The sequence below is a fragment of the Stigmatopora nigra genome, chromosome 10 (genome assembly GCF_051989575.1).
Source record: "Stigmatopora nigra isolate UIUO_SnigA chromosome 10, RoL_Snig_1.1, whole genome shotgun sequence".
NCBI classification, from domain to species: Eukaryota; Metazoa; Chordata; class Actinopteri; order Syngnathiformes; family Syngnathidae; genus Stigmatopora; species Stigmatopora nigra.
The window spans coordinates 14,225,794-14,357,716 of NC_135517.1; the positions used below are offsets into that span (position 1 = coordinate 14,225,794).

Below are 131,923 nucleotides of genomic sequence, written 5' to 3' on the forward strand. Positions count from 1 at the left end.
CGCATGTGCAGTACGAGTACCATTACCAACAAATTCACCAGTGTCCTCAAGATTTTTTGTTTGTACGAAACATGTAGTGTGATATGGGTCACGATTCGTGTAGTGTGAAGCGTGGACGGTGGAATCCAAATGCAGGGAAGCAGACTATGGACAAGTGCATGCAGTGCTGTAATAAAACTACCATGAGTGGTGACTGTGCATCATCAAAATGTTCTAATATGTATGATGATGTCATTGGATTTAGAGACCCCACTGCATTTTTCTGCACACTGGCTGAGCAAGCCCGGTAACAGAGTCAATTTTATTTCGTTTTCACTGTCAATGAGAAGCCATTCTACATTACAATCGTTGCAGTGTGTTGCTCAAGTTAATCTGGTGTTGAATGAATACATATTGTTAGGCTTATTAGACTTACATTATTATATATTTCCTCGCAATAAAGAACACTTTGCTTTACTTAGCTTATTAACATTAGAAGAGTCATTTTAGTACATCTGCTTGCAACGGAGTAAATGCTTTGCTTCTTAGTTAGACCAAACAACAGGAAGGTTGAATCCTCTTGGACCGCTGAACTTTCGGCTCTACATGACCTTCATTTGTTTTGAGAGCTAAAACTTCTATTGTAACTAGGGTCCTTGACTATTGACTTGTCACTCCTATTTTCCCACCCCTACCTTGAGAGCTGAGACTTCCATTGTAACTAGGGTCCTTGAAGCTAATAAACAGGCAAAAGACCACCTCATTTGTCTGCTCCTTTCTGCCCACCAATTCCTTTGCTGTTTGTAATGTTCCTACACATCTGTTCCGTCTTGGGGTGTACTGGAGCCTATCTCAGCTAATTGCAGGCAAGAGGTGTGGTTTACCCCGAACCGGCTAACAGCCAGGGATATTGTCTTCTTTGCCTCCTTTGTAATATGTTGACAGCATCAAACGATAATATGCGCATACTATGTATGTGTACACATACATGGTTTTCTCATCATTGTGTTTAAGACCTGCATTTTCTTCAGTAAAAACAAATGAGTGCGGTGAATCATATCAAGGTGTGACAATAAAGTTTTTTAATACATTGTGCAACATGGTTTGTCAAACTACGGCAGCCCCTAAATGACCGGTGTCAGAGTCTGGTTTGTGTAGCCGACAGTCAGTCGGATCCGTTTCCAGTGGAGGTTGGATTCTGACCGGGCTGCCCTATGTCACTGATTCTGTTCATAACTTTTATGGACAGAATACCTAGGTGTAGCCGTGGCATTGAGTGGGTCCGGTTTGGTGGCATCAGTATTGCATCCCTGATTTTTCGCAGTTGATGTAGTTCTGTTGGCTTCATCAGACTGTGATCCCCAACTCTCTCTGGGACGATTTGAAGCGGTCAGTATGGGAATCAGCACCTCCAAATCTGAGGACATTGTCCTCAGTCCGAAAAAAGGTAGCATGCCCTCTCCGGGTCAGTGATCAGGTCCTTCCCCAGGTGGTATAATTTAAGCGTCTTGGAGTCTTGTTCACAAGGGAAGGAAAAATGGAGCGGAAGATCGACAGGCGGATCGGTCCGCTATCATGGACTCTACACCCTTGCAAATTTTCTAGTGAAATCTCTGTAGTTTGTGTAGCAGTATCAGGGCTTTGGAGGTCATCTGTCCAGTTTGAACAGATGGGACCTCTGTCCATGGTGCTGACTGACCAGTAAAACAATTATTTAGGGAAGCAATAATTCGGTCTATTTCTTATGTAATGCTGATTAATGAATGTTGTTTAATGTCGACTGTTCTCCAATGAACGTAGTTTCCTATTCAAACAACAATAAATGAACAAACCAATGGTGATAAACACAAGGCCTACATGTTGTAGTAGCACCTCTGGTCAGTTTGTTGTGAAAATTAATCAACATATACATGTAAATATGTAAGATTATAGCAACAGGTTAATTCCCTTTGTGAAATTAATTGTCCACCCCTGCTTTAATATTATACCTCTTTCTAAAGTACATTCTCAGACCACAAAATTTTGAGAGCGAGCAAATGCGGCGACAAATTGTCTGTTCGACGAAATGACCTGGGACGAAGTGTTGAACAAACGTCCATTCGGCAAAACGTCCGGGGACAAAGTGTCCGTCGACCAACTATCCATCTACAAAACGTCCGGTTGCGCATGTCCTACAGCTTGCTGGCGACCAGTCTAAGGTGTAGTCCACCTTTCACCTGAAGACAGTTGAGTTAGGCTCCCAGACCCATTTCAAGGATGGGCGGAATAGAAGATGAATGAATGGATGAATCCTTTATCCGCACGTGGAGGAGTTTTGTGCAGCCCTTAATACATGGAAAATTCTGGAAAATGGGATGGTGCTGGTGGTGGCAGCCTGCCATTTAATTGTCAAATTAGCACCAGCGGAGACACAAGAAAGAGGGTGACATGAAGGGACTGCAGAGCAGATTACATAAATCCTTCATTCACCTCACATGCCTGACTGTGTGACTGAAACATGCGGTTGTGGAGGGGGACGGCGAGGAGAGGAAAGCAGAGCAAATTGGAGAAAATTAAATGGAAGAAGGATGAGAGAGGGGTGGATGACGTTGGGATTGGGAAGATGAAGAAGAGAAGGAGGTTGGGGAGGGGGGCGAGTTGCTCATGAAAAGCAAAGTCAAGATGATGTAAAGGGCATATGAAGTGTCATTCTAATAAAAGCGGTTGCCTTGGCACACACAAATAAAAAGTCATCACATGAAAACTGCTGACAGAAAATGTAGAAATCAAGACAGCTCCACACTGATTAGGCTATTCCCAGAGTGGTTATGCAATCCAGCAATTAACTCAGGCATTTTGTAAAATTTTGCCTATTTTTAATTTTGGAAAATGTACTTCAATTATGACATTTTATTGCTTTATAATGATGCTTCTTTTGTGGTTATTGAAAGCATGTCCTTTAAAAAAAGGATGCTTGCTCTTTTTGTTAGTGTGTGTGTGAGTGTGTGTGTGTGTGTGTGATTTTGTGTGTGTTTGTGTGTGTTTCATGTGTGTGTGTGTGTTTGTGTGTGTTTCATGTGTGTGTGTTTGTTTCATGCTCCTCCAAATCCAAATGTGTGGAAATGGCAAGGATAAAGCTTCCTGCTCAAGGACATAATAAAAATGGCCCAGGATTTATTTCAGGGCCCAAAACCTTGTTGACTAGCGTTCTCTGGTGGTGATAAATGTTATATCATGAAACTGAAAATCAAAGAAGTGATATGAAATTGCGGTCACTGGATAAAATTAAATGACTGGCATCCTGGAATGACATTCAAATACAATTTTCAAAACGTGTAAATAGGTTGTTTTTTTAATCATGTAAAACTTAGGGTTAGGGTTAACATTATCCAGGAGATGTCAATCATAACTTACAGGATACATTTTGTTTACCTATTTTCCATATAATATGCCATAACACTGCCATAATATATATATATATATATATATATATATATATATATATATATATATATATATATATATATATATATATATATATATATATATATATATATATATATATATATATATATATATATATATATATATATATATATATATATATATATATATATATATATATATATATATATATATATATATATATATATATATATATATATATATATATATATATATATATATATATATATATATATATATATATATATATATATATATATATATATATATATATATATATATCAATGAGTAATGTTCTCTGACTTTTATTTCAGTCTTAGCACTGTAAAATTTTATCCGTTCACTTTGATACTTGCACTAAAACACCCTACGTTCTGCTCAAAACTTTAGCCGCTTTTTTTAACTAATTTGAATTGTATTGTAATTATTTTTAGGACTACTTATACCTGTTTTCACTTCATAGTGAAGCTTTAAATCTTAATGTACTTGTATAATGAAAAATAGAGTCATTCAATTAAATTTTTAGTGTCAGTTTTCTAAAAATAGCAGTTCATAAAGTATCCATTCGTTCATTCATTTTCTTTACTGCTTATCCTCTCAACTAGAGCAGGGGGTAGCCTATCCAAGTTGACTTCAGGCACCAGCCAACATGAATTGGTGACCATCTTATCAATCACAGTGCACCAGGAGACGGACAACCATTCAAATGCATACCGAAGGGCAATTTTGGGGTATATATGGTGCTAGTTATTGGGATGTGGGGGAGAAACTGGAGAACCCAGAACCAGTAAAACTAGCAAGGGGAGTACATGTAAACTTATATTAAACATACATTAAAGTCACATTTACCAAATACCTAGACCATTGTTAAAATAGTCTTATCTCATTTTCTGAACCGCTTCATCCTCATTAGGGTCGCGAGGGATGCTGGAACCTATACCAGCTGACTGCGGGCCAGAGGCGGGAGATACCCTGAATCGGTGGCCATCCGATCGCAAGGCAAAAGAAGACGGACAACCATGCCCACTCAGCCCATACCTAGGGTCAATTTAGAGTGTCCAATAAGTCTACAATGCATGTTTTTGGAATGTGAGGGAAACCAGAGTACCGGAGGTCACCCACCCAGGCCTGGGCAGAACATGCAAACTCTATACAGGTGGGCGTGACCTAGATTTGAATCCAAGACACTAGAGCTGTGAGGCCGACGCGCTAACTATTCGCACCACCGAGCCGCCAATTAAAAAAAATAGTATTAAATAAATAAAATAATTATAAACCAGTAAAGCTGTAAATGCATCGGTATTTGAATATAGGGGCAACCGCATAACTTTATGAAACAAGTTTATGTATGGGCGGCTCGGTGGAGCGAGTGGTTAGCATAAATGAATTTGTTCCCACACTCTATAAAAACACCGAAAATCAGGATATTCCAATAGAAAAGCATCTTTTTATTTGTTCTAATTCAGTACCTACTCACAAAGTAACAAATACCTATCTAGTGGTTCTGATCTTCAATACTAAAACGGGACATTACTCAGTACAGACAGACAGCATGGACGAGAGAGGGAGAGAAATGACTGGACAAAGTTTGCTGAACGACATAAACTTTCAATTTAATATAAATGAACTTAGATTACTATACAGTATACACATACACACACACACACACACACACACACACACACACACACACACACACACACTTAAAAATAAGTTTTAATCTTACGTTACACTAAATTTAAACCTTCCTGTGCGATAACTGAGGCAAAGATGTGGTTTTTGAGGCGGAAATTCTTGATTCTCAATGCCTCAGAACCGAGTGTTCGTTTCGTCCATTTTAATTTATTTTTTTAATCATTGAACCAGCGTCATCTTGCTCTAAAGGGTTTCGGTGGTGTCTTTTTCAGATGCTTGTTTTGCTTTGCAGTCCATGTAGATTCCGTTGTCTTTTTTGCAGATTATCCACTAGGTCACGCGATCTCCTGCTGACTGTTTATCTTTTAACCATATGAAACCACTCCACTCCATGTCGTTATGTTGGTAAGCCCTTTGTTGCACTGGCCTGCTTTGGAACCATTGTTTTTCCCTTAATTTTGCACTGATTAATCATTAATGGAAGCAAATGCAACGTGTACGGCCGGTGCTTGTAGAACATGAAAGACAGAGAGATGCTGTTCTCAAAAGCAGATTCTCACATACTCGACAACTTGGCGGCCCCATCGGGAACCGTCTTGTATGCTCGTATCTCAAGGCAAATATGTACCGGGAAATTTCCACGTATGGCAGTGAGTAATAATAATAACAACAACAAATAATAATAGTTCCTTTTCACCACTAACCAATATAAGCAAGTACACAAAACATAGATATATTATGGATGTGTAGACAAAATACAAATAACTGGCCACGAGCGGAAAGGGAACCCAGGCGTGACAGAAAAAAACACACAATCACCCAACCAAGGAAAACACGCACACAAATTCACAGACATACCTCCACCAAAGCCTCATCAAAACGTGACAAGCAGTTTAAATCCTTGTCTTGCATTGGATTTAAATGAATTAATCATAATAACATTGGAAGGCAGCAATGGGCTCACAGCTCTGGGGTCCTGGGTTCAAATCCAGGTCATGTCCATCTGTGTGGAGTTTGCATTTGCTCCCACATTCCAAAGACATGCATGGTAGGCTGATTGGACACTCTATATTGCTCCTAGGTATGGGTGTGAATGTGCATTGTTGTCAATCTCCTTGTGCCCTGCAATCGGCTGGCCACTGATTCAGGTTGTCCCCCGCCTCTGGCCTAGAGTCAGCTGGGATAGGCTCCAGCACCCCCGGCAACCCTAATGTGGATAGAGCAGTGAGATGAGAGATGAGATGAGAGGCAGCAATGGGACAGCGTTATCTTGAGTATGCAGCAATTAGATTATTACTAATGGCGTCCAATCAGTGAAAAGACCCCCAAACCTCCACCCACCCCCAAGCTAATAGAAGACACTCGTTACATACTATTTGCCAAGCTTCACAGGCTTCTTCCTTCCATTTTAGTTCGTCGTCTACAGACAAGTTTTTCACTTGAGGAGGGGGCGGTGACATCGGTGAATCAGAGCCCTCCAGACTCTGTCAGGTGTCACAGAGACAGGGAAACGCATATAAATGCCAACATTCGCGACTGAAATGCACAGTGGAATATTTACACGTCGTCTGGTAAGAGCCAAACCTTCTATTTTGCTGAATTACCCTAAACGTCCTTCTGTAGTGTCTAAATGACAATTCCGTGTTCTAATTGAGATGTGTGCGCGTTTTTTTTAACCTGCTTAAAAGTTGAGGCGTGCCATTTAACAGGCTTGCGCGCTCCAGAAACCTCAAGGTTGTAAATAAATTGTTTTTTTGTTTTGTGTTTTTGTTTTTTAATGATGATGACTCTGCGAACAGGACACGGAATGTGCACTTCCGCTGATAACCAGAGGCAACAGCTGTCATTACGCACAATTCAATTGTGAGGAAAGGGCGCAGACAAATAGTGCGTTACTAACTAGAAAATGATTAAATTTAATCCATTTCCTATTCAGTAGGACTGGTTTACATTTTGGTGGTGGAAGAAAGTCAAATTGGAATATGATTCGATTTTAACAAGCAACAGACACGATGATACATTCATTAAATAGTTTCATTTTTCAATCAAGTAGTCTACATTTTTAGTCAAATGGTATCTTTGGAGCAAATTATTTATTTGAAATTAAAAGAATCCTTGCATTTCATTCACGGCTCAGCGTTACACAAAATACTGCGTCTCTACACGTTCTCATTTCTGTCTCTCTTTTTCTGAACCGCTTTATCCTCATTAGGGTTGGAGGGTGTGCTGGAGCCTATTCCAGCTGTTACAATGTAGGACTTTGTGTTGTCTGAATATTGTTACCACAATTTATATATTTATTCATGTATTTATTTATTAATCTATTTATGTCTAAAATGTCTTTCCTATTTCTTTATCCTCACCCTCTTGCTACTGCGACAACGGAATCTCCCAAATACGGGATGAATAAAGTTATCCAATCCAATCCAATAACTAATGCTTTTGCCAGATAGGATATGTTACAGACATACAGATAGGTTGTTCTCTGGGTTGTGGATATTAGCAACCATAAAACATGTACATAGCCCAGGGGTGGGCAAACTTTTCGGTCCAGGGGCCACATTGACTTTAAAAATTTGACGGATGGGCCGTTCAGCACAAGATACGATACATATAAAAAACTGCATCCGTTAACAGTACATACTAAACATAAACAGAAAAAAGGACTAAAGTACCAACATACTCATCACTCATCATTAAAGTAAAAAGTATAAAGTAAAAAGTAAAGTAAAAAGGAATGTATTTACGAAATAATAAATTGTAATTTTAAAAAAGATCGCGGGGCTGTAAAACACAAAATAACAAATAAGAATGGACAGAGCTACTGCCAATGGCTTCCGTGTGACGGCGCCATCTTGGAAAAAAAACATTATTTGGACAACGTCGGCGGGCCGGATTAAAAGGTCTAGCGGGCCGGATTTAGCCCGCTGACCATAGTTTGCCCATGTCTGACATAGCCTCATGTGAACCCAAACCATCCAAATGGAAAATTACTTTATCTTTACCCAGCAACATTCTGCTTCATCATGTGTCAAAGGCACTACAAAAATGTCAGTAATATTTCAATTGTGTAACACAAATTCTTTGAATATTCATTCATTTTCTGGACCGCTTTATCCTCATTAGGGCCATGGGGGTGCTGGAGCGTATCCTAGCTGACTCTGGGCCATAGGCGGGGAAGGTAAATTCTGTAGGTAGATTCAGTGATGAGATTGTACAGGCTCTAGTGTTTTTTTTACTGATGGAAAAATAGAACACACCTGTTAGGGAGAAGAAAAATGTACCTGGTCAGTCATTGTCATTTTTCTGAAAATTCCAAATGACAAACTCCATCCTAGAGAGTGAAGACCACAAATAGAAGCAATGCACGCAACACACACATGATTCCATGGCAACAGATATAAGCCCATTAAAACAATTCCCCTTTAGAATCAACATCAGAAATTAAAACCAGAGCATGTTCACATGTTTTAAATATGATTTTTCTCACTGTTCTTGATAATATGACAGATTAAGCATGACATTTGTGTTTCAGTTTCTCTGATAACTGTTTGTGTCCCGAATTTGTGGCCAGCCAATCACATTTATGCTCACACTCACACCTCGGAGCAATTTTATAGTGTTTAACCGATACCTGTACGTTTCGTCGACGGACGTTTCGTTGACGGACGTTTCGTTGACGGACGTTTCGTTGACGGACGTTTCGTTGACGGACGTTTCGTTGACGGACGTTTCGTTGACGGACGTTTCGTCGACGGACGTTTCGTCGACGGACATTTCATTGATGGACATTTCGTCGACGTACAGTTCTCTCTCTCTCTCATAATTATAATTTTGAGAGCGAGAGATTACCTGGTTGACCGCTTTCAACAGTAAACTCTCTCTCATGATTATAATTTTGAGAGCGAGCGAATCCCGCGACCAAACGTCCGTTCGACGAAACATCCAGGGACCAAGTGTCTGTCGACCAAACGTCCGGTCACGGTTAAACCATCCTTCAATGCATGTTTTTGGGATTTGGGAGTACCTGGAGAAAACCCATGCAAGCCTGGGCTGAACATTCAAATCCCACACATTGAGGACTTTTTGTGTGCTGAGTTAGAATAGAAAATTATAAGTCAGACTGTAAGTTGACACAGACTAGACAATTTTAGATAGTGTCATGATCGCAATTTGGTTCATCTAACAGCCATGCTTTAAGATGATTGGCGAAGAGGTTCAGAGACAGGAGTTCACATGTTAATTGGTATTGAGTTCCAGGCATTTGCCTTTTTCTAATATCTGACAGTGGTGATGCGTTTTTGGCTTTCTGTCCAATACTTTCAAAGCTTACTCATAAATGGTTTCAATTGGCTTTAGTGTTGTTTTGCAGGTCAATGACCAACTTGTTAGGCAATAAGTCATGTGTGATATGATGATCATTGTGTCAAAATATAATTTTGCTCACTCAGGTGTTGAATTGTTTCGAATGAACCTATAATTGGACAAATTGAATTAAATTTTCTTTAGCGCGTTCTTTTTAATCTGTCGTTCAAGGGCTATTTGAGAGTTAAGAGTGATTCATATCTATTTAAATTCTTGGACTACATTGATTATTTCTCACTGAACAAAAACGTTGGGGTTGCTGTTATTAGCCGCTCTTTTTGAGAAGTACATACAGACGGTCTTAGACATTTTTAAGTGTAGTTGAGATTATTCAAGCCAGTTATTGACGCTCGCCATTGGATCTGTGAGATCCTGTGCAGCATATTTTTATCTTTCGCGTGGACAAATAGCACGGCATCATCGGCATACATTTGGCAGGTGACAGTTGAAGGACAATAGCAGATCAATAGCAGATGTGTTTTGTATTCTGATGCACAGTGATCCATTTTAGCGTGCTTGGTGTGAAATAAAAATCAGTCAGCAGTATCTGGTGGTTGAGGCGGCCCCATGGTGCGAGTTGTTAGCGCGTTGGACTCGCACTCTTGGATCCTGGGTTCATATCCGGGTCGGTCCACCTGTGTGGAGTTTGCATGTTCTCTCTGAGCCTGCGTGGGTCTCCTCCGGGTACTCTGGTTTCCTCCCACAGTCCAAAATCATGCATGAGAGGCTGATTGGACACTCTAAATTGCCCCCAGGTATGTGTGCATGGTTGTATGTCTCTTGTGCCTGCGATCGGCTGGTCATCGATTAAGGGAGGCCTCCGCCTTTGGCCCGAAGTCATCTGGGATAGGCTCCAGCACCCCTCCGTGACCCTAATGAGAATAAAATGGTTCAGTAAATGAGATGAGAAATGAAATGAGAGGCAGCAATGGGACAGCGTCATCTTTAGTATGCAGCAATTAGATTATTACCAATGCCATCCAATCAGTGAAAAGATCCCCAACGGTGTCAAATATCTTTTTGAGATCAATGGAGACTGCACCAATGACCCTGCCTTTATCTCGTTTTGTTTCTTGAAAGAAACAAGCTGTCGTTTCGGTAGAATTATGTTTTCTAAAGCCAAATAGCAGCTTGTTAACGGTGTATGAACTGCTGTTAATGAGATCCACAATTTTCTCCGCGACTATCTCTTCCAAGACTTTTGAGATGGCTAGAAGGATGCTTGTTGGTTAATATGGAGTTCCCTGATTTGAGGACCGATGTGATAACTGAGCAGGGTTCAAGCAAGAGACTGTCGTTCAGGGATTTGTTTACAATCATGTTTAATGGAGCTATGAGATATTATTTGTGTTATTTTAGAAATGTTACATCCATGTTAAACGCATCTTTTGCTTTGGAGCTTTTGAGGCCACTAGATACAGCTTTCTTTACTTGTGACTGCGAAACTACGTTAAGATTAATAATGGATTAATTGGTGTTTAGTGGTTGTGGTGGGTGATATTCTATTTGAGGGATGCTAGGTGTCAGTTCTTTAACGGAGTCTATAAAGTAATGATTTTGGGTCATGGATTTTTTTCTCCATAAATTGTAGTTCCTTTATTTGTTTGTGCTTTAAAGTATTCCCTGCCAGTTTTTTTTTTATATTTTCCCAATCTCTTTTGTGTTCCCTTTCTCAGTGTTAATTACGTTTATAAAGAAATTTGATTTTGCAGTTCGAATATCTTTTATTACTTTGTTTCTTAGAGAAGTAAATGTCTGCCTGTCATTGCGGCGTGATCGTAACGGAACAATCTGACCATCATAAACCCAGCGGGACGCCACCCACGCTCGCGCCGACGCACTTGTCGACGCCAGCCATCCTTCTCGAAGCCCCCCATTGGATTCAACGAGAAACCCCTCAAAACGTTTAGGGAGTTTATAATGGACACGCCGTGGTGTGGGCACCTCAGAGACGTTCTTGCAGCATAGGAATCCCGACTAAGAGGTAATTCTGAGCCTCCATCCACCTTTTAACCCACTCTTCGCTCAGCCCGTCGCACTGGGCTGCCAGCACAGTTAAGTCATGACACGCAGCTTCCGAAACCCAGAGTTCATCGCCCAAGTTATTAGGTTTCAAGCTACTGCGGGTCTTTTTCTCAATGGAGGGAGAATCCCCAGCCTCCATCGGCCCCGTTGGAACGCCAAACCTTTGTCGGTTGGGACTCTGATTTTTCTGATGGTGAGGACGATCGGGAGTTAATTGATTTGTATGCCGGAGTTTCGGACTCGGACTGTGATTTTCTAAGCCAATTCGGACGCCGATATGCTCCACCGGAGGACGATGACCCCTACATTTTCTCCGATTACTCCGACCTGGATTACCCCGACCAGCATTTGCATGGTCGGCGGGCTATCTATACTGCGTGGCGGACGGCGGAGAGGCTCAGGGAGGAGTTTCGAACGCCGCCCGACTTGTCTTTGTGGGGAGGTGCAGCAGCGGTTCCTGTCCATCCGATTCCTTTCCGCCTGGTTCCTATCCGCCCGGTTCCTATCCGCCCGGTTCCTATCCGCCCGGTTCCTATCCGCCCGGTTCCTATCCGCCCGGTTCCTATCCGCCCGGTTCCTATCCGCCCGGTTCCTATCCGCCCGGTTCCTATCCGCCCGGTTCCTATCCGCCCGGTTCCTATCCGCCCGGTTCCTATCCGCCCGGTTCCTATCCGCCCGGTTCCTGTCTGCCCGGCTCTTGCCCGCCCGACTCCTGTCTGCCCGGCCCGGCTCCTGCCCGCCCGGCTCCTTTGGGATATTCAAGCCTTTGTTGTTTTGTAAACCTTGTGTGAGTCATTAAAAGCTACCGTCATGAGAAAAGCCCTTCTCGTTCTATCCTGCGTCCCCGCGAAGGGGGCTAACTTCCCCTGATCGCGCCACGACGATGCGGCGCGATCGTAACTTAACCCGGGACTGAATCCTTAATCTCTGAACTGTGAGGATGTCACGCTACACTCATACACCGGACCACCCTGCTCAGATTCAATTGAAAAGCATTTTCTGAGGTCTGTCCATTAAAAAGTATGTCATCACTAAAGCCAAAGAATCTGAGTTTTGCTCAGCAAAAGCATAAAATGGATCCTAAATGTAATGGTAGAAAAATGTTCATTAAAAAAAAATGACTCGCGTCCAACATGACAAAAAACAAAACACTGACCAGGTGACCAACCTCAGAAGAAATCTAAAACAAACATCACTAATGCTAAAAGAAAATACATTGACTTTTAAGATGTGCCCTACTATTATGTTACCACCTACCATGAGGTTAAGATGAATGCAAATTGATGAAATGAAATTCACGTCAATGGCAGTCTTAACATTTATTCTCATTTATGTCTTTCAGATGTAAACAAAGGACTATTCATTGAGACACCTGGGCTATTCACCTTTTTCTAGACATCAATATTTTTGCTGCACCCTCAGAACATGTTTGTCCATGCATTTGGGCAACCACTATCTGTTCTATGATGGGATTTGACCAACAGGCATTCACCTTGTAGGATGGAATCTGCTCTGTCTCTTTCCGCGGTCCATCTGCACCTAAACATAAACAGCTATGATGACGCCAGTGGCTTCAACAGCTGGAGCGGCACCCCAATTGATCCTGACACCTGGCCAGTCAACCAGACTTTCCAAATCCATGGTCAAATGTACAACATCCTGCTTGGCGTCTCTCTGGGCTCCCTTTCCCTAATTACTATGGTGATGAACGTCCTCGTTCTTTATGCTGTAAAAAGAGAAAAGAGCTTGCACACTGTGGGTAATCTTTACGTTGTTAGCCTAGCAGTAGCTGATTTGATAGTTGGAACCACTGTGATGCCACTTAATCTGGTGTATCTGTTGAAGGATGAATGGAAGTTGGGCAGGGCTATATGCCAGTTTTGGCTGATTATGGATTATGTAGCTAGCACAGCTTCAATATTTAGTTTGTTCATCCTCTGTTTGGATCGTTATCGTTCCGTCAAACAGCCGCTGAAGTACCTAAAGTATAGAACGAGAGGAAAAGCCGGAGCAATGATATCCGGAGCCTGGTTGCTTTCTATGTTGTGGATTTTTCCCATTTTAGGGTGGAGGTCTTTTACCCATGTAGAACTTAAGCCCGAAGAGGAAAACAAGTGTGACACAGATTTCCGCTTTGTCACTTGGTTCAAAGTAATCACCGCTGTCTTCAATTTTTATGTACCCTCAGTTTTAATGCTTTGGTTTTACACACACATCTACTTGGCTGTAAGGCAACATCTGCGAGATAGAGAGAGGATCATTCATTCAACAGATTCATTTGGAGAAAAAGACATAGAGCAAAATGGTGCATCGTCAAATGACTGCAAGCCCCCCGAGAAAGGACGTGAAGATCCAAAGAAACTTTTAAGAAGGCAGCTTGATCTTAAACTTCTCGAGCAGTCCTACTCTCTTGAGGAAATGGAAAAAAACAAAAAGGCCCTTTGTAGATCACACCGAAAAATTGGTGCACAGTATTCAGAGCCAGGTTTGCCCGCCATGACAGCAAAGGAACACAAAATGTCTATAAAACCAGCAAGGGAAACCTTATCCACTATGGAAAAAAGAAAGGATGTTCCCGTTCTACTCAGTTCACAATGCTTAGAACCAGAAAATGTTGGTGCATGTGAGAACCAGGAAACCTCTACTAATGAATGTTGTGAAAGAGGTGTTCATGAGATCGGGCAGGTGCAGAGGTACACGTCCGTACTCTACAACAAACACAGCCGGTCTCTGCCCTGGTCTAATGAGACAGATGGCCCAGATATGGACCCAGCAAAAGAGGTGACACTGAGACAGACATGGCAAAGGTTTATCGTAATATCTGGTGAGAGACTACACAGTTTGAGGATCCACAAGGAGCACAAGGCGGCCAGACAATTGGGCTTCATCATTGCAGCTTTCCTGCTGTGTTGGATACCATACTTCATGGCCTTTATGGTCATGGCATTCTGTAGAGAGTGTGTCCACCATGACCTTCACATGTTTACGATTTGGCTAGGTTACATCAACTCCACTCTCAATCCTTTCATTTACCCACTGTGCAATAGGAATTTTAAACGAGTCTTCAAAAATATTCTGCATATACATTTTTGAATGTGTGAATTGTATCTGCCAAAGTTTTGTTTTCATTCTTTATGTTTAGTTCATGAGGAATTCAAATGTTTGGAGCCAGAATATGATCATTTGGTTCAAACAAATGTGTGAATTACTTTGAAAATGCTACAACCAACATTCCTGTTTACTGTGTTTATGGTGCAGAATTCCTAGTTATTTATTCTATCATTGAGCACTAACACAAAAATATTAAATGTGCTTCATGCTACCAAAGCTCATGGACACGACATGACTCTTTAACAGTAAACTCTTTTACTCCTTTTCTTAAACCATAATTACCACACATGTTCCAGATCTACCAAGGTTAACTAGAAGTCTAAATTTTGTGAGAAAGGACAGTGATCTGTAGAATATAATCATTGCAAACAGCAAATCAACATACTTTCCAACTAGTGCAAGGTGACCCAAAACAGGCTCTGAATGTTCTCTTTTTTTCCAGAAAAAAAGTGCATGTGGCCAGAACTACATGTTATCCCTGGGCCTGTTGGGTTTCCTCTGGGCACTCCTGTTTCTTCCCACATTCCAAAAACATGCGTGGCTGATCAAACACGCTAAATTGTGCCTAGGTATGGGTGTGAGTGTGCATAGTTGTCCGTCTCCTTGTTTCCTGCGACCGGTTGGCCACCAAGGTGTCCCCCGCTTTTGGCCCAGAGTCAGCTGGGATAGGCTCCAGCACCCCCTGCGACCCTAATGAGGATTGAATGAATCAACAAAGTACAATAGTATTGGTCTTGGTGCACCACTAATAATGAGTGTTAATGATATCACAACAAGCAATTTGAGAGTTACACTCATTTACAATGATCATTTCCTGAAAATACAGGGTTTTATTTCATTTTTGTTTTTTCTCCATTGTTTCACATTAAAATTGGATATTTTGTTGATTTTCCTTTGAAATGTAATTCTTTTTAGATTTTTATTATTTCCCATTTAGTTTGCCATAATTATCAAGTATAATCTACCAATTTCTCTGGATTCTACTATAACGTGCTTTCCAGAAGATAGTAAATGCAGTTCAAAGTTTCAGAACTATGGCACAGGGGTTGTCTCCTTGTGCACTGTGATTGGGCCGGCCAGTGACCAATTCTGGGTGTACCCATCTTACTGGGTACCCGAACGTTTGGTCGACGGACATCTGGTCCCCGAACGTTTGGTCGAATGGACGTTTGGTCGCCGGGTTCGCTCGCTGTCAAATTATAATTATGAGAGAGACAATGTTTACTGTTGAAAGCGATCAACCAGGTAATATCTCTATTTCCACACCTTGCTGCATTGCAAGTTATAGAGAGAATGAAGGTTCATCGGACGTCTACCGCCGTCAATGGCAGCTGATGTGTTAAATGAGTGCTCTTATTGATAATTTTGATATGAGATATTTAGATATTAATGCTCTTACATTGTCAAACTAAATACAAACTCACTCTCTCATGATTATAATTTTGAGAGCGAGAGATAACCTGGTTGATCACTTTCAACAGTAAACTCTGTCTCTCTCATTATTATAATTGGACAGCGAGCGAACCTGGGGACCAAACTTCTGTTCAACCAAATGTCCGGCGGCAAACCCGTCGACCAAATGTCTGTTCGACGGAACGTCCGTTCGACGGAACGTCTGTTCGACGGAACGTCTGTTCGACGGAACGTCTGTTCGACGGAACGTCCGTTCGACGCAACTTTCGTTCGATGAACTGCCCGTCGACCAAGCGTCCGGGGACTAAACGTCCGTCGACCAAACGTCCGTTAACCAAACATCCGTCGACCAAACGTCCATTGGCCAAACGTCCGGTCACGATCTTACTGCATATAATTAACTTATATAGGTTCCAGCATCCCACAACCCTCGTGAAATAAGCAGCCCGGAAGATGAAGGAAGTTTCAGAGGCTAAATGACAGATCTCTGATTTTATGTATTTTTGTCATTCAAAGTTTTCAACACTAGTTTGAAAAGAGATGAAAGATTAATGAAAATTAGAACTTAATGTGTCTTTATATCCCTTTGATGAATCTTTATTGCTGCTGCTATGCATTTTTCATCTGCAGGCATACTTTTCAGTTGCCAAATTGATGTTTTTCTCAACTCATTTGCAAGACCACCTCTTGTTACCCACCTGCCTTTGGGATTTCATTGCTGGTGCAATGTTGGTCAGTGTATTCAATTGAATATATTTGTTGGTATTTTTTTCTTTTGTTGTTGTTGGTGGAGTTGCCTCAAATTTACAAATTTGTATTGTGATTATAATAAAGTGCAGAAACTTGAAAATCTTGGCTATTACTTGTGTATGTGTTTGTGTGTTGGGTGGATATCTATTTATTGATTTTACAATTAACATTAAATATTGTTCAAATATATTGCTGTTTAAAAATAGACAGAACTTGAATGATTCAAATTTGGTTCCTCATAATAAACAGCTCTTAAAAACAAGAAACAATTCAAACAGAAACAGCATTTATTTGGCTTCTGCATGTAAGAGGTTATTTCCCACCAAAGTGAAGTCTAAAATTTGAGGACAAACATACTTTTCGGCTGTTAAGCATTTACTAAATGAATGTTTTAATTGAATTTTTGTACCAATGCAGACCAAGCCACATGTGTTGCAATTTTAAACTAGACTGTGCGAATAAATGAGAAATGACGGGGTGATGGTGTGTCTTTCTGGTCACGCCCAGAGCAAGTACCATTTTGTCTTTTAGACAAAATGCCCATTTACTGTCACTGAAAAGTTTTGGCAAGAGGTAGCCCACTAGATTTGTACACACCACACGGGCCCTGAGATGGATGTCAGTGTCGATAACTAAAAAGCCTTTCTGTGCAGAGCCTATAAAACACCTGGGATCAAAGTGGATTATTTCAATGAATGAAAACGTCTCGCCCAACTTCCTGATTGACATTAATGAGTGCAAATTTGCAGTGTCTTATCATGTACCGTAATTGATCTCACGTAGATTTTGGTTTTGACACCTTGATGTAATTTTGCTGAAACAAAAATTATATCAAAAGCTAAGGCTACTGTCAGGTTCACTATTAGATATTCCCAAATTCACGCACAAAGAGGAAACGACAGTCTAGACATGTTGACTGTATGGGTACATTGCTTGCTGACACGCTATGTTTATCGAGTGAAAAGGTAATGCGCGTGCGCATATCACGCTTAAAGCATGACAATATTAGCAGTCGGCGATGACGTTTTCGTCTGCTACCAGTGACCAAGACAATCCGGATTGGAGCCGAAATGGGTAAAACGACATCGGTTTTACAAAAAACATAAAAAGTTGTTATATGGCGTACACAATTTTCAATGATCAAAAACATAAAATACGTGAAAAACTTGTATGTTGACAGGTAGGTAATGTCAGTGCATCAAGATCACTGAAGTCATTGTGTAGCTGTCTTTTTCAGGGACTGAAAATTGCTCCTCTAAAGACTGATTGCTTCCATCTGCAATTGTACTATAAAGAATGACACTTTCAGTATCTTTCCGGGATTATCCAGTACAGGGGTCTCCAAAATGATGCTTAAAGGCCACTCTGGGTCCTAATTTTTGTTCCAACCAACCCAGCATCGACAGTTTAGCAAATCGGGTTTCTGCTAAAACAAGCAGTACTTGAATTCAATCAATTGATTACAGTTGTAAAACACCAGATTGGTAATAAGGTGTTGTCTTGGTTGATTGGAATCAAATACAATTTTGGAATAGTTCGAAGACCAGTCAGGGTGCCTTTTTGTGGATTATTTTCTGCTTCTCCAGCAGTGGCCCATTATTCATTGGTGCACACATTTTTTTGCAGAAATGTGTATCAAGTCGAGTCACATTTATTTCAATAGTAATGTTTGTTAGCCTCATTGGCCCACAGTTAACAATTACAACATCCAATGATCTGAAACCCCAGAAGAGTAATGAAAAATCCCAGCAAGGGAAAATAAGACATTTTAGGAAGTAGGGAAGGGCCTAAGTTTTAGTAAAGGTTGAAACCACACTTAAATACATATTTAGCAATTGAACACAGTTGTGCTTTTATGGCTCTTGGTACAATTAAAGCTACCTTCTCATAACAGCATTACTAATCAATCAAGATATTTTGTTATAGAGCAATGGTTTCACCATATAGTATAAAATCAATGTTTCTATCAGGCTTAGGGTGAACTTTCTTTTCCTTTACCAGGAATGCAGAACCTGGACCTGGAATTCTTCACAAATCTTAATACATGATCTATAATCCTTATAAAGAGATGTGATTAATGGATGGATGGTTGGATGGATATGTTAAGATTCTCATGCTACTTTGTCCAAACCATGCATCGTACAGAGTTGAATTTTTCTAACAGACAAGTGATTGAATTTCTTCACCTTCTCTAACTGTGAAAACTCTAGCTTTGTATTTGTTCAAGCTGAAAGCAGAGTTGCTGTATGGATCGTTGCGTGGCTGATTGGTCGGCAAATTTCTAGGTCCATGTTGACTATGCCTTACGGTGGATATGTTCGTGCTCTCACGTAGGCTTTATGTATTGCCTTGATTGGCCCTAATTTGTTTGCATTTCGAGGTATAACTGTCTTTGTGCCTCCTGTGCGTTGTAAAACGGGCATGGATGCGGAGTTTTGGGTGCGAGTTGATGGTTGTCATTAACTCAATCAAATGATTGTAAACGTGCATGTAAAGTGGATTGGATTGGATTGGATAACTTTATTCATCCCGTAGTCGGGAAATTTCTTTGTTGCAATAGGAAGAGGGTGAGGATGCAGGAATAGGAAAGGCATTATACACAAATGGGTACTTAATAGTAAGTTAATAAATAAATACATGAATAAATATATAAATAGGTAACTGTGTTGGTGAGATATATATATATATACATACACATACATATATATACAAGCACATCTACACTGTATCCGAATTCAGGAGGTCCTAGCCCACAGCCTTTTTTGAGTGTTGATGCTTGGTTGATTTGGGTAATTCGTGTTGGTGGTTATTGTTTCCAATAGGGTTGGGCTGACTGTGTGGGCGTGACCGGACGTTTGGTCGGCGGTCTTTTGGTCGGCGGTCTTTTGGTCGGCGGTCTTTTGGTCGGCGGTCTTTTGGTCGCCGGTCTTTTGGTCGCCGGTCTTTTGGTCGCCAGTCTTTTGGTCGCCGGTCTTTTGGTCACCGGTCTTTGGGTCGCCGGTCTTTGGGTCGCCGGTCTTTTATCGCCAGTATTTTGGTCGCCGGTCTTTTGGTTGCCGGTCTTTTGGTCGCCGGTCTGTTGGTCGCCGGTCTTTTGGTCACCGGTCTTTGGGTCGCCGGTCTTTGGGTCGCCGGTCTTTTATCGCCAGTATTTTGGTCGCCGGTCTTTTGGTGACTGAGAGTTTACTGTTGAAACCAGCTCTCAAAATTATATTCATGGGAGAGAGTTTAATATCTAAGAGAAAGAGAGAGATAGAGAGAGAGAGAGAGTGTGTTATATGAGTGTAATATGTAAGTACTGTTTAATATCTAAGTACTGTTGAAACCAGCTCTCAAAATTATATTCATAGGAGAGTTTAATATCTAAATATCTACTGTTTTCAACAGTACTTAGATATTAAACAGTATTATATTCATAGGAGAGTTTAATATCTAAATATCTACTGTTTTCAACAGTACTTAGATATTAAACAGTACTTAGATATTAAACAGTACTTAGATATTAAACAATACTTAGATATTAAACATTACTTAGATATTAAACAGTACTTAAATATTAAACACTACTTAGATATTAAACACTACTTAGATCTCCATCTGTTTCCTCATCAGTCTGAATTCAACCTCAAAAGAAAAATCTCAGACAGAGCCTTTCGTTCATTGTAATTGAGTTAAGAACAAGAGTTTAATCATGCAGTAGTAATATCAAAATGAAACAGCTACAGTAAAATGAATGAGTAAAATATGTGATATTCCTCAATGGCAATAGTTTTAAATTGAGAATAAACCAATAATCTTTGTTTTACAATTCACAACAATACATTCTCTCTACGCTTTTTTTCAGTTGTGTAGTATTGGGACTGTCCCTAAATGAGTCCTGCCGAGGTGTGCGGTAATTTCTCAACTTCCTGGATCGTTTTCATGCCAAACCGCTTTCACTCGGAACGAATAGCAAAGCGTTTCTTCTCTGGATGTTTTTTTGCCATTCGAGGATTTACGGTATTAGGTTTGAGGTGCCTCCAAACTCTCCAAAGGTTTCTTTGAGTTAATACTACACAGACAGAGAAACATCACTTTCACAATGAAAAGGACGAGGACCGGAACGTACAGCTTTTTATCAGTATTCTCGTTCTTTGTCGTCTGTGCGTTTGTTTTAATGTTTTTGTTTTTTGTGTTTTACTCAATGATGCATGTTCCATAAAGCTTGGAACATTTTCTTTTTAAATTATTTTTTTCTTTACTCGGCTGCTCTTTTAAGAAAGCCCATAGTGCACCGTATCGTGACGTCACGCTCAATCACATGACCAAAAGAACACGGAAGTAAGGATCCGGGTAAGTGAATCAAGCCTGACTGGAATTTTTACAACAAAGGTGTGAATGTCTTTAACACACGAGCATGTGGAGAATGTAATTCCGTTGTACTTTCTCATTCTTGCTGAACCTGCAGACAAAAGTGTCGCGGGACTTTTATTTAGGGCACGTCAATTCATAATGTGTGTGGGGCCATAAGCATCTTTCATAAAGTTTTATGCATTAAGCAGGAATGTGCTTATCTTTAAAACGTCAAAAAGATGGTGGTACGCTGCAATCTCATCAAATCTCATTTTCTGAACCGCTTTATCCTCACTAGGGTCGCGGGCGGGGTGCTGGCAGCCTCTGACTTCAGGCCAGAGATGGGTGGCCAGCCAATTGCAGGGCACAAGGCGACAAACAACCATTGACGCTCACACTCATACTTAGGGGCAATTTAGAGTGTCCAATCAGCCTAGCATGCATGTTTTTCGAATGTGGGAGGAAACCGGAGTACCCAGGGAAAACCCATGCAGCAGGAGAACCTGCAAATTCCACACAGTTGGACCGACCTGAATTTGAACCCAGGACCCCATAGTTTTGAGGCCCCCGGGCTGCCCTCCACTTTAACTTGAATGCATCATTAAAAAAAAACAACAACAACACAGTTTTCTTCCCTACATGTTTGTAAACAACTGTGGGTTAGTAACATTGGCTATACACTAGTTCGAGTGTGTGGAAATGTACATCCATCCTAATATTTTTTATTAATGACATTTGTTTTAAAACACCATTGTTACCGTATTTACTCGCATATAAGCCACTTGTCGGACAACAAAAGGGACTATTTGCGCATAAAAACACAACTTCAAAAACTTCAATTTGATGGCGTCGTTACACGATGACGTGACAGGATGTCGGCCTGAAAAACATGGCGCCCAAGCGTGCACCGTGACTTCATGACGCAAGCGAATGCTGATACGGTCATTTATTTCAGAATAGAGAAAAGAAAAACAGCTAAAAAGCTATGAAGGAAATCATAGAATACGGCCCGCTAGGCTTTTTAATTTGGCCCGCCGACGTTGTCCTATTGTTCTCCCCCCCTCTTATGTATGGAAAATAATGAAATATATCATTCATTGTGGTGCGCCTTTTAATGTAGTGCGCCTTATAGTGCGGAAAATCAGGTTTATGCTTACTTGAGGTGTCCCCCACCTCAAAGTCAGCAGAGATGAGCCTCCTACTTATCCACAAAACTAATGATAGCAAGGGCAATGAAAAATGGAACTATGGACAGCCAATTATTGTCATTATTTCATCCGCATTTCTTGCTTACCTTCGCTTGTTTTCATTTGAAAAATTGATGACTACATTCCAAAGCTTATCAGAGTAATCAAAGAAAAATTGTACTAATGGAAAGTTTTTATGAATTCAAACTACAATCAGCAAAATTGAATAAAACAACCTTGCATTCTGTCATTTATCAAATATTTTTTTATGTCAATATCAAGATATGCTAACGTTATAACTGTTTTTGCATAGCCGTCTAGTGTCTTAATGGCGGCCACCAGTTCTGCAGACCACAAGCTGCAATTTGCGCCTTTCAGCAGTGCGCTCGAGGCAGGCTTCTGGCATCAACTCACGCAGAAAAAACTCGATGACTACAGACTGGATGAAAGCCCCAAATGTATCAAAGGGTACTACTACAACGGTGAGATGCAAGCTATCAGAGGGCTTTTACCTATGTGAGAATTAAAATGTGCAGTTACACAACTGTCAACTTATGTTCCCCGTACAGTAATACCTTGACATAAGAGTGGCCGACATTCGCGGAATTTGAGATACGACTAAAATTCCGAACAATTATTTGCCTTTAAATACGAGACAATTTTTGAGATACGAGCACACAAAACAGCCAGGTGGCCGTGACGCGAGAGGCTGCTTATGGGATGTAAAGATCTCGTGTAATGCTACCTTCAAACAATGGGGGGATTGGTGCGGGAGCTTAATAACGAGGAGGTGGAAGAGGGGACCGGCCCGCTAGGAAATCAAAGACTTGAGCAAAGTGTCAAGGGTTTTTCTGATTTTGTGGAATAGAAGCACCCGGACAAGTTGGCAAGCGGTCATGCGTTATCCTATTGTGAGGACATTTGTTTGCGTCATTTTCGGAATATTTTGAAGAGAAGGAAAAAGCAAACAACCCTTGATAGGTTCCTTTTAAAAACCGAAAGGCAAAGAGGTGAGGGCAAATTAGCCAGAGCAGATAAGTAAAAATATTTTTTTAAACAAAATAATAATTGAGTTTAGTGTAAGGTTAGATTGAACCTATTTTTTAGTGTGTCTGTATCTTAATCAAAGTTTGTTTAAATTAGTTTGTTATGTTACGAGGGCGTTGCTGTACAAAAAGACCCACCCTCTCTCTCTTCCCTCTCGCATTCCGCATTGTACCGAATGTCTCTTTTTAGTATTCAACATCATAACCACTAGATATTTATTAGTTGCTCTGTTAGTAGATGGCGAATAACAACAAATTAAAAAAAATCTATTCCAATATCCTCAGATATTCCTGTAATTGTTCTCTACATCAAGTGTGATAGATTAGTTGCAAAAATGCACTAGCTTTAGCGTTAAGATTCAATGCGCGGCAAGTATCGAAGACCCAAAAAAGGTTTACTCTTTGCTCCTGCAGTTGTGGTCAAAAGTTTCCATTCACCTTCGAAGAACATTGTCGTGGCTCTCTTGAGTTTCCAGTTATTTCTACAACTCAGATTTTTCTCTGATAGAGTAATTGGAACAGACACTTTGTCACAAAAAAACATTCATGAAGTTTGGTTCTTTTATGACTTTATTATGGGTGATCAGAAAAAGTGATCAAGTCTGCTGGGTCAAAAATATACATACAGCGAATGTTCCCTCAAATTTTTTGTTTGTCTGGGCAGAAAGACAACCTCCCTGAGCACACAGAGTACCAGTGTGAGCAACAACATCATTGCTCACTATGGGCACACACCAGTATCACACCTGCCCTAAGCAAGTGCATGTCTACAATACATAAAAGATTTAGTAATAATAAAATGTAATGATTAATATCTATGATTGGGCGGCCCAACGAATGAGCGGTTCGCACGTCGGCCTCACAGCTCTGGGGTCCTGGGTTCAAATCCAGGTCGGTCCGCATGTGTTGAATCTGCATATTCTCCCTGGGCCTGCGTGGGTTTTCTGTGAGTACTCTCCCACATCCCAAAAAGATGCATTGTCGGCTGATTGGACACTCTAAAATTGCCCCTAGGTATGGGTCCGAGTGTGCATGGCTGTCCATCTCCTTTTGCCCTACGATCAGCTGGCCACTGATACCCCTGGCCCAAAGTCAGCAGGGATAGGCTCCTGGCCCAAAGTCAGCAGGGATAGGCTTCGTTCTTCCACGGCAGTCTCTCAGTCCATGGAGATGCAAAATACGATTGACTGTGAACACTGGCACCTGCGTTCCTGCCGCTTCTAATTCTTGGCAGATCTACTTTTTGGTGATTGTCGGTTGAAACTTCACCCGCCTTACCAATTTTCTCTCAGCAGCAGGTGATAACTTGTGTTTTCTAACTAATCCTGGCAGTGACATAACAGTGCCATGCACTTTACACTTACAAACAATTGTTTGCACTGCTGCTCTTGGGACTGCAGCTGCTTTGAAATGGCTCCAAGTGACTTTCCGGACTTGTTCAATTCAAGGATTCGCTTTTTCAAATCCATGCGGAGATCCTTTGACTTTCCCATTGTAGAGTTTGTGGGCGTTTCCTTCCAATGAGCCCTATTTAAATGGCCTCAGAGAAGTCACCAGCTGTAGTCACTCATCACTCACAAGAAGTTAAGAGGCCATGCTATGAAGCTCATTTCACTGACACAACTTTCTTAGTCACCAAAATTGCTAATTCGTGTTGCTGTATGTATGTTTTTGACTCAGCAGATTAGATCACCTTTTTCTGTTCACCCATAATAAAGTCATAAAAGAACCAAACTTCATGAATGTTTTTTATGACAAAAAAAATATCTGTTCCAATCACTATCGGAGAAAAATCAGAGTTGTAGAAATAACTGGAAACTCAAGAGAGCCATGACATTTTGTTCTTTACAAATGTTTGTCAACTTTTGACCACAACTCTACCTCTTTTTATGAATCAGGCTGACACCAATTAATATTTGGCCTGAATGATTGAAAATAATTGCAGAATCAGAAATGTACTGGTTGAATTTGTATCCCACAAATAATGCAAATACATGCCAACAAAATATATTTATACACAAACGACCAATGCTTACATGGCAGTGAAAACCTCAAATCAAATGGAAATGAATTGCTAATAAATTAAATGTCACTTACAGGTGATTACCTCCTTGCACGCAAGCGTCACTTATGCACTTGTGGCTTGGATAAAGCATAACTTTGAATGACACTGTATAGTGTCCTGAAAACAGACTGTGCTCATTTAGGCCATATACATTAAAATAGGGTAATTAATTAGTATTTGGCTGTTTGTATGATTTTTCACAACGTGACCCGAGAATGTCTAGAAATTCCAACCTGTCATTTATATTTCTTACAGGTGATCCAGTTGGTTTGCCTACCCGTCTGACTTTGGAGTTCAGTGCTTTTGATGTGTAAGTAGAAATATTCGTCTTTGTTGCCAAGCCAGCCAGATGGCAAGATTTGAACTGAAGAACAGGGGCCCATATTTAAAAAGATAGATCATGCAATTCTGAAACTTGCCTGCCATACTCAATTTTGCAATGAAGTTATTATCTTTGAACGACTCAATTTAAATCCATCCTCCATGTCATCCATTTTATCCTTCTTAAGCGTGGTAGGCTCAGGCCCATCAGCTTCAGTAGGAAAGCCCAGGTTTCCCTCTTTACTTTGCCATCCCATTTTATTCCACTTTGTTGAGTTATTCAGGGACTATCCCTTTACATCGTTCCTTTGTATCGTTTTCCCGATATAGCCAGGTGACATAGTTTATTCCAAGGCTCCGTCCCAGTGACCATGCCCAGGAAACTAAACCGGGATCCCTCTAGGAGGCATCATAATTAGTTGTCCAAGTCACTTAATCTGTAACCTCTCAATGTGTAGGAACAGTGGGTTTTACACCGAGGCCATCCTTGGTGACCGAGCATCTCAGCCTATCTTCAAAAACTCGTGTATTAACATCGACCGATTAGTAACTAGAGAGCTTCACCTTTCAACTACTTTACTTTAACAGACTGATTTAGAATCCACATTACTGTAGACCTGAATTGAATTTAATTCTTTTTATTGTCATTATACAAGTACAAATACAACAAACAGACAAATAGATAATAATAATAATAATCATAAATCTGAATAAATTATCAATAAATAACTATATTCACTCACATATAAGCCGCCAGTGCGTATAGGCCACACCCAGAAAGTTGCTTTGAAATTTCAGAATTTTACAATTTCTCGCGCATAAGCCGCCTCCTGATTCCCAAGTTTCACCTATATTCATGGTTTTAATAGGAGTACAAATGTGTTACTTTAAAGGGAAAATCATCACAAGTGGTATTTCTGAGATACTGTATGAATCAAAAGCACATTATTAGTAAAAGTATAAAAGTATACAAATTCTAAAATATTGCACAGATTTCTAAGATATTGCTAAGAGTCATCGCACACCCTGAAGCTATTGCACAGTAGGGATTGTGTGTCATGCTAACTCATCTTCAGAGTCCTGATGGCTTTTGGGAAAAAACTGTCCTTAAGTCTATTCTTCCGTGCTTTGTGAGACCTGTAGCGTCTGCCAGAGGGCAGCAGCTGGAACAGGGTGGTATTGGTCCCTGACAATGTTCCTGGACCCTGTCTACGGATAGAGTGGTACCTCGACAGACGATCGTAATCCGTTCCGAGACTGAGATTGTATCAAGAGTTGTTTGTTTTTGCCTCCCCTTCAAAATGTTTCGAAAATGACGCGCACAAATGTCATCACAATACGATGACGCGTGACCACTTGCCAGCTTGTCAAGGTGCCTCTTTTCAAGAAAATCCGAAAACCCTTGCCACTTTGCGAGCATGTCTTTGATATCTTTTGTAGCCAGGGCCCCCCTGCCTCTTCCATCGCCTCAGCGCTACTGAGTTCTAGCAACAAATGTTCACTCTTCTGTAGGTCGATTACATCCTGTGTCATGAGTTCTTCGTGGTGCTCGGCGATTAGGTCATTCACATCTGCCTCGTCAACCTCCAGCCCCAAGGAATTTCCAAGCGGCATATCACCCACGCACGATTCATCATGTGCAGCAGGAGCTGCTGTTTCAAAGTCTCTTTCAGCAGAAGCTGGGCACAACTTTTTTCCCTGCTGAATTATGAGTTCGTTGGCATCTGTCACATTGAAGCATTTCTTGAATAAATACATGGTGTACAATTTTTTAAAATTTGGAATCACCTGTTGGTCCATGGGTTGGAGGAGTGATGTGGTATGGGCGGTAGATAGAGCACCTTGATGAATTTATATTTGTTGGGGCTACTGGCCAACACTTCAATAAACTCGAACACAGGAACACACACTGAGGCAGCTGGAATGAAGTATAAAGGCCGCGTCTGCGTAGGCGGGGGGATGCAACAATTCAGAGGCCGGAGAGTGTGACTACTCTCCAAGCTCATCAAAGCTATTTCCCGCCGAAAAGCTTCTTCAACGGTGTTTTAATAAAGATAAGACAAGTCATAAAAATGGGAGGCGTTAATACAAATGAAGTAGGTGGAGTACAAAAGGTGTAGTGCACATTTTAACCAATAGGTGTAAATTAAATTCTATTCTAGTAACTTTTAATACACCATAGTCCAAAAGGGTGCAAGATTAAATAAGAATATAATTCATATTTGCAGCATATATTCATAAAGGAAGAAAAGGCGTAGTTATAAGTTAGACAGTACAGTCGCAAGACCGCAGAACAACAAAGCAAAAGCACCAAGTACAAAGCAAATCAAAGTCAATGGGATCATTAAGAATCACCAGAGCAAAACACAAAACGAGCAAGAGTGGGTGGAACTACCAACATCGGCTGCCACTTGAACGGCGGCATTTTGGTTTCGGTAGCAAAAGCGGATAGACTCAAATAGGCGAACCACGGAGATGGGGAACCTCTACAGACTGCGACAGAGGCAGAGAACATACAGAGTCACTCCTCCAAGCCAATCCGCACATTTCCTCAGTAGTCTGGAGCCGAAGACAGCAGTAGCAGAGTAGGGGAGCTCGACTCCGTTCCTGGTAAGCGCCGATAGCTCTTCCATCTTATCCCACGATGGAATGGTGTGACAGCTCCGAATCTCCGGCGACACCGAGGTGTTGCTCCTTCTGCTGCGTATTGTAACAGCTAGTCCCATGTGTGTGACAGCGTAGGCATGGCTGAATGGTTCCAAAAAAGAAGTATCCGAAAGAAGCCAGGCTAACAGAACAAGGAAAGTTGTAAAAACATTAAAGTAGAAAGAACTCAAAATGGACTCAACAACAAACAAACAAACAGGATAATAATGTATAGTAATGATAAATAAGTAATAGTCGGACGGCGGACGTTGTGGTCCAAAACCAAAAATAGAGCTTGCTCAGCGGACTCTGGCAACTTCATGGTCCTGGAGCTGATGGTGGAATTTCCATGAAATGTTTCAAAGTACAAGCTTCGGTGACACTACAGCAGACACCGTGGTTCTAAACCGAGGGTGCTTGGACATAATTCCAGCCAATCACTGACTGCAGACAGGGGACACCGAGAATGGGTTGCCACCCAATGAAATGGAAACACCCTAGGCTCCCAATGACAGCAGCACCGAATAGGAACTGAATTCATACTTCCTGCAACCAAGTCAGGCAGAAGAACCACTAGACCAGTGGTTTTCAAAGTGGGCGGTACCGCCCCCCGGGGGGCGGTGTGAACTTTCAGGGGGGCGCTGACGAATAAACAGGCGAATGGGGGGCGTTGAAATAGTGAAGGGGGCGATGGAGCAATTACAGTAAAATGTGACGTTGGTGTTTGTAGAAAGACCGGAAAAATTGATTGTCTGTAATAAAAAGTCGACAAAAAACAAGCTTTATTGAAACAAGAAACGTTGTCTGCTCGAGCGCTCACGAGCAGCGCGCATATGCCGTATATCACTAATTGTCGCGAGTTTATCGTCGATGCAGGCGACTGGGGAAACCACCACCATCCAGTCAGCCGCAGAGGAGCACACAATAGCGCGCCGGCAACGCTTAACCACAGACGTATGCGCACAGCGACCGGCTTAATGCATCAGCTATCAATTTTTATGATTCGAGGTGAACTGCGCATTGGTCTATTAAAAGAAACGAAATTAGCGAATAATATCTGAGGCGCCTGTCTTCTATTTATTTAAGCTTCGTTCGTTGGAAAGGGGTAAAGAGGGGGGCGTTGGCATTTTGGCCCGGCGGTGAAGGGGGCGGTGGCCAAAAAAGTTTGAAAATCACTGCACTAGACTAATTGTTTGCTTTTTTCCTCTAATGTATTATATTTTGACTCCAGGAATGGGTCCACTCCGGCTCATTGCTGTGAGGCTGTTGGGAAACTATACAACACTAACACACTGGATACCTTTAAGAGCACAGACAAGAAAGGTTTGCTGGAGAAAGAGTCTAAGGAGGTGAAATGCTATAAATCAAATGTCCGGCATGTAGTTGCTTTTGTGAAAAACCTAAATGGCTGTTGTCTTGTAGCTTTGGGATGCCATACGGTCCGGAGATGCACTAACAGACCCAAGCATCCTTTGCAGATTTATTCTGCTAACCTTTGCGGTATGTGTATTACTTTGCTGCATTGTGTAACATTGCATATGCAAATTTTATTTAGCGGTCCAATTTCTTCCCAAATTCCTCCAGGATTTGAAGAAGTACCATTTCTACTACTGGTTCTGCTTCCCTGCACTTTGCTTACCAAATGGAATAGAAATTGTAAAGAAACCTTCTCTCCTAGAAACAGTTTTCACAAGAAAACAAGTGAGTAAAATTCATATTATTTCTCTCTCTTGCTCTCTCTCTCAACCGCAACCTATATGACATAATTAGTGCGCATATATATACACTGCCGTGAAAAAAGTATCTATAATATAAAAAAAAAAAAAACACTGGCCAAAGCTGGCATCCGTGGCAGAGTTCCAAGGCAAAAACCATTGTTGTTCAAAAAGAATATTAAGGCTCATCTTATTTTTGCCAAAAAAACAGCTTGACGATCCTCCACACTCTTGGAAGAACATTCTGTAGACTGAAGAGTCAAAAGTTGAAAGTTTTGGAAGATGTGCTGCCCATTGCATTTGGCAAAAAAATGGCACAGCATTCCTTTAACAGATCACAATACCAAGTGTGTTGGTGTTGGCAGTGTGATGGTCTGGGGCTGTTTTGCATCCTCAGGACCAGGTCGACTTGCTCTAATTGATGGAAGAAGGAAATCTGCTGTGTTCGGCCCTCAGTTCGTGTGCTAAAACTTCAGCGCTCTTGGAGCATGCAGCTTGGCAACAATCCATAGCACACCAGGTCTACCTCTGAATTGCTCAAAACAAACAAAGAGCAGGTTTTGAAGTGGCTAAGTCAAAGTCTGGATTTAAATCCTATTGAAATGATGTGTGATCTGAAATGGGTTGTTCATGCTAGAAAACCCGCTAATATTGTAGAATTGAAACAATTCTGCACAGAAGAGTGGGCCAAAATTCCTCCAAAGCATTGTGAAGGACTTGTCACAAATTATTTTAAACGCTTGATTTCAGTTACACACAGACACACACAGACACACACAGACACACACAGACGCACACAGACGCACACAGACGCACACAGACGCACACAGACGCACACAGACGCACACAGACGCACACAGACGCACACAGACGCACACAGACGCACACAGACGCACACAGACGCACACAGACGCACACAGACGCACACAGACGCACACAGACGCACACAGACGCACACAGACGCACACAGACGCACACAGACGCACACAGACGCACACAGACGCACACAGACGCACACAGACGCACACAGACGCACACAGACGCACACAGACGCACACAGACGCACACAGACGCACACAGACGCACACAGACGCACACAGACGCACACAGACGCACACAGACGCACACAGACGCACACCGACGCACACCGACGCACACCGACGCACACCGACGCACACCGACGCACACCGACGCACACCGACGCACACCGACGCACACCGACGCACACCGACGCACACCGACGCACACCGACGCACACCGACGCACACCGACGCACACAGACGCACACAGACGCACACAGACGCACACAGACGCACACAGACGCACACAGACGCACACAGACGCACACAGACGCACACAGACGCACACAGACGCACACAGACGCACACAGACACACACAGACACACACACACACACACAGACACACACCGACACACACCGACACACACCGACACACACCGACACACACCGACACACACAGACACACACAGACACACACAGACACACACAGACACACAGACACACACAGACACACACAGACACACACAGATACAGAAACACAAACGCACTCACAGACACGCAGACAGACACGCGCAGAAGACACGCGCAGACAGACACGCGCAGACGACACGCGCAGACGACACGCGCAGACGACACGCGCAGACAGACACGCGCAGACAGACACGCGCAGACAGACACGCGCAGACAGACACGCGCAGACAGACACGCGCAGACAGACACGCGCAGACAGACACGCGCAGACAGACACGCGCAGACAGACACGCGCAGACAGACACGCGCAGACAGACACGCGCAGACAGACACGCGCAGACAGACACGCGCAGACAGACACGCGCAGACAGACACGCGCAGACAGACACGCGCAGACAGACACGCGCAGACAGACACGCGCAGACAGACACGCGCAGACAGACACGCGCAGACAGACACGCGCAGACAGACACGCGCAGACAGACACGCGCAGACAGACACGCGCAGACAGACACGCGCAGACAGACACGCGCAGACAGACACGCGCAGACAGACACGCGCAGACAGACACGCGCAGACAGACACGCGCAGACAGACACGCGCAGACAGACGCAGATGCACACGGACACTTCCTTGGCATACATTACAATCAGTTTTGTTCTTAACCGCCCAATGCAGATCGAAAAGTGTTCCGTGGTTCTGCGTTAAGATGAAGAAGGCTGCATGTGGAAGCGTTTTCTGGTATTCCCGAAACTTCTGCGGGTCGAGGAGGGAGAGAAACATCAGTCTTTCGTGTTTTTGAAATTTGATCTACCGATTCAGGGTGTCGTCCCCCTCTGACCTGCAATCAGATGGGAAAGGCTCCAGCACTCTCCCGCAGCCCTAGTGAGGATAAATTGGTTCAGTAAATGAGATGAGATTCTGACATTTTAGGAGTTTACAATTTCTTAAAGTGATATTTGTTGATAAATTACCATATTTCTGGCGTTAAATTCTGCTTTATGTGTTCTTAAGAATGTATTACAAGCCTTGAATTTCACTTGTTGAAACTTGAAATACCCTGGATTGATGTCTATTTTTTATGAATTGCGCTAACAAATCATACCGCAAGTTCCATCAATGATGGATAAAAAATTTCATCCAGGTGTCTGGCCCTACATTAAAAACTCATTGGTTTAATGCCTACAATAGAATATCAACATTCCCTTGGTAGCTCTGATGGATGGACTAATACTTAACATTTAATTATACTTTGATTAACGATGTATATGAAAGTATCATTAGCTATTTATGATCAGCCCTTTCAAGTTGGATATCACTGTAGTTTTAAAAGGTGTCCATTAGCACTTGCCACCATGAATTGAAATATATTTCATTTATTTATGTCCTCTAATTGTGTCCGCCTCAGATTGCATCCTTGCAGGAGGCCTATGATGGCTTGTGTATCAAAGGCAGAACCACTGCACTTCCTTATTTCCTCATGAAGTACTCAGATGACACCGTTCAGTTGGCACCATTAGCAGAGTGGGGGACGTTCTTTTCTGATGTGCAAAAGGTTTGTTTCACATTTTGTTTTCAGTATAAGCAGCAATATATAGAAATTTGCTTTCAAGAACTGCCCTGAATTAACATGTTTCAGTGGTATGAAAAAGTTTGGGCATTCCTCCTAATGTTCTTTTATAAATCATGGAGTGTTTAATTCACCAATGTTACTGTCTTGTATATATATTTTAAAAACAAGAATACATTAATACTTCTTAAAATGAGTTTTGTCTATGGTCGTCCATTCCTTTTCTCATTATGTTCCTCACAGTGGAAACTGAAATTTCAGAGATAGCTTTTTGTACCCTAGAACTACACTAAAGAGAATCTTTTTATATTGTAATAGCCCCTTTCAGATAAGTCCTAAAGTCCAGTAATGTTCTGGTATACAACCAGTAAAGTAAACGCAATGTGGTCTCTTCTTGGTCACATTTGAGGTGCAGTGGTTAATGACTTTCTAGCTATCACTTTTATTTATAAATGCCACTTACTCCTTTTTTTACTGTAACAACATTTTGACAAGCAGCAAATGAAGAATTTAAGTCTTGTCCACACATTGCAGGGATTCATAAAAATGAGTATTTTGCCCCATTCTATGTCTAAACCACCTCAATTGTGGGGGAAAATATAATCTGCGTAAATGTGGTTTATGCATATTTCACAAGCTTGCCAGGCCCTTAATACCGGGGTTTCTGAACCTATGACTCTCTGCCAAACCAACAAAAAGTGAAATTCGTTGGTTAGAGCATTTGTGTCTGTGTTCCACCCTTCCCTAATTCTCTGCCGAGAAATCTCGAAAATATTGATCCATGTGCTGAATTAGATTTAACTTTACTAGAGTAAAAATTCATGGTTTCTTTAAGATACTTTGAATTAGTCACTCAGGTTAAGATAACATCATGCACTCCAAATGATGAACAGAAATGTTAATTATTATTTAGTTATGCTTATTATTTATCATACAGTTAAGATATCTAAGTTTAAAATGTAAAAACATAGAAAAGACAAACAATAAACGCTCAAAATACTCCTTTAATGACTGACGTGTAATGGTGAATCTCTGCGAAAGTATTAGGACAAACTGGAGTTTAACTTTAACCCCTTCACTTCAAGTCACCTGTTGATGTTGGTCCTTTCTGACGAATGAGTGATGTAGTTCATATAACATTTGAAGAGCCAGAAAATCATTTATGTTTATCCCTAGGTCACCGTGGGTGTATATGACCCGTGTACTCTCTCCCAGCATCCAGGATGGCCTTTGAGGAATCTACTGGCCCTCATAGCTTGCCATCGGTAAACAGTTATCTGTCTCTATCTGTTTGTCCGTCTGAGTGAGTCATCTCGTGTATTGGCACAGAAATCCCATCCCTCAATTGCATTTACCAGCCACAGTGGTACCTCGACATACGAGCAATTCGAGATATGAGTAAAATTTCGAGCAAATAATTATTTCTAGATACGAGACAAATTTTGAGAAAAATGAGAAAGCCAGGTGGCTACGACATTAGAGGCTCTGTATGATTTTACCGTACTGTCTTTTTTGCCCCATCTCTTTCGTGTATAATATGCATATTTTTCAGTGTTTTTTTTCCCCTGTCACAGGAGTATATATTACTTCTCACTGGCAAGTGGTCGTACGTTATTCTATTTTGAGGACATTTGTGTGCATCTTTTTCGGAATATTTTGAATAAAATACAAAAGCAAACAGCCCATCGATAGTGTAAGTCAGGGTGGAGGCGGGGCAAATAGAGCCAATCTGGGAGAAGAAAGGTATCAAACTTTAATACAAAATTAGAATTAAGTTTAGTCTAAGGTTAGATTAAACGTGTTTTGTAGTGTGTCTGTATTGTAACCAAGTTCATTTAAATTTGTTTGTTATGAAACAAGCGTGTTGCCGTGCAAAATGCGTGCCCCCTTTCTCTGTCCGCCTTTCTCTCTCCCACCTTCGAAATCTGTATAATTTTAGTTTGGAACGAATTAAGCTCGCATCTCGAGGTACCACTGTACTGCTGCAATTAATACATTTTTGTAGTGTTCAGTACTTTTACACTAAAATTTCAACACTTTCTTTTTCCTGTCATAGTTAGTTAACTTTAGTTTAGATGAGCTGTCACCGATTATCCTTTAAATCAGATGGTTTCAGGTAGATCTCAGATCACATGGCTATATTTTTGAAGAAATTGCTATTTCCTAGTAACATAATGGAAGTGATCTTCAAACCATGTTTCATAAAGTTACGTATTGCTTTTTCCTACCCAGTAATATCCATGTTATGGCAAGAAATTGTTTGTTTTCACTCAGATACTGTTTATTATTAGATTGAAAAGGAATACCATATTTAGTAATTTACCTTAAAATAGGTTATTGAACCTTTTATGCTGAACAAATACCCAACAAGGTATTCTGTTGTCACCTGTGCAGATGGTTCAAAACCTGTTGTTTTTTGTTGTTTTTTAGACTTTTTCTTTCTTAGTTAACTCCAAAAAAATAATCTTTTTTTGTGCTGTCCCTCCAACTAAATAGTCATTTCAATGTTACCATATGAATGCTACTATGCACCTCACACTGTATCTTATAAGGAGTAATGTGTGCTTCTATCATATCTTGGTGAGAATTTATTTACAGTTTGCTACTATGCACCTCACACTGTATCTTATAAGGAGTAATGTGTGCTTCTATCATATCTTGGTGAGAATTTATTTACAGTTAAATTTCAAATATGCATATTTTCCAGTCTTGATATTGTATAGACATTAATTTGACAACCATTCTCTCTGTTAGGGGCGCAAAGTTGGACACGGTGGAGGTGCTCTGTTTTAGGGATCGAACACAACAGGGAATCCGCACAATTCAACACTGTGTCATTTTTCAGGTCAAATGGCCTGAACTACTGCTCGACTCTGGTAATATTTTCTTTCATTTCTTTGCATTTCCGTTCTCCTTAAATGATATGAATCATCATTCCTGTTTGCCTTTGGGGGTGGACTGCATCTTTTTTGTCTTTAAGCATAACATGATGTCTGTCCAGTTTAAGTTCGACCTTTTAAGGTCTGGCCCTATTTTGTCTGATTTTAGATGTATTTGTTGTTTCTGTTCCTAACTTTTATGGACAGAATATCTTGGCGCACCTTTCGCATAGAGGGGGTCCATTTCGGTGGCCTCGGGGATTGCATCCCTGCTTTTTGTAGATGATGTGGTTCTGTTGGCTTCATCTGGCCGTGATCTACAACTCGTGATCAACAAGTGTGAAGTGGTCGGGATGACAATCGGCACCTCCAAATCTGAGACCATGGTCCTCAATCGGAAACAAGTGCCATTCCTTCTCCGGGTCAGGGATCAGGTCCTTCCCCAGGTGGAGTAGTTTAAGTATCTTGGGGTCTTGTTCACAAGTGAGGGAAGAATGGAGTGGAAGGTTGACAGATCGATCCGTGCAGCGTCTGCAACAATGCGGTCTCTGCATCGGTCCATCGTGGTGAAGAAGGAGCTGAACCAAAAGGCAAAGCTCTCCATCTACACTCTCAACTATGGTTTCGAGCTGAGGGCCATGACCGAAAGAACGAGATCCAGGATCCAAGCGGCTGAAATGAGATTCGTCCACAGGAGGTCCGGACTCTCCTTTAGCAATTAGGTGAGAAGCTTGGTCAACTGGTAGGGGCTAGGAATAGAGCCCCTGCTCCTCCGGATCGTGCCAGATGAGTTGGCTTAGGCATCTGATCAGGATGCCCCCTGGACGACTCCCTTTTGAGGTGTTCCAGGTACGTTTCACTGAGAGGAGGCCAACTGGTAGGGGCTAGGAGTAGAGCCGCTGCTCCTCCGGATCGTGCCAGATGAGTTGGCTTAGGCATCTGATCAGGATTCCCCCTGGACGACTCCCTTTTGAGGTGTTCCGGGTACGTTTCGCTGAGAGGAAGCCACGGGGCTGACCTCGGACACGCTGGGGAGACTATGCCTGCCTGGCCCGGGATGGCATTGCAGTCCCCCTGGAAGAGCTGGTTGAAGTGGCTGGGGAGAGAGAAGTCTGAGATTCACTGCTGATGCTGCCCCTCTTAGTATGCATGGAGAATGAGTTCCAGAGTCAATGGGAGAGCAACACTTTTCCGACATTTTCTACATCAAATTCACAATACTACAACATGATTATTGGATTTTTGAGATTTGCATAACTTGAATATTTCGTATGTAAAGATGTTTTTACGTAGAGGTACCAGTGTATTTGGGTTTGTTAAAAAAAACACAACCCTCACCCATCACAGAGGGACTCCATGAAAAGTGTCATCAGCTTTTACCTTCCTACATTTTTGTTTGTCATGTAGAAGTAAATCTTGTTTCATTCATCTTTGTCTGTCTCCATAGTGTGTCCAAAGAGTGTTGGTTGGGAAAAGAATGCCAAGGGGGTGATGGGACCCCGAATGGTCAATCTCAGTGAATGTATGGACCCAAAAAGGTAGTGCAATTAAACAAAGCAAAAAACAAAACACTCGATCACTTAGTGTAATACAGAACACTACCAATGAGGAGTAGTTGTAACAGTCGCATAATCTGGTCTCTGCATGATGGCCCACTTACTAGTGGACTACAAAAATGAAAAGATGACTTGCTTTAATCCAGAAGAGCAGTGAACCAGGGCCAACAATTGTGCCAAGGCCTTCTGTTTTACAGTAATCCCTTGATTATCCCGGTTAATGTAGACCAGACATGTCCGCGATAAACGAAATTCTGTGAAGTATGGTCACCCCTATTATAAAAAAATAAAAAATAACTTCAGTGCTGAGTCCTAGTAGCAAGCGGAGGACACGGCGTGCTCCCAGAAAAATGTTGAAGCCGCGATATTTGAGGGATTACTCTAGTATACTTGTTACACTCTATTATCTCACTTAATTTGACAAAGATTATTCATTTATAACAAAATATTTTCATCTCTATACAAATTACAAATTCCATTAGTATTGAGCAGAACATAGTATTAAACAAGGTTCCACTAGATGTTTGAAGGTTCATTTACCCTGGGTATATAAGTTTTGTGTCAGTTACCCTAAATGGCATGCTAACAATATTTTGTGAAAATGATGGCCAGTCAAAAGTGTACCCGTTTTATCTAAAACTCGCATCATGACAAACATGGTGGAATTTTTTTTCTCTACTTTCCAGAAACTGGTTGTCTAAAATAGTTTTTACTCGTATTTGTTGAACTTTAAAGCTTCAAGGTAAATAATATTTTGTTTTGTAATGCCCATGCAAATAGTTTAAACTAATCCATGTAAACTCAATAACTATGCTTAGCTTATGTCTTTAACACCACAATGGTTCCATATAGTCTTATAAAAAGTTCTAGAAACAAATTTATCTTTGCCAATTTTGCTGGCTATTGTCAACTTCTATATATTTTTTAGGCTTGCTGAGTCATCGGTTGATCTTAATTTGAAATTGATGCGATGGAGACTGGTCCCTTCACTGGACCTGGACAAGGTGGTCAGCACGAAGTGTCTTTTACTAGGGGCTGGAACTCTGGGCTGCAACGTGGCCAGGACCTTAATGGTGATTTGCAAATAGATAGGAGCAAATTTTAAAGAAAGAAACAAAATAACTAAAAGACCAATTTTATTTAACTTTTCCTTGTGTAGGGATGGGGAGTGAGACACATAACCTTTGTGGACAATGCAAAGATCTCTTATTCCAATCCTGTGCGGCAGCCTCTCTATGAATTTAAAGATTGTCTTGGAGGAGGAAAGACCAAAGCTGTTGCCGCTGTGGACAGGCTCACCAAAATATTCCCTGGTGTGGTGAGTGCAGTAAATATACATTGGTATGAAAGGGTTTAGAAAGCCCTGACAATTTCTATCATTTTAATAATTACATTTTTGGTTTGGATCGGGAACTTCATTTTGATATTAAAAAAATACTCGACAGAGTAATATTTTAGACATTACAGTTATGTTTAATCGAAGTTCAAAATTTGTCCAATGGAAGATGTGCAATTTGAATCAAAGCAAATTCATACTAGTGGAAACATTTGGATGCCTTGACACAAAACAACGAATCAATATTCTGTAAATCTTTTGTGAAAATAACGGGAGATTGGTTCTGGATAGAGATATGGTGCCAGCATACTTCGATACAAAATTTCTCGAATTCAGTTTAATGGTTGATCATCCCACATATTTTCAACAATATTGTGTGCTCAGTACTGGGGCGGCCCTCATATAACATTGTGCCTGTTTTTTGTCTGAATAACAGTAAAATTTAAGCCACATTGTTGATTGCTATTTTGGTTATAGCAGGGTTTGGAAATGCAAAATGTTGAAAGAGGCATATTAGAAAACACACAAAAAAAAGAATCTGGATCTGCAAAAAATTAAAAGCCTTACATAAGTAAGCCTCATAATTAAATCAGCATATGCTGTATCTATATTAGCCTGTGTCAAACTCCGTTAACCTCAGCGAAGATACATAGCAGAATTAATGCAATCCCACTTTTTCACTCTTTCCCAAATGGGTACTGAAGCATGCCTTACCTGGAAATGACTTTCCTCAAACCTCTTTTTGTCTTCTCGCCACAAAGCGAACACTTACTGTGCCGTGAAAAAGTATTTGCCCCTTTCATTATTCCTGTTTATTTTTCATTTTTTGCATATTTATCACACACACACACATACACAGGTTTCGGACAATCAAATCAATTTAAAGTCAACAAAATTTGTGACTGAATCGAGGATACACACAACATGCAAAAAAACTGCCAGTTGACGGCGCGATGACGTCATGACAAAATGGCGCTGTTCCGTCATGACGCAAGCAAATATGGCCAATACGGTCATTTATTTCAAAAGAGAGGAAGGATAAACAGATAAAACGCGTACAAAATGTATTTTGACATCTATGAATGAAATTCATGAAAAAACGCACAAAGTATGCAGAAAAGGGGAAAAATACTCGCGTTCCGGTCACTGCTTACTTTTCAGGATGTGGCCTAGACGCGCAGGCGGCTTATATGCGAGTACATTCTGTAATACTTGAAGTAAATTAATGTGAAATATATGTTCAAGTAATTAAATAATTGAAATAAGTACAGTATATTCCAAACTACAAAGCACACCATAAAGACATACATTTTCTCTAAAGACGACAGTGCACCTTCGTTATGATTCAATATTGGTTAAAATGGTATGACATCGCATCATCTCGTGGATTCATAATGTAATAAATAGGGTGTGTCCTGTACTCCGGCACCTTTAATAGTGCAAAAAAAAAATTAAAAATAAAAAATCAATTCTGAAATTAAACTTATTTTTATGTACCTATATGTAACATGTTATTGTAACATTTCTACCCTCCATACCTCACTACATACTGTCATAAATGTGACCGGACGTTTGGTCGCTGGTCTTTTGGTCGCCGGTCTTTTGGTCACTGGTCTTTTGGTCACCGGTCAAATGTACTTAGATATTACACAGTACTTAGATATTAAACACTCTCATGAATATGATTTTGAGAGCTGGCTTCAACAGTAAGCTTTCTGTCACCATTTGACCGGCAACCAAAAGACCAGCGACCAAACGTCCGAGCACGGTCATAAATGGCTAAAATGTAGAATTACAAATGCATCAGATGGACAAAATCAGATGAATCTGTCTCTCTCTCACATTTCCATCTTTTACCCTGTCAGAAAGCAGAGGGCTTCAACATGAGTATTCCCATGCCAGGCCACCCGGTGAGTTTCTCCGAAGCCACTTTGGCCCAGACCCAGAAAGACGTGGAACAGCTGGAGAAGCTTATCTCGGAACATGATGTGGTTTTCTTATTAATGGACACAAGGGAGAGCCGCTGGCTTCCTACAGTTATTGCGGGTTCTAAGCGGAAGGTAAGGTTCGAGCATTGTTTGTAATGTCTTAAGTCGGGGTGGGAAAACTATTCCACAAAGAGCTGTAGTGGGCGCAGGTTTTCATTCCAAGCCATAAAGAGGAGACCTTTTAACCAATCTGGTGTCCTACCAGTGGAATCAGTGGATTGCAGTCAGGTGCTTCGTGTTTTCTGCAGAAATCTCATTGGTTAAAGTGTCGGTTATGGTTCGGTTGGAACAAAAACCTGCACCCACAGCGGCCCTCGAGGACTGGTTTGCCCACCCTTGTCTTAATTGATGTACCACATGCCTTGGTTTTATTTTGTTTACATACCCTATGCTATTTCTGATAATAGCTTCCTTCAACAACTTATATTAGCAGAATTATTTTGTCCCGAGGGATTCTCTGCTTGTCACCACTAATTCTGTTCAGGGTTCTGGGGTGCTGAAGCATATCCCAGCTGACTTTGGGCGAAAGGCGGGCAACACCCTAAACTGGTTCCCATTCAGTCATAGGGCAAAGAGGTAGACAACCATTCGCGCATACAGTCACAACGCCACTGAGTGAGTGTTGACCTCACACAGCCTGCACTGAAGTCGTCTGGATCAAACCTAAAAAGTCCATACTGTGCACCTTTTTGTGCTGGCGTGAATACAAACCAGCAAATACACTTTCGAGAACACTTTAACTTGGAAATGCGATTGAATCAAATTAAATCCCTATACACATACGACACTTCAACTAGGGCACTTTTCCATTTTTACCCATCTCACGCATGATACACTTGAGAACAATACGGTTACTTTAGTGCAGGGGTGGCCAACCAGTCAGAGACCAAGAGCCACATTTTTTACTGTGTTACCGCAAAGAGCCACATTTTTTACTGTGTTACCGCAAAGAGCCACATTTTTTACTGTGTTACCGCAAAGAGCCACATCACACACATACCTTTGCTCAGCCAGATTTTTTGTAAATGTCACACACCAGCATAGTAATGACATAAATTGACTCCTACAGTACTAACAGCACAGGCCAGTCATTATCAACAATGAACATTGGATGCACTGTCTCACACAGACAAACTCTCAGTTCAACCAAGTCCACAAACAAAAATATAATAATTTACAATAGCGTTTTTCTTTTACAACGCATGTTACTTAGTGGGACTTCTGGCATAAAATCATTCGCTCCTTGTGAGCTGTCATTTATTATGAATGGCTTTTAACTAGCGCGCCCACCACGTGGGTGTACACCTCGCTCTCCTATTGGCTGCTCCCGGCTGAGCACTCTCGCCATTGGTCTGCCTCGCAGGGGGTGTGGCTTTTTCAGCCGACGCTCGATCTTTGGGATACTTTTTGTGTGCGCGACGCCGTTCATTGTCGCTTCTGGTTCACGGGAGCTCTCCCACTCTGTTAAAAACGTTTACTCAAATGAACTTGCTCCTACTGGGAAACTTTGAGGTATTTTCATCCCAAGCACATGCGCATTGGACGAAAATACTGTATTGAACTCAAGCGAAGCGCACACGCAAATAAAAATAAAACACAAATACAAACTTTGATATGGACGTAAGAGCCGCATGAAACCGGGCAAAGAGCCGCATGCGGCTCGGAGCCGCGGGTTGGCCACCCCTGCTTTAGTGCCTATGAAAGAAATTGATGATGACTGCTAATTAAGGTAACATCTAAAGTTGCCTTGGACTTGCTGGAATGTTTTAAAAATGAAAGTAAAATGAATCTGTTATTAATCTGCAAAATTTGATGAATTATACATGGGGAGGACATATATTGGACTGTGGTCTATCCTTTTTTCATGCCCAGTGTCCTTTACAAATCACATCACCCACATGTTTATACATGAGTTGGCGTTACCGCTGCCATGCCAGAGTATCTATGTCTCAATGTCCTTTTTCACTACTTGTACTACTTCACAGCAAGCCCAAGTTAGAGAAGTGCAGAAATCTATTAAAAAAAAAACTTTAGTTTGGTGCTGTTAATTGACACAACCATTTGGATACAATAGGAATTTCCTGTAAATTTTAGACTCTGAGGGCACCAAGTGAAACTAAAAAAGCGTATGTACAAATGCAGGGCGCACATGCATATAATGGCTTATGAAGGCTTGACTTAATGATGTCATTAAAAGGTCCAGTTCATGTTTTCATCCATGTTGAATGCATGCTAAACTCTAAAAACAACTTTCTATTAAGTCTATTTCACACATTCTTGGTTTTCTCTTTTTGTAGCTTGTGATCAATGCCGCTCTTGGCTTCGACACATTTGTAGTGATGCGCCACGGCCTGAAGAAACCTAGGCAAAATGCTTCTGGTGATGTCCAATCGTCTACCTCCTGTTTATCCACATCATCTTCCCCTTCGACACCAGTCTGCTCGTCATCCTCCCTGTTCTCCAACATTCCCGGACACAAGCTGGGCTGCTACTTTTGCAATGACGTGGTGGCACCAGGAGATGTAAGAACTCTCCACACATTTTGTATATGTACCTTTTTGAAACTAAAGATATATATTTGTTTAAATACAGTGGTACCTCTACTTACATATTGTTCTATATATAATATATTAAGATTTCGAAAAGCTTGGATGGGAAACCTTCAAGATAGGAAAAACAATCCAGGTTACAACAAAAAAAAGCTTGTTTCCGGTATTTTTTTAAACTGTCATGCTAGAGTTGCTTTCCCATTGGCTAGCAGGGAGCTCTCCATGTTATCGTAAGTTGAACATTTCGTAAGTAGAGCAGTACTTCATATGTAAATTCTCTAATGTCCACGGTCCTCAAACAACTAAACCCTGATGACGATAGGAAAATTATTTATGTCTTAAAATGAATAACAAGCATGCAAAATCTGTGTTAAAAGAAGAAGCTAATGGTCGGCAACAGAGAGAGAGAGAGCAGATGAGCACACATCTAATAAACACAAAATTAAGAATTCAATCAACACCATTTGCACCAAGCAACAACAGACATTAACATTTTATGATTTCTTTGGAGTTTAATTTTTCACTTTTATTTCTCTTTACTGGTTCTTTTCTGTTTGGATTTAAGTTGCCCTTCTGCAGTGCAGGTTGCTGAACATTTTGGGGGGAAAAAGACCTATCCAAAGACAATTGCCTTTCTAAATAATGTTTCTATAAAGCAACAGACAAACGTCATCAAAGTGGAGGATCGCACGACTCATGAACACTTTATCTGGGTGTTTTTTTATTCTACTAAGACAAAGTTTGTGAAATTTTTCTGGCATTTATTTGATTTTGCGGTTGGTTGCTCAGACTTCCTCCTCGTCCGCCTTCTCTTTATATTCCTCCTATATTGCCGAGTGTTCCATAAATTCTATTTTTTTCAGCTCCCCCATTGAGACTTTTCTTTCGTGCTACTTAACCAACTCGTGAACTTCCTCGTCACTGACGATTTCTTTTAATTCGCACTGGTAATTTTCTTGGGAGGCATGAGGATAAAAAACAGAAGCTGCTTTATCCTCACTTGTAGAAACTCTATAAAACAACACCCTCAGAACTCTGTGACGACGAACAGCAGTCAAAAGTAAATAAGAGAGAATCTTGAAACATGGATAGTGGTTGTTGTGAGACCGCCAGTGAGAGTCCAGTAGAGATTGTAAAGTAAGAATCAATGCATCCGTGACCATTTCAAAATAAAATAAAGGATATAGGAATTGTATTGAGGTTTGGAGGGGATTTCGTTACTTGAATCTTGTTTCCGTATTATGAAGCACTCATGAGCAAAAAAAATAAAAAGCTTTCGTAACCTGAAAATGTTGTACCTAGAGACATTCGTAAGTAAATGTATGTGTATGTATACCTATGCATAGCTATATGCATGTGTATTTATACATAAATATGCATATGTAATGTCTAGTACAGTGGTTCTTAACCTTGTTGGAGCTACTGGACCCCACCAGTTTCATATGTGCATTCATCGGACCCCACCAGTTTCATATGTGCCGACACCGAACCCCACCAGTTTCATATGTGCATTCACCGAACCCTACCTTAGTGTAAAATAAAATATGATTTATTTATTTATTTATTTAATTAATCTTTTGAAAATCAAGATATATAAATTCCTCGCAGAACTGATTGGCCAAGCAATGTTACGTGATCATCTGGAGCCAGTGATGGTCAAGCGGGGCTTGTTATTGTGAATACGACTCACCGGACCTCTAGGGTTCGATTGAACCCAGGTTAAGAACCACTGGTATAGTATGTGCATATGGCGGTACGGTGTACGAGTGATTAGTGCGTTGGCCTCACATTTCTTCGGTCGAGGGGTTGATCCCAGGTGTGTCTTCACCTTGTGGAGTTTTCATGTTCTCCCCGGACTTGTGTGGGTTTTCTCTAAGTACTCTGCTTATTTTGTTTCCCTCAGAGGCTAGCTTTTTGTATTTTACTCCCACGCTTTCAATATGAGTCATTATTAAAATCGTTTGAGTCATCTCGTATAGACTCAGTGGGAGTAGGCATTCAACAGCTCTGCTGCAAACATTCAAATATCCCTTTCCTAAATGTTGGACACTTTTTCAAATTCTGTATTCTAAAATAATCTATTTTATGGTGTATCACAGCGTTGGAGCTACACTTCCACATCCATGTGCTGTCAATTGTTTTTTTTTTTTTTTAATGGATTATTTTTTTTCCAGTTCGGTGAATACATTTTGGTTATTCAAGGGGGCAGTTGTTATGAATAACTGGACAGAGTATTTGGATTCTTTCTAGAAAGCAAACAATGAGAAAATGCATGAGACCTTAAATGGAATGCAATTCTGTTTCTTGTTTTGCCTCATTTGAATTGGAAAAAGGGACATTTAATATAATGAATTATCAAGAAGAACAAATTGCATTGATTGGTACAAGGTTGTATCCACAGATGTTCAAGTCTGTCAAGATCATTAATACATTCACTTTTCACCCTGATATACTGTATGATGGCCAACTTTATTTTTGATTTCTGATTACATATGGACATTGTTTATGTTCCCTGCCTTACCCTCTCTGCCTGTAGAGTCAACAAGGCCTCTATGAAAAATGGGGTTTACCCTCAGATGTGTTGAAAAATGAAAAATGAAAATCAGACATAGGCATTGTCGTCATCATTGACTTGACAAAAAGCCTAGTAGTCATCATACCCTCAGCAGCGTATGACGCAATTGTATAGTGCTTCTCCACAAGTTCGTCTTCCCAGGCCAGACACGTTTATGACATTTATTTATGACATATTCATACTTGTTAAATAAAATTAAATTCAATTGAATTCAATTCAATAAATTCAATCAAATTCAAATAAATTAAATTCAACTTGTTGAATAATTCTGTGCAGTAACTCTGTATTTTGGGATTGATCTAGTGAATGTGACTACAGGACTCGTTTTGCTGATGGAGTTAAAACCTAATTAAGGAAAATAGCACATCTATCTAAATCTCCTTTACCTGATGTTTAGGTTTTTGTGATGATGAATTTATATACTTTATTTTGTACACACGGAATTCCTAAAGGCGGCTGTGTGGTTAGCGCGTCAACCTCACATTTCTGGGGTTTTGGTTTTGAATCCAGGTTGGCTCTCCTGTCTGGTGTTTGTTCTCTCTGGGCGTGCGTGGGTTTACTCTGGTTTCCTTCCACATTCCAAAATCATGCTTGATAGGCTGGTTAGAAAAAAATCCACCCCCACCGAGGCTCCTGGCCGTCCAGTCCGCTCAGAAAGCTTGATTTCCAGAAAAAAATGAGATTGCCCGCAGCCTGCCATTTTTCTTCTTCCAAGCTGAATTGAGAAACAGTCCCCTGTCTTCTGCCTTTTTTTCTAAGTGGCAAGCGGAAGACAGGGACGTGTCCACTGTTTGCAAGTTTCAGGGTGAAATTAATTATTATTTTTTTTAAACATTTTTTATTTGGATACTTAACATAAAATTTACTGAAGTCACAAAATGGTGAAGGATGTCAGTACTGTTATGTCAAACATCATGGAAACAAGCTGTATGGTTAACCAGTATTATTGTTTTTGTAAACAGTCAACCAGGGATCGAACTCTAGACCAGCAATGTACTGTAAGCCGACCGGGCCTGGCCATGATTGCTGGTGCACTTGCTGTGGAGATGATGGTGTCCATACTGCAGCACAGTGAAGGGTGAGTAGAGTTACCATAGCAACACTATCCTGAGTTGAAAATGATGACAGTGATGCATTTGGGTCCATAATTATTTGGACACAGACACAAGTTTTGTTTTTGTGTTTGATAGTCTTTACAGGGTAAATTCATGATTAATGAGGAATCAATGATTAATTTAGGCTTAAAGTAAAGTGATTGGAGTGGCAAAACTAAGGTTGACCCAAGATAATGCTTTTGTGAGACAAATTTGGCACATTGATGCAAACATTCTTTTTACCCTCGATTAAGCTAGCCTTTTCTCACACGATGCCACACACATCTTGGATAAAAAGCTTTGAAGTCCTTCGCTCAACCACTAAGGTTTATTTTTGCCTTGTCGCCATGGTTATTCATTATAAATCCAAACTTTGTCACCTCTCTGGGTTTTACCTGTTGAAGACTTTGTTAATTACAGCTTTTCTCAGTCAAAGCACTTTTATTTGATACAGATTTTATTCTTATTTTAACTATATCGTCTAAATGTGGCATTTGTATGAGATTGATGGATGTCACCTATTTTCAACCTATTCATTTATTATTATTATTATTATTTTGCAGCGGCTATGCAGTGGCTAGCAGCAGCGATGACCGAATGAATGAACCTCCCACCTCACTCGGCCTTGTTCCTCATCAGGTACTAAGGACTTGTTGTTCCAACATCTTCCCAAATCAACACTAAATGCATCCATCTTTTCAATGATGATTCAATGCAACTTCAAATTGAAAACTCGGACAACATTGACACAGACTGAGAAAATACCTAAACTTAAAACACAGAAGCCTACAATTCACTTCACCGGTAGTGTCAGGTCCCAAGATGATTTCTAAGTTATTTCTCAATTGAGACAGTACAACAAGATACAGATTTTTTTTAAAATTATTACATTGTAAGAATTAAAAAAAACATTTCCTTTATAATAAAAAATAAAACCATTTCTAGTGACATTATTAAATCTAAAACTGTAGAAACAAAAGTGTAAAGATTAGCACTTTAACATGACATAATATATAATTATAGTTGATAATAATATTACAATTGTGTAAGAGGCACGTTTCATGGCACTCATACTTGCCTAACAGTCAAAAAAGGAATATAGTAGAATAAAAAGACCTTAGTGTCACAATTCTGAGTCGGATGTCTTTTTATTCAGTGGCCCTAATCCTCATCCATAGACATAATAGAAAACAAAGAAACGTCCCAACAGTGCATACTGTATTTTACACCTATAGGGCGCACCGACTGAAAACGCGCTGTCTCAGTTGCCGTGGCCGGTCGAGTTGCCCAAAAGATGTTTAGCCGACTGACGTCTGGGCGAGGGCCAACTCGCCGAGGAGGCATCTGGCCGAACGTAGAGTTAGCCGAACGACTAGTTAAGTGACCGGATATCCAGCCAAAGGACGTTGCCCCGACGCGTTGCCCCACCCCCGGTCGTGTGTGTACATGTTTTTCAATCTCGGTCCGCGGGCCATATATGCTCCGTTACAGATAACAAAACACATTTAGAATAACAAGGGCATTTATTCACAGCCAAACACACAGAACAGTACGTGACAGAAGAAAAAAGGTATTTATAACAGTAAGTACTATAATGACAAGAAAAAAGTAGTTATAACAGGAAAATGTAATCTACTCCAGAAAATTTACACCAGCAAAGAAAACATTGAGATTAATCTTTTAATTAAGGTTCTTAGCAAATCATTTTGAATATATATTTCCTAAAATAATGGGAAATTATTTAAGATTAAAATATATTTAACAGATATATATTTTTGCGTATCTTGAACTCCAAAGAGTTATCAATTAAACAACTACTATTTTTGTCTTAATTTGTTCTCACGGCTGCAAGAATTATTTAATATTTAATTAATTTAATATGATTAAATACAGATACTGGAGCTCTCTGGAACCTTAAACCGAGCCCAGGGTGGTGATTTCCCCGGTAAAAGACAGCCATGGACGTCAATGACGAAAAAACCCCAAATTTCCTAAAATGTGCTAAAATCACATGCTCTTGCTACGTGAGAAAAAAACACTGGAAAACTTACTAAAAGACAGACTATGGGGCTTAGAGAACAATACCTGAAAATGCCATGGAACACACAAGTGATTTGTATAATATTTTAATTTTAAATATTTGCCATTATTTTAGGCAATATATATTCAAAATGATTTCAATGATTCAAAGATTAAGCTCAATGTTTTCTGTACTGGTGTAAATTACAGTATCTACTGTTATAACTACTTTTTTCTTCTGTCATTATAGTACTTAACGTTATGACTACTTTGTTTGGCCGTAATAAATGTCCTTGTTATCTAAATGAATGTTGTTATCAGTAATGGGCCGTATATGGCCCGCGGACTGAGGTTGAAAAACTTGTACACACACGACCAGGGGCGGGGCAAGCGCATCGGCGCAACATCCTTCGGCTAACTCTACGTTCGGCCATATGCCCCCTCGACGAGTTGGCCCTCACCCAGACATCAGTCGGCTAAACGTCTTTAGGCAAGTAGACCATGCTCCCTCAGTTGCGGGTGCAATTTCTGAATTTTGCCCATACACAAGGCACTTCATCTCAACAGTCGCAACATATAGTAGTGTTAGCATGACACATGCTAGAATGCATGCTACCACAAAGCAACAGGAGCAGGCAACAGGAGCAAAATTGAGTTTGGTTATGTTTTATTGGCGTAATGTGTATTCGCAGTTCTATAAGTCAAAGCATTCAAACATCTACAAATCTGTTAAAGTCCTCATCGTTGGTATCCGACATAAAGAGTTCGGCCAAGTGGGCGAGTTCGCCGTCCAGCATCCTGGGTTCCATCTCACTGTCAGGGTCAAAGTTGTTGCTGTGGGGTTCCGTTATAGTGATTCCGGCTTTGGTGAGAGCTCAAACTACATTGCTTCCCTACACTTTAGTCATGGCATCGTCAATTCATTGCAGATCGTCATGTAACCCGTGTGACGCTGCCTGCCCGTCTTTGTTTAACAATGTTTCCTATCCAATATCTGTCACTCCCAAATCGTCCGCAACTTTGCTTCTCCCTGTTCGGTCCATGGCTTGAGTCCATCTTCCAAGTTTTCACACCCTCACCCTGTCGTCATTCACATCAGCCTTTCCCTCAGTATAGCTATATTGTGTTGTTTCTTTGACTATAGAGAGAACTTTTTAGGGTTAAAAGCTTGGAGTACACGGGCAGGCTATATTTTAGCGCCTGCTTAACGTCTACCGGGTGTACCGCAGTAAGTCGCGTGTTGGCAAGAATGGAAACCAGTATGTCTATTTAAAATCACAACAGGAAAAAAAATAGTACTCTGATTAAAAATAGTAATGACTGCAGGCCTTGTGACATGTAAGAATAATACCACACCAAACCAGAGAATGTTCCCTCTGAAAATGAGCTTCTGGTAGGGAAACAGACATATTTTTCTTAGGTTAGTAAGCTGAGCAGTTTCTCATGTTTTTTCCACCGTGCGAATGGATTTGCTTCACTGTTACATTCTATTCCATGGAAGTAGCCTGACAGTTCTTTGCTATTCAGTTCTCTGTCTTCTAGAGAGCACGTCTATGGTATATCACTTTTTCAGCGCTGAGTGCCAAATAAGGAGTGGTGCCCTGACATCTGCCATTTTTCGTCTGTGACGCTTGCGAGTTTCACCTTGGATTTGGACATTTTTATGAACTTTTGTTTATACTTCAGAAAAAAATCCACGAAGTAGTGAAGCCGTAAAGTGGCGAAGGTTCACAGTAACCTCAGGTTCTCTTCCTATATCAATTTAGAGAAATCACTGGTCTCACTGTGTTGAATATATTGCCCGGAATTTACAATGGTGAACTAAGCAATTAACTAGACCATTATTAAAATATTAATATTATTTGGCTTTCCTCTCAAAACGAGACACTTGAGAAAGGAGAATTACGTGTTATGTAGATTTCCAAGCTGTGCTGATTTGCAACAACTTGGAAGTGTTAACTCTCTCACATGACATTTTGCATCTTCATCTTTATCACTTTGTATTTGTCACACTGACAAATATTCCCATTTGCCTGACACCTCAGTTCCTTGTAAGTTTTCAATGTGACGTCAAAGGAATGCTTCACTCAATAAAGGGTGCTGTTTTGTGTTTATTGGGTAGGTGATAATGAAGATGGTGATGCATGGTGCTGAATCTTTGTACCTCTTGTACCGCCCTAAAAAGTGATATGCTGCTAAAATGCTAATAGGAAAGCTTTTTTAAAGCTGCAGTGACCACTTGTGGAGAAAGGAAGAAAGAAACACATTTCAGATTACAGATATCTATTTCCAAATTGATTAACATTGGGAGTCTACTTTTCCTTTGATACTGTCACTTTATATAATATGTATGTGTATACTGTGCCCATTCTTCCTTGCAAAACAGCTCAAGCTCAGTGAGGTTGGATGGAGAGTGGACATTGATTTGGCCATTCTATCACCTGAATACATTTATTTGTGAACCATTCCATTTTAGATTTGTCTTTATATCTTTAAGAAATGGCTTTCTTCTTGCCACTCTTTATTTCATAAAGGCCAGATTTTGCAGTGTTCGACAGATTTTTGCTATGGACATACTCTCTCACCTCAGCTGTAGATCTATGCAGTTCATCCAGAGTGATCATCGCCCTCTTGCCACTCTTCCATAAAGGCCAAACTTGAGCAGTTTACGACTAATTTCCGTACTATGTACAGACTCTCCCACCTCAGCTCTAGATCCCAGCAGTTCAACCAGAATGATCATAGGCCTCGTGGCTGCATCTCTCATCAGTCTTTTAAATAGAATCCGCCTGTGTATTCATGTCTCTATATAAATGCACCTACTCTGTGATAGTCTGAGGGTTCTGTTTAAAATGCAGAGTGCATCATGAAGAACAAGGGACAGACACACCAGGCAGTTCCGAGATACGGTTGTAGAGAGGTTAAATGTCAGATTTGAAACAGAAAGATTTCATAGGCTTTAAACATCTCAAGGAGCATTGTACAAGCAATCATATTGAATTGGAAGGAATATCAGACAACTGCAAATCTACCTAGACCCGGCCGTCGCTCTCAACATTCACCTCGACCAAGGAGAGGACTGATCAACCAAGAGGCCTATGATCACTCTGGATGAACTACAGTGATCAACAGCTGAGATGGGAGAGTCTGTCTATAGGACAACATTTAGTCGTACACTGCACAAATCTGGCATTTATGAAAGAGTGGCAATAATAATAATAATAATAATAATAATAATAATAATAATAATAATAATAATAATGATAATCAGACATAGATCCTGTCGTCGTCATCAACAACAAAAGCCTGCTTGTCATCACACCCAGAAACTGCCCGTGACAAAATTGGTAGTGCTTCTCCATAAGGTGCATTACTCGGCAAAAGACCTAAATAACTGATCGTCACCGACTCGTAATTTGGCATTCTGTGTTTTGAGTGTGTACATATGTAAGGTTTTACTCAGGAAAATTATTAATAATGTGTACTATGTAAATACATTTGTTGCAAAATGTTGACTACCTCAAATGTTTTCCTTTTATAAAATCAGATTACTCCCAAAATGTTTATCAATGCATGGTATGTTAATCAAAGTAGAAATGTGGCTATCGGTATTTAATATATTTAGAGTTAATAACCAATCAACATTGAAGGTGTAGCAACGCATTTGTCTAACTTTATTTCAGCTGGTATGTAATCAATTCTCACTTGGTGCTATTGTGCTGGTGAGTGCCAATGGGGTGCGTGTGCCTGACAAATAACTGGCAACCAGTTTTGGTTGCAGTGCTCAAAATGGTGTGTTATACGTATATTGTATCAGATTCTTATTATAATACTCCACAGCAAATGCTATTCCTTAGAATGCCACAACATGGCGCCATGATCATATATTTCAATCTTATCGATGCTTCCAAGGCCTCTAAGTGTTGTATTTATTGTTCGGCTAAAGACATCAGTGACATTTTAACAATAACGTAATGTTTTGTGACTCATTTTTTATGCCTCTCTTCTCAGATACGTGGCTTCCTTTCCAGGTTTGACAATGTACTGCCTGCGAGCCTAGCTTTCGACAAGTGCACCGCCTGCTCACCCGTTGTAAGTAACGACACACAATTAATCCACCTGAAACAGAATATTGAGAAATATATTAACAGGGGGGCTATGTTGTTTCTTATGATGTCATGTGACTCAATGGAGAAATGAGTCGGACGTTGGTTTGCGTTTTATGTGTGAATAGGGTCTGAAAGGGGTTCCCATAATTCCTTTCTCATTATAAAGTCAGAAGAGCGGGTGTTAAAATATACCCCCTGCAGGAATATGGAATGCTAAGAAAAGCTGTAAAATCAATCAGGGAGCTGTTGCTTACTGATGTCCATCACTGTTGTATGAGCTTGCGCATGTGTTGTCTTTGAGAGATGTTTGTCAGCCAGTTGGCCTCTGACAAAGAAGTATTGTGATGAATTGCAAAAGACACTGAAGAATACATGAATATGAAGGACCATAGAAGTAGAGGATTGATTAGTAGTTGCTCTTTTTGAAGTTCTGGAGATACAAATCTGATTTAAGAGCTGTTCATGCCTTAAGACTGATTTATTTATTTTCTTTACTTTGATTTACAAGAAATACATCTACAGTTTGGAGCACTATATTGTAGGACCCCCCGTGATCCTCGAGGTAATAAGTGGTTCAGACAATGAGTGAATGCTGTATTCGTTTTTTATTTTTTTATTATCAAGTAATCAGCAGCTAAAGACGGCTAAATTCTATTAATTGTGGTGGTTTCTACCAAAAACTGGAGAGAATGAGATTCTTCACAACTTAAAACAGCTTCGGACGAAAACTGTTCCTAACCGTAATGTGGCGCACTGAGCTGTACTTCTTTGGGAAAATGTGGCTGTGGTGTTAAAAGAGACAGCAAGGGGAAGAGAAGGGCTCACCAATGTCTCCCTTTAATGCCCTTGTCAATACAGCCTTTGTGTCTATAAAAAAAGCTATAAAGCCACATATCATTTTTATGTGAAGACCGACTAACAAAGAGGGTCTCCATCTTCATTGCTAATTGGCTTGTTTGTGTGGCTGCTGCGATTTTTGCTATACTATGAGACAGCAGAGTAAAAAACAAAAAAAAATGTTGAGAGCATGACAGAAAGCTAAGTGGTTTAATTTGATCTACTTTAATCCCATACACAGATTTCTTTTTCCTTCTTTTCTTGTGAGGGGAATTTTTGTCTTCTGTCTAGTCAATAATACATCTCAATGTTTAGTTTTACATTTTTGACTCCTCCACTCACCTCCTACTTCCCCCTTCCATTTGTATAACCCAATATTCCGGCCGTTCCTTTAGTGTGTGTGTCTCTTTGTAGTCTGGGTGTGCTTGTCTGTGTGCGGCAGTCAGCTGTGTGCTGCCGGGTCACTATGGAAACAAAACAATTCAGCCCCTGTTTGGGCTGGAGCAGTTCCTGTAGAGTTGGGGCTTTTTCAGTTTGTGTGGGGGTCTGTGTTTGCCTGGGTACATGTGCTCTTATACTTTTGTGTTTCTGTGTGTGCTTATGCTCTCTGGGACCGTGTGCCATCTATATTTATGCCAAAACCTTCTAACAACAATATACTTACACCACCAAATGTGATAATGTTATTAATAAAAATGGTCTTGTTTTTCCATGGTTACGTTTATTTTTCCTCCCTTTTCTACAACACAACATGGCCTTACTCTTCTCACATATGACTGCTCTGTCTTACCCATGATATACTATTTTAGCAGCACCACCTAGTAAGATATTGTTATCAACTGTCACTTTCATTTTTTTTCATTTTCTGAGCTGCTTTATCCTCATTAGGGACACGGGGGTGCTGGAGCCCATCCCAGCTGACTTCGGGCCAAAGGCGGGGACACCGTGTATCCCTGGCCAGCCAACCGCAGGGCACAAGCAGATGAACAACCATGCACACTCACACCCATACCTAGGGGCAATTTAGAGTGTTCAATCAGCCTACCAGGAATGTTTTTGGATTGTCGGAGGAAACCGGAGTACCCGGAGGAAATCCACGCAAGCCCGAGGATATTCAACATAAAATTAACATTAACATAAAATGCTCATATTTCACTTTATTTACAGATGATGTCTTTGTATCGGCTAAATCAACTACTATTTCACGTACTTATTCAAGCACAGAATCTGGGTTGATTTCGTAAAGATTTGTCAATTCGATTGTAACGTTTGTGGGCATATTGTATCAAGAATGGAAAACGTACTGTGGTCACCTGAGATGCAGGTCACCAGAGCATTCGGAGCTAGAGAAGCCATCGTTTAGCATTTTGCTTGCTGCAACATTGGGGGGAAAAAAGGAAAATTGGTTGTTGGGAATTTAAACATCAGTTAAAGCAACAGATAGTAGAACAACATATGCAGACAGATAATATAACAAAGATTGACTAATAATAATCGAGCGCAGAGACATGCTCCCTGTGCAGTACACAATTTCTCTGTATTACCGTATTTAAAATCCCACCTGAGTATAAATTGTACGAGCCAAAGAATACAAAATAAAGAGTTGGGCAAAAATAAATAAATGAGTCACACCGGAGTATACTGTGATCCTCTGGTACATCGCAGATTTTATTACATAGTTACATAGTTTGACAAATAATGAATAAATCTCCTTAATTGTGGTACTACAGAATTTAAAAAATATTTTTTTTTCTAGGTCCTGGAACACTATGAGCAACAAGGCTTCAACTTCCTGTCCAAGGTGTTTAACTCGTCGCACTCTTTCCTGGAGGATCTTACCGGTTTGACATTGTTACACCAAGAGACCCAGGCAGCAGAGGTAAAACAGTCTCTTATCATAAATTACTTAAAGTTCTCTGCATCATTATTAACAATAGTTTGCCATATGATTTAATGGAAAAAAATAAATCAAGCTGTTCAATACTACCTCCAGTTGAAGTGACATTTAACTTAAACGTAAAACAAAGAATTAAACCTGGCACTGTATATTCAAAACAACAAAACCATTTTCCTTTGAAGGTACCTGCTACCTTAATGCTAACATTAAATATGAAGTTCTGTTGACATGCTAACTGTTATCATAAATAGTTGAACCCCCTAGAGTATCCCATATTGAGCAGTAAGGGTAGAAGAAACATATGCACATATAGATTAACAAACCTCACAGGAATGCAGTGCTGTGAAAATGTATTTGCCCCCTTCCTCCTTTGTGTTTCTTGAATATTTATCACAAACAAAGGTTTCAGACAGTACAAATCAATTTTCTTATGACACAGAGACAACCCAGGGAAAAATGTTAAAAAACTATTGCAAACTAACCTGCCAGCCCCACCCACTCATCCTCCTGGGACCATGTGTTATATACGTCCCTGTGCAGATATAGCTGTGCAGCGTCACCCTGTTCTCATGTAAACAACACGTTATACGTGTATGTGATACCGGAAATGAGTGCTGTAATGTTCCAAGAAACATCCCAGAATACTTAGTGGAATATGAGTGTTTCTCCTCAAGATTCACCCCTGACATGAGACTGAGGGAAAGACAAAAATAGGGTTGTTGGTATCAAGTCCTGCAAAGCGCTGGGAAATTCCCACGTACTTCCTTGTTGACTACTACTCATCTGACAGGGTGGAGAACAAGGTTGAGTGAAAGATAAGAGTGGAAGAGGGGAAAAAGTGGTCTAGAAAACATGAAATATTATGGTAGTCATTTCAAGTAGATGAAGAACTCCTGTCTATGGAAATATACCATACTGCTACCTGGTGATCAATTTACACCCCAGAATGAGTCACAATAAATGAATCAAAAAAAAAATTACACTTTGTGTTAGAATACACATTTTGGAAAATATAGTTCTGTGACAAGCATTTCCAGATGAAATCCTCAAAAAATCTCTTAACCTAAATTTGAAAGTTTTTTTATATTGTGATGAAATATTTCAGTATCTAAATCCATGGTTCTTAACCCTGTTTGAGCTATTGAACCCCTCCAGTTTAGTATGCGCATTCACCGAACCCTACTTTAATGTACAATATAATTATTTACTTTTTCGTCATACGCAGCTGAGGGTATGATGACTACTAGGCTTTTTGTCAAGTCAATGATGACGACAATGCCTATGTCTGATATTTTTTTTTTTTTTTTTTTTCAAATTCAAGCTATATAAATTCCTCGCAACACTGGTTGGCCAGGCAATGTCACACAACCATCTGCAGCCAATGATGGTCAAGCGGGGCATGTTATCGTGTATAGATATTATTAGTTGATGTGTCTTGACCTTCGCAGCAGAGGCCCCACCAAACTGCTAGTGTTCGATCAAACCCTGGTTAAGAACCGGTTACTGATCTAAATGTATTGAGTAGAGTATAATACAGGCATCAGTTGTATTGTAAAACAATTATTAATGTGCTCCTATGGTCTATAAAGGAGGTAAATTGGAATGCACATCACCAAAGGCTGTGGTATGCATTTAAGGCCTATTTTGGGCGAATCAAAACCTAAGAAGTACTTTTCATGTGGTTGCTGCAGGGTTTTGGGGGGAGTTAATGTTTAGTTAAAATTAACTCTGAGCGCTTGAGTTTGTGAGTATGAGTTGTTTGAATAGCTTTTTTATGAAAATGTTCCTGTTAAGATAAAGTAAGGAAGGAACTCTCACTTAGATAGGAATGGCTTTAAATCTATATATTTGTGTCTGGGTTAGGGCGAGGGTGTATGAAGACTGTTTCGATTCACCAAACTAATTTCTTCAAGGAGTTGACGATTCATAACTTTGACTTTTGACCTATTTTCACATTAAATTAACGTAATTTGTTCCATGAGTTTTATAATGATCCCTAAACTCTTGATAAATTATAAACATATACTAGCTTTGTATGAAACACATGCATAAGTAAGCAAAAACAGGAGAAAGAAAATCATTTATTAACCCATTAAAAGGAATAAGAAATTTATAGACATTTTCCACTGGGGTGACATTGCGAGGGGCAGATCAGTAAACATGCGTGCGCATGTAAACAAAGGCACAGGATTCAGGAACCGGACGGAGTTGCTCAGCCATGGTCCCGGTAAAAATGCCTGGAAAGGGCCTTTTGTTCGAGTGGTTGTGCTCAAACTCTGCCAGTAGATGCTATGCCATTTTGGGCCGCCTCTGGCGTACACCTGGAGCCAGCCTTTTTCGGATCGGACTAGCACTGCTCCCCCATCGGACCCAGTGGCCCATTCACGGGCTTGCTTTTGTGTCCCCCTACCGCGCACTAATCTTGGTTCCAGCATTATGAGGCCAGTGTGAGGTCACTGAGGTGTTGGAAAAGCTAGTTTAGCACAAGATTTACAAAGAAAAATAAAGTATATTTACGTCTCAGGGGTGTTTTCGTTTTTTTTTTTTTGTATCATGGGACAAATCGGTTTCCATTGAGGCTTTTCGTAACATGAATATTATAGTATATGTACATGTATATAAAATGCCACCTGGTCAGTGGTACGTGTATTTTCAAAACCTATTTTCTTTAATTGGTGTTGAAAATTAATTTTGGCCTTTCATTTCATATTTTGTTATCGTCGTAACAATTCTATAAATGGACAGCAGTGTTTAACAGAATCGAACATACACACAACAAAATCTAAATATCATATCTAAAATGGTCCGGCTCACATGAAATCATGTTAATGTTATTGCGGCCCGCGAACCAACCCGAGTTTGACACCCTTTGTGTAGAGGTTCACTCGTCTGACTTTGGTATGGCCAAGCACTGGCTCGAGTCCCGCTGGTGGTGGTATGATTAGGCCTGTGGACGGTCTTTTGGACATTTTTCCCCATACAAAAGTTGTCATACGGCGTACACAATTTGAAATGATCAAAAAACATGAAATACGGGAAAAACGTATGAGTGTGTCCCTCTTAATGCTCTGTAATATTCCTTTGGCCATTTCCAGTAAACTGCTGATTTTCTTGTCATAAATCATTTTCCCACACAAGAGGATGTGTGACTGACACACAAAGACCATTTTTGTGCACCCACCTTCCGCATGTGGGCCGGCCTGAATGTAACAAGGGTGGCCACATTGACCTCCATGGAGGCTGTCTTATTTGGCACTCTACTTTGTCTTCTGAAATGAACCAATATTTGCTCCTTTTAGAAAGTGACCATTTCAACTTCTCAATCAATCAGTTGCAATGCTCACATGATAAATGAACAGCAATTTCCACTGTACACCCAAAGTAATCACGCAGCACATTACAATTAAAAAATAATCTATACATTAACGTTGCCCAAGAATATTCACATAATTAGAAATAGTTAAGCGGCCCGGTGGAGCGAGTGGTGAGCATGTCGGCCTCAGTTCTGGGGACCTGAGTTCGAATCCAGGTCACGTCCACCTGTTTGGAGTTTGCATGTTATCCCCGGGCCTGCGTGGGTTTCCTCCAAGTACTCCTACTTCCTCCCACATTCCTGAAACATGCATGGTAGGCTGATTAGACACCGTGAATTGCCCATAGGTATGGGTGTGAGTGTGCATGGTTGTCCGTCTCCTTATGCCCTGCGATCGGCTAGCCACCGATTAAGGGTGTCCCCCGCCTCTGGCCCGGAGACAGTTGGGATTGGCTCCAGAGAAATTGTAAAATTAATGAATGAAAGAAATACTACATTGCATTTTTTCAGTGCTGGTCCTTTTGAAGAACGTAGTCTTGTCTTGACTGATAAAACCCTTGTTAATGTCTTGGTGTCAGACTGGCCGGCGGGGTGGACTTTTTTGTTGTTGTTGTCAGATATTCAAAGATATTAATGTATTGTGTAGATAGTCTCACACTTTCTTTAGTATATTTATAGTCTCACCTGTATTGCAACAATTGGTGCTAATGTTAATTATGCAATCTCTTTTTTCTTTTAAATCAGTAATTTAAGTAGATTTTTGAATTTGGTATCCTTCAATGCATGTTGTACATCACATGCTGCTTTGAGACATATCGTAGAGTCCAGTAATGTGGCAGAATTTACCTGGCACACGATATCTGTGAACGTAGTTAGTTTGGCTGTCCAGGTGACACATATCTTGACTGGAATTTTCACGAGCCCACAACCAAGTCATATGTATTGAAACATCAGCGGCTTGTGTTATTTGTGAATGCCCCTGGTAATGTATCGCTTCAAAGCTTAACATGGGGTGGCAATACATTACCACACTGTTTTTACCGCAGTCATCTCTTACCAAACAAGAAGTCTCCTCCATGTAAAAATTTGAATCAGAAGATAAATATTCTCTTCAATTACGTGAGGAAACTCTTTGACGAACCGTTTTTCTGCCTCTTGGTCGGCCAAGGAGACTTCCCTGTACAGTGAAACACTTTGTAGAGCATGCCTCTTCTTGAACTTTTCAAACAAGCCCTTCCTTGCAATAAAACCACTAGGCTCAATCGCGGCACTGGTACGAGGCTAATGTTCATCATCGTCTTTGTCAGGAGATATCGTAAAAGGTCTAGGCTTTGCTTCTTATCAAATCCACACTGCCAATGTAGGCTTGGCGTAGTCTTTCTGTGCGCAATGCAAAATGATATACGAAAAAAATAGGAAAAGGCAAGATGCCGTCCTTCTCGTCTGTTTGTAATATTCATTGTGCCATTCTTCTGTGGTGAAATTTCACTTTTTCTGAGTGCCACCCATTTCAGTGCGAAGAAGAAGCTGTGGCCTGACCTGCGCCATTTTTAATCTCCTGTCTTTCCCTTGCGAGTTTCAGCGTGAACCTTTTTTTCATACATGATATAAAAAACATGGTGTACTGAAGCCACAAAGTATCACAGTATTATTATTTTGGGAGGGGAAGTAATTTATTTTTCTAACTAATGTATTACTTAGTGTCAAAGTTCCCAAGTACAATTGTATGACAAGACATTTTGATTCTCATTTAAATTCATTTAAATAAAAGTTGAATCACCTTTGTAACAGTATCTCATAAGATATCAAAGTTCATCTTTGGTTGTGTGTTAATGTGTGGTTTTTGGATAATTGAGTGCCACTGCTAGTTCTGAGGTACTTTCAAACGCACCCAAAGAGGACATGGAGCAACAGGACTCCCCAACCACCTACACTAATTCCAGTTGTGGCTCCCCAACGTAAAAACATGAACGCTAATGATAAAGTTGTTTTAGTTTTGTGGGCCCTAGCTGCTCTCACGCTCTTTTCTTCCTGTCTCTCTTGCAACCCTCCCACTTGACCACATAAACACATTGATGCAAACACACTCTGAGACACACACACAGTGGCGTCAGAGGCCCCCATGTATGTCAGAGCTTTATCCAAACAGGGCTATGGTTGCTACATACAGCAATTATTACCAGATGGACTCAGAGAAAACACATTAGCAGTGCCTTTTCATTAGCGTCCGACACACACACACACACACACACACACACGTATACAACCTTGTACACTTATTAGTTTTGGATTTTAAATTTTGATTTGGATGGTCCTGATTACATGGCAACCTCAATATTTGAAATAGCTCTCAGCATGATGCATTACAATTTTGTTGCTATTGCAAACATTCTGTGTCAATCAAAACTGAACATTAACATAATCCCCAGCCACTGAGTCTTAGTATTTGGCAGAAAATATCTATATACATTTGGGTACTGTATTTTCTGGACTATAAATCGCTTTAGAGTTACAAGATTAATCCTAAGTAGATGGTGGTATGGTATTTTCGCCGAAGAACCCTTTGTTATTAAAAATGTTCGCACTAACCCTCCACTCCTGCAAAGACATGAACTTTGGCCACAGTCACTTTCTTATATGTATTATATTTACCCTTAATAGTAGACGATATTTTTGTTGAAGGGAAAGCCTTCAGTGTTTTTCTTCATTCTCTGTTAACTTTCTTTGTTAAAAATATGGTTTTAGTGGGTGATACATTGCTATCGCAATGCCATGTGCTTACATGATTGGTTAAACTGGCATCCCAATCTTTCGCTTTGGAAATTGAGCCACCCGTATTGCAATCATTCTCATAGGAAGTAGCTTTGGAAAAAAGATTTGTTTTACAAAAAGCACTTTCCACACAGTGTGGAAAGTGCATTTATTTTTAATACTTGAGGTTCTGGGAATTAAATTGTCGATGACGACCTTACTTAATTAAACCTAATTTTAACCTGTAAGACCAAGTAAGACCAATTACTCATATTACTTCAGCAAATAACCAGTTCAACAGAATAGAATAGTTGCAAAACGTGGCATTGAAACCACTTTCACAGCTTATTACCATTGCAACATTGTTTCAGCCGTGTTACTTTGGTAAACGATGTCTTAGACAAAAGACATTTTCAGTTCTGGTTTAAAAAAAAAAAAGAACATTTCGTACTTTCACTGGGGGGGCGATTGTAATTACGGGAAATTACCTCTGTGTATAAAGTAGGCAAAGCTGCGAGAGCTTAAATGTTTGTAGCCCTTTTATATATAGGTCCCTTATACCTTGGTAGCTCTGATTTTAATAACCTATTGAAACCACTAAATAATTGGTGAATTCGTTCATTTACCTGATCTGAATCTGAATGTTCTCTTCTCTTTTTGTGGACTCCTTTCGATTTTCTGTATGTACGTCATCCATACGGTATCACTGCACTAAGCATCCGTGTATTTTGGTGTCATGAAAGTATGCAAACAATGCTATGCCAGCCATGTTAATAAATACTCACAGGGAATGCATGTCTGTTATGTGCCCACATATTTCACCTCTCATCCTTCCTTTCTTTACATAGATTCTGCATTCAGTACTATATTTAGTCAGTCTTCATTCCCTCCGTCATGCACACACTAAATTCAACAGCATTATGTCAGTGGTTGACTTATAACCTCCTTCACTAACCTTTTCCAATTTTGACCTGCTTAAAGGGTACTGTCCTTGCGACATTGTATTTTTATCTACAGCTAGATTTTCCACACATTCTTCGTCTGTCAACTCCTGGGCATTACTAGCCTACAATGGGTTCAATAATTTTCTTTGCCTTGATAGGTGAGTGTACTGAAGTAGTACAAGTTTCCCATAAATTTCACCCACCCCCACACACAACCCTTTTGAAGATTGATTCACTTTAATGTTTGTTACAATTTTGTCATCTTTACAGCAACATAATAGATATAAGCTTGCAAGTATTACCATTATGGTCTTGCTGAGTTTGTATATTTTAGAGTAATTGGATAACTGTATGCCCTACTTTATCAACTCATTCCCTGACAATCCAAATGTATACTTGTCAATTATTTTTTAAACATTGAATGGTTAACTGTGAATTTCAACGTTAAAGCAATTTACGTGCCACACATGCGCTACTTTGTGTCATTCTTTTGCTGAGCTGAGCCGAGTTTGTGCAAGGAGTCTGTGGGAGGTCAACAATTTATTATTGACAACCCAAGTTTTACTTTCGATAATTCAAAATTGGAAAGTTGTCTAATGTGTGTCATTGTTTATCTCGTACCTATACGAGGGATAAAAGATGGAAATTAGCCCACAGCTACAATCTTACACATTTACATATACATGTTCATTAATATGTGCCTTGGCTTTATCATATACATCAAACTCAAAAAGGTAGCATAACCCTGGCACATACTGCACAATTTCCCTCTGTCAAACACGTCATGAAGAATCGTTAAGTAGTGGCTGGCATTTTGAAGGGATGGTGGTGGTCACGATGACCTTTACAGTATGACATTTCCATGGACTGCCGAACTGGCGCTGGAAGCCTGGCATGCCACGGTTACATGTGTTCCTTGTTGTTTTGAATGACTACTAACGAATAGTGAAATTCCATAACCATCCCGTGCTTTTTCTTGTGTGCGGGCTCTTGCTCTAGTTTTTCACTGGCAGCGTGTGAAACCTAGACATTACCCTGCAGACAACCGACCGCACACAGAATAAACATTGAATCCCAATTTACCTTCTTCTTTATAGTGAAGGTCTTGATTCAAGCAAAGCAGACATCCTTCAGCACTCGCGTGCTGGCTAGCTTTTGGAGGCCCGGACATCTTTGGTCAAATTTATAAGCAGGCCTCCAAAGCAGCGTATTCAATATTTTATTGGTAGCAGTTAACAGTTATCATCTCAAGCTCTGAACTGCTTTATCCTGATTAGGGTCACGAGGGTGGCCAGTCGATCGCAGGGCACAAGGAGACAGACGACGATGCGCACTCACACCTATACCTATGGGCAATTTTAGATTGTCCAATTAGCCTACTTTGCATGTTTTTGGAATGTGGGAGGAAACCGGAGTACCCGGAGGAAATCCACCCGGGTGTGGGGAAAACATGCAAACGCCACAAAGGTGGACCAATCTGGAGTTGAACCCAGGACCCTAGAGCTCTTAGGCTGACGCGCCACCAGGGCTGCCATTAACAGTTTATGTTTAAAATGAAATATCTACATTCTTTATGCATCCAAAATTTGGCACCTGGCACATGGAAGTAACCCTGCTACTTTTGTTTTTACAAAAAAATCTTTGAAACTGTTTTTAACAGCAGTTTATTTTGGAGGTAGATGTAACTTTAATTTAGCCAAGTCACGTGAAAATAATTTTAAGCTCCCGCAAATATTCTCATTTGAGTGAATTAATTCTTGGGGCATACCCCTGGTTGTTCCATTAGGCTTAAAAAAAAACTATTTCATCTTTCATCTCTAAAGGTTTCCTCAGTAAAAACAAGAACTAGTTGTGTCCAAATCTTACTGTGTATTAAGTTCTTTTCGAGAAGGTTCCCTAAATGTATATTTACTTCATCTTCTTGGAGCAGGAATAGTCTAACCACTGGGCAATACGACAAACACAATTTTAGCGAAATCGCTCTTGTGTGTATTATTATACCCGCTCATGGTGTTGCTGTCATGCAGAGGTGTGGTTGTAAGCCAGAGAGGAAGCATTGGCACTCACACCAGCTGTCCATTGCCCAATTGGGCTCATACAGAATTACTGATCATCAATCATAGAGGAGTTATTTTCATAAATAGGACCCTTAAAGCCATCTTTTCCCCGCACCACGCAAGGAAAGTATGCATTCTATACATGGCTCCTGCTTACTGATGCCAGTTGCTCAGTGTCTTGTGCTCTGGACTGGAAGCTGGCGGAAGTTATGGGTAGATCCAATAATGCATGATGGACCACTAAGCTCAAAACCCATCCCTGGTAGGACCAACTAGCAGGGGTAAATTCATTAGGCCTTATTTGTTTGAATGCAAGGAAGTTCCCCTATGTCTTTTCCTGGGCCGCTCCTCTCTTAGAGCAGCAATGACGCAGAATGATGGCGTAAAGTCGAAATCAAAACATAAATAACTGCTCTGCTGTATGATCTTTTGGCCCTTTGACATTGCCCTTTCATTTTCTATTTCCATTGTTAAGTTTCAACAACACCAGCCTGGAATTGGGATCGTTATGGACCCGTTCAAAGTATCCTTAACTATGCATATGAAAACTTATGATCATCCAAGTGCTCAAAAAAGGTCTAAAACCCTGCCTGTTATGAATGTTAGTATTTGGGAAGAAGGTACTTGTACATGGTATCTAATCAATGTTTGAATGTCAAGAGGAGCCAAGTGAAGCCGAGATTGTTTTAGGACAGGGGTGGCAAACAAGTTAGACACAAAGAGCCAAAAATTTCAAACAGTGAGAATCACCTTACGTTCTTTATGTCAGTTGCAGCATAAAAAATACAATACTTGCGAGTCATAGGCCCTGGACCCCTGAAATAGCTCTGAGATGAAATATCATGTAAAACTATATTATCCAGTACATTATTCACAACATGGATCAGCATAATAGGTCTGTCGGAACCTTATGCGGTAATAGGTCGACCACTACCTGTAGTCCTCATCACCATATGTCAGAAACCTACAGTTTAAACACGATTTGACATTTTTTTTTAAAACAATCCCAAATAATATATGGTCTTAAAATATGGTACAAAGGCCTTTTGTCGTGGCTGACTGCTTGTTTGGTTATCATCATGTGCGGTTTATACGGAACTTTGCAAGTCTGTGTGTGTTTGTTTGCATGTGTATAAGTCGACACTTGCAATGTTAGTTAAAACTATGAATCACTGGAAGGCCTAAAGTCTTTTAGAACAACATGCTAATGGAAAGCTATCGGATGTCATCATTTGGGGTTTTGTCATTTTTGTGTGTGCGTGTGTGCGCATGTCTTTTTGTGGAGGGTGCCCTTCCAGCCATTGCTCATCTTACCACACATCATTTGGCTTTGAATCATGTCTCTAATTACACATAAGGCAGGTCTCAACTGGCAACACTTGCAAACACGCCATCTCTGAAGTTATTTTTGCCATGTGGTTCACTGCATATATACAAATATTGCCCAGTCCCTCACGCTCTTCTTAACCTAGCTATTAATAATGGCCCCTTCATATACCGTATTTGTAACTACCTCCTTTGCATTATGCTTAAAATTCTGATGGTGGTTTACTTATTTGAGCTATAAGGTTTTTCCTTTTCCTTTTCTTTTTTTTCTGGTAAACAGGAGACAGGGCTCCATCTTACTCTGTGCTTGGTTTTCATGATTACAACACTAACTAAAATGTGAATGCTTCCTTAATGTATTGACAGATTTAAATGAAGTATTAATATATTAAAAAATATTTGTACACTTAGATCAGGAGTCGGGTACCTTTTTGACGAAGAGAGCCAGAAACAATTTATAATCGTTGATGAACTATTTTAACTGAGTACAGTATTTAAAGTATTGAAATTGTTTTATACAGATATAATATTTACAGTTGTGGTCAAAAAGTTTACATACACTTGTGAAGAATGTAATGTTATGGCTCTCTTGACTTTCCATTTATTTTTACAACTCAAATTTTTCTCTAGAGTGATTGGAACAGATACTTCTTTGTCACAAAAAACATTGATGAAGTTTGGTTCTTTTATGACTTTATTATGGGTTAACAGAAAAAGTGATCAAATCTGCCTGGTCAAAAATATACATACAGCAACACGAATTAGCAATTTTGGTGACTTAGAAAGTTGTCAGTGAAATGAGCTTAATAGCATGGCCTCTTAACTTCTTGTAAATGATTATGGGTGACTGTAGCTGGTGACTTCTCTGAGGCCATCTAAAGAGGGCTCATTGGATGCAAATACCCACAAACGCTACAATGGGAAAGTCAAAGGAGCTTAGCATGGATCTGGAAAAGCGTGTCCTTGACTTGAACAAGTATGGAAAGTCACTTGGAGCCATTTCAAAGCAGCTGCACGTGTTGGATCTATATCCATATACATTCTATAACTTTGGATCAGAGGAAACACATGGAGTCGGTCGTGATGAGAATTTACCAGACTTCAGCTGAAGGAGGGGTCAGAGTAGCCAGCTCTGGGAGATGTGTCCATCCCTCAGCCTGACCAGTTCGAATCCCTAGCTACCCCCAACAGTTGAGCTAGTTTTATTAACAAAGGCTCATGTGACCTAGGTACAAACTTTAGGCGGGAAGAGGTGAACAAAGAAATGGGCGTGTCTTGGTATATGACGCGCCCCTAACTCATAGGTATCATGATGGAAATTTCCACTAGGATCTGCAAAATTCTATCCTAGTGACTATACTGAATAAAAGTATAAAGAATACATCTATACTCCACAGCATGTCCCAAGAGCATTAGTGCAAACAATTGTTTGTAAGTATAAAGTGCATGGCACTATTTTGTCAATGCCACGATCAAGAAGAAAACGCAAGCTATCAGCTGCTGCTGAGAGTAAATTGTCAGGAGGGTTAAAATTCCACTGATAATCACCTAAAAGCAAATCTGCCAAAAATTAGAAGCTACTGGAACACAAGTGTCAATGTCCACAGTCAAGCGTGTTTTGCATCTCCATGGACTGAGAGGCTGTCGTGCAAGAAGGAAGCCCTTGCTCCAAAAGTGGCACCTTATGGCTCGACTGAAGTTTGCTGCTGATCACATGGATATATACAAGACCTTCTGGAGGAAAGTTATGTGGTCAGACGAAACAAAAATCGAGTTGTTTGGCCACAATGCCTAGCAATATTTTTGGAGGAGAAAAGGTGGGGCCTTTAACCCCAAGTACACCATGCCTACTGTCAAACACGGCGGTGGTAGTATTATGCTGTGGGGCTGTTTCGCTGCCAATGGAACTGGTTGTTTACAGAGAGTAAATGAGATAATGACTAAGAACCATTACCTTCAAATCCTTCAAGATAACCTAAAGTCATCAGCCCAAAAAAAACCATTGGGCGCCGTTGGGTGTCCCAACAGGACAATGACCCCAAATACACATTAAAATTGGTAATGGATTGGCAAAAAAGGCTAGAATTAAGGTTTTCGAATAGCCTTCCCGAAGTCCTGACTTAAAACCCATTTAGAACCAGGGGACAATGCTGAAAAAACAAGTCAATGTCAGAAAGCCATGAAATTTAACTGAACTGCACCAATTCTGTCAAGAGGAGTGGTCAAAGATTCAACCAGAAGCTTGACAGAAGCATGTGGATGGCTACCAAAAGCGCCTAATTGAAGTGAAAATGGACAAGGGGTATGTTACCAAATATTAGCGCTGCTGTATGTATATTTTTGACCCAGCAGATTTGATCACTTTTTTCGGTTCACCCATAATAAAGTCATAAAAGAACCATACTTCATGATTTTTTGTGTGACAAAGATGTATATGTTCTAATCTATCAGAGAAAAATCAGAATTGTTCAAATAACTGTAAACTCATGAGAGCCATGACACTATGTTCTATCTGCAGTCTCTTTCTATTTGCTTCTGTGCAGCTTGAGTGCCAGACTGACACATCGTAATTATTGTTGCCTATAGATTTTGAGTTAGCCGCTAATGTCCACATTTTGGTTATGCTTTTCAAGTTTCTAAGTTGGTGAGACTTTTAAGGAGTGTGCTGGGACAAAGTTCATTTTGAACTAAAATGACTCAATTTGAATTCAAGCATGAATGGCTTAAGTGTTTAGCCTAGCTAAAATCCGGTGGTAATCAAAACCACAGTGTTGAAATAAAATGTTTAGGCATATTTGCTTGAAATATTCTAATATATATATTAAGTTGTTCTGTTTTGTGGAGAGAGTATTATTTTAAGTAGAATATGACATGGTTGCTCCACAGTGCACTTCATCCATGTTCCGTTCAGGACATTTTTAAAAAACTTTGTTTAAAATAATTTTTTCCCCTTTAGATTTACTCCATGTTAAGTTATATAGAATGGCGAGATGGGGTGAATGTTGCATATCTCACACCATAGTACTTAGATTAATGGGATTATTGTAATTTTCAGTCAATAAACTGCAACCTTCCCCTACTTGAAAAACTGCGGTCTATAGCCCAGTAAAATTCAAATATGGATTTTTTTTTTTACAGACTAATGAGCTTTGTCTTTTTTGGGGGATATTCCTGCGCTTTATAGTCCGATGCGGTTGTTAAGAGTGAAACACTTTTCATAAAAATTTGGAGGATGGTTTATTGTCCAAAGATAACAATAATTTGTTTTGAGACCCCACATATAATAATATGATAATTCATTTAAAAACCTCTTTGGATGTAAATATTTAGTTTGCAACTAGGCTGTGAAAATTGTGATAATGGCAATTGTGGCTCAGACAATTTGATGAATTGTGCAGGAAGTGTGTCAGAGGAGTTCCCGAAAGAGTGGTGGTAGTGGTGGGTGTGGGTTGCCTGATAGAGGGACAGGAAGAAATCCATGGGAACTGATAGATTACGAGCTGTGGCATTGGATAAAAAAGAAACAAGCTGCTAGCCATACTTGGGAGACAATTCCAATAACCAATGCCAGTGGTAGTCAATATCTCTCAAGTCTTCTGCTATATTTTATTTTGTCTTCTTTGGGCTTTTATGTAATACGGAACTGTGATGCAGCATTGACCATTAAGGCTTTTTCGCTGCCGCTGTCTCCTTTTCATGGCGTTTTACTTCGATTTCATTGCATTGTTCTAAACAAAGTCCCGTAAAATAAAAGATTTGTTGACTTTACAGCCGCCCTGTCAAAGAACCACGTAACAAGCAAATAGCATGACAAAAAAACTTTATATACGAAATTATGATGCGTGAGGCCCTAGTGTGCCTCTTGAAGAGAGCAAACATTTCAGGCAAAGTGTCAAGTTTAAACAAAAAAAAAGAAAAAGAAAAAAAACAGGGCTGGTTTGGGATGGGGGGGCGAAGGGAGGGGGGTGGACAATTCTGTCGGAGTCCCAGGAGGAACAACAGGACTCAGCTGTTACTCCACAGGCTACCACACCCGACCGAGAGCCACTAACTTTGTTGTTGTAGCTGGCTTTTATAAATTTTGAGAGCTTAGCCAAGTTGGGGAGTGGGGTAGGTCTCATGGTAGAAAATAGACAAGAATAGTTCATGTGCGGAAATTAAACAAATCATTTTTATCTTTACGTTGTCATGATAAGGTTCAACTACATGCTTTGCACCGTGATTGCAGGTGATTTTGTGGATAAACCCAAGTTTATGAAAACATGGGTATGGGAGAGGAAGGATGATGGGGCTGTGTGACTTTCCTGGGACTGCCTTTTGAGCTGTGTTCCCAGCAAAATGTCCTCTAAAACACTTACCCTTTGCCATCATGATGTACTATGGTGTTATGAAAAAGTTTGGTTACCCCCTGATAATTTTCAAGTATTCCTTTATAAATCATTGGTTGCATTGATCTTGATTGTGGTTCAATTTATAATTAAGCAGACAGTAGACCTGGGCGCTAAAACGATAACGATAATCATCGTCAAATATTTTTTTTCAAAAATAAAACTAAAAACAGCAATTACATTACCTGAACACCACAGCACGGAGCGCTGATGCAATGTGAACGCTAGTTCCAGACCAATGTTTAGTGGACAAAAAAGATGGTAAAAACAGCTAATTATCAAGCATGGTTAGTAATAGAGCAGTAAAAACTGGGATTGTGAGATGCAGGACAACAACAAGCCTACCGACTAAAAGGTCCAAGTGTAATCTCCTGTTGTGTATGTATGTACGCACGTGCGGCACAGTGGGATATAACACAATTGACTGAACCTCCTGTCTGTGAAAATCTTGTGAAAATGTTGCAAAGACTTAAAACTTGTTTACTTGGGTTAGATCATCCAACCTGTTATTTAATTTTTTTAAATAGGCACGTGAGGTAACCACATAGTTTCTTTTCGTGAGGCTGAAAATATTCTGATTGCCAATGGTGATATCTTCAGTTGATTATTTTATTTATTTCATAATGCAAAGCAACTTTTGGTTTGAAGGAAAATTTATAAAAATAATGATGCCTGTCAAAATTCAGTTCTCCCCCTTTGTACATGCTGTATTTTGTGGATAAAATGCTGAGATACCATATCATATTACATCAATGTATGAATTTGCAATCACTTAGCTGACAATGTGATGTATCGGGAACTACGTAGACTACTCTGTGGCCATATTCTTTGGCCCTACCTCTACTCCGTCTACCCCTCTCCGCACCCATGTCCTCTTCCTGTCCCTCAGAAGAGGTCATGCTTCAATGTTTTCCCCGTGAGAGTTCTAACGAACAATGAAACGCCACAGAGAGCACAGACAATCAGTGGTGTAAATGGATCGGCGCTTCCGTTGGGGACAGACACTTGTGTGGTTCTCTATGAGTCAGTCCAGATTTTAAAAAAGCACAAAGTGTACCCACATAACTGTTCCTCTCTTTTATTTAAGCCAATTTCCAAGGGTTTGTTGCTTTAATTTTGGAGTTTTTTTTCTTCATTAAATGATGACACCTAATTCTACCTGTGACAGTACGTTTCATCGACGGACACTTGGCCGAACGGACGTTTCGTCGAACGGACGTTTCGTCGAACGGACGTTTCACCGAACGGACGTTTTGCCTAATGGAAGTTAAAAATATTAACACCAATCTGCTTAATTTATATGATTCAGCTTTATTCCACATTAGAAACAAGAATTGTGCTACCGTAAACTTTTGAAAAGGAATTAACTATAATTTCTTCAAATAACTGGTATAAAGGGTGTTTAGCACATCAGCCTCACAGTTTTGAGATTGACGGTTCAATCCTAAACTCTGACACTAGTTATGTACGTGAAGGGTTGTGTGTCTGCCTTGCAATTGAACAAATTGAGGGTACACCGCAAACTGCCCGACGTTAGCCGGGATCGGCTCCTGTACCCTCACAACCCTCGTGAGGATAAGCGGCATGGAAGATTAATATATTTGGGAAAATGCCTTTCCAATTGCCTTGAGCAAAGAAATGATTGCCCACCTCAGCCCTATCAAGTGGATCTTTGTGACAGGTGGAACAATGATGTATGTCATCACAATTGAACACGAACTCTTTTCCAAGTAGACCAGCTATATGCCTGTAATCAGTGGCAAAACATGCACCTTGGTCTTCACTGTGGACTTTTTTTATTATCATTTTTATTTTATTGAGTAGATTAAAAAACAAAAATGTCTTATCTACATTTTGACCAAGCTCTACTTATAGCAAAATAGACAGACATTTCTGAAAGGTGTCATTGAAAACCACAAAAAATATATACTATTTGTAAACATAAAATCAAACTCAATTACCATAGTATATTTTCACTTTTAAACCTCAAATACAATAATTTTGATTCCATACTAGTCCCAAAGGGAGAGAGAGAGAGAGAGAGAGAGTCATAACACATACCCCTAAAAATAGTTGACTATTGTTACCATTTCCATACTACTACACTGCTAATCATAGCTTACACGTTGGCCAGCCGTAGCGTTCGTTTTACATGGCCTATGAGTTATTCTCACCGAGACCTATTTTCATTGTCGTCATTTTTTATTCTTTTTAACATTTCAAACGTGTCAATTCAACGAAAAACACTGCTGTTGTCTTTCTCTTGCGTGAGCAGAATAAGAAAATAAAAAATCCTCTTCCGCTTTCTTCCTCGGTACGCCCCACAAACCACTTCAGTGCGTGTGTGTGGCCCACTAAATTGCATATTACATGGAGCCAGTCTCCATGATGAAAGCTCCACGTTGCGCTTTTGTGTCACTTTTAATATGTAAAGCAGATGTGTGTTTAATGGCCGATCCCATCAGTGGTTGTGGAGGAGTCAAGCACCCAGCAGGGGCCCACCCGCATATACACTAACTTCCACTTAACTCTAAACCTGCCTGCCAGTTTTCGCTGTGCTTAACGGAAGTAGATTTTTGGTGCTGTAAAACTATGTGGATTGACTTCCTGACAGTGCCTAAAAAAACAAGGACATATGTATCAATATACAGTAATACCTTGGGACACGTGCTTAAGGAGTTCTGGGACCGAGCTCGTACGTTAATGTAATCATCTCAAATCAAATTTTCCCATAGAAATGAACTAAATACAATTTGATCGATTCCCACCCTCTAAAAAAAAATACCAGGATATTCCTACGGAGAAAAATCTTTTTATTTGTTCTAATTCACCACCTGCTCACAAAGTAGCTCGTACCTATTTAGCACTTATGATCTTCAATGCTAAACTATGACATTATTCAGTGAAGACCGACTAGCACGGAATGCGCCCGTCGACCAAGCGCCCGTTGACCAAGCGCCCGTCGACCAACTGTGTCTACACCTCTGTGTAATTAGCCTAGCCCCCTCATTTATTGTCCATTGCCAGTGTGTCACTTTGTTTTGGAGGGTAAGCCACGACAATCAACTTTCTTTCAGCTTTTTGAGTTTCCTTCCCTGACCATGTTTTTGGAAACTGAGTTTTTTTTGTGTTGTTTCCTTGAGCTGGCCTGTGTTTGTCTCCAGGTTAAAAACCTTTGACCTCCACCTTCCTCTGGCCATGTCTAATGTGTTCACACCTTGCTGTGACAAAGGCATGTTTGGATGCCGTGAGTTAATCCTTTTGTTAAACAAAGACATATATACTACAAATAACTAAAAACAAATCCAAAAATACATTAAAAATATTCAAAATATTAAAAGGGTGTATTTTTAAAAAAGTCATTCCTTTGCAAAGTTAAGATTTTTAGAACCTTTGGAATGTTTGTTTTTTGATTGTTTGAATAGAGCCATTTATTGTTTTAAAGGCAAATGGGATTTAGACATTTGCAGTTGTAAAAAAAATATTGACAAAAATAATATCAGACTAGAAAATAATATTCTTCCATTATACACTATCAAATGATATAAAGCAAAGTAATTACATTCTATACAAAGATCAAAGTTGGATAAAAAAAATTCTAGATATCAATATGCTGAGGTAGTATCTCATTCACTATCATGTTTTTTACTGATGGTCAGTTTCTAGGCATCAAAACTCTTGTTTTGCACAATTTGTTTCTGCTTAATTTGAAGAATCAAAGGTAGTTTTACATACAGAGCCATCTGTTAATAAGATAAGATAAAAAATGAATAAAATTCAGCCAATCAAAACCAGCTATTTTTTTGTATTTCAGTTAAACTAGATCTACGCAATTATATTAGGATAATAGTTTTGGGATAAATGTCTCCAATAATAAGTACTTAAATGATGTCAAAGATGCCTCGCTTCATCGGCGTGTTTGTTTTAAAGACAAGAATTAACAATGCTGAATTGGATGCGAAGCGATACGGTCGCAGTTTCCGGCTAAAGCACGCTCTTTATTTCGATCCCATCTCAGGATTAGGAGTGCTGGGATATCAGCAACCTTGCAGCTGATGGCCCAAACAAATGCATTACATGCCGCTTTAGCGGAGAGGTTTTTCAAACTGGGAAGCGGCGATAAGGGTGATTTGCGTTTAAAAATGGCTTTCTGATCTCCCGTGTTTGTGTGTTAGGGTTTTTTTTCTACACAGCTCTACACAAAGATATCGTCTGAGTTAAACTTTTACCTCAATATTCTACCATCTCAAATTGCAAATGAGGTATTTGATGCTGCAATTTGAAGCTGAAGTCATTTGGAATGAAATTGCAGCGTATTAGCCAAACCCATATAACACAACACACAATAATCTATCCTTTGTTGGATTATATATACAAAAATACACAACAGTTTTGGTATAAGTTTTTCTTACTGGTTTCAGAGACAGTGATACAGTAAACAGTTACATAGTTTTAACCTTTTGGAGAGCAAGTTACTATTTTAGTAGTTTAAAAAAAATGTTGGAAGGGAAATGTATAACCCATTAACACCAAAATGTTTAAAACGAGATTTAGGAATTATACAAATTACTCGTAATAAAAGAACAAAGAACAAATAATTTAAAAAAATATATTAAAAATTGCCAAACTAAATAGTATATACTTTTTGTATTGAATTCATTATAATAATATTATTATTTTAAAAAGACTGCATGGAACGAGATGTGCCTAAGTGATTATCTTTGATCCATTTATAAACCTAAAACTTTAATTATACTATCTTTGTGCTACATTAATAATTAGATAGATTTGTAAGTTATTACATTGTCAATAATAACAGATCAAAATTAGTAAATCTGGAAATACACACTGGTTATGACTGCAATTAACATTATAAAATCTAAAAACCAAAATTCTACTAACATTGTAAGAGACACGTCCAATTCATTTTGACGAATTTGTTAAATGAGTGTCCCTAAAGAGTATAACCAACAGCAACAAAAAACAACAATAATTCCTGCAAAAAAATGGTTAATGTTCAGCATTTTATGACTTCAAGTTCTTTTGCCCATTTTGGAGTCTTCCTGTCAACTTATTGCACCTATTCATGTTTACATAAGAACCCTCCGCCCCACTCCCCCACCCTCCCCTGCCTCTCGGCCCACTTCTTTTATTTTGTCCAAATGGCGGACACGGAAAGCGCAGCATGGCAGCCATCCAGAGAGGTTCGGCGCCTTTCAAAGGGCTCTTTGCTTGCCGTCCTTTTGATAGCAGCCAGCCGGCACAAATGTTGCCCTTTGATATGAATTTGTCCTCATTCTCCACACTGCGAGGAAACCTCAGCAGCCTGCAGGCAAGCACAAATTTGGGCGTTGCGGCTTGAACGGCAGGCCATGTCATGGGTCACAATATGTGCTGAACACAGAGAAGTAGCTGTTTACCTCTGCTCATGTTCTGACACTCGCCCGCCACCAGGTGTACTGGCACCTGCGTATTCACAAATCTGAGTTTACAATGAGATTTTGTTTTTGTGGTGGCCTGGGTCAAGTCCTCCTTTACAGGTTGAGTAAGAATGGGCATTTGTCGTAAATCACATTTTCCAAATCTACCATATGTTTTTGCGTATTAGCGGCCTCAAGGTATAAGTCGTACCCTTAAAATTGCCTTAAAATCATTGAATTTTACAATTTTTCTTGTATAAGATGCCCCCTGATTCACAATTTCCACCTCCATATTCATGGTTTTAATAGGGAATCAGTTACTTTGAAGGGAAAATCATAAGAAAAATAACCGCAAGTGGTGTTTCTGAGATACTTTATGAATAGAATGTGTTATATTGCATGAAAGGGTGTTATGTAGACTGTTGTAAAAACACAAATTAACAACTTAATGTATGTATGAATGCCTGTAAAAAAAGGAAAAGTATTTATTAAGCCGCTAAAATGAAGAAATGCAATGGCATTTTCCAATGTACGTAAAGGGGATAGAAGACAGCTGAGTAAACATATGTACCGTATTTTCACACCTATAAAACGTGCTGTCTCAGTTGGGGGTATATCTTCAGTTTTTTGTTAATACATAGGGCACCTAGTCGGATAAGGCGTGACAGGCGAGCGTATGTTATGCTAGCTGCTAGCGTATGTTAGGCTACCCGCGAGCATGGTTTTTAAAGACAGGACGGGCAAAAATAAGTTTGATAGTGCTTTATTGAGGTAAAAGGTATACATAATAGAAGTTAAACTAGTTCAACATCGACAAAACCATCAAACTCCTCATTCTGAATCTGATGTAAAGAGTGCAGCGTTTAACATGTGGCGTGTTCCAGGTACTTGATTCCAGCTTTGGTGAAAGCAACAGTGCTGGCCGACACTTGAGCCCAGTCATCCACAATCCATTGTAACTCGCGACATGCATAACTCCCAAGCCTTTGATTCTCCTCGCTGCTCTATTGTTATTGACAATTCATTCCAAATCATCACAGAACTCGTCCGACATTGCCTACATGAACTACTATGTTGGCCATTCGGCATTCATCACTCTCAACCCGTTAGCAAAGCTGTTAAGTTGTGTTCAATCCATGGATTCAATAGATTTTCCAAGCATTCACACCTGTATTGTGTTGTCATTCACGCCATTATTTCCTCTGTATAGCTCTGACATGCTGTTTCTTTAAGTATTGAGTGTTTTTAAGGTCTAAAAGCGCTGTGAGAACACGGATGTCAAATGCCCTGCCACTCCACTGGGATATTTTGAATGGATTTAACGTAATGCTCTACCTTCAGAGCTGCCAACTACTCCAGAATTTTCGGACTTTACCCGGAATTGCAACGCAAATGGAAATTCACAAAAATTGTCACTTAATTTTTTTTGAAGCAAACCTTTTGGAAAAGTACCAAATTTTCAATTTAAGTGCATTGAAATTCACACCACCGCTACGGCATCCACCATCTTGATTCAACTGCACTGTAAACCGGAAGAATTCGGTAACATGAGTGCATTGTGAATCATCCGAGTTGCATGTTCTGACAAATGATTCGTCTTGAAAATGCCCCGTGAGCTAGCAGATGTCAGGGCAGGTAAACTCTGCTTTATTGTTCCTACTATATGAGCATTTTTATGACACGTCTGTCTTGCGACTTATACTCCAGTGCGATTTATGCTTATTTTATTTTTTTCCACTTCCATTTTGCATTTTTTGGGCGAGTGCGACTCATACTCCGGTGGGAAATATAGTCTGGAATAAATGAGGCATTTGTGTGTGCAGAGCTACAAAGTGAGTGCATGCATTTGATTTGCAACTCGCCATTCAGGTGTAATCTGGAATCGAAGGGGGCTAAGGTCAGAAGTTTCAAGCAGCACTTTCCATGGAATGCAGCATGGATGTGTCAAATGTGTGTGTGCGTGTGTAACATTCCAGGCCATGTTAGAGGTATGTGAATTACGTCTTACAGAGCGGGAATGTGAAGAATCTGCTGTCACCAGAAGACCACTTTTGTTTACTGACGCAGCGCTGCCAAGGAGCTTGCAAGTGTGTACATACGTGCGTGTGTGTAAGCGTCACATGCACTTGTCACTTCCTGGTAATAAAGCTTTCACTAGGATTGTACTGAAGTAGAACTCAATCCATTTGCCTACTTTATATGCGTTTTGCCATGTTTTTGTTGGCATTCTAGCGGGGTGGGCAACAATATTTCATCTCATTTTCTGAAATGCTTCATCCTCATTAAGGTTGCGGGGGGTGCTGGAGCCCATTCCAGCTGACTCCGGGCCAGAGGCGGGGGATTCCCGGAATCGTAGGCCAACCAATCGTAGGGCACAAGGAGATGGACAACCATGCACACTCACACCCATACCTAAGGGCAATTTAGAGTGGCCAGCCTATCATGGATGTTTTTGGAGTGCGGGAGGAAACCGGAGTACCCAAAGGAAACCCACGCAGGCCCAGGGAGAACATGCAAACTCCACACTGAAGGAATGACCTGGACTTGAACCCAGGATGCCATAGATGTGAGGCCAACGGGCTAACCACTCGTCCTACGGGGCCGTCGCCAACCAAATATTAAACAAACTTAAATGTTTTAAGTTGGCATTCATGCTGGGTAAACATTCATATTTTAATTCTCACATCACTCATTTGCATCATGTGTTTTTTTTCCATTAGATTTGGGACATGAGCGACGATGAGAGCATCTGAGCAACCAAATGTTGAGTTTATTGTCATTGGACCCACAACTCACGACTTGAGACGGGAAGACCTAAAAGCTTCTAGAAAGTTTCTAACTTCACATCTAAAGAAACTTTTAAAATACTTAAACTTTGAATGTTACATTCATTTCTGGTGTTGTGATAATGAGTTCTTAATGTGAACAGATTATGTGGGAAAAACATTAAGACAAAATATGTGTACACCTTAAGCAAACAAATTGTGTTTGTTAGTCATCATAGTATTTTCATGTATCTAATTGCAACATCACTCATCTTTTAGTACTACAGCATGTCGATTTGATCATGATGATGATTTTGCTAAAATTATGGTGTATCAGTCTGTATTGTTGAATAAATAATGTTTTTTGGGAGTAATTTTGCTTTTTTGTATGATCAGAATTTGAGAAACCACATTCAGTCAATCAGGTGCTGATTTCAAAGCACTTTATTGTTCAAGGCTACTTTACATACAAAAAAAGGTGGCCTGCCAAAACCTTTTCAGTAGGGGACAGAGCCACAAACAGTTCATTTGTGTGTACTTTTTTTGTTTTTACAGTTCAGTGATTCTAGCACTAAATACATGCTACTTGTTAAAAAAAATAAGAATAATAACTGCTTGCTAGCCTCGTTGCCTGTTCTGAAAGACATGACAGTAGATGACCAAAAAACGCTCACATTGCTGACTGGCAACAAGGCAGGTTGAAGAGAAACGTGGTCAACTCGGATTTAAGATGAATTTGTGGATTTTTGAAAGAAAGCGGCCAGCAAATGAAGCTGCCTTTAGTGGCTGAATCACTGGAATTATTATTATTTTTTAAATAATTTCCGGAAGAGCGATTGTCACTGACATCGTCCAGTTGCTTTTTATGTGTAATGTGTTCCTGCACTTAAACTTTTTACGAAAAACAACAAAAAAGATCAACTTTTTTAATGAGAAAGGAAAAAAAAAGAGTATAATTAAGAGGACAGGAAGGAAACAAATTAAATAGCTACGTCATTAACAAATTATTGTTTCTTAAAAAATACCTATGATTTTTTTTTCCTCTGCACATCCATAACGCACAGCGTAATGATGGTGTCATAGTTAACTATTATAAGGAAAAAAAATCCTACTCCCCATGTTTTAGTAGACAGGTTGCCTCCAAACAAACCACAGTGTTGGAGGTGAAATGATCAAGAGCGAGCAGTTGACGTGATGTTTAGGCGGCAACAGAAGCACAGCTCCCGTGAACGCCTCGTCCTCATTGGCCGTTTAACTGACATCCTCTTGCTATGCTGGACAAAATAATAATGGAATGTGCGGAGGACCCCTTTTTGTTGAGATCGCGCCCACTTAGCAGTCCAGTTCGGAAGACAGTTGTGGTTGGGTTGGTTGCTAGCTTGCTGTAATATTGATTTAGCATTGGAGCATTAGATGACAGCTTCCATTTTGTTCTTCTAACACTTTTTTTTTTTAATCTGACATGCCAAATCTAATCAAGACAGGCGTTGTAGATTTGAAACTACTAAATACTATTCACCTAATTTATACAGAATTGCCATTTTTACTTTAATTTGAGCCTCAAAGGGTTTAAATCTGTAGCTTCAATTCAACCTAATTTTAGCTCAATTAGGAGTTTTCCACTTTTTGGGGAGGGCGGGAGAACAATGTTGGGAGACGTTTATAATAGGGATTTTTTTTACACTGTACTGCTTTGTGTAAACTTTACACATGCCACTGGTGTGTCCATCATTGTTGTTTGTTTCAGTAGAAAAATGTTTAGCAGAGCACAAAAAACACAAATTAAAGGGGGGAGTGAAAGCATGGGTGTGACATTAACATCAACGATATCATGGATTACAACTGATCCAGCAGTGAGCGAATATTGTCTAACGCGAGTAACCAGAAAATGTCCGTAAAGACGGGGGAGGGGCTGACTGGATAGCATTTGAAATGCTCACTAGTAGATGCCAGCTATTCAAAACAAAACAAAAAACATGCATAACAGGGGAAAGATCATTTTACCATTTACACCTTACCTGGGTCAATTAACAGAAATGGGTTGAGGTGCGTCAGGCTGTTTTCGTTTAATACTGTTGTTAACATTCGAAAAGACCGGATAATCGAAGCCTCTTGCTCACTGGTTATCATGATGCGCAAGTTGTAACCCATATCTTCAACTTTTTTCAAATAAGATCCATACAAGTGGATATCCTTGAAATGAAAGAATGCCCTGGTGTAAAACCTTTTGAAGCCAACTGGAGTCAAACGTCTCATTTGGGTCATCAGCGTGCCTCAATTCCATATCGGGACCTCTGTCCTCAGTCATTGTGGGTCCAGTCAGCATGGCTTTGGGGAGCAGTTTGAAAGGGACTGGAGAAATTTAGGGTGGAACAGTCTCATGCTTTTTGTTTTCTCGATTGTGTCTTCCGATGCAAAAAGTTAAACAAAACCCAAACAAATCTACAAGAAAAAAAACTGCTTATGTACAAAAAGAAGATGCCTCCGCATTCCCCATTAGTTCCTGCCTGCGGACGGGCCCTCCCTCAAGGAGGCCGCCTTTTTCGGAAGTCCCGCCACCTTCAGGAGACCAGCGAAGGGGAGTGATCGCGGTTGACGATGCGGTTGTCGGGCGACGAGTCGGGGCTGCTGGCAACCGACGACGGCGCGCTCTTATTCTTTATCTGCAGCCATGTCTCTCCGAGCGCCTTGGCGAAGTGGTCGTCCACCGAGCCTGTGATAGACACCGAGTTGGCGGCTGTTGCCTGCACCGCTGCTGGTTCCGGCTCTTTGTAGTTTTTGCCCAAGCTACGACGGAAGTGCTCCTCGATGACAGGGTCGCATGCAACGTTGGCTGCAAGCGAGAGGCATGGAGAAAGAATGGAAATTGGTCAAACACAAGGATGCTACGCTCTGGTTTTGCAAAACGTGACATATATGTCTTAAGTAACAAGCATGTAGCCTGTCACACCCTAAGCTTATCTATCTTCCCATCCTATTTGTTACTGGGTGTATCCCCTTTCCAAGTGGTTTTGCATCATTACCGTATTCTCTATCATATAATATATCATTCTCAAAAAATATGCCCCCCCTTTAGACTTAACACTTAAAGGTCACTAAAATTATGCCTCTCCAATAGCTCAGGTCGGCTCTCAAAACCTGACGTGTTGAAAATGTGGTGTAGACTGTAGAATGTGATTATTTTTGTCTCATAAAAATAACAATAATCAATCCAATTCACCTATTTTGGTTATTTTATTGACTTTTTTTCCTGTGTCCAGACATTTTCTCTTCATACGAGTTACAGCGTGGATTTTCCCATTTTTCTGCACTTAAATTTCTTTTATTTTTTCTTCAGTGCTGAGTCCACAGGCAAGCGGAAATTACAGCGTGGATTTTAAATCGCGAAGCAGTAAATTCACGACAAGTGAAGTCGCAATAATCAAGGGAAGACGGTAAATAAAAACGAAAGGCTGGTATTAAATGATCCTGTTTCACTGCCTTTGACGGCGAGCGACGTCCAATCCAGACTAACTGGTAGGTTGGTAGCGATCGAAGAAACTGCCACATTTGAAATTGGCCCTAGCAGCCCTTTATTTTCCTCAAAGCGACTCTCCTGCCTAAAGCCCTGTCTGTCCTGCTTGAATTATAGTTGTTTTCCATTTTTCCCCGTTGAGCATGTGTGAGCACTCACAGGGGACTCTTCTGTAGTTGTTAGTGAGACTCAAGCATCCGTTGTGGGAGAGCGGGCAGTGCGACAGGTTGCAGTTGCGGTTGTTGGCTGGCACGCACGTTATCACTGATGGCCGATTCTGAAAAATTGAGCATGCGTGTCAGTGGTTAGTTTAGGGGTGGGCAAACTTTTCGGCCCGGGGGCCACATTGACTTTAAAAATTTGACAGATGGGACTGGTCAGCACAAGTTACAATACATATAAAAAAATGCATCTGTTAATAGTGCATATGAAACATAAACAGAAAAAAGACTAAAGTATTAACATACTCAACACTCATCATTAAAGTAAAAAGTATAAAGTACAAAGTAAAGTAAAAAGGAATGTATTAAGAAGTATTAAAATGTAATTTAAAATAAGTTTGAGGGGCTGTAAAACACAAAAAAACAAATAATGGACAGAGCTACTGCCACTGGCTTTCGCATGACGGCGCCATCTTGGAAAAAAACAACATTATTTGGACAACATCGGAGGGCGGGATTGAAAAGCCTAACGGGCCGCATGTGGCCCGCGGGCCGTAGTTTGCCTATGCTGGGTTAGTTCCTAAAACAAAACATCTGGACGTCAAGTCACCTGCTGGCGTTCTGTGATACCAAGCACGTGCGGCACGGCAACCGGAGCCATCGCGCCATTGCTCTTGGTCAATGCCAACGGCTGGTCCATGGCGGCCAAACTGTGGAGATGGTGCTGGTGCTGGAGGTGGGCGTGGCCATAAAAGTGGTTGGCATGGACGCCGGGCACCACCACACGCTCCATAGGACCTCGACTTTGGTCCTTGCGATAGTCCCCATGGGGTTTCCTGTGGTTAAAAAAACAAACAAAACAGAACAATGGGATACATTAAAAATGCATAGGTTTTTTTGGTTGTTTAGTCATAACTGGAATTGTTTTAACACTTTTCCTAAACATATGTAAATATAGACAGATCAATGTGCAAGGCAGCCCGGCGGATGAGTGCTTAGCACATCAACCTCACAGTTCTGGGATCCAGAGTTTTAATCCAGGTTGGTCTTTCTGTGTGGAGTTTGCATGTTCTCTCTGGGCCTGTGTGGGTTTTCTCTGGGTTCTCTGGTTTCCTCCCACATTCCAAAAACATGTCTGATAGGCTGGTTGGACACTCTAAATTACCTCTAGGTATGCCATACACTCATAAGTGTGAGAACGAATGCTTGTCCGTGATTGGCTGGCCATCGATTCATGGTGTCCCTTGACGGTGGCCCTAAATCAGGTGGATTAGGCTCCAGCACACACTCTGACCCATGTGAGGATAAGTGGTTCAGAAAATGAAAGAATGAGTTCAATGGGAATTTCTGCCCTACAATGCTCGCACCAAAGCCACTAGCAATTGTGTTGCTGAGTGATTCAAAAGCACTCTGCTTCACTCTGCGCATGCACATTTTTGTGTATTAAATCCTTGCTGCAACTCCACGACCCACTGGCAATTTGTAGGCCACCCAAGGAGGTCGCAGGTCAAGTCTCTTTCTCACAAACATGAAAATGGAGCTTCATCTAACTAATGTTGTCAAACTAGAACTTTAAAAGTCTCTTCTATTAGAGGCAAACACTGCAGTACTGAGGCATTTCCACAGTCTTTATGTAATTATTGAAAGACAACCCCCCAACTCAATGGTCACTGGGCCTGAAAATATAGGTCCCTCTAAAAAAGAAAAAAAAACATACCTGGTTGGACACCATTGCTAAACGCTTGTAGGAACATGTGACCAAGCAACCTGACTGCTAGTTCAAGCATCTGGAATCAACAACGGCAACCAACCACAAATAAATGAGCCCCCCACCTTGCACAATACAGTGAGGAGAGAGGAAGAGCTAAATAGATGTGTGGGGGGTCCCTCTGGGTAAATGGTCTAGGCTTCGTCTACTACAAGAGCAACTTGTTTCTTTCGTTACTGGCCAAAGCTTGAGAGGCTCGTTTCCCCCCTTTTTCCCCTTAGCTTTGTCTTGTTCTTTCACCATCAGCTGCAAACTTCCTGAGAGATTTGGCAGGCTTCCCATAAACCCGCCAACAGACACACTCAGAAAACCATGACATCAAGTTGCCATTTTCTTGCTCTGAAGTTTCGATGTAATAAAAAAATACATTTTATATTATCAGACGATAAGTTATAAAGTATCGTTTGATATTTTAAATATCGGATGATTAAAATATTGTAGAAACTACCATTGACCATTTTAACAAATCAAACGATACACCGATATAGTATTTATTAGGACAGGCCTACTTAGGTGAGTTTCAGGGGGTGCTAGAGCCTATACCAGGCAACTATCGGAATCAGGCAAGGGACATCCTAAATTGGTGGCCAGCCAATCACAGGGGACAAAGACATGGACAACTATTAATACTCAGTCATACCTAAGTGCAATTTAGAGTGTTCAACCACCCTATCCTGCATGTTTGTTTTTTTTATGAGGGAGGAAACCGGCGTAAACACATGTGCAAACTTCACACAGGAAGGTCCACACCGGGGAATTGCGAGCCCAATGTGTTAAACACTCCATCTCCGGGCATCTAGTTACACACATTGGAAAACGGCAAACACAATGGGTTTTCCTAATGCATGCTTTTTTTTTTTGACGGACGACCCAGCCAAAAAATCTGATATTCAAAAATGGCTGCTTATTTTTCAAATTCTTAAAGATGCTGTAAATTCATTTTTAATTATGTTTGAAATATGAGATCTTTTTGAAAATAGGCAGCCCGGTGAAGCGAGTGGTTAGCGCATCGGCCTCACAGCTCTGGGGTCCTGGTTCAAATCCAGATCACGTCCACCTGTGTCGAGTTTGCATGTTCTCACCAGGCCTGCGTGGGTTTTCTCTGGGTACTCCGGTTTCCTCCCACATTCCAAAAACAGGCATCGTAGCCTGATTGGACACTTTAAATTTCCCGCAGGGATATGTGTGTGAATGTGAATGGTTGTCCATTTCCTTGTTCACTGCGATCGGCTGGCTAGCGATTCAGGTGTCTGAATTTGGCCCGAAGGACAGTTCGGTAGACAAATTGGTGTGCATGTGAGACAACCAAATTAACATAAGTGTTCCTGAAATTGTTCCGATACGTTTCTTTACTTTGATGGTCAGTAAACTGGAGGGCCACTCATTTTGCCCCTCGACACCCGAGTGCCTAGGTTCTTCCTAACTTCAACCACTGCCAAAACAAAGGAGTGGCCATAATGCCACCGTGGCGGCGGCCTCGGTTGCAGAGCCAGAGAACAGAATCAATCAATGACAGTTAAATCCTCCATCAGCCTCGAGCCTAACTAAACATTGGCCCAAACACATTGCTTGATTTTGTGCCATCAGGCAACCAAGAACCCACCTGCTTCCTACTCGTGCCAGCTGGTCAGACTACACAATGAAAACTGCCTGCTTTTGGAAGCGGTCCTTTGCTTTTGATATATATATATTTTTCATTTTAAACGTGCGGCCGATCCTCAGATTTTAGATTTGATGTTGGGTTGACTTGCCGTTAAAATGGGAACTAAATGACGGACATAAAAACAGATCTCATGATGAGCAGACGTCCGTTTGAATCTATTTTACGAGGCTTTATATGTAGGCGGCCATTAGTGGCGGCGTTTGTGGGTTGCGCTTACAGGAGAATCCTTTCGTTCTAAATCCAGACTTTTCTTCAGCCAAAAACCAATGCACTGTACGCTTCAATATGACTACTGCACTTAATTCCCGGCCGGCACTTTCATTCTCTATCATTAAATTCAGCCTTTTAAGTGACGCCTGTTTTCCTACGAGTTTGGGAGGGATGTGGTCATACTGAATTTTACTCGCATTGTGAATTTATGAAAATATACCGTATTTATTCAAGTATAACGTGCACCCGTGTATAAAATGCACCCATAATCTGTGACTAAAAACTGGTATACATTTTTTTTCACTTTTTCTCAGCTCACACCAAAGATTGCACCGGTACTCATAACTGGCATGTGCTGAACAAATGTCGTCATGACAAAACATTTATTCACCATTGAAAGGGATGCGGGAGTTGCTGGATCCTAACATAGCTGTTGTCGGTTGAAAGGCAGACTACACCCTAGACAAGTTGCCAGTCAGTCAGTCATAGGGCACACGGAGAGATAAACAACCATCCACTCCCAATCATACCACCACCAGTGGGAATCGAGCCCGCGCTTGCCCCCACCGAAGTCAGGTGAGTGAACCTCTACACCACGAAGCGGCTTATTCACAACATATGGTACGGATACCTGGTAAAACAAACAACCAGTATGAACAATTGGCAAATGGCATTTAACTTTTATGCTATAAAAAGTATCTTAACGCTGTCTTGTCGGTGTGGCGATAACGGTGAACAGATTATTTAATTTTTTTACTTGGGAAAGAACAATTAATGTTAAAAACAATGGTATTCAGGCTTTGTTTTTCCTAAATCTTTATCCTTCATGTTACCTAGATTTATAATGTACAATTCTATGCTTGGTTGTCCACAAAGCAAGGTCCATAAAAGGCATGCTTGGATGAATTTGGTGTGGAAAAACCTGATCCTAAAGCCATTGAAGCTGTTGGCACGATCAAGAAGAGAGACACAACCCTTCACCCTCGTACATTACACCGCTTTGTCTCTTAGTAATTATTGTCACAGCCAGGTGTAACACCATTTATTACTACTATACATCTAAAAACATCAAAACCAACATGTTCTGGGGATTCTCCGATGTTTTGGGTCACTTGTTTCAGGTTAAAACTACACTTACAACGAGGAAAGGACACTTCTCCAGGAAAATCTTCACAATAAATCTTAAAACTGGGCAGATGTTGATATCCTCAGAAAGATCTATGGAAATGGGGAGAGAGGGAATGACACACACAGGAAACATCTGGGAAGAATCAGCATGTAGAGAAAAGACAGACAAAAAAGAAAAAAAAACGGGTGAGGGGGCGGATGAAGACGCAACCGCAGGTTACATACAACCAGGCCGAGCTTATGCAAAACCACAGAGTGAAATTATATGAATTTATATATAGAAAGCCAGCCACACTGCTCATTCAGACTATGTTTTTACATCAATCCGGCCTTAAACACAACTTTTGACACCGCCCGTGTTGCAACTGTACAATTTCTTTGCAAATTTTCACTCGGACAGCATAACTGATAGGAATTAAACATGCTGGCCAGCTAAGTGACTTTGTGCCAGGGGTGGGGATCAGAAAATCCTTTATCTAAGCTGGGGCAGATCTGATACAGGAACCCCAACAAGGATGCAAAGAAGACAACACATGACTCCATGATCACAAAAAAGGAAACCACAAGCTTTTGAACAGCTTTGATCAACACACACATACACCCTCACACACATGTGCTTCCTCTCTCTTATTTTCATCTTGCCACCATTTGGCCTCTGGAGAAACCTCTTAACTCTTTCAGTTCCGTTGATAATGACAGACAAACAATCATGTGGCTCCTTTCATTGTTACGCAAGTAAATTTCCAATACATCTGAACTTAGAGGGCTGGCAACGAATGAACAGGTTTGAGATACAAACTCCGGAACAAAGAAGCCAGCTTTCTGGCTTGTGAAGTTGCTTGCTCCGACCAAATATAACAAGCAGGTCACTTTTTACTTGGTACGCTTGTTTTATCTTCCCATTTCAAACCTTCTTGTTTGAGAAGCAAACGCAATGGGGACATTTACACCGGAGGGTTTACAACTGCTGAGTGGCAGCCAGGAAGGCAGGCAGCAGCAAGCTTCCAGCCCGCAGGCTCCAGTGAGCGGGATAAGGCTTCTTTGTTCCAGACTCCACCTACCTCCTCCTACTTGTACAGCCCAAAAAAAGGAGCACAAAATGGAAAAGCTTTGCTTGAAAATCTTTCGCTTCGCACCAATAAATACTCTGACGTTAAGAATCAGGACTGTAAAAAGTCAGGTTTTGAGCTTTAATTTCAAGCTACTCATTTAAAGAAATGAAACAAGAAACTGACAATGATTGTCACTATTTTCGATGTTGCTCATTTCTGAATGTATGAGAATTAAAAAGTTTGGGGTAACAGTTGATTTCATGGTTTTCATAACAACGTACGGTTGGATTCAGTATATTCAACATTGTTAAAAAGTTTGTATATTACATAGAATAGAATATTACTTATTTTTGAAAGTGCTTTATTTTTACCAATTCTAGAACACGGGTGTCAAATGTGTGGGCCGGGAATGGCTCACTGTGGGATCCAATACACCCTGTGGGGTTGTTCTGCACTTTTTACAAGAAAATAATAATCACATGTTTTTATCAGACATGTACATGTAAAGCACAGACAATGTGTGGTTCTGCAGAAGCAATGATACTGTATCAGTACTCGGACAATTGGCGGAAAGACGTTTCGCCGACGGACAGTTCGCCGAACGGACGTTTAGCCGAACGGACAGTTCGCATAATGGACGTTTCGCCGGAAAAAAATTAAAGTGTTCAATTTATTATTTCATTAAACAAATAAAAGTTGGGATATTTCTCATTGTGTTGTTTTTTGTGCCGAGGTTGAAAAACACACACACGATCTGAGGGTGGGGCGAGTACGCAAATCCCGTTTCGAAGAAACGTCCGTCGGCAAAACGTCCGTCGGTGAAACGTCTGTTGGCGAAATGTCTGTTGGCGAAATGTCTGTTGGCGAAATGTCTTCCAGCGAAACGTCCGGTCACGTACCGTGTCATGTTGTTTGTTAAAAAATGTCACGTATGTTTAAAAAAACCTCACTATAAGGCAATGGCTAACAACGCATTTTGATGCATGCTTTTACAAATACAGGGCAGAGGGACAAGCACACTTCCTGAAAGTTGCCAATTTGGATGAGGTTCGTTGAGTGATCTCAGGGATTTGGTTGAACCACTGCCGCGTAGGTCAAGACACATCAACTCATCATGTCTATACACAATAAAATGCCCCGCTTGATCATCATTGACTGCAGATGATGATGGGACATTGTTTGGCCAATTAGTGCTGCGAGGAATTCATATATCTTGAATTTGAAAAATAAAAAATAAAAATCATATTTTATTTTACATTAAAGTATAGTTCGGTGAATGCGTATATAAAACTGGTGGTGTTCAGTAGCTCTAACCAGGTAAAGAACCACTCGTGCAATGGTTCATTATGGCAGTGTGATTGTGTGTCTGTCTCTGTGTGCGCCCTGCGACTGACTGGCCGTCATTCACCCAAAAGTCAACTGGGAGATGCTTGAGGATCCCGCGACCCTGACCAGAATAAGCACTGTTGAAAATGAACGAATCAATGAAAAGGAAAACTGATATTGATTTGGATGGAGAAAGTAGTTTTGTAATGGCGAACAACTGAAATTTGCATGGATGTAAATGAAAGCACTGATTCATAGAATTGTTCCAAGAAAAATATCTAAAAACTAGATAAGGTAGTTCGGCCCAGAGGGTGCTAGCACAACACTATGCTAGCGTATAGTAGGCTATTGTATGTTACGCTATTGTATGTTATGCAATTGGATGTTATGCCATTGTATGTTATGCTATTGTATGTAATGCTATCGTATGTTATGCTAGTGCTCGTATGTTACTCAGGTCTAGACTGTTTCTGATAGCTGTTATATTCAGTGCTTGAATTTTGTTATTTTAGTCAAATCAAATATTTTTAGCAAAACTGTATATCACACAACAATGCAGCCTTTATCAATCTTGTGAGTAGCATGTGTGTGCATGTATAAGCAGGTGGAGTTTGTTCAGACCCTTTTGCTTTGTTCTCACACAAAAGTCTGACTGCCCCCACCCGCCAACAATAATGTGTGTTGGAACTGGAAAACAAAAGATGTGACCCTCTCTAGTGCCGCCCAAAGTGACGGTGTCAGGTGTCTGAATGGGCTAACAGAACAGTACTTCCCAAAAAAAAGTATGGCCAAAGTAGTGGGATTTCAAAAGTACGAAGTTAAAAAAAGATACAAGACATTGTATATTGAATGAATCTAGCTCTGGGCGATAACTTATGAATGCCAGTAATCCTCGAATATCATGGTTAATGTAAACCAGACATAGCCACGATAAACGAAAACCCACAAAGTAGAATCATCCCCATTATTACTAGCACAATGCGTTTTTGCGCCAATACAGAAATACACAAGTACAATTACAAAAGTGTATATCTATTATATATTACAGCTTCTATTATATATTACAGCTATAAGCATACCAAAAGACTACTGTATTAATATCGAGATATAATGTGAATACATTAGATACTATGCTCACAGTGAAAACAGTTCTTCTCCGCTTGACATAAATCCCCAAAAAACAAGTTCATGGGAGTTTTAGTCCAAGTCCTTTGTCTTCTTGTGATCATGGGTCCATTGTCCGCGATATTCGAGGGATTACTGTACTCGCCTGACTAAACGTGGGATGGAAACATGTCAAGTGACAAAACCTAAAAAAAAACACCATTGTCTGTTCTGAACGAATCAGTCAAAACATAGGCTTTGTTCTTGTTTTTTTTAAAGCATGTGCACGGTTGAACTTGTTGATTAAAAGGTGGCTTTACCATGAAGCCAGGCAGCAGCATTCCCACACATGATCATGATTATCCGGTAAATCATGCGTTATATGATATGATCATTGTCTCAAAAAATAGTTTTTCTGACTCAGGTGTTAGATAATTTCTAATGAACCTAAAATGGGACAAAATGAATTTTATTTTATACAGATATTTTTATCTGTCATTTAAAGACGTGATTCCTAGGTATTTAAATTCTTCGACTACAACGAATGAAACATTGGGGTCAGTTATTTGTCATTCTTTTTTAAGAAGTACATCCCGGCAGGTGGACACTTGATCTCAATTATATTCATTATTTTTTATTTGATTTTTTTTAAATGAATGTATACAAATATGAACTGATGAACATGTAAACAAAAATATTAAAATATATTAAAAAAAACTACCTGCAATAACAAGTTTTTCCTTATTTTTCATTGTATTTACCTTATTGTTTATCCATTGATAATTATAGATGTCCAACATGTTTTTACTGGGAGAGGTGGTTGTGTATGCTGATGCTTCAGTGCCATTGACAGTGCTAAATACTCAATTCATTCTGACTGACTCTAATGCCTGTTACATATGAAGCACACACACAGTATTGAACGACACTATGAAGTTGACCTTCATGACTAATTAAATCTGTACAAAATGCAATTTGAATTCTCTACACACTCATGAGTAGGAAAAGATGATGACTCTGCACAAACATCAAGTCGTACAAGCTAATCCTTTGTTATGAGGGCCGAGTCACAAGACCAGCAAAGAAAAAGACCATTTTCTAATTCCTCCGAGAAGCATGGTGGCTCAACCTGATGTATAACACAATCCGAACACAATTATAGATGTATTATAGATGACAATTATAGGTGTGAAACAAATCTCTGAACAGGATTGTTAGCCGCTTTCAGCATTTCCACATTCAAATGGGTTTTCTTGCATAAGCAGACTTTAGCAGTCAACGATGGCCATTGAAAGTGACGTGCAATTAGCTCCATCAAACACGATCAGCGGAATTAAAGTGAAACACGACACAGCGAGGGCTTTCTGATTCCCGACATCACCAAAACGAATGCTAGTCCCATGACCGACTTCAGATCACCTGGTCTACAACCTCTTCGCCAACAGAATTTCTGGAATCTGCGCAAGATCAATTGGTAAGAAAGTGGGCCATCTAACTTGTAGAACATTTCTAAAACTTTAGAGTTCCAAGCAAATGGCCACCAAATCAAAACATTTTTCCCTTCACTATTGGGAATTCTTCATTCCCTCAAAAGAGCAAACAAACTCATACAAGGCCAAAGAGAGTGCATCCTCCTCAACTATTTGTCCTGTTTGAATATGATTCTTAACATCATTACTTTTATTTTGTTTCCCGATTAAATAAAGCAAAACAGAACAAATCTAATCACAATCAAAGAACCAAAAATGGAATTAATCACCGAAGAGGTAAGTGGTACAAACGTTGAGTCTGCGTCATGTACTCACAATTGTGTGGCGAAAAGTCGGCTCATCTTGGCCACATGTTCATTGTCGTCCAAATCACTGTCCCCCTGCTCTCCGCTCAGCTTCCTCTTGCTTGGGCTGATCGGTGGTGGACCTGTTCTGTGACTGGAGATGGATGAAGAAGAGGATGATGATGGAGACGATGAGGAGGAGGACAGGGACAGGCACTGGAGTCGGGGGTCTCCTCGCAAGGTTGCTTCTCCTAAGACAGCAGGAAACCATCAATGAGCATAGGTTTTAAGGAAGGTTTATGGTCTCAAAAAACATTCAATGTCATTTTCAATATGGCATGTGTTTTCATAAACAGTTTTAATGAATTGGTTTTCTTCTCCAGAATTAGCAGAGGTCTATGTGTTTTGGAAACCTGTAGACAGGGTCTGCATGCAACTGTTTGTGGACATTCCCCTGACTAACTGTGTCCACTCACCCAGTCTTGTCTTGGTCCACAAGGCTTACTGAGTAGCCAGTGAGTGGGGGCAAAAAAAGAAAAGAATGAGGGAAAAGTACTACTGGTTGTGTCTCCACTTGGGGACTTTCCACTGTTTTGGATTCATGCATTCGCCTGAGTTTTCCAAAAAAGCAAATCATACAAGCCGGAGAAAAAACCTATTGCAACTCAAAACTCTCCATAACTACTCCCGAAACCAAGACAAACAAAAAGTGTGTTGCTAAGGCTACGTTTCCAATGTTGTGACAATTCAGCTCCTTTCAAATTACAATTTGGTGGAATTGGTGCAGCCACTTCCAGAGCAGAACAGAATACCGAAAAGCTTTCAACCAGCATACTGAAAGTTTAAGTTACCCACAATTACTCGTTTGACACTAACAATTTGGACTAATTTGAAAAGAAGCATTATGCTTGTGATTTTTATAATCAAGTTTCCAAGTAAAAACATATAATTGGTCACCTTAGATCAATGTGTCAATTTTATCCAACCAAGTAGTAAATATTCCAAATATGTCCAATGAAAGAAAGTGTGGTTAGTATATGCCTTATAACCTCACCCCCACCGCCACCACCACACATGGCCCTAACCCCTTGCCCCGCCCACTGTGTGCCATGACAACAGGGATGACATCATTATTTTGGGACAGGCAGATAGACAGCAATTAAAAAGACAGGCTTTTGCCAGCACGCTATTGAATGAAGAGGCAGAACAAATGAAGTAGGGGCTCATTTGGAAGGTCAAGTGTTTTCCTAATGTCCAGTTACCGTATTTTCATGACTATAAGGCACACCTAAAAGTCTTAAATTTCCTCCAAAATAGACAGGGCGCCTTATAATCCAGTACGCTTTATATATGGACCAATACTAAAATTGTTATCACGATAAAATAAAATAAATCAGTCGATAGGACAACTACGGCAAGCAGCCCCCGTAGATAAAGTACTGCGCAGTGACTGCTGGGATATAGAGTTCTTAATACACACAGTTCTTCAATACACCCAGTATGACGGCGAGCACACTAATTTGATGCTTGCCGTCATTTCGGCTGTATTTACAAAAGAAATCCTGCCGCTAGATGTGTAGCGTGCATTTGGTGGATGCAACACCAAATTAGTCTGTTCGCTGTTGTAGTATATTGATAATATTAGTGCAAAGTTATCAGAGCAGTCAACCTGGGTGTATTGACAAAAGGACTATATATCCCAGCAGTCAATGTGCACCGGAAATAGCGTCTGGGGCTGTTTTTGTAGCATAGCCAGTGCTATTACGGTTCAATATTCATCCATAAATAATATATATATGATATGCCTGGCTGTGTCTAAAAGAACAGAGCGTCCTTTGTGTGTGTAAAATACAGAAATAGCACTCGTTATTGACACTGCGGCTAAAAATACGATGCGCCAAATAGTCGTGAAAATACGGTATTCCTACAAATAAAATGGATAGTTTTCATTGTTGCCATAATGGAATCTTTGGTCATTTCCAATCAATATTTTTGGGTTAAACTGAAAGAGCAGAAACTCACTGTTTGGGTGTCTGTGTGGTTTAGATAGCAGTACAGTGTTCCCTCGATTATCGCGGTTAATGGGGAGCGGGACCCCCCGCAATAGCTGCATTTCCGCGAAGTAGGCGTGCCCCTTCACAAATGCTTAAAGAAACGTATCACACGTGCACAAAAGCACCGCCAAGCAAAAACATCATGGTAGCCCGGATGGAGGATCTTCTGCAGTTTTTTTGCACGTAAGAAACATTGTTATTGGGAGTTGTGAACATTGGTTTTTTGGGGGGTGAAGATGCGCCTGTAAACAGCCATGACATCATCAATGCGATTCCTTACCTCTCACCATGTTATTGACCATTTCTTTGGCCTTTTTTTGATGCAATTACTAATTCTTATTGAATATTTTGTTTCCACCTCTTGTAAAATGATGTAATTTATAATTTTAACTTAATATCTTTACATTTTTTATCATTTTTTTTCCTGAAAAAAATCCGCGAAGCTCTGAGTCCGCGATAGCTGAGGCGCGAAGTAGCGAGGGAACACTGTACATAGGGTAATATGAGTTGGAGTTTGAGGTGGATGGAGCAAGGAGGTGACAGGGCTTCTCTCGACATATATAAAATGGACGTTGCATAAAACCCTGATTGGTAAAGTGTCTATATAACGCTTAAAGTTCAACTGTATCAATATGAGCAAGTGGGCAGGAAGCGATAGCTCTATGATTGTATACTTCCATACTTTACTGTTGCCCTTTTGTTTTGTCCAATAATTGAACTGTTTGCGCATGCGTAGGTTTGTTGTCAAATCCTAGGCTGCTTGCAAAAATTTCAATGTGAAAAGGAACAGCACCAGAATAGTCCGGACCAAATGTATTGTGGTAGAGATTAACGACAGTGAACTATGGACTTTCCGGGTGTGATTACACCCTAAATTAGGACATACTTCTGTGATCAGGGGTAAAAATATTTGTTTCTACTGAAGGAAATGCATATTCTCATTCTGTTTAAATAATTGGCTAAGTAGCAATGAAAAATAATACATGTGAAAGTTAAATATAGAGGTATTTAGGGGTAAGGGGATGAATTGAATTACTTGAAGTCAACTTAATGTTTTAGTTTAGTTCAAATGGTAACTCATAGCACCAAATGTGCACACCACGCCGTTATGTAAACTCTAAGTTCTTTTTATAGGCATATTTTACCCAAAAAACTTTGCTTAAAGTCCAAATTGTGAGACTTTGGGCATTTAACTTTTGACTTTGCATCCATTTTCATAAGACCAAGTGACAAACAAAGTTAGACAATTTTTGTACTATGCACATTTTGACTTAAGGCTTCTAATTAGGGAACAACATAAGATGTAGTAGAAAGGATGAAAAAATGCTCTTGAATGGAAGACAACCTATCCTCCTTCATTCGATTGGGCTCACAAGATCAAAGTCTATTTTTCTTGAATAAACTTCAAGCAGTTTGAAAGCTGGATGAGATTAGATTGCAAATAGAGCTGAACTCTCCCTCTTCTCTCCTCATTATAGTCACCAGAGCTGCCAACCTCTTTGGACCCCATTTCAGGAGTACCCTTGTCCCATGTCCGGAGTTTTATGTTTCCGGAGTGAATGCGATTTGTGCAAAATTGATATACAAATGTATTTTAAAAAATAACATGGGACAATTACAATCAAACTGTTATTACCATGTTATCAGCATTCATTGAAAGTGTTTTTGCAAATAATTGGAAAAAAAAAGTACATCATAATGAAAATAAGTACAAAAAGTGAACAAAGTATAATGTATTTGATCATTTATTGGCAAATTCAAATTTTCACAACATTAACATAGTAATTTTTTCGGTCCTTTTGGAGACGGCTCCAATATGGGATATTTCGTCAAATACGAAGCAATAATTGAGTGTCTGGGTTTCTTATTAGAGGCGTAATCCAAATTGTCATCCATTTTGGGTTTAGACATATCGATAAGACATACCAGTGCTGTGTATTCCTATTCGGAAATGATAGGATTTGCTTCAAAACAAAAGACTGGTGGTTTCGTCGTCCATAATAATACTTACCGTATTTTATCGCATATGTGCCGTATTTTTGTCTAAAGAAATGACTGAATTGGCTTGTATATGCACAAATTAGACTCAACATGCACGAAACTGCAAGGTGACAAAGACGAACCGCCATAAAACAAGAGAATGCAATTCAAGGGAAAAAAAGCATCTTGTATAAAATGTAAAAAAAAAAACCCACTTGTGCCTGCTATTGCTCACTCAGGGCCCCACTATCTTACCTAGGGATGACAAACTACACCACTACAGACACATTACCTGGTTGTACTGCTCGTGTGGCTTCTTTTTTTAATTTGTCTACGTGGAGGCAAGACCCTTTAGGAATTTGCAATCCAGCAGACAATCCTTTCGATTAATAAAGAGTAGCTCATAAATACGACGTGCCATGATTTTTCTTGAATATGGAGGTGAAAATTATGAATCAGGGGTCACTTTATACGATGGAAATTTAAAAATGCAACGATTCAAAGGCAATTTTAAAAGGTACGGCTTATACACGGTACTTCCCTTATGAAAAAAAATTTAAGTGACAAGCTACCTATGCAATTGATTCTGAATTGATTGCCACACTAAAGTTGCACAAGACGAATTATTTGTCAGACTTTATAACTCAGATAATTCACAATGGAGTCATGTTACCGAATTAATCAGGTTTAGAGAACAGTTAAATCAAGATGGCAGAAGCCGTAAAAATGGTGTGAAGTTTGAAGCATTTAAATTCAATTTTTTTAACTTTTTGAAACTAATTTAATTGACAATTTTTGTGATTTCCGGACTTTAGGGAGGTTGTCAGGAGTTTGCGTTGCTTGTCCGGAGTAAAGTCCGGAAATTCCGGGGAAGTTGGCAGCTCTGAGTCACCCTTGAGACACTCCACAAGGTTTTCCCAGTTATCTCTTTGCTTGCATGCTTCATCCTAAGGTGATGCCGTTATCTTGCACACCATTCCTAAGGAAATTTAACGCAAAGCTATAATACAACATTGGGGCACGTTTTGGATTCAGCCAATGTAAAAAAAAGAAACTATCTAAAAATACACAGCCAAAAATCAAAAAGGCAACTGTAAACACCAGCTTCTTAACCACCCATTCAGCAGGTTTTAAGTTATTGTCATAACTAGGGACTCTGTTTTTCTGCATATACACTGAGTTTTTCCTGCAAATACAATGCATCTATTGTGCAAACACACATTTTATTGTTTACCTTTGGTTTTTTGCTTTACCTTTGGGGAAACAAGCCAGAAAGACTGTGCTTTACTGGTTTTGGGTGTACTAGTGAACAGGGTAGTGCTACTGATGCATATGTACAAGATGTTGTCATTTGATAATAACTAGGTTGGTTTGCAAATGGGAATCAGTCCTCGATTACTTTCTGTGGAAATAGGTTAAAGAAATAAATGAAAATATATTGAATCCTTGTAAAAATTTGCTCAACCACAATTTGATCTTATTTAATAACTACTGTCTTTCAACGGAGGAAAATGTCAAAAAATATTTTAAGTTAGACTTGTGGCCATTTTGAAATCTGATAACCACACTACACTTAAAGATGTCTTTTAAATAGATAAAAAAATAAAACAGTGATTTATTATTTTCAATGGCTTTCTAGTTTTGACTACTAAGAGAAGTTTAATATTATCAGCATACGTATACCAAACAACAGTTAGAAAACAGCCAACATTAGTGTTCTACAGCTTCACTATGATCAATCTCCAAGTAGCTACTGAAATTCCAATTTCTAAGAAACACAGATAATTCTTTTGGTTCTGAGGTTTTGTGGGGATCAGACGCATTGAATGTTTATGGCATTAATATTTCCCCAAGCGCTGGTCTATTTTCCAAATATAAAGCCAAAAGCTTTCAACACTTCTCTCATTAGCAACATTTTAAAAATGTAAATACTAAAACGAACACGTCAGCATGAGGACAGTGTCACATCTTCATTCCACCTCGTTGTGATCGTGTCTAAACACGCACAGCTTTTCTTTCCCTTTTCTAATTATGAGGCACAGCGCTACCTAGTCAGTTAAAAGAAAGCAACACAAATGTGTGATGAATTATCATAACAGCGAACCAGAGGGCAAGAAAACAAAGCAAACCCTTCTGTTTGGATTCAATCAATGGCACTTTTATAGTTTTTACTCAAAGTGCAGAGAAATAAGCTATGACAAGACTGGAAGCTGCTGTTATTTCAAGAGATGTCTTGAGTTCTCACTCAAACAAACGTTTCCCATTGAAATGAACTAAAAACAAACTAAACTAAAAAACAAACTAAAAAACCTGACTTTCGCTATCGATGGGCTGCTGGCTTTTGTATTCCCTTCAAAAATATTCCGAAAATGATGCACACAAATATCCTCAAAAAAGGATAACGCACGACCACTTGCCAAGGAGTAATATATACTCCTCGTATTAGCGTTCGCTCCGCCATCCGCGCCGAGTGACAGGAAAAAACACTGAAAAAATGCAATGCTCCGTCCGCCCAGTGCTCGTAGATATCTGTTATACATGAAAGATATGTAGCAAAAAAGGCTTTCTCGTATATCTCAAAATTTGTCTTGTAACTATAGATAATTATTTGCTCAAAATTGTACTCGTATCTGGAATTGCTCGTATGTTGGGGTGCTCGTATGTCGAGGTACCGCTGTAAAGCTCAACATAAAACAACTCCCTTAAAAGCGAAACAACAACAAAAACACTGGAGTGGGTTTTATTTCAGATGATTTTCATGCAAGTCAGCAAGCTAGCCCTACCATAGAACATGCTTTGCGACTTGATAATTGATATTTCAGTCAAAATGAAACAACAATCAATGCCCTAACATAAAAAGTTAGAATGCTATCAACAATGTGATGATTAAGTCATACACAAAGGTGTAAAAGAGACTAAAAAGCATCTATTCACAGCCTAATGTAAAAAGAGAATGACCACATTTTCTGAAAAAGTAGAAACAACACCGTTTTGTCAAATTAGTATCTGAACTAATCTGCAAAATTTTCTACTACTACAGGCTTATTTTATGGAGTGAAATGTAGATTTGAGCTGTTTTTACAACACCACAATCGGGTTCCGTTTTGAATATGCTTGATGACAGGCTACTTAAATTTGGAAAGCTTCAATTCACTTTCACTTGTTGAATAACATCCACATTCAATATCAGGTCAAATAAACAAAGCAACTGCTACATTTCCAGGTAATAACTTGAGCAATACAACCGTTATAAACATATTGACAAGTGGTACTACATAGCCTTGTCTAAGACCGGGCTGCTGGTGCCTAACATGCTAATTTAACACAGTTGCTACCATTAAAGAAGTTAGATGATCAAGAGTTGCTGTTTTTACACCGACCATGCAGTAAAGTTGTATAATGCCTCTCCTATTCCTGCATCCTGACCCTCTTCCTATTGCAACAAAGAAATTTCCCGATTACGGGATGAATAAAGTTATCCAATCCAATCCAATCCAATCCAAACTATCACTTATAACCAAGTTCTAGGGCAGCCCGGCGGCGGGGGTGGTTAGCGCATTGGCCTCACAGTGGGAGACCTGTAGGTTCAAATCCAGTTTGGTCCAACTATGTGAAGTTTGCATGTTCTCCCTGAATCTGCATGGTTTTTCTCCAGGTACTCCGGTTTCCTCCCACATTCCAAAGACATGCATGGTGGGCTGATTGGAAACTCTAAATTTCATCTCGGTATGAGTGTGAGTGTCCTGCGATTGGTTGGCCCCCAATTCACGGTGCCCCCTACCTCTGGCCCAAAGTCGACTGGGATAGGCTCCAGCACCCCCCGCGACCCTAGTGAGGATAAGGCGGTTCATAAAATGAGATGAGATATGAGAACAAAATTCTAAATGCTTTAAAAAAAATCAATGATGATCACGCAATGTTAGCCATGCCAGTTCAAACAGATTTGATGTCTATCACTGTCAATGGCAGGGAATGAGTTCATTTAAAAACAGTGGGAAGTATTGTTATATTTTATTATATTATATTATGAAATATTGCCGAAATCTTTTTTTTACATCTAATAATATATGTAATCACTATTTACTCACTCATGCCAGCACTTATCGTGGCAGGCAGAACATTTAAACACTTCCACGAGATAGCAAAAGAAACGTAATCTGGGCACCATTTTCTCTATCATGAGATAGTGTCAGACGAAGTAATGAATAAATACATCACTTTTTTCAATGTGTTAAATTGACACTAGTATTTAACGTGAGCTGCGCAAAAGTCGGCGCTGCAGACGGCTATACTCGATTGAACGTAAGAACGCGTATTGTACATTATAACGATGGTACGGGAGTAATGCCAAAACACGCAGTTATATTCGAATACAAAACTTAGTAGTACTGTTATTACGAAATGCGAACACATTGATAACGATGAGTATAAAGAACACTTAAGCCCACGAGCAAAGTTGCAAGAACAAGCAGAAAAACATCGACGAAGACCACCCGCCGCCCCCATGAGAAAAAAAGGCTTTCAAGTTTACCTTCGTAGCAGAGTATACCAATGTTGTTGTTCATCTTGTCCAGATACTGGAAATTCAACAGGTCCATTTTTGTGAGTAGCATTTATCGCGTTTTCTGCTCTTTACAAGACTACGACAAAAAGTAAAGTTTTTGGGTCTTTTTTTTTCAGTCGACAAAACAGCTAAATTTAAAGGCCCAGCCTCCTAGCTTCAGTCTCTCCAGAAAAAAAGACCCAGATAGAACAAAGTACGCTTAAAAATGAGTTTGGTGACAAATTTGGCAAGCGTACGTATTAATGACAGACTGTTGCGCCAGGTCTTCTCACAGCCAGCTGTAAGTAGACTGCACTGACGCGCAGGCTATGTTGAGATTAACTCTCGATTGGTGCTCAGATCCCGCACACACAAGTGGATGGAGCCTCAAACTGTGACGTCATGCAAATGCGGAAGTTCTTGACAAGGCTGCTTTCTTTCATTGGACAGCAGGTGCCGACAACGCACGATACAAAAAAACCTGATCTTTCAAGAATTAATTGGCAAACTATGGTGGAAAATACCTATTTCGTCAATAACAAACAAGCCAGATTTCACAATCTCACACACCTGAAAATCCTCTAAGAAGCTCATCTTCCCTCCACTGACATTCTGTATTAATGACACCCGTCTTCTGCTTATCTACATAGAGGTCGCAGGGGGTGCAGGAGCATATCCCAGCCAACTACGAGCAACAAATGAGGGAGGGGGAGGCAACACAAATTGGTTGCCGGCCAGTCGCCGGGCACAGTGAAACAGACAAACACAGACGGTTACACCGCCATCGAGTGGGAGTCGAACCCATACTGCCCTCCATTCGTTTACGGTATTAATGACGCCCGTTTGAAATTGTTATATGTACAAAAGATATGCGTCCACAGCCTCAAACAGTCATACTCTAAACTTCACCATGGCCAAAACCAGAGGGCTGTCAAAGCATTACAGAAACAGAGTGAAAGAACTGCTCCAAGTTCGGAAGACAGAATCTTAGATTAGATAAGAACTTTATTTCATCCCGTATTCGGGAAATTTCCTTGGTTGCAGTAGCAAGACATACACAGAAGACATTGTAGACCTAGGTAAAAAAAAAACTGGAGCCACAGAAAGGAAGTCCACAAGGTGGAGACATTCTGCAGACTCAAAATGAGGTTAAATGTGCAGAATCTGCAATTTAAAACATATTTTAAAAAACACAAAAAATAAAATCTGCAATAAGTAACGGTGGGAGCTATCATTAGAAAATGGAAGACCTACACCACTGATAATTCCTCTCGACTCAATCTTGCTACAAGCAAGATTTTGGCCCGTGGGATATAAATTATCACAATGTGTGGAGCAAGTAGAGACTTTCAAAATCCTAGGAGTCCATAATTCTGCAGATCTCACTTGGGCAGCAAACACCACAGAAATCATCAAGAAGGCGCAGCAGAGGCTACATTTCCTGAGTTTACTCAGAAAGGAGCAATTGAATACCAACCTGCTGGTGACCTTCTATTAGTCTGCCTTCGAGAGCTTGTTGACCTACGCTCTATTAGTGTGGCACTCAAGGTGCACAGAAGCCGACAGAAAAAGACTGCAGAGGGTGAGCAACTCAGTCCAAAAGATCATCAACCACCCCTACCGACCCATTCCAGCATCTACAAATCCCGGTGCCTCAGAAGGGCAGAGAGCATTTTAAAAGACGCATTCAGACTTCCACCACTTCAACCTGCTGCCCTTTTGGAGGCCCTACATAACTGTAACTGCAAAGACAAACCGACTCAAGGACGGTTTCTTCTCAAGAAATGACACCAGACTCAAATCGAGTTCTGCACCTAAGTTCTAATCAAGACTTATAACTTTTTACGACTACTCAAACTACTTAGAATTTATTATTTGACCGCTCATCTATCTATTACTATTTTGTGATCATTTATATATCATTGATACTTAGTGATTATTTATCATAAATATAGTATATTGATTTCTGTGTGTTTTTGTTATAGCATCCTTGGACTCAGCGAGTAGTGCAACTAGGCGCTTAACATCTCCAAACCCGAGGCACCATCTTGGACACCCATCCTGCACTCTGACGGAACAAGTCCGCTCCACTCTGCTGACTTCACTTGGACTACTTATTTGTTTCTTATTTATGATTAGTTAATGTTTATTTATTAATACTATATATTGATTGTGTCTGCTTGTTTGTTGTTACATCCATGGAATCAGCGAGTGGTGCGACTTGGCGCTGAATGTCTCCAAAACCAACCCTGGAAACTCATCCTAGACTTCAGATGGAACAAGCGCGCTTCGCTCTGCTGACCTCACGCAGACTACTTATTTATTGATTTATTTGTCCGGCTGCTGGTATTTGTGCACTGTGTGGTGAAAGCTTTGAAATGTCATTATAATTCTATAACGACAATAAAAGCATTCAATTCAATATCATTCATTCATCATCCATACAATGTATCCTTGCAAGGGTTACGGGGTTGCTGGAGCCTATCACAGCTGACTTCAGGCAAGAGGCAGACTGCACCCCAGACTAGTTGCCAGTCAGCTGTAGGGCAAACAGAGAGACAGACAACCATTTACAGTAATCCCTCGAATATCGCGGCTTCAAACCATCGTGTTTTTTTCTGGGGGAAATTATTTTATGCTGATTACATTTTTATTTTTAAGTGCATAAGAATGTGAAAACCTCTGCTGAAACTCACAAGTGGAAGCCTCTCCCTTGCCCTCCTCTTGCTACTAGGATTCAGCAGAGTTTTTTTTTAAGGTTTTAATAGGGATGACCCTACTTTGCACTTTTTTGTTTATCGCGGTCATGTCTGGTCTACATTAACCGCAAATAATCGAGGGATTACTGTACACTCAGAATCATACTGCTACTGAACCGATTCCACGCTTGCCCGCGGTGAAGTCATGCGAGTTAACCCCCATAGAGACACTATCAGGTGGCTGTTTTCATACATTGGAACAGTCATTTGCTTATCAAAGTGTTTAGGCAACCTGAAATTTTCAACATTTGTAAGTAGAGGTATGTCTCTAAAATGGAGTGAAATGTAAGCATGAGTGTGCGTATCACCAGTGTATGCTTCAAACAAGTTTTACGCTAGTGGAATTTCACATAATGCTTATGGAACACTTTTTACACTTGCATTTCAAATTACACTTTAGGAATAAATTACATTAGACTTAAGGCGGCCCAGTGGGGCGAGTGGTTAGGGCGTAGGCCTCACAGCACAGGGATCCTGGGTTCAAATCCAGGTCACGTCTACCTATATGCCCTTTTTATGTTCTCCCCGGGTCTGCGTGGGTATTCCGGTTTCCTCCCACATTCCAAAGTCATGCATGGTAGGCTGATTCGACCCTCTAAATTGCCCCTAGGTATGGGTGTGAGTGTGCATGGATGTCCGTCTCCTTGTGCCCTGCGATCGGTTGGCCACCGATTCAGGGTTCAGCCGGGATATGCTCCAGCACCCCCTGCGACCCTCTAAATTGCCCCTAGGTATGGGTGTGAGTGTGCATGGATGTCCGTCTCCTTGTGCCCTGCGATCGGTTGGCCACCGATTCAGGGTTCAGCCGGGATATGCTCCAGCACCCCCTGCGTACTTAATGAGGATAAAGCGGTTCAGAAAATGAGATGAGATGAATACATTTTAGGCTTGCGGTATTTCACAATATTCCATGGAATTGTGGCAGCAATCTAACACCGTAGCCCAATGGGCCGCTGACATGACAGCCATTCATTGGGCAGTTCAAGCAGAGGACAGTGCCTTCCTTTTTGGCAGATTTCACCGTTGTGCATCAAAAATTAAAGAAGTATGTAAGGATCCTGAAAATACACATGAAAATCATAGACATATTCGTGGATCTTGAAAACTTGTTTGACTCATGGATATTTTTGTGTGAATATTTTTTAAACAAATTCTTCCTCAGTCGCGTCGTGGTGTAGAGGCTCACTCGCCTGACTTCGGTATGGGCTGGCGCAGGCTCAATTCCCACTGGTGGTATGACTGAGTGTGGAGGGTTGTTTTTCTCTGTGCCCAATGCCAGACTGGTGATCAGTCTACGGTATGGTCTGTGTTTCACCCTAAGTCATCTGGCTTACGTTCCAGGAACCCTAGCAACAATTTCAAGGGTGCAGGGTATGGAAGGTGCATGGAAAAAAAATCCTCCTCATAGTTGGCTGCAAGCACTAGCTGGGACAAACTGTGAGGAGCAGGCAGGGTTTGAACTTGAGTCAAGAGTGTTTTTTCCCTTCTCTGATCTTATAGGAGACAAAATCATCCAACAAAGGATGGAACTAGCACACTACTTTTGGTCAAAAGAGGCTTCGACTGGATTCAATCTTATTGTCATGTGACCCACTAATAGTAACTTGGCGACCAACTGGTAGATCACGATTCTCAAAGGCGGCTCTACTGATTGCATGTATGGGACACCAAACTGGGGGAAAGGTATCTTCTTGATGGATTGAAAAGCCGCAGCTACTGTGGCCTTTTGTGTGTTTTCCCACTCCTGGGTTAGATGCCCATCAGAATTGAGGACAAGACACAGCTGCAACAGGAAGTTGTACTGTTGACAGGAGCCATAAAAGTGAGTGAAGAGGAAATATCTGGTTGCTAAGGTAAAACAATGCAGTTATTATCATTTCCCAATTTTTCTTTTAAAATTGTTCAACACTGAAAACTGACCCCAAAAAAACCTCAGAAAATGTAACAAATAGTAACAGCATTCATTCATAAATCCATTTTCCGTCCGGCTCATTCTCACCAGGGTCGCTGAGGATGCCGAAGCCTATTGCAGCCAACTACAGGCAGCAGCAAGCTGCAAAAATTACCTTTTTGGTTCCACTTTCTGCAATTGTAAGAAACTGCTGGGATGTTTTTGTCAGACTTTTTAAAGAATGTATAAGGACATTTATAGTGATTTCGAATGTGTTTGCTTGAATACTAGTTTTGTAGCTCAGAAATAATCGTGAAATGTAGAAAACATTGTTAAGCTACCATCTATCAAAAGTATATTGGAACCCTAATTAATCCTCAGAATCGTGTATTTACGATGTGTGTTGCTGTACATGCTACTGGTTTTTTTACCAATACTGCAATACTTCAAGGGAAGGTAACACATTCAAATGAAGTATGAAATCCTACACTGCCATCTATTGGATAACTGAAGATTCTACATAACAACTCTGCAATAATTCATCAGCACTGAGATTGATGCATATTCTATATCATCTCATTTTCTGAATCGCTTTATCCTCATTAGGGTCACGGGGGGTGCTGGAACCGATCTCATCTGACTTTGGCCCAGAGGCAGGGGACACCCTGAATTGGTGTCCAGCCAATTGCAGGGCACCAGGAGATAACCAACCTTTCACACTCACACTCATACCTAAGGGTAATTTAAAGTGTCCAATCAGCCTACCATGCATGTCCTTGGAATGTGGGAGGAAACTGGAGTACCCACAGAAAACCCACGCAGGGAGCCCCTCTGGAAGCAAGGGAGCAGTGGTTCCAATATGAGGCCTTCCCAGATAACCGAGCTACTCCCTGTGGAGGAAACTCACTTCGGCTGCTTATATAAGTGATCTTGTTCATTTGGTCACGACCCTCACCAGATGAGGATAGGGGTGTGGATTGACCGGTAAATAGAGGGTTGCCTTTCGGCCCAGCTCGTTCTTAACCAAAGAAACTGATGGAGTATACTCTTGAACAGGACCCCACTCGGGGAAGGAGCTTATCCGTGACCTGGACAGAACATGCCACTTTTTTCTGACTAGGGACCATGGTCTCAGATTTGGTGGTGCTGATTCTCCTCCTAACCACTCTGTTGCAAAACATTGTAGTTAGAGGTCAAGATCGTGACCTGATGACGCCAACAAAAATACACCGTCTGCAAAAAAAAAAAAAACTCCCACAGGGGACAACATCGCACACATGAAGACCACTACAATTGGAACACACCCTCAATCCCCTAAAAGTGAACATAAATGAAATAAATAAGAAGTGAAGATAAATATTTTAAAACTATGTATATGTGGAAAGACTGGTGACCACATCTGCCTCACGGTTCTGAGAACGAGGGCTCAATTCACATTAGATACAGACCTCCCTGTGTGGCATTACTGTGTTCTCGCCGTGCCTGTGTGGGTTTTCCCACATCTCAAAAACTTGGATGATAGGGTAGACCTCGTCAACCCACATCTGGCATCCCGGACGCCTACAATGCCCTGATGGGCTCTCTAAAAATGTAAGAATGCTGTCTGAAAGCAGCACCAAAATAATTCATATGTTGTGCTTCATCAATTTGTCACAAGACACATGTATCAGGTACTAGTCAAGAAAAGCCTGATGTTAAAAAAGGCTCCATAAAGTTGATTGTTCAGATGATTTGCTGCTCATCTATTCTTTGTTCCCAGTGCTGTTCACCTGTGTAGAACCTTCCTTAATCAAACTAGTTTCAAATTAGTTGCCTTAAGCCTTTGAAAATGTTACCAAGTACAAGGAAAAGATATGACTGTCAGCATTTGCCTTAGTGTATGAATAAGATCCTGAATTCTATCAATCCACAACCAAGTGAGGTAACCAAATCTGCTAATGTTTGCACAACCTGTGTAAATAAAGGAGGGAATGATACACTGTGCTTAATTTCTCTTACACAATAAACAGACAAGGCTGTAGAATTGTGTGTCTTTTTCAAACACCACCTTCTGTTAAAGCAGTTAAAATGACAAAAAATATGGCAGAAATAAAAGTAAAATGCTGTAGCATTGAAAGTGGAAAAAATTTAGATCATTTATCATGGTCTACTAGGAGTCAAAGGCTGAACCGTGTTGCCAGATTGAGTGGCAACTCTCTTTTATTTCCTAATGAAACATTAGACTGTGTTTGACTTCACATGTTCTATTGTGCAATATTTTGGTTAGAGTTTACTGGAAAAGAATATGAGGAATTCAACCTCAAGTCTCCTGACCTTTAAAAAAGAAATACATAAAAAAAGCTAATCATAGAATTGCCTATTATCCGATTGGAGCCTTTCAAATTATGAAATCTGATACAAATCCAATACCTATCAGACCAGATATCTGCGACTGCCAGTGCATTGCAAACACGCATAAATGTAAGGTTAGGGCAATCTAAGTACAGTGAATGCTCATACATTCTCTAAGATATTTTAAAATCTCCATTTTCCATGTTGCTTTTGTCTGTGATTTGTTGTTAAGAACTGTTGAAGTGAGTTGGAGAGCTCCATTGATAAATAATGTTTGCCAAAATCTAGTGGTTTCAACTGCCAATCACATTGCATTAAAATTTTGGGGGCGTTCTTGGCAAAGACGCGCATTGTACTGTAATTTTGAACGATACATAAAAATATAAAAATAAAAAACATATATATATATATATATATATATATATATATATATATATATATATATATATATATATATATATATATATATATATATATATATATATATATATATATATATATATATATATATATATATATATATATATATATATATATATATATATATATATATATATATATATATTTATTAAGGTTTTGTTTTTTTATGTAGTTCAAAATTACAGTAAAGTAACTGCCCTATTTTAAAGTGAAAAATTAAATTAAACATTGATTATTCGCGCATTATTGTTTACTTTTGCGTTTTGACTGCACAATGTCGTGGCTTAATCGAAAAAAAAGTGTAAATCCAGCCTGAAGCAAAATTGTATGCTTGTCATCTTTTTACATAATACAGCAGCTGCAAAGGTGTGGTATTAAAAATTGAGGCAGCACTGCTGATTGCAAGACATGTCATTCATTAAGTGTTGTACCGGCCCTGACAAGCTTGTGCCTCTCCCTGTAGCGTGCACCTAAAGTGCAGTTAAAAACTCTTGTCACAGGTGAGAGCAAATACTATAAGTCAAGGCCCGTCGGTCTGGTTGTCGCTCTTTGCTCGTCAGCTGCTTGTCTGGGTCGCCAAGCAGGATGGTTGACTCACTCGCCTATTTCCTCTTGCACAATTGTGTATGTATTGTTCTGAGACAAAAGGGGTCGTACCAGTAAGCGCAACAAAACAAAAACACAGCAGGGGTGTGTGGGCAGGAGGGAGGAGCAAGGAGCTAGTTTTCAGTTGATACAAGACAATGCATGATGGGATACCAGCTGCTGACACGCGAGACAAGCTATGCCTGAACATTCTCAGGCTACTGATACACAAGTGAACATTTTTACTAGAGCATTCCAAGTTACTGGGAGACCACAAGAGCCAAATTGTGTGCCCTTCTCAAATACTAGCCTGATATAGAGATTGAAAATATAAATTAGCCTTGTTAACATTTTTTAATGAAAGTTAAAGTAATCCTGTTTAATTTGTTCCATCAACACACCCATAAATCAAAAAGAACACCTTTTATACTGAAAGTAACTTCTTTCAAGGAGTGGTTCGTACTATAAAGAGCACACTACATGACATCTACAGGTAAACAATGTTTTTTAAAAAGCTTTAAAAAGATCTCTGACGTATCTACCATATGTAAAATAAAATATAAAAATGAGTTAATGGGAGAGCAAGAATTTGAAAGTCATCACTCCAGATTTGCTTAAGTGGAAGAACAAGCTGTGGACGATGAAACCAGAGTAGAATAGACAATGTCACGTAAAAAGAGAAAGGTTTATCAAGATAGTATTCAGCAGTACTTGAGCTCTTCTTTCCAAAGATTGAACCTAAGTACCTTAGGAGAGTAATGATTTACAATACAGAAGGTCAATAGCAAAATGGCTTCAGAAGAAACATTACGTGCTCTGAAGGGGTCCAGTGAAAGTTATGACCAACTCGAGTGGGATACTGTAATATAACTTCAGGAGAGTTACTATATTCATACCTGACAATTCAGCCCACTGTTTTGTCAAGAAGAATGTTTCAAAAGAAAAGAAAATAATTTTGTGATTGACAGGGACCAAGACTTTCTGAAATGAGTCACCACATGAGATATAATGAGGAGACAACCCCAGAAAAGCTTATAGTTAGTCTAGTCTGTTACAACAACCAGTTATGGTACAGTCACATCAAAAAGAAAAAAAACTTACGTTCTTCTTCGTTTGCATGAACAAATGATGCTGCTCTTGATAAAACATCCAGTGGTGTCTCCATGCTAAATTGTCTGCAGGACAGAGCATTGGGTTAAAGCATTGGTACAGAATACACAAACTAGTACAAATCTGTATGCAATACACAAACTGTGATTTATCATGATCATAAATTCTACGAGACACAGTTAAATATTTGAGTGTTTTTCATTTTTCCGGGGATGCATGTTACGATGTTGGTTTAAGCATTATAATTAGTGTTTGGTTTTGGTGTGACGAAAGCGTAGCCTGTTCTAAAATAAACAACAAGAAAACAAATGCATAAATTGTGATTTCTGGAATTTTCATTTGAAAGGATCTCTCTAACAGTGGACATGTACCCACGGCAAAAATTTCAGACCCTTTCTTTATTTCTAAGTGGGGGAACTTGCACTACAGTATGATGTTAAAATACGTACTTAAATACATAAACTTATTGTATAAAATAATCACATTTAAGTTTGAGTGACACATCTGAAACAAATGATTGCAACAATACATTGGAGAGAAAAAGACCATTATTTTTGCCTCATTCAAATCATGCAAAAACTGATTTCAATGCAAAAAAACACTGTCTTACATTCGGGCCAATATTATAAGATATGCAAAACATGCTCACAGTGGTTAGTAAGTAAGCTAGTGGTCAAGCACATCTGTCGCCAGGTTTTCAGATGTAGAGTTTAGAACCAGACTACCTGTGTGAAGTTTGCATATTTTTGCCCATTGTTGTGTGTGTTTCTCCACACAATACAAAAAAAGGTGCATGTTTGCTTCCTTTAAGGCCTGAAATCAATGGCCTCCAAGTGTGTTGCCAATCCATTTTCAATGAGTGGAATTCAGCGTGTCCTCATTTCACAATGGTATTAAACATGACATTGTATGGTACCAGAGGGCATATGAATAGGTTTCCAAATATTTCAAGGCCCACTTGGTTTACACTGTAACTTTTGTACTTTATTTATGAGACTGGTTTATATTTATTGCCGTAAATATTTGTTATACAAAAGCTTATTCTATCTGTGCTCATTCTATGATACTATAGGTTAGAGATGATTATGATATGACATTCAAATGTTGCCAAGAAGTAGTATATTATACATTTCATAACATAATAATACAAATGTTAGAATTATTACAGTGGCTTTAGTTTGCATCATTTTTTTATAATTTCTTAAAAAGTAAGGTGAGTATAGGTGTGTTAGTACACACAGTGTCATGTCTATTACTTTTAATGATGTGTTCTGCAAGCACCTATAACATGTATGCTAGTGTTATTACATGCATGTTGATGTTTTAAAATGGTACACCGATGGGGTCTTCCTTAACTGGGACAAACGAGATATGGCTTTCAATTGAAATTGAAAACCCATACCACCAACAAGTCCGTTTTAATGGTTATTCCTTGTGCCTAACGTGGCCCAATTAATAGATACTCGGGTTAAGCACCCTTAGCCATGAACTGGGAGAGCTTTCAAGATTTCAAACTGTTCTCAACAAATCTCAACCTACCTCTTGCATGTTTGATTCTGTGTTCTGGCTGTGTCTGAATTAGCATGCCTATGGCCACCTCTTAAATGGCATTACTTCTCTGTACATTGTTATTGTTGTTGTTCTTATTATTGTTTTATGATTATTATGTGAGTTGGTGTGTCGGTATATGTATTTTTCTGTTTATATAGTGTAAACACATGCAAAGGAAAAAAGTTTTTTTTTAAACCCACAAAAATGCAGGTCCAGTTTTATAACCGGACTTACAATTAATACTCTGTATTGCCCATTTAATGTGAAAGTGAGTGTGAATACTTGTTTGCAAATGCACTATAGTATTCAAAGTATTCACTCACCTTCCTTGATTCGTTTATGGACTGAAGAGACATCTTTCTTAATCCATATGTTTGTAGTTGGAGCACCTCGAACTCTTCTGGGAAAGCTTTCTACAAGGTTGAAGGGGATTTTTTTTTTTAAACAATTGTTTGACAATTCTTCTGAAATATAATATAAAAAATTATATCATTACACACTGATGTTGAATGAGAAGGCCTTGCTATCGGTCGCTGCTCTAATTCAGTCAGTTTGAGGTCAGAGTTTTGTATGCCAGCTAAATATTACATTTATCCACATATACTAATGATCCACAGTCATGTTTCAACAAGAACAGGCCATCTCCAAAACTGTTCTGACAAAGGTGCAGCAGAAGCTTGGAATTGTATAATTGCTGAATCAATCAGTATTTTCTCACTGCAATATTTTTGCATAACTCCATGCTCCCAACTGTGTGGGAATACTTTTGGGGTGGCTTGTCACTACTCCAATATGACTCATGTACAAAGTAACGTTCTGAAAGAAATGTACAGTATATGAGTTTGTTAGTTAAGTTAGTTTGTTAACTTGAATATTTTGCAGAGTCCTGACCTTAACCCAGTGCCTAGCAATTATTTCATATTGTTTAAGAAACCGTCATAACTTTGACATTACAATTGTTTCAACAACACAACAACCCACAACATTACTCAAAATCTAGTCTTTTTTAATCAGACAAATCTCAAAACAGCATGTGAAATGTCCAACAAGAGAGCAAAAAACTCTGGATCATGTTTACCCTAACATTAAAAGGGAGCCAAACCACTCTCACACTTGGGACAGTCAGACCATGTCTCTTTGTTCTTGGCCCCTGCATGCACTCCCCTCAGCCTGCAAACAAAGCCCCAAAGGCGAACCATTACCACATGGCCAGATGACGCCCTACACCGACTCCAAGACTGCTTTGAACAGACACAATGGGAAACTTTTCACCATGAGGAACTGGGCACATTCACAGACATAGTACTGTCTTTCATCAGGTATTGAAGGACTACATCACTGTGGAGAAGACCTTCCAGGTGTACCCAAACCGGAAACCGTGGATGTCCAGCCAGGTCCGATCACTCCTCTAAGCCCGAGATCCAGACTTCAGATCCTGTGACAAGGCACTCTACAGTGTGGCTCGCACCAACCTGAAGAGAGGCATTAAGGCTGCCAAAGCAGACTGCAAGAGGAAGATAGGAGGTCAACTTGACGACTCCCGAATGATGTGGCAGAGCATACAGATGCTCACCAACTACAAGGGCTGAGCTGCGACCCCTGAGGACTCCGATGCGGCAAGTGTCGGTTGACCTAAACAACTTTTTTGCCCGCTTTGAGACCCAAGCCCACCACCCAGTCACACCACCTCCACCTCCAGTACATCCCACACCAAGCTCAGAAAGAAGCTCCACCCCATTCACTGTGGCGGTAGTAGATGTGAGACGTGGAATCAACCCCAAGAAGACCACAGGAACAGATGGAATACCAGGAAAAGTACAGTATGTGCTGACCAACTGGCACCAGTCATCACAGGCATCTTCAACCTGTCACTAGAACAAGCAAGCCTGCCTAAAATCAGTCACCTTCATCCCAGTACCCAAGAAGTCACCCGCAAAAAATCTGGGCAACTACCACCCAGTAGCTCTTACACCAATCATCACAAAGTGCTTTGAAAAACTGGTACTGAAACACATCAAAGTCTCTCCTCCCCTCATCCATGACCCATATCAATTTGCATATCAGTCGAGTAGCTCCACCAAAGATGCAATAACCGCCGCTTTGCACACTGCACTGAGCTACCTTGAAAAAGAAGGGAAGTATGTCAGAATGCTCTTCATCAAGTAGAGCTCAGCTTAAGACCATAAGACGGGACATTCATATCCCAAAATTCACCAACCTGAGGCTCCCACCTTCCACCTGCTCCTGGATAAAGGACTTTCAGGTCAACAGACCCAGCACGTGAAGCTGGGTCGCCACCTCTCATCCGCCTGCACCCTCAGCACTGTCTTGCCCCAAGGCTGTGAGCGGAGTCCACTACATTAGTCGCTCTACACAGACGACTGCAGACCCAGGCACCCTGAGAACTTAATTGTGAAATGTGCGGCTCGAAACAATGATGGTGCGGATGATCACAGAGGGGAATGAAAAGGCCTAGAGAAAAAACTATGTCGAGAAAAAAATTAAGTAGTCAGACTGCACAGTTCATTTTGTGCGCCAGTAGGAAAATCATGTTATTTTACACTTAAGTAGGGTTCACTGGAATGATTGACAACTGAGTGTGAACCATCGGGATGAGAATCAACATATCCAAATCTAAGACCATGGTCCTCAGACAGAAAAAGGTGGCATGCCCTATCCGGCCAGGTCAGGGATGAGGTCCTTCCCCAAGTGGAGCTTAAGGATATCGGGGTCTTGCGAGGGAAGAATGGAGAGTGGGATTGGTGTGCCATCTGCAATAATGCGGACTCTGCATCGGTCCAACGTGGTGACAAAGGTGCTGAACCAAAACGCAAAACTCTATTTACCACTCGCTCTACATTCCTACCCTCATCTATGGCCACGAGCTTTGGGTTGTGACTGAAATAAAAAGATCCTGGATTCAAGCGGGTGAAATGAGTTTCCTCCACACGGTGTCCGGACTCTCCCTTAGAGATCTCCGGTCATCCAGGAGGGGCTTGGATTAGAGCTGCTGCTCCTCATCTGATTAGGATGCCACCTGTAAGCCTCCCTGGTGCGTTGTTCCGTGATGCGCTGGGGAGACTGTCTCCTGGCTTGGGGACAGGGAAGTCAGGACTTCCCTGCTGTATATGTTGCCCCCAGTTCCTGGCCTCGCATAAACGGATGAATATGAGATGAGATGGGGTTATACACACATTATATCATTATAAATAATTCATACATATACAATACAGTCCAAAAAGGTTGACACTTCATTCATACGTTTTCTTTATTTCCATGACTATTTACAATGTAAAGTCAACCCTTTGAGAAATAATAAATATATTCTATAGTAACAACACTAATAAACATTCTCAAATACTTTCTTAGACTGTTTCAATTCAAACTCAGCATGATACAGCTTTTCTACTTGGCTTTACTGAGCCATTAATGTATTTCTATTTTTACATTTTTCTTCATTTACCAGAAGTATTTGTGAGAGCATTTTTTCCTCCAAATGTGGAGCCGACTGTGCTGCAAAGCTATGCAAGGAATTTGTGGATTTAAAAAAAAAAAGATACAATTCTGACTGCATTCTTTAAATGCCTCCCTACTCAATATTTCGCACGAGTAAATACACAAACAAGCTCACTACGAATGTTGTTACATAATCAAGATGAAAATGAAAACAACATCACAAAGTTTGTTCCAGTCGTAAAAGGAAACTCAAATCACCACAAAGAGTGTCCGCATTCCTGTGCAACACACTTTGAATTACTTCAACCCCAAAACTCTTGACCAACCCCAAAAACGTCTTCGATGACAATTGATAGTATTAATCAAACAAACAAAAAAGCCTCCGTTTGTGACATACTCGACTGAGCTCCATTACGGGAAAATACCACTTCCAACACAATAATTCCACTGCAACAAAATTAGATATTTCATCACCATTCCCGCTGTATTGTTATTCCTATATTAAATTTGATGAAACGTTCCTCCTAAATTTTTAGAGTAAATGTTTCAAATCGAAAACGGGCACGAAACAATGTGACAACTTATTGTTTAGTAGCACGTACCTCTTCTTAGCGCCACTTTGGTATCTCCCAGTAGTACGACGTACACGCAAAGGAAACAACGTGTAGGGGAGTAAATATTCCACAGAGATCCGAAGCTTATTCCGCGTCTATACTGCTCCCTGGGAGGGAGGACAATAGTAGTGTCTGAGCTGTCGGGAATAACTTGGGTAACGAGGAAAAGGAGGAGCCGGAGGAAAGAGAAGGAGGAGGCAGGAATGCCGGGAATGATGGAATTCGGTCGCTAGCAGGTGGTAAAAGTGACGCATGATGATTGGAGGAGCCTCAAAGACATGATATCATCATAAATTATGCTAACGATGAACGTCACATCCTCTTAAGGCGTAACCGCTGCATTTATGGCGCATTCCGGTGCAGTCTTCTCTCGATTATTGCGACTCCACTTCTTTGCAATTTTTTTCTGCTATGATTTTTATTTTTTTTAAATAATAATGATTTAAAGTTCATAAACATGTGAAAAAACCCAACAATAATAATAATTTATAGTTAATACAAATGTGAAAATACCCAATAAAAATAATTTAAAGTTCCTAAAAATGTGAAAATCCACTCTAAAACTCCTTAGAAGAAGCCACTCCCCATTCTTCGGCTTGCTACTAGGACTCGGCAATGAAGATTTTTTTTTAATTATAAAAAATGTGAAAATCCACGCTGAAACTCGCAAGTGGAAGCCACTCCCTGAAAAACTCACTGGAAAAAAGTTAGTTATAATGGGGGTGACGTTACTTCACGATTTTTCGATTCTCACGGCCATGTCTGGTCTACTTTAACCGTGAGATTCAAAGGATTATACATTACTACTGGGCTCTGATTGTTTATCATGTTAAATTTTCTGAACATTGACTCTACTGTGCAGTTAAAGCAAAACAAAGCATTTTTTCATATTTTCAAGTGTTTTCCCCCCAGTTTGAAATTGAGAAAGTCAACAATGAATTGAAATTAAATCAATGCAATGCTTATGTTGTCATTCTAGAAGTATAACTACATTTAAAATTTAAATGTAGTTATACTTCTATATTATTTATTTGATGTTATTTGTGAACTTTGTAAAAAAGCTTTAAATTTTAAAGCTTTTTCACAAAGTTCACAAATAACATCAAATAAATAATCAATAGATAAGTAGTCAAGAGCAAAAATAACAACACATAGATGAACAATCAATAAATATAATAAATAAATAATTAACAAATCAGTGATAAATAAGTAGTCAACATAATAAATCAGTAATAATCAACATAGATATATAGTCAATATGAATAAGCGGTCACATAAATAAGTAGGTACACAAAGTGACGAAACTTGTTAACCCATTAAGGTTTTAATGAAAGTCAAGAATTTAGTCCTGAGCAATGTTCCCTCTAATGTTTCCATGTTTTGGCATACAGACAACCTTCCTGGTACACTGGGGACCAGTGTGAGCAACATCAGCAGTGTTCACTAGGGCCACACACCAGTATCACCCTGGTCATCACCAGGTGTATTTCTAATATCCATAAATGATCTAGTCCAGGGGTGGCCAAGTCCGGTCCTCGAGATCCCCTATCCGGTCTGTTTTCCATATCTCCCTCCTCTACCACACCTGAATCAAATGATCAGCTCATTAGAGAGCTGTCCAGGAGCTTGATACCGATCCAGATTATCTGATTCAGGTGTGTTGAAGGTAGACACGTAAAAGACTGGATAGGGGTTCTCGAGGACGGGACTTGGCCACCCCTGATCTAGCCATGATAACATTTAATGATTAAAATCGAAAATTTTACCTGTCCTCACTTGTCATTTTCATTCAAATGACTTTTCTGCTGAATGTGTCACTTGGGTTAGTCTAATTTCCATTTAGTCCCTAGTTTTCCCTCGGAAAATGTGCTCACAACTTTACCTTCGCTGCATGTTTTGCATAACAGACCTTTCTCACTCGAAAAACAAAATGTCTCCCAGTTTCACCGCTTGTTCTTCTATTTGCACATAATCCGACAGCCATTCCAATTTAAAAGATGCATAGTTCTTTTTTACTCTGGTTTGGGGAGTCGACATATCACATTCACTTTAGTAGAGTTAGCTTTAGCCTAATGCCCAAGTACTGTCAATGCTGTGATTGGCTGCGTAGTGTAATTGCATTGTATCCATTGATTGTCTGGACCCCTGTCACCCAATGAAAGCAAAATTATACAGAAACAAAGTTATGTAACAAATTCATTTGCATTGCGTACACTGTGCTGGATAGGTTTTCTTGAGCGCTGAAAGTGTACGACCAGTGCGCAATTGTGCAGTTACGCAGCTTAGAGGGAACAAACTTTCATCTTGATTAGTTCCTCCTCGGTGCAGAACTCGAGATGAGTATTGTGACAGCTCTTGAGAAGAAGCTCTCCTCGAGTATTTTTGTCTTGGCTGTTATGTTTTTTTTATAATTCTCTTTGCCCATCCTAGGCACCAGGGTTTGTAGATAGATGCTGGACAGGGGAGGTACGGGAGGTGCAGTTGATTATCTTTTGACCTATGTTGATGACGACTTGAGTGCTACACACATACAGCGTGGGTCAGCATGCTCTCAATGGTTGACCGGTATTGGATCAACAGCAAGTTGGTGTTTTGTTGCTCTATCCTAAGTACTTTTTGGGAAATGTTGCTTCTGCTGCGCCCAAGTGAGATCAACAGAGATATGGAAACCCAGCAATTTGAAAGTCTCCATTAGCTCTACAGTCTACACATTAGCCGTTAATACCATCCATATTTTTATTGCCAAATCCCATCTTTTTTTACAGGAGTAAGAAAGGAACGTCAATATTTAGGAGGTATTTTCAATGACGACTCAAGAAATAGTCTTTCTCCTCAGGTAATGTGTGCGATGCAAAATTCACTCGCAACAAAACAGGAAAGGGCAAGAAGTAGTGCATTTGGCCCTTTTATAGTATTCGCCACAGTATTCTTCTACACTCTACAGTGAAATGCTGCTTCTTCAGCGCTGAGTGCCAACCCATTCATGGCCGAAGAAGAAGCGGAGCTCTGACCATTTTTAACCCGTCTTTCACTTGCGAGTTTCAGCGTGGATGGCATATCCTGATATTTTTTTTTATAGTTAAGATAAAATATCGGCTTTATTACATTTATTACAAGATTTTGTATAGAATTGGGGTCAGTTGAGTAGAGAAAGTATTTTTATGTTGCAAATATGGTGTAAAATGTGAAACATAACAATGCACTCCACATTTGATAATCACTACATTAGTGTACTGACAGAATATAGCACTATATCATTTGTCAACAGAAATTATGCAATTTTCTTTAAGACATTCTCTGCATATCGAGAAAATGTCCGGCACATTTGAATGCTGAATGATTACAAATATTATATTGTGGTAAACCTTACCCATGTAAACTGGTGATTCTGAATGTTAAAAAATGAGTATTTATTGCATGTAAAATTGGTGAATCTTGATATAGTTTATTTTTTCATAATTTAGTTAAATCACCTCAAAGTGGCAGTATCTAATCAATATAGTTGATCTTTAACGAGTGTGTGAATGTTAATGTTCCAGTTTATCAGACTTTAAGATGAAAGAAAGATTGACTGATTCATCGAAGAAATCACGAAGTCTGTGAAATAGATGGTTTCCTCTTCCAACCTTTCCACATCTTCATAAGTTTCTTAGCGCTATAGGACATGGACTTCCACAGGCCTGGGCGAAAAAGAACACAAACCAAAGAGAATTTTTTAATTACAAAGAAAAAAATGTACTAAAAGGAACATAACACAAGGAAAAGTAGCATACCTGCTGTAGCGATTCCTTTGATACTCTGTGTTATGCTGGATGATTTCACAATTGAGGAGATTCCTAAAATACCACACATTTAATTCATTTGCAATCTGCATGTGTAGGACTAAACCTCGCTCGAGTCCCAGTCTTCAGAAGTCTTAAACCCAGCGAGATATGATTAGTACAATTTAGTGTTTATATCCTCCGCCTTTGGGGGCCAGCGGTTCATAAAATGAATGAATGAATCCTCCGTCTGGCAGGCGATGACAAAATTTATTATCACGATAAAAACAATATCATCCGATATCAATCATCACTATAACTATCACATCTTTTGTCCTTCAAATTTGAAACTTATTTTTTTTTCTGAAAAAGTAAATAAATTAGTACTTTCCTCATTATTCAATTTTGAAACTAACTACGTTACCTTACTCTAAAAAAGCATTGTTTTTTCTTTACCTTGCTGCACAACTACTCCACAGTCAGGGTCCTGAGCCATCTGCAGCAATATCTCCTCCACATCTCTATTCTTCCCAGGAGGATCCACCAGTTTGGTAATTCTCTGCTGCAAGGTCCGAGGAAGCGCCATCAACTGGACAAACTGGCCTTCTGGGCTTTTGTCGACCTGCATATAGATTCAGATTTGTTTTTCATCAACCACATTTGATTTAAGATTGAAACAGGCTTTTAAATGCGGAAACAGAACAACAACACTCTCAACTTGTAACTTAGATGATTCACAACGCACCCATGTTACCGAATTTATCCAGTTTACAGTGCAGTTGAATCAAATGCAGAAGATAGCGGATGGCGCAACAATCTTGGGAATTTTGAGTCATTTAAATTGAAAATTTGGTACTTTTCCAAAATGGATGCTTAAAAAAAGATGTAAGTGACAATTTTTGGGATTTCTGGAGTTTGTGGAGGTTGTCAGGAGTCCCAAAGTTTGCCTTACTAGCCCGAGTAAACTCTGGAAATTCCAGAATTGTAAACTCTGATAGTGTGATCATCATTTTAACAATTACTTAACATTCACAGAAGCATACCTCGAGTTTTCCTTGTTGGGGCTTGTAGACCGCTTGCGGACAGTCTTTTAAGATGTTACTGTAGAGAATCCGAAAGTGTTCAATGTTGTCATTTACAATATTGGCCACCTTGGATTTATCCTCTCCAATCACCATCCGGAAATCACCTTGAGAGGAGCACGTCATGATTTTCTTGAGAGATCACAAGTCTGAGGTTCAGCAGTCACAGGCAAGGCAATAACATGTGATTCAACACAACTGAATGGGTCTGAAATGTTGTGCAATGTGGTTACGCAAAAAAAGGCACGGTAACATCTGACCTGTCGGGTCCGTATCAAACCTAAAAAGTCAGTACAGTGGTACCTCGAGATACGAGCTTAATTCATTCCGGGACTGAGCCCGTATGTCGATATTCTCGTAACCCAAACGAACGTTTCCCATTGAAATTAACTATATACAAATTAATTCGTTCCAACCCTCTGAAAAAACACCAAAAACAGGATTTTGAGTTGGAAAAAATGTTTTATTTCTTCTAATTCGCCATGTATTAACAAAGTAACATAACTAGTGGTTCAATATTACTAAAATGTGTTTAATACTACTAAAATTATACAGAAAGCGAGACGGACAGAAAGAAGAGGCGGAGATGGGGGGGGGGGGGGCGTTTTTTGCACGGAAACACGCTCGTTTCATAACATATACAAATTTAAATGAACTTGGATTACGATGCAGACACTCAAAAATATGTTTAATCTAACCACTCACTAAACTTCATTCTAAATTTGTATTAAGGTTTGATACCTTTCTTCTTCTGGGTTGGCTCTATTGGCCCCGCCTCCACCTTGACTTTCACTATCGATGGACTGTTTGCTTTTGTATTCCCTTCAAAATATTCTGAAAATGATGCACACGAATGTTCTCACAATAGGATAATGCACGACCACTTGCCAACGAGAAGTAATATGTATATATATACTGCACTTATTAGCGATCGCTCCGCCATTCTCGCTGAGTGACGGGGAAAAAAGAAAACACTGAAAAAAACGCAACGCTCCGCTCAGTGATCGTAGATATCTGTTATCCACGAAAGAGATGCGGCAAAAACAGAAATCCTACACAGCCTCTCATGTCGTGGCCACTTGGCTTTCTCGTATCTAGAAATTTGTCTTGTATCTAGAGATAATTATTTACTCGAAATTGTACTCGTATCTCGAATCACTCGTATGTCGGGGTCCTTGTAATTCGAAGTACCACAGTACTGTGCCCTATTTGTGCCAGTGTGAATACAAACCAGCGAACTTTGGTCCGGACCAAACAGCCAGCGTGAGACCTATCAGGGGAGGTGGTCGTGGACTGTGGTGTGGTTCACTTTGTATTTCTATTCGCACATAACGGACTTCCATAACCACTGTAAAGTGACGAAATGTGGGAAATATTGTTTGGTTTGCAGTACGTCGGCTAACATGAATTGGGGGTTCGATGAGGAGAGAATGACTTCTAGATATTTGGGCAGATGCCAACGTAAAATAGATCTTACATCAATACCCTCTAACTTGCTGCCGACACTTCCTGCACATTGGGGCTCCGTCATTGTTTACTTCTGTATTTTATCCCGCTCAGTCCATTTTGTTCAAATACAGAACGCTGTTTGCACATGCATAGGTTTGTTGTCAAGTCCTGGGTCGCTTGCAACAATTGTAATGTACAGAGGAAGCGCACCAAAAGAGTTCAGACCACATACATATGTATGTATATATAATTGCATATATAATTATCTGAAAAACTTACCAGCATAAGAGAGACCAGCTATCTGCAGGAAAAGCTCCTCTTCACTGAAACTTTCAGGAAGCATGAGAAATGAGGCCGTTACAGCGCTCTTCAGGTTGGAAACCATCGCTGCTCGCAGCTTTCCATTATCTCCCTGCACCAGCAACTTCACCTAGAGAGAAGCCCAAGTACAGCACCCTCATTCATAATTTTACCATTAAGCTATGCCTTCAATTACAACATTATATATATGTGCATATATATATATATACATACAAATATATATATATATATATATATATATATATATATATATATATATATATATATATATATATATATATATATATATATATATATATATATATATATATATATATATATATATATATATATATATATATATATATATATATATATATATATATATATATATATATATATATATATATATATATATATATATATATATATATATATTTATATATATATACATGTAAAAAAAATATTGTTGAACATTGTAGTAGGTATTTATTCCCACAATTTTTCTTATTTTTAAAAATAATAGGCTCCAGCACGACGCACAGCTTTTGTTAGGGTAGGCGATACGGAGAATGAATGGATGAATGAATAATCGTAGTAATATTTTTATATGATTTATACTTTCCTACTGTTACTATACATTACCATAAACTACATTCTATTTGTGCACTGTGTTTCTTGCTATGAACAGTGGTTCTAATTCTGCCTGCATAGTTCACAAAGTAACTAAGTGAGGGTAGTAATAAACATACCACTTACCGGCTTGTGCAGACGTCCTGCAGCATACATGGTTTTCCAGTGAATTAGGTCATCAATTAGACACTCTGTACTTATCACGCCATATTTAATAACCTAGGAGGAAATAAACAGGATTTTCTGTATCTTTTCATTCATTCAAAGTTACGTATCTTGGTTAGATTCTGGTTGATTTTACCCTCCCATCAACTGACACCAGCGTGTTATAGTACATAGCGGCCCCGTAGTCACTCTGTATGGAATTGATCATAGCGGGTCCCAAGAATTTAAGGATGGAGTAATGTTTACGGTTCTGCAGCAGATTCATGGTATGCCATGTTACTGGATCATCCACCGCAAACACAAAGTCCAGCATATTTTTCTGAATGGAAAAAAAACATACAGACATTACAGTTTTGCTGCAGCAAAATGCCAAGGTACAAACCTAAATGTATCTGTATAAATCTCATTCATTAATGAATCTTCCATATAGCCCATTTTTGAAGGGGTTGCAACCACTCACACTTTCACACAGTGGGAATCAAACCCACACTGCCCGCAGAAATATAACTGTATAAAATTGCTTGTTCCATTACAAGGCATGTTTAAAGCAAGATTTCTACAGTTAACACCATATTTTTTTTATTTAAGAGACCAAAATGCAGGTAAACATTATTCCTAATGCAATTTTTCCAGGCATCTTTTCATTTTTTAACTCATGTTTTCTTTGCTCCGTGATTTGTACATTTTGTTGTTGTATGTTTACCTTCCTTGTGTCATGCACTTTGTTTCCTTACTATTTCTACCCCATTCCTGCCTTGCTTTCCACATTTAAAGCATATTTTTCTTCCTTCATAATTTCATATACATCCATCCTATATAACATTGTCCAATCTTCGCATAAAATTACTTTTTTTTTCATTTATTTACTCATCCCCTCGTGTCATCAAAGTTGTTTGTATTCATGCATCATTTAATTAATAGTACTGTTGCCATCTACCCCTCGCTATTTTTTAAACCGATTGGATTACTCTTTCAGTATTATTTCCTGAAATCCCTGCATAGGTAAGTAAAAATCATTAACCACGACTATAGCTGTCTCACCCTGTATACAGCGCATAGTAGGTATATCAGTGCCCTGTGTGTGCTCTGTGTATAGTTGTCACTCGTTACCTCCATTTGACCTTGGGTGGTCCCTTGCTGTTTGAATACGCCAGATCCATATGCAAAAGCTAAACTGATATCCTGGGGAAATTGGGACAAAATTCTTCTGTAAAGCACGCCGGTGTTGTGCAAAGTCGGAAGAGTCATGTTTTCAGTACTTAGTACTCAGCTTTGGCTCCCTGTCAAAAACCTACTCTTTACGACAACAGCCACTGACATTAAATTCAGAATCATTGCTAGGAGATCAAGAAGAAAAAGAAACGATTTCAAAATTATTAGTAATACAAACAGACAACGCGCTGCCGTATAAAATTGTTTTGATTTGAGTCTACCACAGCCATTCTGCAGTTTACATTTGTTGTCAGTGTCGCGTTTTACGCGTCATAACTGAGCTACCCTAAGTAAACAGGTTCATGGGAAATGTAGTTTAACACATGAAATAGGTCTGAAATAGAAAACTAAGGACATCGTGGGTTAACAATTACTAAATAATCTACCACCAAGAGTTTTGTATTGAGAAATGATTTCATATGTATGGTGTCCGATAAACAAAAAAGAGTTTTTCTGGACGAGATCGAAAACCGGCTATTATAGTCATTTGGCCAGCAGGTGTCAGGTTTCAAAGTTACTCATCTCATCACATTTTCTGAACGCTTGATCCTCACTAGCGTCTCGGGGGGTGCTGGAGCCTATCCCAACAAATTTCAGACCAGGGGTAGGGGACACCCTGATTTCGTAGCCAGCCAATCACAGGGCACAAGGAGACAAACAACCATTTACATGTGCACTCATACCTAAGGGCAATTTAGAGTGTCCAATCAGCCTTCAATGCATGTCTTTGAAATGTGGGAGAAAGCCAGAGTACCCACGGAAAACCCACAGAGGCCTTGGGAGAACATGCAAACTTCACACAGGTAGATCAAGCTGGATTTGAACCCAGGTCTCCCACTGCGAGGCTCAACGCACTAACCACTCACCCAGGTTTGAAGTGTAATTTATTAAATGTCAGTTCAGTTCGGTTGTTTTTATTAGATGTCCGATTTCTCTTGCTGAATGTAGCAAAGAGAAAACAGAAAGACATACTACATACAAAACCAACCAGACCAATAATAATATTAGTATAGCAGTGCCCTTCATCAGATATAGAAAATAATTTAGGTAGGTTTTGTGGAGTAAAGATTTGTATTTATTCATTCTCTCCATTTTTCTTGATCAGGGTTGGGGGATGCTGGCGCCTATACCAGAAGACTTCAAGTTGCTGAGCACACACACAAACAACCATTTGCACTCCCAATCAACTGAGCAGGAATCAAACCAACGTTGCCCACATCCAAGTCAGGCAAACGTTCTACTACAGCTGAGGTGGCACAAATTTTAAATTGCGAGAGTCAAAGAGCCACATCCTACATAAGAAGCAGGATAAAAAAATGCAATCTTCCATATTATTTTTAAAATATAATGTATTAAGTATTTGTTTTTAATGAGCCTCGATGAACTTGAGTGTGTATTAAGGTATAATAAAAAAAGAGAAAAATGAAACAAGCCAAAGAGCTACAGTATGTACAAAATATGATAAGAAGCAAAGAGCCGCATTCATTTTGGCTGGGAGCCACATGCAGCTCGAGAGCTGCATGTTCACCACCCCTGTACTACACCATCAGGTTTATTTAGTTGGCTTATTGTTTCTTTGACTGATTTGACTATAAGTACCTGAAGTCTTCAATTGAGAGAATTGTGCTGTATAAAATCACAGGGGGTAAACATCTCGTTTACAAATTTGTCAATTAAACCTAGAAAATATAAGCCACACCCTTAAAATTGCATTAAAATTATTGAAATTTACAATTTTTCGCGTATATGTTGCCCCCAGATTCACAAATTTCACCTCCATATTCATGGTTTTAATGGGGAGGACAAATGTGTTACTTAGAAGGGAAAATCTTTTCATAAATCATTGCATGTAATACCACATCCAATGGTTTTTTAAAAGATTTTTCCTTCAAAGTAACACATTTTGGATTTCATGACGAGAAACCCTATGAATCAAAAGCACATTATCTCATATTATCTTATTTTCTCAACCGCTTTATCATCATTAGGGTCAAGGGGTATGCTGGAGCCAATCCCAGCTGACTCCAGGCCTGAGGCAGGGGACACCCTGAATCAATGGCCAGCCGATCGCGGGGCATGATGAGATGGACAATCATTCACGCTCATGACTATGGGTTATTTAGGGTGTCCAATCAGCCTACCATGCATGCCTTTGGAATGTGGAAGGAAACCAGAGGACCCGGAGAAACATGTAAACTCCACACAGGTGGACCAACTTGGATTTGAACCCAGATCTCCCAATGTAAGGCCGATGCGCTAACCACTCAGTCGCCGGGCCGCCCACAATCTGTTACATTTTGTGGCCAGCCGATCGCAGTGCACGAGTAGACGGACAACCACGGACACTGGTGTACGGTATCAGTAAGATTCTGGCTGTTGGAAGCAGGGGAGGGGACAGCACTTCCTGGTGTACTGGGATGGCTACAGCCCTGAAGAAGGGTCATGGATTCCAGCCATGGACAAAACTGTTGACTTTGACCAGTTGGCCTTTTCTCAGTCTGGACCGTCGGGAGGCAGACCTGGAGAGGGATCATGGATTCCAGCCATGGACAAAACTGTTGACTTTAACCGGTTGGCCTCTTTTCAGTCTGGACCGTTGGCTGGCAGGCCTGGAGGGGGGTTACTGACTGTTACACATCATGATCAGTGGAGTTAATTTATTTTTTATTTTGGTGGTTTCTTGCCTGCAGGGCTCACCATTGAAGGCTTGTCGCCGAGTTATCATAAGTGTCTATACCGGTGTGTGCTCGGCCTGGTCTGTATAAAACTTCCTATGTTAGTGTTTGCTGCCATTGTGTCACATCATCAAGCAACTGAGCCACGATAACCGTACTTGCCTTCTTGAGTTTCCTGCCCTGTCCACTTTTGGAAAACGGGTTAGGTTTGTATTTCATCCTTGAGGTTCCCCCAGGTCAATAAAGCTTAATCCACAAACTGCCTCTTGAATAAAGTTATCTAATCTAATCTAATAAAACGCCTCCTGATTCACAATTTTCATCTCCATATTCATGGTTTTAACAGGGTTTACAAATGTGTTACTTTGATGGAAAAATCTTCTGAAAAATCATCACATGTGGTATTTCTGAGATACTGTATGAATCCAAAAGATTGTCTGCTGGATTTCACATTCCTTATGGGTGTTGTCTGCACCTAGGACAAATTAAAAAAGGAAGTCACGTGAGCAGTACAAACAGGAAGTGTGTCCGGAGCGGTCTAGTTTGTCATCCCTGAGCGAGCAATCGCAGGCAGCTAATTGAGTTTTTTCACGTTTTAGGCAAGATATGTTTTTATATTCTTGAATTTCTTTGATTTTGAATTGTTTTTGAATAAATTTAGTTCAGCATTTAATCTTTTTTTATATTGTGAAATAAAAAACAGTATTGGTTGCATTGCGTTATGGCGTTTCGTCTTTGTCACCCTGCAGGTTCATGCAGATCAAGTCTAATTTGTGCGCATATAAGCCGTACCATCGATTCAGTCATATTTTTTTTTGCAATAAATACGGCGTATATGTGGGAAAATACGGTAACAAGCAACTGTGACAGGTCATTTATGTTAGGCGAGGATGTTGGCACCACACTTAAGACCCACTTAAGAGTCTAATGATTGTTAAAAGAGAAGGATTTGCGTGTTCAAAAAAGTGTAAGTATTGCTGTGGGCACATTGCGATGTCGTGATACAAGTGAGACATTGTTGAGGCCAGAAAGAAACTAACAGACTGGATCAAATCTTACTCTCCAGCGATGTGCCAATAGTACCTTGGAGATCGACTGGTTGATTGCAATCGACTCAGTGAGCACCCCTGCCTCAAGAGAACATGTATGTCTGCTGGAGACATTTAGCTGTGCGCCTCACATCTAATCCAGACTGTTTAATCCAATTGTAATTGAGTAATTTTTGCGTGAAAAGATGAATTGGCTCAGGATGTGATGAATCAACAATCAATCCATTGACTAATTAGTCATTGTGACCATTCGCATCAGGAGGACATTCTGAAGCAATTTTCCAAATATTAGACACTCGCCTACATCTCCATCGAATAGAATCATGTAAACAATAACTAGAAAATTCCCTTCAGCTCTTGTGCAACGGTTACCATGGAGATTACCATTGCTGTCCGTGCCATCGGGATAGAACATCAAAAGCACTGTCGTTATAACCCCCCCTACACACACACAGATTTGTGTAGAAGCACAGATGCTGTGCAATCCGCTGGGAAGATAGAAACATCCACTTTAATCTTCACATCTAAGTAGTCATGCTTTTTTATCCTTTCGTATACTTTATATGACATTAATTGCAATCCATACTTGATATCCATACATTTTTATATCTATAAATATTACCAGTCTTACAGTGACATTGTACAAATACATGAAATGGCAGAGGATCTGACATAAAACTGTTTCATTTAAGCCATGTTTTGACCGCACGTTTTTTTGCGGTTCAAGTCAGATGGTATGGTACATTTGTGAGCGTTTGTCAGCATGCTGCAAAAAACAGCACTAACGTTATTATAACTCTATGTTAATGTTCCTTTGTCATCTTGGTGGCTTGCATTGCTTACTGGATAGCAAGCTATCGAGGTACTGGGTTTTGTCTTGTGATGCTCTGCCTATGCATTTATTTAAACACTGACGTTGTCAGTCGTTGTGGGATTACTTATTTGACCTATCATAACCTATCATGGTGACTTCTCGTTGTTGTGCGTATTCATCGTCCCCGTGAAATTTGTTGCTTTGTTAACTTTACACAATTGTGCCACAATTGTTTTTATGGCTTTTCTGTTTCTGCTATGTTATAGACAGTATTGTAAATCACGCAATTTCTGCAACAATTTTGCTACCCTCTCCTCAAAAAATGAATGTTTTTCATGTTTAAGGTTCAGGTCTATCTGATAATCTAAAAATCTTTGTCACTACTTGATTGATTTGTTTTTAATCGATAACAAAATGAACAAACTAGAAATGTTCAATTCCACGTAACATTTTCTGGTATTAATTCTTTATTGATACTGCAGTTGTAATATCGATTTCATTTAGTTCATGTCAACTGCAACATTGAGCAACTACTGTAAATGTGTTCCATTTCATTGGGTTATTTTTTGTGTGTTTTACTTTTAGAGAAAAAACTGAGCTCTGTCACTCTTTAAATAATATGAGAGACTGTATTACAGTGGTACCTCGGGATACGATCTGTTGATTCCCTCGTATCTCAAATGAACGTTTCCCATAAAAATGAACTAAAAACAAATTAATTTGTTCCAACCCTCTGAAAAAACACCGAAAACAGGATATTGGATTGGAAAAATATTTTTATTTGTTATAACTCGCCATTTATTAACATAGTACTAAAATTAGATGGATTTCGTGGAGGGGAGAGAGAGATGGGACAAAGAGAGCGAGAGAGACTTTGCACGGCAATGGGCTCGTTACATAACATAAACAAAATTCAAGGAATTGTGATATAGAAAAAATACGTTTAATCTAACTTTACACTAAGCCTAATTCTAATTTTGTTTTATAGTCCTTGGAACGAGGACTCTGTGACTTTTTACGATCCCGAGCTGTCTCACAAAAATGATTATATACATATATATATATATATATATATATATATATATATATATATATATATATATATATATATATATATATATATATATATATATATATATATATATATATATATATATATATATATATATATATATATATATATATATATATATATATATATATATATATATATATATATATATATATATATAAATAGCATCACATAATTAATCCTCTCGCAGCCGCTGTATGCGTGTATATCAAAATTTGTCTCGTATATCAAGATAAATATTTGCTCAAATTTTTACTTGTATCGCAAATTCCTCGTATGTCGGGGCACTCGTATGTTGAGGTACTATTGTAAATGGTTATATAATCCTTGCTTGGAAATTGTAATTTGTGCCATCCATGCGACATGTAAGCCAGGAGGAGCTGATAGGATGTTGTTTCAGTTCACACGGCAACCTCGGTGACACACGCAGCAACGGAGGAGATGCGATCTCCTATGTTTAGCCCAAAGGTGCAAACATGCATATATGTTTTACTTGGAATTGCTCTTGAAATTCATTTGTCAGAATAACACTTTTCTAAATATTTGGGCATTTCTTATACTCACCATTTTGTCACCTGAAACTATTCTCGACCTGGTGAATTACTATTGTACAACCTCACATCCAAAGTGAGCTAACGCGGGCACTAGTCATCATTAGCTTTGCCTGTCGAAAGGTAGTGTGTGTACATTTTAAACAGGGTGATTCGTCTCTTGTGGCAGGTGAGATTAGGTGCGGTGTATTCAGCCAATAGTGGGTGACCTTTCATGGCACACAATTTCCAACCTTTTGGAAGAATTCGGATGTGAAAGGAAAATAAGGAAGAGAGAATGAAAGTCACAACATCACACAAATTTGCTAAAATGCAATGCATTAAAATCCTGTATTTCTTGGGAATAACAATTTCATGCTCAGTGTTAGTAATGGATTAAATCTTGTACTTTATTTGTCAATAGTTTTCCATGGTCCCTGTCCCATGTCTATCCAAGGCCAGGCTGTGGTGGCAGCAGATCCAGTAGGGCACCCAAATGTCACCTCCCACAAAGGCCAAAACAGCTGTTTCATAATAAAAACCATCAGGTTAGAAAGATAGCATTTTAGTGATTGTGGCAATATTATTATATATCATAATTACAGTACATGTGACTTGATAAAACTACATTCATCCATTCATTTTCTAAACTGCTTATCCTCACTAGGATGACAGGGGCTGTGGGGGTCTGTACCCTATTCCAGCCAACTATAGGCACCAGGCGGGTCACACCCTGCATCAGTGGCCAGCCAATTGCAGGCCACAATGAGACAGACAACCATTCAGCCTCAAACTCCTCCCTATAGGCAATTTAGAATGCTCAAAAAGCCCACCCTGTAGGTTTTTGGGACGTAGGAAGAAACCGGAAAAGATGAAAACTCCACACAGTGAACACCAATCTGGGAGGCCGATGCACTAACCACTCGTATACCGGGCCGCCTATCAACAACGCAGACCTATGCTGGAGCCTATCCCAGCTGACTCCGGGTCTGAGGCGGGGGACACCTTGAATCGGTGGACAGCCGATCGCAGGGCACAAGGAGACAGACAACCATGCACACTCACACCCATACCTAGGGACAATTTACAGTGTCCAATCAGCCTAACATCCATTTTTTTTTTTTGGAATGTGGGAGGAAACCCACGCATGCCCAGGGAGAAAATGCAATCTCCACACATGTGGACTGAGCTGGATGTGAACCCAGGTCCTCCACAGTGAGGCCGAAGCGCCAACCACTCATTCACCGGTCCGCCAGCATTGCATATTCTGACACAAATTAATTTCCAAT

The 131,923-nt window shown here is 40.0% G+C and overlaps 4 protein-coding genes across 6 annotated transcripts; 2 read left to right on the forward strand and 2 right to left on the reverse strand.

The window, feature by feature from the left end:
- The first annotated feature begins 6,470 nt into the window (after positions 1-6,470).
- On the forward strand, positions 6,471-16,792 carry hrh1 (histamine receptor H1). Its single transcript, XM_077726566.1, has 2 exons — positions 6,471-6,629; positions 12,791-16,792. Exon 2 carries the CDS (start codon positions 12,949-12,951, stop codon positions 14,539-14,541), a length of 1,593 nt encoding a protein of 530 aa, XP_077582692.1. The 5' UTR covers positions 6,471-6,629; positions 12,791-12,948; the 3' UTR covers positions 14,542-16,792.
- A 3,797-nt stretch (positions 16,793-20,589) lies between these two features.
- On the forward strand, positions 20,590-79,985 carry atg7 (ATG7 autophagy related 7 homolog (S. cerevisiae)). Its single transcript, XM_077725607.1, has 19 exons — positions 20,590-21,054; positions 22,555-22,723; positions 25,608-25,662; positions 29,551-29,668; positions 29,742-29,819; positions 29,904-30,020; positions 32,934-33,080; positions 34,272-34,360; positions 35,850-35,971; positions 37,422-37,512; positions 38,459-38,603; positions 38,690-38,848; positions 40,732-40,926; positions 43,152-43,376; positions 46,941-47,056; positions 47,636-47,711; positions 53,103-53,183; positions 55,794-55,916; positions 78,854-79,985. Exons 2-19 carry the CDS (start codon positions 22,570-22,572, stop codon positions 78,884-78,886), a joined length of 2,124 nt encoding a protein of 707 aa, XP_077581733.1. The 5' UTR covers positions 20,590-21,054; positions 22,555-22,569; the 3' UTR covers positions 78,887-79,985.
- Positions 79,327-116,158, reverse strand: vgll4b (vestigial-like family member 4b). Of its 3 annotated transcripts, XM_077725605.1 has the most exons (7): positions 115,881-116,158; positions 112,146-112,235; positions 110,263-110,336; positions 92,630-92,849; positions 83,184-83,409; positions 82,572-82,689; positions 79,327-81,731 (listed from the first exon to the last, which is right to left on the reverse strand). In XM_077725605.1, exons 3-7 carry the CDS (start codon positions 110,324-110,326, stop codon positions 81,460-81,462), a joined length of 900 nt encoding a protein of 299 aa, XP_077581731.1. In that variant the 5' UTR covers positions 110,327-110,336; positions 112,146-112,235; positions 115,881-116,158; the 3' UTR covers positions 79,327-81,459. The 3 variants fall into 3 exon arrangements, with proteins under 3 accessions (XP_077581731.1, XP_077581732.1, XP_077581729.1); XM_077725606.1 differs by lacking the exon at positions 112,146-112,235; XM_077725603.1 differs by lacking the exons at positions 110,263-110,336; positions 112,146-112,235; positions 115,881-116,158 and adding an exon at positions 101,164-101,545.
- A 3,159-nt stretch (positions 116,159-119,317) lies between these two features.
- tamm41 (TAM41 mitochondrial translocator assembly and maintenance homolog) lies at positions 119,318-124,774 on the reverse strand. Its single transcript, XM_077727215.1, has 8 exons — positions 124,393-124,774; positions 123,419-123,601; positions 123,244-123,336; positions 122,464-122,614; positions 120,697-120,842; positions 120,110-120,275; positions 119,666-119,728; positions 119,318-119,572 (listed from the first exon to the last, which is right to left on the reverse strand). The coding sequence occupies exons 1-8, from the start codon at positions 124,528-124,530 to the stop codon at positions 119,481-119,483; spliced, it is 1,032 nt and encodes a 343-aa protein (XP_077583341.1). The 5' UTR covers positions 124,531-124,774; the 3' UTR covers positions 119,318-119,480.
- Between the last annotated feature and the right edge of the window lie 7,149 nt (positions 124,775-131,923).

Coding starts and splice junctions, on each gene's coding strand:
- hrh1 (XM_077726566.1), top strand. CDS start 12,949: ATGGAATCTGCTCTGTCTCTTTCCGCGGTCCATCTGCACCTAAACATA.
- atg7 (XM_077725607.1), top strand. CDS start 22,570: ATGGCGGCCACCAGTTCTGCAGACCACAAGCTGCAATTTGCGCCTTTC. Junction 22,724..25,607: donor CAAAGGGTACTACTACAACG/GTGAGATGCAAG, acceptor TATTTCTTACAG/GTGATCCAGTTGGTTTGCCT. Junction 38,849..40,731: donor CCAAAATATTCCCTGGTGTG/GTGAGTGCAGTA, acceptor TTACCCTGTCAG/AAAGCAGAGGGCTTCAACAT.
- vgll4b (XM_077725603.1), bottom strand. CDS start 101,245: ATGCTACTCACAAAAATGGACCTGTTGAATTTCCAGTATCTGGACAAG. Junction 92,850..101,163: donor TGGTATACTCTGCTACGAAG/GTAAACTTGAAA, acceptor CTGCTGTCTTAG/GAGAAGCAACCTTGCGAGGA. Junction 81,732..82,571: donor CAACTACAGAAGAGTCCCCT/GTGAGTGCTCAC, acceptor TCTCGCTTGCAG/CCAACGTTGCATGCGACCCT.
- tamm41 (XM_077727215.1), bottom strand. CDS start 124,530: ATGACTCTTCCGACTTTGCACAACACCGGCGTGCTTTACAGAAGAATT. Junction 120,843..122,463: donor AGCTGGTCTCTCTTATGCTG/GTAAGTTTTTCA, acceptor GCTCCTCTCAAG/GTGATTTCCGGATGGTGATT. Junction 119,729..120,109: donor TGGAGTAGTTGTGCAGCAAG/GTAAAGAAAAAA, acceptor GTGGTATTTTAG/GAATCTCCTCAATTGTGAAA.